The sequence below is a fragment of the Solanum dulcamara genome, chromosome 4, assembly GCF_947179165.1.
Source record: "Solanum dulcamara chromosome 4, daSolDulc1.2, whole genome shotgun sequence".
Classification (NCBI taxonomy): Eukaryota; Viridiplantae; Streptophyta; class Magnoliopsida; order Solanales; family Solanaceae; genus Solanum; species Solanum dulcamara.
In genome coordinates, this window is record NC_077240.1 from 23,030,669 (window position 1) to 23,160,601 (window position 129,933).

General features: G+C 35.2%; 8 protein-coding genes and 2 pseudogenes across 10 annotated transcripts; 6 read left to right on the forward strand and 4 right to left on the reverse strand.

Annotated features, from left to right (window-relative positions):
- Positions 1 to 5,577: 5,577 nt before the first annotated feature.
- On the forward strand, positions 5,578 to 6,438 carry LOC129884112 (uncharacterized; annotated as a pseudogene).
- Positions 6,439 to 17,874: 11,436 nt separating this feature from the next.
- Positions 17,875 to 24,717, forward strand: LOC129886987 (polyamine oxidase 1). Its single transcript, XM_055961912.1, has 10 exons — positions 17,875 to 18,058; positions 18,222 to 18,471; positions 18,638 to 18,775; positions 18,886 to 18,947; positions 19,069 to 19,223; positions 20,400 to 20,543; positions 21,612 to 21,761; positions 23,190 to 23,444; positions 23,917 to 23,998; positions 24,093 to 24,717. The coding sequence occupies exons 1-10, from the start codon at positions 18,007 to 18,009 to the stop codon at positions 24,305 to 24,307; spliced, it is 1,503 nt and encodes a 500-aa protein (XP_055817887.1). The 5' UTR covers positions 17,875 to 18,006; the 3' UTR covers positions 24,308 to 24,717.
- Positions 24,718 to 25,335: 618 nt separating this feature from the next.
- Positions 25,336 to 31,340, forward strand: LOC129886989 (probable glycosyltransferase STELLO1). The gene is made up of 3 exons (XM_055961914.1): positions 25,336 to 27,339; positions 30,383 to 30,509; positions 30,584 to 31,340. Exons 1-3 carry the CDS (start codon positions 25,652 to 25,654, stop codon positions 31,049 to 31,051), a joined length of 2,283 nt encoding a protein of 760 aa, XP_055817889.1. The 5' UTR covers positions 25,336 to 25,651; the 3' UTR covers positions 31,052 to 31,340.
- Positions 31,341 to 31,403: 63 nt separating this feature from the next.
- LOC129886988 (alpha-N-acetylglucosaminidase) lies at positions 31,404 to 51,563 on the reverse strand. The gene is made up of 19 exons (XM_055961913.1): positions 51,083 to 51,563; positions 50,272 to 50,345; positions 49,488 to 49,699; positions 48,637 to 48,758; positions 47,876 to 47,961; positions 46,883 to 46,977; positions 46,595 to 46,676; positions 45,335 to 45,441; positions 43,255 to 43,285; positions 42,416 to 42,533; positions 39,388 to 39,438; positions 38,340 to 38,449; positions 38,110 to 38,212; positions 37,808 to 37,906; positions 36,302 to 36,412; positions 35,491 to 35,753; positions 33,138 to 33,375; positions 32,366 to 32,444; positions 31,404 to 32,268 (listed from the first exon to the last, which is right to left on the reverse strand). Exons 1-19 carry the CDS (start codon positions 51,287 to 51,289, stop codon positions 32,033 to 32,035), a joined length of 2,424 nt encoding a protein of 807 aa, XP_055817888.1. The 5' UTR covers positions 51,290 to 51,563; the 3' UTR covers positions 31,404 to 32,032.
- Positions 51,564 to 53,072: 1,509 nt separating this feature from the next.
- Positions 53,073 to 55,758, forward strand: LOC129886990 (ubiquitin-like protein 5). Its single transcript, XM_055961915.1, has 2 exons — positions 53,073 to 53,384; positions 55,509 to 55,758. The coding sequence occupies exon 1, from the start codon at positions 53,150 to 53,152 to the stop codon at positions 53,369 to 53,371; it is 222 nt and encodes a 73-aa protein (XP_055817890.1). The 5' UTR covers positions 53,073 to 53,149; the 3' UTR covers positions 53,372 to 53,384; positions 55,509 to 55,758.
- Positions 55,759 to 56,978: 1,220 nt separating this feature from the next.
- On the reverse strand, positions 56,979 to 60,731 carry LOC129886991 (phenylacetaldehyde reductase-like). 2 transcript variants are annotated; one of them, XM_055961917.1, is made up of 6 exons: positions 60,454 to 60,731; positions 59,559 to 59,695; positions 59,236 to 59,427; positions 58,836 to 59,001; positions 57,509 to 57,695; positions 56,979 to 57,346 (listed from the first exon to the last, which is right to left on the reverse strand). In XM_055961917.1, the coding sequence occupies exons 1-6, from the start codon at positions 60,581 to 60,583 to the stop codon at positions 57,202 to 57,204; spliced, it is 957 nt and encodes a 318-aa protein (XP_055817892.1). In that variant the 5' UTR covers positions 60,584 to 60,731; the 3' UTR covers positions 56,979 to 57,201. The 2 variants fall into 2 exon arrangements, with proteins under 2 accessions (XP_055817892.1, XP_055817891.1); XM_055961916.1 differs by having other exon boundaries at positions 56,980 to 57,346; positions 59,559 to 59,725.
- A 6,564-nt stretch (positions 60,732 to 67,295) lies between these two features.
- On the forward strand, positions 67,296 to 75,350 carry LOC129886992 (conserved oligomeric Golgi complex subunit 8). Its single transcript, XM_055961918.1, has 12 exons — positions 67,296 to 67,526; positions 67,613 to 67,765; positions 69,494 to 69,642; positions 70,400 to 70,477; positions 70,583 to 70,676; positions 70,797 to 70,871; positions 70,994 to 71,290; positions 73,034 to 73,101; positions 73,197 to 73,251; positions 73,399 to 73,537; positions 74,530 to 74,714; positions 74,804 to 75,350. The coding sequence occupies exons 1-12, from the start codon at positions 67,398 to 67,400 to the stop codon at positions 75,104 to 75,106; spliced, it is 1,725 nt and encodes a 574-aa protein (XP_055817893.1). The 5' UTR covers positions 67,296 to 67,397; the 3' UTR covers positions 75,107 to 75,350.
- A 9,387-nt stretch (positions 75,351 to 84,737) lies between these two features.
- On the reverse strand, positions 84,738 to 96,370 carry LOC129886994 (disease resistance protein RGA2-like). 2 transcript variants are annotated; one of them, XM_055961920.1, is made up of 3 exons: positions 92,732 to 96,370; positions 85,903 to 86,356; positions 84,738 to 85,429 (listed from the first exon to the last, which is right to left on the reverse strand). In XM_055961920.1, the coding sequence occupies exon 1, from the start codon at positions 96,290 to 96,292 to the stop codon at positions 92,795 to 92,797; it is 3,498 nt and encodes a 1,165-aa protein (XP_055817895.1). In that variant the 5' UTR covers positions 96,293 to 96,370; the 3' UTR covers positions 84,738 to 85,429; positions 85,903 to 86,356; positions 92,732 to 92,794. The 2 variants fall into 2 exon arrangements, with proteins under 2 accessions (XP_055817895.1, XP_055817896.1); XM_055961921.1 differs by having other exon boundaries at positions 84,738 to 85,785.
- Positions 89,467 to 92,131, forward strand: LOC129884113 (uncharacterized; annotated as a pseudogene).
- A 23,001-nt stretch (positions 96,371 to 119,371) lies between the features above and the next one.
- Positions 119,372 to 125,710, reverse strand: LOC129886995 (U3 small nucleolar RNA-associated protein 21 homolog). Its single transcript, XM_055961922.1, has 7 exons — positions 125,442 to 125,710; positions 125,313 to 125,340; positions 123,228 to 123,328; positions 122,291 to 122,494; positions 120,143 to 122,042; positions 119,845 to 120,059; positions 119,372 to 119,646 (listed from the first exon to the last, which is right to left on the reverse strand). The coding sequence occupies exons 1-7, from the start codon at positions 125,565 to 125,567 to the stop codon at positions 119,497 to 119,499; spliced, it is 2,724 nt and encodes a 907-aa protein (XP_055817897.1). The 5' UTR covers positions 125,568 to 125,710; the 3' UTR covers positions 119,372 to 119,496.
- Between the last annotated feature and the right edge of the window lie 4,223 nt (positions 125,711 to 129,933).

The window sequence follows — 129,933 nt, forward strand, 5'->3', positions numbered from 1 at the left end:
AAATATTTTCTAAATTTATTAATCAAATATAAACTATTTTCCACCAAAAGTGAAAAATAATTTTTAAAATAAATTAATTTTAGAAAATTGATCTAATATATAAATAAAATTTTCACTCAGGCACAAAGCTTAAATGGGGTAGGTTCGTTGTCAACTATGGGTTATGTCCATTTTCGTATTAAAGTGTGAAAAATCCAAAACTATAAGCGGTTGTTTGTTACAACTATAGGATTTAAGACCCCAATTTTAAGTTTAATTTAAAAGTAGCATTTTTTTAAAATGAAATTTGCACAATTTTAATTTCACCCGAATTTGTTAGTATTGAATATTTTCTTTTGCAAGTGAAACCTCCTATGAAGTGAAAATTTCAAATTATAAATTCTTTAAAAAGTAAGATTTCTAATTCAGATTATGATTTCAAAACTTTTTAAATATAGAATTTGATCCAAATTTTGTAAATAAAAGTTTGATCAATTTACAATTTATAAGAAGATTCATGCTCGATGATAATATATTGTTTGTACTAAATAGAAGAATTATATTAAAAAATAATTAGTTATTACTAATTACTATTTTTGATTTTCTGGACCAATGAATCTTTTGTAGAATTATGTGTAATTAAAAGTTTGTAATTATAAATATTTATTTATAAAAAAAATATGGAGATAAAATTTATTAATGTAGTGTCTTAGAATATTTTGATACTTTTTTTTTTATAAACTGTAATTTGCTAATTTGGTAAAATTAATAATAGGGGAAAAGAAAAGAAAAAAATACAGATTCCACGACACAATATTATAATAACAGGTTTGATAGATTCAGATTTTAAGTTTTATGGTGGCTATTAATTTTTTTTTAGCATTACTATATATTAAATTAATTACACTTTAAAAGTATTAAGTGCTAATAAACTTGATATCTCAACGTTGCATTCTCCTCTATTAATGGGTCAACATCATATATACATATATATATCTAACCAATTAACAACCACTTGCTATTCTATATTCATAAATGTTGGTGGGGGTGGGGTGGGGGTGTTATTACTTTCTCAAGAAACTTACTTTTAAGATGATCCACTACTAGCGTATAATATAATTTTCTCATATAATTAGTTCACTGAGAAAGTACTGTGTACATACTTCAAAAGCCTCGTTTTTGAATCTCATCAAGTCTACAATATAGTACTTCGATAAGCCATAAAATAGGAAATATTTGTAGACGTAGAAATTTTGTAGAATTTTATAATATGAGTCTTATTTCTTATAGGATTTTTTGGGGGCTATTCTATCCTAAAATCATAATTTATGTCTATATATAGGGTATTATATTTTCTTAAACAGACATCTCGAAAATTTCACAAATTGAAGTTTTAGATCCACTATATGTCAAAATGACATGGTATGCCTAGTCAAATCAAAGAGAAATCTCAGATATCACGAAGACATCAAATATTATCTTTCTCAAAGAAATCTCATAAACTCAGGGATATTCATAAACAATTCAAGACATGCTAGACTCTTGTTATAATTAAATATTTTAAGAAGATTCACAAATTCTTTCATGGAGATCAAATTCAAATCATTCTACGTTCGAGAAATACGTCATTTATAACAGCCCTCGAATCATAGAGAAAATTCAGAGAGAAGAATCAAGAGATCAAACAAATTTGTACCCACATATTTTATCAATAAAATTATGTTTTTTCATATTTTATTTGTAATTGCAATTTATTTTTTACCACTTTAAAATTTGTCACAAACAAATTATCACTCCCAGTGCACCAAATTTGCCCTTAATATCTTCTCTCACAAATCAAAGCCAGAAAATCACAAAGTTGAAAGCTCCATTTTTTTTGGTTCCTTCAAGAAGTCTGAATTTCATCAAGTCTACTCTCCGATAAGCCGCGAAGTAAAGACTATTTGTAGACATTGAAATTTTGTAAGACTCTACAAGACGACGAGTTCAATTCCACTTAGGATTCTTGGAGGCTACTTTACTTTAAATCCTAGCTTATGCCTATATAAAGGGTACTATATTCCCGTATCTCAAAAATTTCATAAATTCATAAAATATTCATAAAGAGATCAAAATATGTCAAACTCTTCTTGATAATCAGATACTTCAAGAAGATCCATAAATCCTTTTATGGAGATCAAGTTCAAATCATCCTAACTAGTTCGAGAAATACGTCACTAATGGCCTCGAATCACAATGAAAATCAAATCCAAATCATTTTAGTTAGAGAAATACACTACTAACGGCTCTCAAATCAAGGAGGAAAATTCAGAGAGAAGAATCAAGGGAAGAACATAATTGTTATCGCACTATTTATTAATAAAATATTCTTGTTTCTTCATTTTTTTAATAATTGCAATTTATTTTTCATTACTTTAAAATTTGTTACAAATAAATATGTGATAAAAAATAAATTCTATTGAAATATCGAATTTTTTTTCTAATTTTTATATATAAAAATAGTACTATTGTTTTATCACAAATTTAATTAAATAGCCGTTTAAATATTTTTCCATAGAAAAATAGTGATTCTCTAGTAGATATGTCTAACCTCAGGTATTATAATTACAATATTGAAAAGTGAAGAAAAGAAATAACGTCGGCAAAAACAAACCAAAGGTCAGGCAAAACAATAATGTATCTCATAAAAAGGAAGATTAACTAAGTTATGATCTATCAGGTCATTAATTACATCACTAATTTAGGGAGGATTTTCCCACCTATTCATGACAATAACGTACGACATAAGTAATTTCCAAATAGAATTAAAAATCTTGTCACACCTTAAAAAAAAAATTGGTACATTGAAAAAATAAACTATAGAAAGATCGTTCATATCCTTTTAAGTCCTTAACCCCACAATATCAAGATCTTTTTATAATTGTATTCATTTGCTAGAAAATTAAATCGACATCCTGATTTACCTCTCTCCGAACATGTGGAATTAATTTATGATTCGTCATTACACCAAATACACTTTAATTGGAATTATGATTTTATGCCACTTGGTATTTAGAGTTAGCATTGGAGCCTCAATTAAATTCGAATTGCACATTGCAGGGCTCATTTGAAGGTGGCACTCCCAACGAGATTTTTCCTATACTCAAGACTCAAATTTGAAATTTTTGATCGAGAGTGAAATAATTCTACCACTTCACTACACCTTATGCATGCCTTTTTTGACTAAATTATCCTTAGCAACAAGCAAAATCCATTGGGAGTTTTAGCTGTCAAAACTAAATTAGATTTCACGATTCAAGCTAGACTTTACACGTGACATGGCGAAGAGAATCTCGAGAGATCCTAAACAAGCTTCTTAGCCTAACATAGAATGACATAGGATAACATATGAATCAACATAAGAAAATACATAAGATAAGTCTTAAAACAATCACATCATGGCAATCAATAAAAGAATCTGGGAATAACGTCTGAAATGCATATCCCCAACTTTCCGAATCTCCGAACCTTCACCTACGAACCCTCTTACGAGCCATGAGACCGTCTACGGACCGTCCTTTAGGTCCGTAGGAGAAGTTCTGAAACTCCGAAATTCTCCAACTCTCAGAGCCATTTCTACAACCCCAATCTACGGATCGTAGGACCTCCTAGATGGCCCTCGTAAGTCCACTCCTAAACATTCGATTTTTTTCAAATCTTAGATTTATTTACAAATATCATTCTATGGGACCATAGAACCTTGTACGGTCTGTAGGTTAGTCTCATCTTAGCTGCATGAAAAAAAAATTCTCCAACTTTTTCTTTTCTTTTGGTTTTCCAACTTCCGGGTGTTACGTTAGATTAAAGACTTCATGAAACAAAAAAAAGAAGACAAAATTCAGAGTTTAGAAAAAAAATTATTTTACCTTTTTTTTATTAAAAAAAAATTAAAACAAATGCTGGTGCCATGTCAATAGCTGGCAGCTGTGGCAAAAACACGGATTGGGATTATCAAATAAATGCCCACGTGTGCTAACTGTGCACACGTGTACACGGCCGCTTCTTTTTTTTTTTTTCTTTCCGTCAATGCCATTCACGTTTTTCGTTTTGGCTTCACACTCTTTTTCTCTTTGACCACCTAACTCGGTTTGGTACACAGAAAAAGGAAAAATACTATTTAATCAATTTATTTCATGAATTTATGAGGCAATATGTATATATTAAGAAAAATATTTAAGAATATAATTTAAATTATACTTTTTACTATTGCCTTTTCTAAAATCATAAATATAACTTTGCATGTAGTGTGATTTATCTCTTAAAAAATATAAAATTTCAATAAATAAAATGACAAATATGAAAAAAGTTTCAAACATCTATCTTAAACTTTGAACAATGAAAAATTCCTAAAAAATTTACTTAATATAGAATGGAGGGAGTAAGTAATAACATCAATCAAATGCAATGTAAATTTTATTTCAGATTTAATTTTAAAATATTTCATCATATCTTGTTCAATTGATTATTTTATTATTTCGCATGTTGAATAAATTAGTTAAAGGATTATAATTTCAATTATGTACCAAGCCACCGTTAATGAGTGTTTGGCTATAAAATATTTAATTTTTTAAAGAAAATATGATTAATATTCTTAAATTTTAAAAATTATTAGAAATACCAATAAGTTTGTATTGTTATTTTGTAATGAATATTTTTCGTAATAAAAATTAAATTCATGGATTACTTTTATATAAGGAGTATTCAATTTTTATATTTATGCAACTTTTAATAAGTTCTATGGAACAATATCGTTACATACTTGAAAGTCAAATAACAACAAGTACATCATAAATTGAAATATAGTACATAAGTTGAGTAATTTTCTTCCTAGTATTTTTCTCAAGCTTGTCAAGTTGGAATTAATAAATACCGGATATAATTATGAAATTTAGGATAAATTATATATTTTTTAATAAAATATGGGATATTTTTTTTAATGAAATTTAGGATAAATTTAAAAATTTTAAAAGTTCTCAAAAAATAGTTTTTTTTCTAGTTGTTAGAATATATGGTAATATATTCTGACAAATTTGTAACAAATTGTATATATTTAGTTTCCATATATAGATAGTTAGTTTCCTTGTATTAGACGCTTGTATTAGGTGTATATATATACTTATTATGTTAATGAAATAAAGCAAGGGATTAATTTCTTTCATGGTATCAGCTGTGTAGGGCAAATTCTCTCCTTCTTCTTCTAGGTCTCCCGCCGCCGCAGCCCCCCTCGCCTTCCTCGTCCTCGTTTTTTTCACCATGTCTACCTCCAAATCTTTCTTTCATTCTGCTCTTGCTGTCTCCAACATCAAGAACCATGTTCCCATCACTCTTGAGATGGAGAATGTCTAATATTCCACTTGGGCGGAACTATTTAAGATTCATGCACGATCCCATCGGGTAATTGATCATATTATTCCTCCGACAGCAGAAATGGAGAAACGACCTCAACAGGAGGAGGACAAAGAACTGTGGTCCACCCTTGACGCCACCGTTCTCTAATAGCTCTACACTACTATCTCTCATGATTTGTTGCATACAATTCTAGAACCTGACACCACGGCGATGGAGGCTTGGAATCGCTTGCGTGATATCTTTCAGGATAACAAACACTCTCGTGCTGTCACCCTTGAGTACGACTTCACTCATGTCGACATGATCGATTTTCCCAATGTCTCTGCCTACTGTCAATATCTCAAATCTCTGGCGGATCAATTCAAGAATGTTGGCTCTCCAGTGGCTAATGATTGTCTAGTTCTTCAATTAATCTCGGGCCTTATCGAGCCCTACCAAGGTGTGGCGACTTTTATTCGCCAACGCGACCCTTTGCCATAATTTTATCAAGCCCGTTCGATGCTCACTCTTGAAGAAGCTGGCCGTACTAAGAAAGCAGCCCAAAGTTTCTCTGTTGCATTAGTTGCTCGCTCGTCCGAAGGTCCCACTAATGTTTATGATAATTCCTCTTCCCACCGCCATAATAGTAGTGGAAAGAGGCACCACAACCGCAACAATAATGGAGGCAGATCTCGCGGCAGTCATGGCGACGGTAGAGGAGCTGGCAGCAGCAGCAGTCCTGTTGGCTATGGTGGTCAACTGGTGGCAGCAGCAGTCGCGACAGCACTAGGCAGCATTCAACGATGCAGCACTCTCCATAATTTTCTCCTTGGTCTGGTGGACAACAGTGGCCATGGCTGGCCTCTTGGGGTCCTTGAGCTGTCCCACCATATCCATATCCATCAACCACTTGGTCCTGATCCACTTATGGACAGCAGCAACCACCAAGAGCGGGTGTTCTTGGCCTCCGACCCCAGCAGGCATACACTGCAGCCCCTACGCCTATGGACATTGAGGCCGCAATGCATACTCTTGGGATCACTCCTCCGAATACAAATTGGTATATGGACACCGGTGCCACTTCCCACATGACATACAATCAAGGTAACCTCACGTCCTATTTTAATAAGAGCATTAATCGTGGTATTATGATTGGTAATGGTCACTTTATTCCAATTCACGGCTATGGTCACACAACTTTGTCTTCCCTTGGTCCTCCCTTGCACTTAAAAAATATCTTTTATGCACCTCATTTAGTTAAAAATTTGGTGTCCGTCTGCAAATTTACCACTGATAACTCTGTTTCTGTGAATTTTGATCCCTTTGGGTTTACTGTGAAGGATTTTCAGACGGGGAGGCTAGTAATGAGGTGTAACAATCGGGGAGAGCTTTATCCAATCACCAATCCAGTCACTTTACCATCTACTTTTGCGGCTTTGACACCTTTTCTTTGGCATGATCGTTTGGGTCATCCGGGCGCACCTGTGTTGAATTTCCTTAGGAAGAATAAATTAATTGATTGTACTCAAAGTAGCGATGTTCGTATTTGTCATTCGTGTCCTCTTGGAAATCATGTTAAGTTGCCCTTTTATGCGTCAACTTCTTGCACTCTTATGCCGTTTGATATTATACATAGTGATCTTTGGACGTCACCCATTTTGAGTTCCTCCGATCATCGATATTATGTCTTGTTTATGGATGATTATTCTAAATTCTTGTGGACATTTTCTTTATCACACAAATCACAAACCTTTTTCACATTTTTAAATTTTAAGACATTTATTCGAACTCACTTTGAACGGGATATTAAGAATATACAATGTGATAATGGCAAGGAATTTGATAATGGACCTTTTTGGGACTTCTGTAAAATCAATTGTCTGTCGTTTTGTTTTTCTTGACCTCACACGTCCCCTCAAAATGGAAAAGCCGAAAGACAAATCCGTACGATTAATAACATTGTTCGTACCTTATTAGCTCATACTTCCCTTCCTCCTTCCTTTTGGCATCATGCTTTACAAATGACAACTTACCTTCTCAACATTCTTTCTCATAAACTGTTAAACTATCACTCTCCTCTTAGCATTATTTATTGGAAGGATCCCTCTTATTCCCATCTTTGTGTCTTTGGGTGTTTATGTCATCCTCTCTTTCCCTCAACACTAATAAATAAACTTCAATATCGGTCAGCCCCGTATATTTATTTGGGATATCCGTCATATCATCGTGGGTATAAATGCTATGATTTGTCCTCTCGAAAAATCATCCTTAGCCGTCATGTACTCTTCGATGAGACGCAATTTCCTTTTGCCAAGGTACATACCCATCAAAATTACACATACCAATTTCTAGACGATGGACCCTCTCCATATGTGGCTCATCATCTCGCTAACCCTACGAACCCACCGACTCCACCCCTTCCTGTTACACCCCATACTTTGGTACCTTAGAATGCTTCATAAGCTTCTCAAATTTTTGGGAAGGCTCTTAAGTTTCTCAAAAGTCGTTATGTGAGTTGGATAGTTTATAATGCTATCAAATAACTCCAAGGAAAGGAGAATGAAATGCTTCATAATAAGGAAGATTGGAAATAAGGTTATAAAAATTCGAAAGGAGTTGGAGGCCGAAAAATAAGTCGTAGCACTCGATTGACTCGCGTAAACTACCAACTTGGAGGTCTTACGTACTTAAGATACTCGACTGCGTGTTGAGACTAAGTAGCAAGGAATACATAGGCTCTTAAAGTGCGACGAAATTACGAACCCACGGAAGAGAAATAAGGAAACGACGTACCTACTTGAAGCAAGTAGGTGACTCACCTACTTGACATATGGCAGCACGTGATAGGTACACATGGAATCACATGAAAGTGACACGTGGCAGCAGGTGACACACCATGGGGTGGACCCCACCTGCCACGTGGCAACTATGAGGTGGCTGCCTAAAGGTGTGACACGTGTCACCCTTAGGGGATGACATTTGTCACTCTCCAAAAAGATATATATCTATGTATGGATGACTATTAAGTCATTTTTAGCCAAAAAATTGAACAAAAATAGAGAGAAAAACGTGGAGAAGAAAGCAAAGGCAGCCCTGGTTTGGAGAAACGCCAAGTTAGTAATACGAGTATAACTCCTTGTGTAAGGCTTATTTTTGAGTGATTCAAGATGTTTTCGAAAGCTATTTCATGCGGATACAACTTTCATATAGACTCTACAACCCATATTTGCTTTTCTCTCCTCGAAAAATGGTGGTGAAGCATGGGGGAGCTGCTGCCCAAATTTTGCTTTGGAAATCCTACACGGACAGCTGTGAGTATTTTGGTCATATGTTTTCGTACAAAATTGTTGTAGGGGTAATTCAAAATTGTTTGCGACCTTGATACACATGTATATAACTTTCATTGAGGCCACAAATCCTGTTTTCCTCAATTACCCCTTAGAAACTAAGCGACAATATAAGACAATGAGTTGTCCAGATTTCACATTTTGATAGTTTTGGCGAGTTTGACAAGTTTAACGTAAGGTAAGGCATTTCCTTTTAAATTGAATTTTATGGTGTTGTTATATAGGGTATTATACGTTGTTTAAGTGGCTGGAAATGTGAAAATATGATAAATATATTTGACGCCTGAAATAAACTAAATTGGAGTCGCTAGAAGTGAATTGTCGTCGAAATAAAGTGTCATTCTTGTAAGTTGTTGCTGTAGGGGTGTAATGCATTGTTGCAGGGCCTAAACGCATTCTAAAAGGGGTGTGGATTCTGCTGGTTTCAGCCACATGACTCCTCTTTGCGTATAATGAAAGGCATTACAAAATAAAGGCTAGACGCCCTATTGTGCTACCGCATTTTTGAATAAGTCGTTTGGAGTTTATGTTGTATATTGTTGGTGTAAATTGCTGCAGGTTGTTGTTGTTGGTTGGATGTAGGTCTTAGGGATCTAATTATAAATTTGGATAAGGCACATTATAGGGGAGGTGCTGCCCAATTTTCGTCGACGCCTTAGCGAGTAACAGAACTAGTCGGGAAAACGACTAAGGAAATAAATTTCATTAATACTAAGATGTAACCTAGGGTGTTGGAAAGTAAAAGGGGTTGATATTCATACTACTTTCATGTTGAATAGGTTCAAAGGACGGCGAGGCAAGCAGGATACAGAATAATTCAGATAAGGTATGTGAAGCTTTCTGTTGGCATGTTTTCGGCATAAGTATGTAAAGCTTATCTTTTTTTCTTTTGGCATGTCCTAGTATTAAGTGAATTGTGTATGTAAGGTGAGAATAATTCCATTCATAGAACCCCGAGTATGGTTCATCAATCTTATTCAATTCTAGATATTAGAACTCCTGCGATAGTTGAGTTATGGACTTGTAAGTCTTCTATATGCTGAAAAGTAGTATATGTAAAGCTAATCCTCCTTCTTTTGGCATGTATTACATATAAGTTATGAATGGTTTATACATATGAAACATGGGAATAACTCCATTCGTGAAGTTCTGAGTACAATTTATAATTCTTATCCACTTCGTGATGGTAGAACTCCTGTAATAGTTGAGTTATTGCCGTTTAAGTCTTCTATATGATAAAAGGTAATATATGTAGAGCCTATCGCTTCTTTCTTATGGGACATCTTAATGTAAATGAAATAAGATATGATTTGAGTGTAGAGGTAGTTCCAGTTGTAAGTTTCGAGTATAACTCGTGACTCGAGTTCACTCCTAAATGATAAGGGTCTTAAAGTAGTTAAAATACGACCCTCGAGCCTTCTATAGACTGAATAGTGATTGGATGTGTAAGCTCCTAAACCTGAGGGTTCTTGGGCATACTTTACGATAATGGTTGAGGGATATTTGATATGTTACAAAGTTTTGCATGCACGTATATGCATTATGATATATATATGGATCGGGACGGACGTACCTCGACATATTTTGCTATGTAAGGATCGGGTCGTACGTTCTACGATAGATTATGCATTATACGGATCGGGCTGTCGTACCTCGGCATTATTATGCATTATACGGATCGGGCCATCGTACCTCGACATTATTATGCATTATACGGATCGGGCCGTCGTACCTTGGCATTATTATGCATTATACAGATCGGGCCGTCGTACCTCGGCATTGTTATACGATATACGGATTGGGCCATCGTTCCTCGGCATTATTATATGATACATGGATCGGGCCGTCGTTCCTTGGCATGTACTTTCTATATACAGGGATCGAACTGTACGTCCTACAATGTTAATGGTATATATATACCTATCATGATAGATGATGTGTTTGTAATACTGGGTCCCCGAGTGGGCCGAATATGGTACGTGATAATGGTATATATGACTTTATTTTATGAGATGCAGGTACGATACCCTATTAAATGCTATACTTGGTTTCCTGTATCCCTGTTTTAGTTGTTATCTCAGTTATGTTATGCTTATATACTCAGTACATGTATCGTACTGACCCCTCTTTCTTTGGAGGGCTGCGTTTTATGCCCGCACGTACCATACAGATTTTGGGAGTCCACCAGCTCAGGATTCCACTCAGCAAGTTTAGAAGGAGCACTATTGATTCGGAGCCAAGTTTTGGTACCAAACCACCGATGTATATATTTAGTTACACAGGGGTACGGCGGGGGCCCTGTCCTGCCATATGTTGTCGTTCCTACTCTTAGAGGTATGTAGACATGTATGTGTGGGTTGTTCATGAGGTTATTTCGGCTGTGCCTATACGACATGTTGTAAATGTTTTTTCGTTATGGAAGTCTTATCGGCTTGCATTCTCTTTCATGATACGATATGAATGAAAGAGGCCACACACACGAAAAAGTTTTAACTCGTTGGGGTTCTCATGAGTAGTATCGCTTGCTCATAGTTCAATTTGACTACAGTTGACAAATATGTATACGGGGGTCTAGGTCGGACCCCAATCGCTGCCCACGGGGTTGGGTCGTGACACTTTCTGTCGCACTGCTGCCAGCTCCGCCGTGTCCAGCGGGCGAGTCTGCCCCCTTGCCTGGGCAGCTTCCTTCCTCGCTGCCTGGGCAGTCCGCCCTATCTTCCACTCTTCCTCCTCTCTCTTCTCCTCGACCCACTTCCTCTCTCCCTCTAGTCTACCTACCAGTCCTGTTACTAGGAGTAAGCATGGGATCTACAAGCCTAAGAGGTCTTTTAACCTTCTTACATTCATGTCGAAGTCCTCTTTACCCCGTAATCCTGTGTCTGCTCTTCGTGACCCGAATTGGAAATTGGCTATGGATGATGAATATAATGTTCTTATTAAAAATAAGATGTAGGTGTTGGTGCCCCATCCTCCTAATGTTAATATTATTCGGTGTATGTGGATTTTTGCTCATAAAGAAAAATCTGATGGTTCGTTTGAGAGACATAAAGCTCGTCTTGTAGGTGATGGTAAAACCCAACAGGTTGGCGTGGATTGTAGTGAGATATTTAGTCCGATTGTCAAACCGGTGACTATTCGTACGGTTCTTAGTCTGGCTCTCTCCAAGGCATGGCCGATTCACCAGCTTGACGTCAAAAATGTTTTCTTACACGGCGAGCTCAAGGAGACTGTGTACATGTATCAACCTTTGGGTTATCAGGATCCTGATCGGCCTAATCATGTCTGTTTGCTGCAGAAATCTCTATATGGACTAAAACAGGCTCCGCGGGCTTGGTATAAATGGTTTGCTGACTATGTCCATACTCTTGGGTTTTCTCACAGTAAGACCGATCATTCCTTGTTTGTTTATCGTCGAGGTTCTTCTATGGCGTATCTTTTATTATATGTCAAAGATATTATTTTAACTGCTTCTTCTGATGAGCTTCGCCAGTCTATTATATCACTTCTTAGCTCCGAATTTGCTATGAAGGATTTGGGCCTATTGAGAAAATTTCTTGGGCATTGCTGTCACTAGTCATACAACCGATTTATTTTTATCTCAAAAGAAATATGCAACTGAGATTATTGACCGTGCTGGCATGTCCTCGTGTAAGCCGTCTCCTACTCCAATTGATACAAAGCCGAAGCTTGGGGCTACTACCAGCACACCATTTGCGGACTCTTCACTTTATCGGAGTCTTGCCGGGGCACTGCAATACCTAACATTCACAAGACCCGATATTACCTATGCTGTGCAACAGGTGTGCTTGTTCATGCATGATCCACGGGATGAGCACATGCACGCTCTCAAGCGCATCGTGCGCTACCTACAAGGTACGCTGGAGTATGGTCTTCACCTGTATCCCTCTTTCACAACCAACCTTGTCTCGTATACTGATGTTGATTGGGGTGGGTGCCCCGATACACGGCGTTCGACGTCGGGTTATTGTGTCTTTATGGGTGATAACTTGATCTCATGGTCTGCCAAACGTCAGGCTACTTTGTCCCGTTCGAGTGTCGAGGCAGAATATCGAGGGGTTGCCAATGTGGTTTCTGAGTCCTGTTGGTTACGAAATTTGCTTTTGGAACTTCATTGTTATATTCCACGGGCTACTTTGGTTTATTGTGATAATGTTAATGTCATATATCTGGCTGATAATCCTGTTCAGCATCAACGCACTAAGCACATTGAGATGGATATACATTTTGTCCGGGAGAAGGTGGCTCATGGCCAAGTTAGGGTACTACATGTCCCCTCTCGTTATCAGATTGCAGATATCTTCACCAAAGGCCTTCCGTTGGTGTTATTTGACGACTTTCGGGACAGTCTTAGCGTTCGGCGACCTCCCGCTTCGACTGCGGGGGTGTGTTAGAATATATGGTAATATATTCTGATAGATTTGTAACAAATTGTAATATTTAGTTTTCATATATAGATAGTTAGTTTCCTTGTATTAAACGCTTGTATTAGGTGTATATATACTTATTATGTTAATGAAATAAAGCAAGAGATTAATTTCTTTCACTAGTTTTTGAGAATTTTATTTTTTGTCAAAAATATTCATTAAAAAATAACAAATTGTATAGTCGAACACTTTATTGCCAAAAACAATTTCTCAAAAATTAATCCTACTTTTTATGGCCAACCGGATGTACCCTGACCATGAATAATTTTTACTTTTTATTTTTGGAAATTTTAATTTGGAAAACATTTTAGTCATATAATTTTTATAATTTTTCAAAAATAAATAATTTTTTTAATAATTTTCTCTTCAAATCACTCACAGTGTTTAAAAACAACTGCATTTTATGTTCATGTGCAAATATAAATTTTCTTTTTTCAACTAATATTTTCAACTTGAAACAAATACTATTTTTGCAAAAAAATCAGAATTTGTATATTCAAATGCCCACTTAAAATAATGTTTCCCTTAAAATAATCAATCTAGCACTGTTTTTTTTTATTTTAAAAAAACAATATTTCTCACGTGATATTTGATACTTATTTTAGGGTCCTTTAATTCAAACTTGCGTAGAAAATTTGAATTCGATTTCAGTGAAAAAATCATAAGAGTTTCCCGACACCTCCTTTCCCAATCCTCTTATGTAATGAAATTTTATTGGAAAAGCTTAATAGTTTAATTGATTTGCCATTTGAATTTTTAGTTTATTGGTAAAGATTTGATTCTCATTTTGTGATCTTCTTTCCTATCCCCAATTTCTTTTTTAAGGATAAAAATAATATTTTCCTTTGTACATAAGTATAAACGACTAATTTTTTGTATCCAAAAAATAATTATCAAGAAAAGAAAAATAGTAACAAGTAATAATTTTTTCTTTGAATAATTTATGTGGGGGTTATAATTTTTATATGATTTTATAAAAAGACGTAACTCTATTATTCTTCTCCTCACGATCGTCAACTCAAGAGCTTTATTTTGTTCTTGAATCGATAGAATACTTGTAGGAGTTCACCACAAATACGGAGCTACTCTTTGATCACAATCGTAGAGGTATGAAAACTTGCGGCTCACCACTTGAAGTCGAAAATTTCTTCGTGTGCGGAAGACTTGCGGATCACCACTGAAGAACAGAGCTTCTCGATGTATTTCTCTCTTATTTTTTTTTGTTTTATGAAGCCCTTTTATATAGGCATGACTCACGAGTTAAGATTTTGAAATATTCTAGTTAGGGCTGTACAAGACAAATCGATAAACCGCACCAAACCGACAAACCGAACCAAACCGGAAAAAAAACCCGACTAGTGGTTTGGTTTGACTTGGTTTGGTGTTTGAAAAAAAAACCCGACCATTATAGGATTGGTTTGGTTTTAACTAAAAAAAGTCAAACCGAACCCAAACCGACCCGATTATAGATATACTACTTTTAAATTATGTTATACATAAAAATATTTATTAAAATGTAATTTATAAATATTTTTAAATTTTTTTTCATAATTTTTGTTTTCTTTCTTACATTTAGATTTGGACTTGAGTAGCCCATCTAAATAATATACAAAATAAACTTATCTTATAAAGTTATATTATAAAGTTAAAACTTCAAACAGTGTTGTGCCTCCATCTTATATGTTGATATTTTGTACTAGAACTCTTTTTAAGAAGCACTGCTCTGTGCTTTTTATTTCATACTATGAGAAATTCGAAAAAATCCGAAAAAAACAAAAAACCCGAAAACCCCGAAAAAACCCGAAAAATCCGAGAAAAATTGATATCGAAAAACCCGACTTTTATTGGTTTGGTTTGGTTTATAGATTTAATAACCCGACACAAATGGTTTGGTTTGGTTTGTAAAAAATCCGAACCAACCCGATCCATGTACACCCCTAATTCTAGTCATCAAGTAATTCTAGCAAATTTTAAGCCTGAAGAGCATGAGTACGGATTGTCTTATCAACTTAACAAATGACGCGAATGTAATTAGACTCATTTAAATCATATAATTTTAACTTAAACATTCATCCAATTTTATTAATCAAAAATTTGACTTGATCAACATATTATGAATTTAAGATTTAAAGCTTTTAATTTTTATATTGTCAAAAAGTTGATCAATAATTTTTTTGGGTTGTCAAAATTTTGAACAACAAAAATAAATGACGAGCAAAATTCAATTAAATTTTCATGTCTACGATGAGTATCAAAGAGAAGATGCATGCATGTTCAAATTGATAGTAAAATAATAAATTGTTAAAAAGAAATTTTATGAAAAATTTATCAGTTCAAACTTTGAAATTTGAATGAAGAGATGAATTTGAACTATTGGAAATTATAACCAAAGTTGTATAGAGATGGAGTCATGTTAAAATGTTTTAGAACGTCCCTAAATGAAAAAAAAAAGTACAATAAAAAATTATAAATTATGACATGAAAAGGAAAATTATTTTCCTTATCACTTGATGCTCTCCCCTCCCTATCCTAAGCAATACTTGTTTTATACGATAAATTAATCTCTGATTCCAAATTGATCTTATCATCTTACACGGAAAATAATTAGCTAATTTGTAAATGCACCGCGTCCAAATTAATTGTCCACATATTTTAAGAATTCAGAATTAAAGTTGATAATTATTTTTAACCGCTATACCTTCAATGACACAATACTTAAGTAGTAGCTATCACTCTACTTTTAACAAACATAAGTAACTTAATAAGCTATAGCTTAATTTTATATATATATATATATATATATATATATATATATATATATATATATATATATATATATATATATATTTATTTATTTTTTTGATGACCTGAAAAAAGCTAAAATAATAGTTAAATAGAACGGAGTATATTTTACTCTCTAGATTGTCAACTTCTTTTTCTGTATAATTAATTATTTTCTGCAATTTTCCTCTTTTAGATCCAATTCTTATTCTACAAAAAATCGAAAGGTGAATTATTGTTCCTTCAATAAATATCACACACTAACTCAGATGTTGAATTCCTTTTTGGAAAGGATTATGACTTATGAGCCCTTCTTGTTAGCTAGTCTGCTGTCTGAGAATTGGAAAGTAATTGTTTCCTCCCGTCTATCTTACTTGTTCACTTTATTAAAAATAAATTTTTAATAATATTTATTTAATTTAGAAAATTAATAAATTATTTATCTTTTTGTGTATATTTTATTCTTGCTATTAGATACTCCATCCGTCCCATTTTAGTTGTCATGTTGTGCTTTTCAAAAGTCAATTTGACTAATTTTTAAAATTAAATTATATTACTTTAACTCAATATTATAAAGCAAAGAATTAGATATTCAAAAACCATACGAAAAGTACTATAAGTTATAATTTTTTCATATTAATATTAAAAAAAATATATCTTAAAATGTTAGTCAAAGTTCATATAGTTTGACTTTTAAAAAGAAAATCATGACAACTAAAAAGAAACGGAGAGAGTACTATTCAATACCCGTCCCATATTAATTGTCATGTATACTAAGAATAGTTGTCCCAAAATACTTGTCAATTTAAATAATCAAGAGAGAATTAATTATATTTTTCCAACTTTAATTAGTTATTTTAGAATTAAGAGGCACATAAATAGATAAAGATTAAAGAATTAATAAAGGGTATATTAGTCAAATAACGCTTCAAATTAATGTTTTCTTAAGGGTTGTACAAAAACAACTAAAATAGGACGGAGGAAGTATCTAATACATTTTTCAAAGTAGTAAATTTAATATATTCAAAGAATTATATAGTAATATTTTCCTACTACTCCGTCCCTATTTATATGTCACTGTTTTAGATTTTACGTGCATTAAAAAATTAAGTAAGTTTACTATTCTACCCTTATTTAATATTTTTTTGAAGTCAGATTTTCAGTCAATGAACGTGAATTAATTTATTTTGATTAATTAATTTGATCAATGCACATTAATTATTTACTTAGTTTTTCTATGTTGGTCACATGTATATTTCAAAGTTAATAACTCACAAGGATAAAATAGAAAAAATAGTATCATTTATGCATTGATTTTGTAAAATGACAAATATCAAAGACAATCTATTTTTAATAATGATGACATATAAATAGGAACAGAGAGAGTACTATTTATTGTTTCTTAAAGTGTTTGTTAAGTCAATGTTGGACAATAAAGATGAACGGAGGGGGTATTCCTTAGTCCCATTTATATGACAGAATTTTTTTTAGTCCGTCCAAAAAAGAATATCATTTTATTATAATTAAAAATAATTTAGCTTTAAAATTCTCTCTTTACCTTTAATGAAATAATTTATAACCACATAAATATCTAAAAAATATTTTAAACTATAAATTTTAAAATAATTTTTTTTCTTAAATATTGTGTGCCAAATCAAATATTAACACTTAAAATAAAACAAAGAAAGTATTCCTTACTATTCCCTTTAATTCATATTAATTAACTTGGTGCCAATGTCAATTAAGTGAATTGGAAAACAAATATTTATTCACTTCCTACATTTTCAGGTGTTAGGTTATTTTGAATCAAATTATGTCACATAAATTGAAATGAGACACTAACTTACTTTAAATCCTTAATAATAAAGTATTTTTTTTTAAAAAATCGTTGGATAATTCCGATTACAGTAAAAGTAGTAGTAGTATAGAGTATATAGAGTAAATTAAAGGAAAGAAGGTATTTCCCCCAATATTCGGTTGAAACCAAACCATAAAAACCGACTCCCGCTATTTCTTCTTCTATTGCCATCTCTCTTAAAAAAAAAACTCAACATTCAACATTCTCTGCTTCCCCCCTTTCCTCTTTCATGGAAACTCCCCGTCGCTCCTCTGTAATCATAGTCGGAGCCGGCATCTCAGGTAGTTTATTGCGTTCAATTTCGACACTGAGTACAAATATATGCTGAAAATTAGTCCTTACCTGTCAAATCTGAATTCTCGATCCGCTTCTGTTTTTCACATGTCTCTGCATTCACCAGAGAGAAGATGCGAATTTTGATTTGAATCATTCAATTTTATGTAGGTTTAACGGCGGCGAAGGTGTTGTCGGAGAATGGAGTGGATGATGTGGTGATATTGGAAGCGGCTGATAAGATAGGCGGGAGGATAAGGAAGGAGGAATTCGGCGGAGTAGCGGTGGAACTCGGTGCCGGTTGGATCGCCGGTGTCGGCGGCAAACAAGCTAATCCTGTATGGGAACTTGCACTTCAGTCTAATCTCCGAACATGCTTCTCCGATTACAGTAATGCTCGTTATAACATCTATGATCACAGGTTCGTAAAAAAAAAAGTATTTGAACTATGAATTGTTGTTAATTTTTTTTTAAAAAATTCCGTGCTGGATACGAAACTCAATCATTTAAGTTGGATAGCATTTATCTACGTTAGGATCCGACCTATTATCAGCTTAATGTGTGTGTATTGATTTTTTGTGTTACAGTGGGAAGATATTTCCGAGTGGAATAGCGGCAGATTCGTACAAAAAAGCGGTGGACTCGGCTATTCAGAAACTGAGAAGCCAAGAAGGAAACCATCATGAAACCACTGAAGATACCTCCATTTCTACTGAAACGCCGTCGTATGATCTACAATTACATATACAAACGCCACTCTGTTTTCATTCTCTTTGTTCTTATTTTAACAAAATTCTCATAGTTTTCCTTTTGTCATTTTCGATTTTTCTTGCAGTACTCCAAAAACACCAATAGAACTAGCGATTGACTTCATTCTCCATGACTTTGAAATGGCAGGTCAATTTTCCAATTATCAATTCCTTCTACTCTGTGTCACTTTTTTCTTTTTGAGAGAAAAGTAGCAGTGTAATTATGAGTACATTTTTTATTTTACCTTTTTTGTTATTGAATTTTACAGAGGTTGAGCCAATATCAACCTATGTGGATTTTGGAGAGAGAGAATTTCTTGTTGCTGATGAAAGAGGGTATGAACATTTGCTTTATAAAATGGCAGAAAACTTCCTTTTTACCTCTGAGGGTAAAATTATGGACAGCCGACTCAAGCTCAATACGGTAATTTAATATTTACTCTTTTTTTTTTTTTTAATTTCTTGATGGGTCAATTTATGACAACTACTGTAGAAGATAATGGTAGGCAAAGTTGATGAACAAAAGGTGTGATAAACTGATAAGATTTTTTTTTTTTTTTACTATTGCATGAAGTAATTTATCATTCTTTCTCTTTTTTTTTGGGTTCTGTTAAGATTGATTGATGACCCACCAAAAGTCTGCCGAAAAGGACATTTTTTTCTTCTAATTTTTATTAAAAAATCTTCGTAAATGTGCTTTACTAAGTTGTAGTAGTCCCTATTTAAGCAAAGAAATAAAAGCAAGTTGTAATTTTTAAGAGATTTCATCACATGTTATAGTAACTCGGGGCAGTTTGTTATTGGAAGATGGTATAAATCATGGAAAGTAAAAAGGCATGGAAAAGGAAAACGAAATAACCTATGAAGATGTTTTTCGATTCATACAAAAATAAAGATTTCTTTTTTGTGTGTGGATTGATTTGATATGATGATATCAGTCAATAAAATGATAGAGACTTGTTTCTCATCATTATATAAGTACCATAAAGAGAGAACTTTCCCATTCATCATCTTTACTCATTTACTATATTATTTTAGAATATTCAATTATTTGTTTTGTTTATAAAATTAATAAATAATTTATTATGATGTGTTTATTTTATTCATGCTATTAAATATTATTTATTTTTTAATATTTAGATGAGTTGTATTTAATAAAGATAATTTATCAATTGCTATTTTTTAATTTTTGTATCAAGTCAATAATGAACAATTATAGTCGGATATGGTTTTATTTTTTATTGAATGTGTGTTTCATTTTCACCCCTCTTAGAAAATGCCACTTTTACATAATGCAATCAAACGTGGGTCCAAAGATCCATTAAATATAGCAAAGAGGAGGCTAGTAATAATCCTTCAATTCCACCCCCATACAGTGGACGGCCAACTGATTCAAAAATAGAGTGTTATGTAGAGTAGTAGTATTTCTTTGTTTTGACTTTGTGCAGATTTTTGCGGATGGGATTGGTTTTTTGTCCCTTTTTAGGATGTCTAGGCAACTGTGTTTGTTTGTGTTGATCTTGTGAAATGCTACATTTGAATAAATGCTGCATTTATGAAATATTGGTGTAGTAATTCACAATTCACGGAATTGGGGCAGGTTGTTCGGGAAGTGCAGCACTCGAGAAACGGCGTCTTGGTGACGACAGAAGATGGTTCCCTTTACGAAGCCAATTATGTGATTTTGTCTGTTAGCATTGGTGTTCTCCAAAGCGACCTCATTTCCTTCTCACCCCCTTTACCTGTACGTCTCCTCACTCTTTCAATCTCTTGACTATACAGGCATATTGCATCATTTGAGGGTTCAACTGAATTCACTATTTTTAATACACATCGATCAAGGTGTGCGAGTGAGAAAAATCACTATAAATTTCGAGGAAATACTAAATTATGAATCTTTATGTCTGGCCCACCAAATAATTTAAAGCCAACGATAACAACACGTGTGATGTATCAGTGATAGATATTTGCTTCACGTGCACATGGATGGATTGTTGAGATCTTGAGCCTTTGATGTTCACAAAAAGTGCATCGCACTTATTTCAGTCCAATAATGTAGTAGGAATAGCTTGAGGTTTATGGCTAGGATTTAACATGGGTCCCCTGTTCCGGTTAAACAACCTAAAGTTGGTCACCTGCAAATTATTGGGATTCTGAACGTATGGGATATTAAATACTCAAGAGGTCAGCATTTCTAGACAGTGAGCTACCCATATTAATTGCTGGACTTGGTAAGTATGGACTACTTGGACTGTAATGTGCAGTTGATATACAGCTTGTTTACTTGTTGGCATTGATTTGTTTTCAAATTGGACCATTTTCATTATTGGGTAGTTTATCTCCTAAATTATTATTAGCGCTCAGTTATTTTATTTTAATATAGTGGAGTAAAACCTACCAATACATTAAAGAATCCAGATAGTGATGGTGCTTATCATCAGTTATTAGAAATGGCAATTCGTAGTTGTAGCTAATAAAAATAAATTATTTGTAGCTTTTGAGGGTGATTGGCTGCTATTTATTAGTTGTCAATGTCTAAATCAATAATATATTTAATTGATAGCAAACACAATAAGTTGGTTTGTGTACTTGGAGTAACTTTATGTGTCTACGGTGAACATACAAATCTCTATAGTGCTAGATAAACTATTTACTATTAATTTTGTGATCAAACTATTAATGCAAAGGTTAATTATTTATCGTTTTTTTTTTCACGGCGGTTTCAAATTTACTTGAAATCAGCTTTCACCATTTGTACCCTACTTTTCTTCTGTTTTTATTGCAAGAAATGATCTTGTGTTAATTGAAACAGAGATGGAAGATGGAAGCCGTCAGAAACTTGGATGTGATGGTTTATACAAAGATCTTTCTCAAATTTCCTTATAAGTTCTGGCCTTGTGAACCTGAAAAGGAGTTCTTCATCTATGCTCACGAGCGAAGAGGCTACTATACTTTCTGGCAGGTTTGCACAATTTATTGTCTAAATTTTGCATCTTTTTAATGCACGTTTTCTCCAATTCTCATAATGCACATTGCTGCATTCTTTTACTTCATTACCTGCATTACAACTTCTTCATCTTGGCCTTTGTCAAGTCCTCGCACATTCAGGGATATGGTTAATAAGAGGACTTCTTTTTCATTCTCTTCTCTGTCCAAAGACAAATTATAATTTAATACAAAGATACTGCAACTTTGCGACAAAATGACTGCCTTAAAATACTATAAGGGGCTCAATAGTACATTGACTTTGCTCCAATTATCTTTCCTTATTATTAATCTATTATTTCCATATATTTAATCACCATTTGGAATCTGGACTTTGATATCAAGGTCATTCTATGTGTATTTCTTAATAAAACAAAACCATGTGTGACAGCCGTAATTTGTCTGTCTAATGAATGGATTAACGCAGGAAACTGATGATCTGAACTGTGGTTTAGCTAATACAATATGCAATTTTGTCGTTACTTGTGATTATGTGGCCCACATTAGATACTTCAACATTTTATTAACATTAAGTAATACTGGCTCTGTACGCGTGGGTGAGGCACATGCATCTTTATGAATCTGGAGAAATTTGCAGACTTAATTAATCATTCTCGTTTTCCCAATTTGGGGTTGCACTACTACTAGGCACTTTACTTTGCTATCACAGCATCCCATTGTATCAGGGTCACCAGAAGTACATCACCTTCAGTATTTCTAATATATAATAATATAATGTGTTTGCATTACATTTGCAATTCTTACAATTCCTTTTCTCTGGCATAAGTCCTACTGTTGACGGGGTAGCTCAAATTATCTAAATGTGTTTATCTGTAAGATTAGAGCCAGTAACCTTTTTTTCTCTTCTCATTAACAGAGTAGGCTAGGCTTCTGTTCTTGATATCCTGGAGTTTATATATATTCCAGTAACTAATCTCAGAGGTTCTTGATGAGTTTAAAAATGATGTCGATCCTTCTGATGCACTATGTAATTCTTGAGTACCACTTCCTTATGTAAACATCAGTATATTGCTTGACTCGTGTCCATATATTGATTAGGCACAAAGAAATTTTCTTGGTTATACAATTGTACACTCATCTGAGCATAATTTTGGCTTCTGCACACATACACACAACATGAAAATACTAGCTTTTTTATGAATACCTCATGCTACAACCCCCATCTTGGAGATACCAATATAACTTGACCGCCAATTATGTATCTTAAGACGTCTCATTGAGAGAATACAATAGTACACTTGCATCAACTTCAGACTTCCATTTTTTAAATTGAACGCTTTTCAATTAGCTTCATAATATGGAGGACCTATTCATTCCTGAAATCATTTTGTGCTCAAGAACTACTCTAGCTGTCTGTTGATGTTGATCTGTTTTCATTCATCAGCACATGGAAAATGCTTACCCGGGCTCCAATATGCTAGTGGTAACCTTGACAAATGGTGAGTCGAAGCGTGTGGAAGCTCAATCTGATCAAGACACATTAAGAGAAGCAATGGAAGTGTTGAGAAATATGTTTGGGCCTGACATTCCCGATGCCACCGACATATTAGTCCCACGCTGGTGGAATAATCGGTTTCAGTGTGGTAGCTACAGTAATTACCCCATATATGCAAATCATCAACTCGTCCATGATATTAAGGTTAGCAATCATCCCCTTTTCTCACTTGCCAATAGTAATTTTACAGTGTCCAATCTAAACAAATTTACATAATTTAAATAATTGACACGAGACTGTATTGACTTTCTTGATTAAATTGTACAATTGTGTCATAGAAGAATTGTCTCATTTTGCGAGTCTTTTATGTCAAGACAACATAGAATAGGACTACTACACAGAAAAGATGGCCAACTCTAATATTCAGAGACTGTTATACAGCAAAACAACCTTTAATTGAATTGAGCCATCAAATTTTTGGGAACACCTCTATTTAAGTTGATTTTTGAATTTTCCTCCATCTTTATTTAAATTACAGAACTAGCAATTGGAACTGCATAGATATTGGAAATAGCTTCTTCGAACTTTGATTAGCCAATGTTATGGGGAACAAACTATGCTTGAGAAAACACCTTCTTTAATGCTCTTGTTGCAATGACATTCTTTCTTTCATCAGGAACCAGTGGGGCGGATATTTTTCACAGGAGAACACACAAGTGAAAAATTTAGTGGCTATGTCCATGGAGGTTACCTTTCAGGTTAGTTCAACTATAAAAAAAAGGTCCATAGGCAACGATCAATTGGACAAAAACCATGATTTCATATGTTTCTTGGGATGACTATTTTGCGCAGGTATAGACACTACCAATGCTTTACTTTTAAAAATGAGAAGGGATGATGGAAGGAAGAATGAGAGTCAAGCTTTTCTGTTAGAACCATTGCTAGCATTAACAGGATCTTTGACATTGACACAAGCTGAGACCGTATCAAGTCTCCACAAATGTGATATTCCACGACAACTCTTCCTTAGTAACAGCAAATTGGGACTTTCAGAGGCTATCTTATGAGACTAAATGAACCTCTGGATAAAATTTACTCTGACAGATCTTGCTATCCAACCACTGATAAACTCGGTTTGCTGGACTCCAACAAAAAGACGGTACAAGTCCTTTGTTGGAGCAGAGAAACTTGACAGGGGTGCGTACAATTCCTCTCCCTGAGAAGAAGGATATAGGGTAGTTTCCAGGATATTCATTTGTGAAATTCATTGCAGATACATACAATTGTTATTAGGAGTAAAGTCATAGAAAGGTATCATGGTGACAAATGCGCAGTACTAATGATATTCAACACATGAAAATTAAGTAACAAGATGACTGACTATGTTCAGTTGCTTTTCAATCTTATTTCTTCTGTTCATCGATTATTATTCCTAATGTAATCCTGAAGTCTGTATATCAAAACATTACTTTGGTCTTCTGGTTTTGTGTCGATTGATTGAGATGTTTGAGTTTTTTTTATTTCATTCTTTAATAGAACATGATCCTGTTTCACATAATTTTACTTTCAACTTCCAGATGCTCTTTAATATTTGTTACATTCCATTGAAGGGTCATGCCTGAGTCTTCGTGCGCCTGTTTTTTTAGAACTTTTAAGTTAAATAAATTATGTTGGCCAATAGCTCCCAAGCTAGATATATAAAATTTACAAATACTAAAGAAAGTGCTTTCTTTTCTTCAGATCCAAACGTAATTAAGATATAAACAAAACCATTATTTGTACTTATATAAATATAGTCATCTAGTCACCTTAAAATACGAATAGAGGCTCTTTTCTGGATTATTACTGATTGTTTTATTCTTAAATTCCTTAACTATAGTTGTTTGAAAATGGTTTACCAGAAGTATGACACACCTCTACATCAATTATGTGAATTATATTTAGGACCCACTTTTATTATAAACAATGTTCATATTATCCAAAAAAGTAAGTATTTGTATCTTAATTACTTTTAATCTTTTCTGTTATAATTAAAAAAATTAGTTGTTACAATATTGACATTGATTGATAACCAGCTAGTAGCTACCAATAGAAAAATAAGGCTGGCTATGCGTCACGCGCCGCCTAAATTCCGAAAAGGAAATGTTAACAAACAAACAAACAAAACTGTCGGTGTGTCTTTCCCTCATGTTGAGTGAATCTGCGATTCAAGATCAATAGCCCCTTTACACTGCAAGGGTGAGACTCACAGTCTTTCAAGTTGAAAGTAGTAGTAAATCTTGTGTTTTTCTTCTTCTTTTCTTGATTTGATTTGATTTGAAGAAGAAGAAGAAGAGGGTGTGGTATCAATGAGCTTTGAATCTAATACCCATTTCAGAAAGTAGTGTATATTTCTGTATTTCGTTGATTCAATGATGGTCCAAGATCATTCATCTCCTAAACCCTCAAAACCCCTTTTTCTAAAACACAAAGTTTCACACTATTCTGAGACTAAAAATCTTGATTTTTCCACATGGGTATCTGAAAACTTTGTTAAACTACTTGTTGTTTCCCTATTAACAATTAGTGTGGCAGCCCTTTTCTACTTTCGTACCTCCACTGTACCCACCACACTCCTATGCTTCCCAAATTCCCACCAGAGTCAGCCTCAGAAACCAAAGTTACCAAAACTTGATCTTGATTCAGTAAAGCCAATTTTAGATCAGTCCTCACCCTTTTCGTCGTTTCATTCAGAGCAATGGATTATTGTGTCTGTATCAGATTACCCATCCGGTCCACTCCAAGGTCTTGTTAGGTTAAAGGGTTGGCAAGTTCTTGCAATAGGCAATTCAAGAACCCCGAAAGATTGGAACTTGAAAGGTGCTATATATCTTTCTCTGGAACAACAAGCGAGTTTGGGGTTTAGGGTGGCGGATTTCCTTCCTTATGATTCTTATGTGAGGAAGAGTGTTGGGTATCTTTTTGCAATCCAACATGGTGCAAAGAGAATTTTTGATGCTGATGATCGTGGGGAAGTGATTGGTGGGGATCTTGGGAAACATTTTGATTTGGAGTTGGATGGTGCCACTACTAAGAAGCAGAGGATTTTGCAGTATAGTCTTGAGATTGAAAATAAGACTGTTGTCAATCCTTATATACATTTTGGCCAAAGGTCAGTTTGGCCTAGAGGGTTGCCACTGGAAAGTGTTGGTTTTGTAAATCACGAAGAGTTCTATACTGAAGTGTCTGGAGGACGACAGTACATACAACAGGGAATATCAAATGGGCTACCTGATGTTGATTCAGTTTTTTATTCCACAAGGAAGGTTGGATCAGAAGCACTTGATATTATATTTGATGAACATGCCCCGAAAGTGGCATTGCCTCAAAGTCTAATGGTGCCGATCAATTCATTCAACACGTTGTTTCATTATAATGCATTTTGGTCATTGATGCTTCCAGTGTCAGTCAGTACCATGGCTTCTGATGTCTTAAGAGGTTATTGGGCACAACGGTTGTTATGGGAGATTGGTGGTTTTGTTGTAGTGTATCCTCCTTCGATACACAGAGATGACAAAGTTGAAGCATACCCATTTTCAGAGGAAAAAGATTTGCATGTAAACGTGGGTCGCTTGATCAAATTTTTAGTTTCTTGGAGATCTGAAAAAGAAAGGCTGTATGAGAAAATCTTAGAATTGAGCCATTCAATGGCACTAGAGGGGTTTTGGAGCGAGAATGATGTCAAATTTACAGCTGCATGGTTGCAAGACTTGGCTGCTGTAGGGTATCAGCAGCCAAGACTGATGGCAGTACATTTGGATCTGCAAAAGGCAACTGTTCAACGTGGAGATAAAAAGGAATTCATCCCCCGAAAACTACCTTCTGTACATCTTGGGGTTGAGGAATCAGGTACAGTGAATTATGAAATCGGGAACTTGATAAGGTGGAGGAAGAATTTTGGCAATGTTGTGTTAATTATGTTTGTCACTGGGCCCGTGCAACAAACTGCATTAGAATGGAGATTGTTATATGGCAGGATCTTCAAAACTGTGGTTATTCTGTCAACACAAGCTGATGCAGATCTTGCTGTTGAGCAAGGACAATTGGATCAAGTATACAAGTAAGTATATATCATAATTCTTTTCTTTATACAGTGAGTGTTCTTCTACCTTGTTAGAATTTAATTAGTAATTAGTATTGCCATCTAATGGACAAGAATATGGGGAACACAAAGTATTACTTCCCTTAACTTTGCATCACATTTTCTATGTCCAGATAATTCTCTAATGGATACATTTTGACATCCTATAGCATACACCCTCCCAGGAAAAAAAAAGGCTTTCTTTCTTTTTGGTTTGTCCAAGTATACTTGTCATGTTTCCTTAAATTGAAAAAAGTTTATCCCTCCAGCTATTGAACTAATCAAGCAACTACCTCTTAACCCATTAAGTGAATCGTCTATATAACGTTTGCTCTATTTGGAATCATTTCATTCCTATACTAGGCAAATCGTATTTTTGAGACAAATGAGGGGTTACCTAAAACTAGAGGTTCTCTAAATCTTACAGTTTTAAGTTCTCTAAATCTTGCACTTATGTTCCCTGCATTGATATGTAATCTATCAGTCTAAACAGAACTTTTAAACTCCTCAAAACACCAGACTTAATATAAGTTTAACAACAATTATTAATCCTATCTAATTTGGTATCACTTGTATGGATCCTTTGCTTCCATTGTGTTTTACTGTTTGCTAGGTATGTATTGATTCCGAGATATTGTTGGTCTTTTGGGACAACCTTCCTCCACTATCATCTTCAATCATCATAATATGGTACCTGTAGGCTGATGTATTTAGAAGTGTACATAATACATGGCCAAACAATCTCTGGTTATCCTTGCAATTTTATCCTTTTACGTGTGCTACATATACCATCTGTCCAATGTGATAATTTCTAAACTTGTCTAATTATATATAACCATGTATCCAGTCTAACGTTTGTGTTTTATGACACTCATCTTGTGGAAATGGGCCTCTAAGGCATTTCCATGTAACATTACTGGTTTCACAACTGTTCTATATAATTTATCTTTCACTTTGTTAGACATCTTCACATCGCATATCACTCTTGTAGCTCTTCTCCATTTCAACCACATTTTATGTGATATATCTTCATGTCATGCCACCGTTTTTGTAGATTGAGCCTAGATATTTGAATTGTCTACCTTTAGGCACCAAAATCCAATCTAATCTACTAGACTGTCATTCTTCTTATGGGAACTATACTTGTAGTGCAACTAGGGTATATCTTCATACTTCCAACTTTTCATTGACGACTTTGTTAGTTTCGTCAGTTAATATCATCTTCAAATAACATGCACCATGAATCCTCATCTTGTATACTATTGGTTAGTTAATCCATAACTGGGGTAAACAAGTAGAGGTTCAAGGTAGATCCTTGATATAAAACATAATAATGGGGAACTTTTTGGTATTACTTCTTTGTACATTTCATTTATGGCATTTATATATATGACATGGATTTCTTTCTTCTAAAGTACTATTCCTCAGAAGATTTTTCTTGTCACTCTAATATGTTTTCTCTAGGTAATTGAATATCTTGTGGAATTCTTCTTCCTTTTCCTATAATTTCTGTCCATCTTCTTAGAAAATTATAACATCTACTGAGCATGAATCCAAATTGGTGCTCAGTCACCTCTGTAATATTCCTATATCTATACTCCATCACTCTTTTCCTATGTTTCTTTGTATGACTCACTTTTGGTACTTCGGCAGCTGGATAATTTTGTTTATTCCTTTGTCCTCTGTAGCTGGATAATTTTGCTTATTCCTTTGTACTACGGTAGCTGGAAACCAAGATACTGTTTCTCCACTCATTTATTGTTGTTCCTCCCTTTAATATAACATTGAATAACTGGTTAGTTATACAACTTCTCCAAGGCATTTCCAAACCTATATAGCGATACCATCTAGAGAGTTACACACACACAAAAGGAAGGTGTGGTATCTTTTCTTGATTCAAAGCGCAAAGTATGTTATAAAGTCTTTTGGATGATCTTATATATTGATCGACTGTAGTGAGATCTAAATTGTTGTAGGTAATATGTTCTCGTCCATGGAAATCTCATTCTCTTACTATCTCATCTTCGACTTGTTAATTTATCTCTTTCAAATATATTGCATATAACTTTGCCTCCAAGCATGATGTTTGCATTTGACTTCACCTCCCTTTTACTTGACTAGTTAGACTGGACCTCTCCCACCTTGGGAAGTGAGAACATTGAACTCCTTTATCCTTAACTTCTATTCACGAAGAAAGTGGTAAATTATCCATGAAAAAATATGTTCTAGTCTACCACTAGGAAAGAATATCATCTTCCAGTAATATGTCGTAAGAAAGGGTGAGACAGAGAGAAGAAGATAACTGCTGGTAGCATGTTGAAATGAAAGGTCTCAAGTTATAGCAATCTTTTGAAAAATTTCACAGACAGTAAACGACCGTATTGAAAAAGAGCTTGAAGAGATGTAAGACTAATAGATTCATGCTGCCATAACTTTAGTGAGATTAACAGAAATTTGATGGGTATGAAATTTAATGGACCGGAGATAGGTGGAATTGGCATCATGTAGTAGAAATACAGATGGCATGTTGATTATGGAGTAATGCTACAGCCTATACATGTATATATAGTCTGCAGGTGGACACCTCAAGCTAAAGAATACCTACCAGGCAATTAAAACTTTACTCCCCAACTCGAGATATGTATTAATATTTGTACAATAATTCCTAATTCATCAAGATTAAGCTCATATCATGCAACAAGAGCACTGACTATCAGATTTGATAATGTGTTATCCTTGATTCATCACATAAATTTTAATAGCAACTGGAACTATGAATTTTGTTTTGTTTTATCAGCAATAGGGGACCAGTCTATAACTGTATGAATCCTATTTGTAGTAATATTGTGGAACTTTCACACGAAACTGATCACATTCTGTGGCCATTTTCTGTAATTCGTAGTAAGACATGTTTAATACAATTATTACTTTGAACTTGTCTGTTGCTTTGTAAAAGTTGATTGGTTCTATGTTGAAGGAGGAGGTTTGTACATTTGTTGCTGACACTCAAATCGTCTCTTAGGTATCTCCCAAGGATATTTGAAAGATTGAATAGCACAGAGGGATTTCTCTTCCTACAGGACAATACAATTTTGAACTACTGGAACCTTTTGCAAGCCGACAAATCTAAGTTGTGGATCGCCAATAAGGTACGATGACCTTTACATCATGAAATTCAATTATCTCAAAATCAAAATATTCATCCCACAATCAATTGAATCAGGTGCCTACATCTCGAAACATGATCAATGGGAAGGACTCTTCATGGTTTGTAAAGCAAGCAGAATTGGTGAAGAAAGTGGTAAGCACAATGCCCGTTCACCTCCAAGTCAACTACAAGGAGAGTGGTCCAACTGACCAGAGCATCGCCTTGTGTGGCTCTGAGGTGTTCTACGTTCCTCGACGTTTTGTTCAGGACTTTGTTGATCTAGTAGACTTAGTTGGTGATCTTGATATACACCAGAAAATTGCTGTACCTATGTTCTTCATGGCCATGGATTTACCTCAGAATTTTGATACCTTGCTGAATAAAATGGTTTATAAGACAGGAGCATCGTCTACCAATTCGTTGAAACTGTATTCTGCTCAAGTACCAGCTGTGTACCCATTGGCTGTTTCCACTGAATCTGAATTTATAAAGTTGATAAGGCTCATGGCAGCAGGTGATCCTTTGCTGATGGAATTGGTTTAGGATCTCATGTTATTGTGAAAATATTAGAAGTTGTAGAAGATAACATCATGTACAATAGAGTTACTCTTCCAACTGCTCATTCCCAACTTGGAGGAAAAAGAAAAATGTAGAGCATATAGCGAAATCTTGTAGCTCTTTTTTTCCTTTTTCAGAGATGGCTTTTGAGCAATATCTATCAGTCTTTCAAGTGTGTATTCTTATAAATAACTGCTTATTCCTCTGTTTGTCATCCACCTGATACACATTGACAATTGATGTACAACCTTAGTTGATTGATTTTTGCCTGTAATTTTTTTTTTTGTCTCTAAACAGACTACTGTTGTGCAAAATGTGTTGAAATCAGAAACTGACATTGTAGTAAAGATGTTCCATTGATGAACCTTGCAAAAAGTTATTGACAAGAACAATCAAGAATCTATCCATGCATTGACTGGGTTGCACCATGCATGATTGTAGCCTGTAGGACAATGAAAATGGATTTGTAGTAAGAAAAGTTCACAACAGGAAGTACTCACCAACTTCCTAGATTTGAACACCACTATAGACTTGGGAGTCCCATGAAATCACTAGCTATCTTTTCAATATCAGTGGTTGATGTGTTGTACGGTTTCTTGGATAATGTAAGGCGTCGATTTCACCATAAACGTCTTAATCCTCCTACCTTTAGGAGGATGTAGTATTGTCGAGGGAGTTCATTGGTGGGTAATATCAGGGAATTATATCAATTGACACTTCAATCAACTCATGAGTTTAAAGTAAAAGGGAAGAATATTTCCTTTGAGAGGCATGCAACCACCTGCTGTGAAACTAGTAGATTAGGAACAGACTAATAAACTAGTGTCACAGCCAACAACCTTTTCAATGAAACACATCATCCGCTGAGAGGTAAAACAGAAGTAGAACCAACGGTATTATTGTACAATCATGAAAAAGTTTTCCCATTTCTGTTCATGTTTGACTCTGGAAATGGATAATCTCATCTCAACTGAAATATTTCTCAAATAGAGAGGTAGCAATAGCAAGGGCGTCTCCTTGAGCCTTCACAGGGTAAAGCTCTGTACTTTCTTGCCACTTATTTGAATATGCTATCCACTCTTTTCTCCATTCCAACAAGTTGAAGTCCACTTTTTCTTCCAAGCTTCTAGATAGGAGCTTGAAATACATCGATGCTCGAGGAAGATAGTATGCTTCTAATAAGCCACTCCAAAACTTGTTTGCTGAGTGAAGACAAGTAAAAGATCAAAATTCTTAACAACATTTATGATATGAAGTGAAGGTGAAGAGGCCGAATTAACTGATGGAAATAGCACTTACCATAATCATGAAGTCGACTCTGATTGTACTTTGTGTTGTCATACCACATAGTTATTTGTGTCCTTGCATTCCACTCATACTAAAAAGAAATTACCAAAGGATTAGTAGCCAGTAATGAAGAACTTGTTATATTATTAATCTCCAAGGATTCAGAAAACAGAACCTCATCAGATAATGACACTTTGTTCGAAGCTTAGTGTAAGCTGAATAAATAATAAAATAGAATCTTTTTTTACTGGAAGAAGGATTACCTTACGTTGCATCTTGCAATTTCCTACTATTATCCATGTCATTTCCATAAGCTGGAAAATAACATCCTCTAAAAGAAGCTAGTCTCTAATGGTTATGTGTGTGTGTGGGGGGGGGGGGGGGGTGTTTTTCTGAGCAAGCTTTTCCGTGGGGTGGGTGATATGGTTGGTCCAATCGAAGGGGGCATAGGATTTCTGATAAAAGAATGCTTAGCGATGTGAGTCAATGAGGGGATAATTTAATGCCAAGAGCCATAGTATGGGGTTCACCACAAAAGTCCCAAATTAGGAAAACTACATAACATACAAAGTCTATGGCCTGCAAATAGAGAAAAAGATCAGTTGAATTTATTACTTTCACTTGGTTGATTCTTCTGTTTTTCTATCATTCTACGAAGGCAAGGTACATTTTAATCACAAGTAAATTTAATTTTAGAGCTTTCACTCTCGTTTTCCTTTTCCTGTTAAATCAAGTTACTCAAATTGGCAGAAGATATACAATATCTTCATTTAGCTGTTCTCACCTGCTTCATTTCGTCAGAATTCATCGCCAAGTTTTTGGCACTCTCCAGCCATGTTCCAAGTAGAAAATTATCATCAGCTGCTAGAAGCTTGTCAATGTCCTTGATAAGTTGAAGGAATTTCTGACTGTGCAGACTCAATGCTTTAGCATCCTCATGGTGGAAAGCAGATATTGCATCTAAGTAAACCTGGTTTGCAAGCTTGGAAAGCGATTGTCTGGTTAAATCCACCAAGTCATATCTGTTGAAACCAAATACCCAAGAAGAGGTGATTCTCACATTTACGATTATTTTCATTGTGCACATGAGAAGAACAATACATATTCATTTCATTCTATTCTATTGAACATTCCTTGCAACGCCTTTCCTTTTTGTTACAGGATTTTGAAGTTTCATATTTATAGTAACTACTATCTCTATTGCAATTTATATGACACTCTCTTTTAATTAGTTCCAAAAAGATCAAGCTCTTTCTGTATTTGATAGTTCTTTATTCTTAACATTTTCGTTTTGTATCTATAACATGCTCTCATAGGAATTGACATGGCATATAGAAGACTTCTAGATACTAACAGGGTACTTTTGTTATATTGTGTTTATGGGTTAAAAGTCTCTCTTTCTTAAACTCCATTCCAACAAACACCTTTGACAAGGAAATAGACCTTGGGTATAACTCAACCAAAAACTAGCTCATGAGGTGAGGATTGTCCAAGACCATATAAGAAGTTCAATTTCTCTTTCCAAATCAGATGTGGGACTCAACAACCTTTATGAAAAATGAAACATAGCGAGCAGTTCGTATTAATCATAAAGTGCATGCCATGTACATGAAATACAGTGGTTCTGAAAGAAGGTTTTGGAATTGTTATCGAAAAAGAAGAAAAATAGGTTTTGGAATTTTAAACTTGACTTGTACTACCAAGTACCAACTATCTGAAATAGCAAATATAAAACATCCTACACTTTCCGTTTACGTTTCTTCAAGAGTATCTCCTTCCAGTATTTTTATAATTGTGTCACCAGAGCTGACTTGCCCGCACCTCAGCTAATTCCATGGGGTACCTGTTGTCTCCCACCAACACAAGTACCAGGTAATTCTGTCCAACAAGGCTTGGACAACCTTCGCTAGTATTTAAACCCGAGACCTCATGGTTCTCAACCCACTTCATTGACACCATTGGGTGCACTCTCTTCCTCTCAAGCTTAGACACAACTATTGAAGTAAAAGTTAGGTTTTTATTATAATTGAAGGAAAATCGATTCTGAAGTAGAAATAAAGTTGTCTTTATAAGCAATTTGAATTTTTTTTTCTTAAAACAGTATTGCTTTTGAAATTCTTACAGCATACCTGTATAAAAAAATACTAATTACTAACATACACGATCATTTGGAAAAACAGCTTCTAGCAAACGTCACTTAACCAATAGCTGGCTTTTAGCTAAAAAAATATTTTTGATTCTTAAAGGGAATGGAAAAAAACGACGAAATTATCCAAATAACAGGTTCAATTTGAAAATTCTTACCATAAAAATGAAGCTGCTAAAATAACGAGGTAACTGTTAACAGAAAGATACTAAAAAGCTCAGGCACTTTCTTTTAAAAATCACATACTTGTTGTTCGAAATATTGGTTCATCTTAAGTGCATTGGAGAAGGAAAATGGGAGAGGTGAAGCTCATAAGGGTAAAGCCTGCAGATGAAGAACATCAGGCGGCTTGCCTGTGAAAGTTCTGTTGAAGCCATCAGTTGAGCCCACAAAATGAATATCTTTCATGCATTATGGAATTCTGTACAAGATAAGGGACATCTAGTAAGCTGCTTCACCTGAAAGGCATCGAAGCAGCTTATATGAGTAATGGCTTCCTTCTCAGAAGTAGCTACTCAGATTTGCAGTTTCCCTTGAACACCAATGTCACCATTGTACCACGCTAGGCTTTATAGGGTGCTCTGAGACTTTTGAAGTTGCTAATTATATAAGTGGCTTTAATTTTGTTCATTCGACACTACATTTGACAGCATCCTGACATAGATTGGGGGAACAAAATAACTAGTCTTTTTGGTAGGTTGCTTTTCTCTTTTTCTAGTCAATCTAACATGTCTAATCTGGATTATACCTATCCAATAGTAGTGTCTTCTTATGCATAACAAAGCACTAATGCAATTTTTTAGGCTTACAAACTGACAAATTTGGATAGACTTTATTGATACAGATGCCAGATTTTCTTCTAAATTTTAATTTTTTACCCCGCTTTATAAGAGTTAGAATGACTAGTTGGATATACTTTATATGTGCCAGCAAAAAAGGAATCAAAGGTCATTTTTCATCACCACTTATGAAAGTCAGAAACAGCCTTTACCTATACGTGAGGCTTCCAGAAAGTTCTTTTCCTGCATCAAGGAATAGCTTTAATGCCTTGATGACATCCGCTGTAGAATACCATAGGTGAGGCTTTGGTAGACTGGAGCTTTTTTCAAAGAAAAGGAACCGTCTATTCCACTGGAACCCTGCAAGTTTTTGCATTCCATTCTGATTGGACATATCAGTCCCTGAGATATCAGTTCCCGTCTTCCCTGAGGGGTCCCAGTCAGGGAATTTCACAATGTAGTCTGTGTTGTGAAACTACAACATTGCACAAGGAAAAGGGCCAAGGTGAGGGAAAGAAACAAATGTCAGGGACAAATCATGAAAACTGGGATGTAAACATTTAGTGCTTCGAAGGATTTTCTTTCATATCATGGCTTTAATATGGGATTCACTCCTCTTTTCTCCTGAATAGATTACGATAACTGACCATGCTTTGATAAGCAAGAATACGTACAAGGAAATTTTTTTGTGAAGATATGCATTTTCAGTTGAAGACAGAAATTAGTTCTGAACATTGGTATAGTTTTCACTAATAAGATGCTGAAATGAGCAGCTAATTGCATCATAAGTTTAGCTAGAAACATATTGCCTAGTTATCAGTTCAACCTAAAGTCCCAACCACACATACTATCTAAGATTGATGACTCCATATCAGCACTAATCTAGCATATATGATATAATACATCAGAAGCTCCAAAATATTATATGTCCCGATATACAAGAAATAATTATCAATCCATTCTCCTTAGTATCACAAGATGTAGAATTAAATGTTGAAGCACAGACAATTATGAAGAACTTACAGCTATTCCATCGGTGCAGTTGTAGATTGTATGATAAAGGATCTCCCAAGCAGCTTCAATTTGATCATTCACTTTACCATAACGTCTGCGAGAATAGGATTTCAACCATCCCTATGCAACGAAACAAATGCAATCTGATGTGAGGATCGGCATTAAGAATAAATATTGGGTTTAGGAGATTTTAACACAGGTGAGACCAGTGAATACGAGTTTCAAATACAAATCCACTGCAGCAGACGTTCTTGAGAAGTTCTGTTCAGACGCTATACCTGCTTGGCTTTTTTAACACTTAGTATAAATCGTGTTTTACCTTATCAATGAGAAAAGAAGACAAGTAGATAGCTACATTGGAAAGATCACTCTACTCCCACCCAAGAGAGTTTGGTAGTTCGAGTCACCAAGGGAACAAAGTGAAAGGGCTACTGTTGACTCCTGGGTAGGGGGTCAATTTGGGGGGTAGGATTTACTGTATTGGAGAAAATTTAAGAAACGAAATGTTGACACATAAAATTCAGGGTAGGCTTTACCTTATTGGAAAAAAATGAAGGAGATAAGAAATGGAAAAATGCATTTAATACACACTATTCTGAAGTTGACACCCAAGATAATAAACAATATCATAAGCACATATAGAACACTGTTCTATTGTTTTATATGCCTTCAATTTCCACATTTCGACAATAATATGACATAATTAAATCATATATTGAGAGTGTATTGAAGAATCAATCATAAAACTGCACATCCTCAGCAGATGAAATAACATTTGGAGGATTTTGATTTCTTATAGAACTAACATAAAAGATTGAATGATATTGAGTCCAGCAAGTATCAAGGAAATTGCAGTAGCATAAATAACTTTCCAGTAAAACAGCAAACAATTACTGAATTATATCACACCCTTCAACATGCACTGGGGTACCAGATTTACATAGAGAAAGAGATACGATGAATTATGTCCAAAGATCAGTAGAACTCATAACAAATAATTAATCTCAGTAACTCCCATTCCTGCATTCGCATAGGAAAAAATAGTGCACAAACATGGGCTTTTTGACAAAAATCGACATGAACACAATAGAGGCCAATCAGTTCAAACCTCATCCTCAAGGCACCGCTACTGCTTTTGTGTATAGCATATATTTTAAGATTAAATATCATCTTTGATCATAATCAACATATTTTCACAAGGTTCGAGTTATTTTATAGTATAATTTCAAAAGATCACAGGAGAAATTGACAAAAGCAGGAGAATACGGCAAAAACTAGAAACAAAGAGTTCTTGGCTGAAAGAATTCGCTTCTATAGGTTTTACAGTTTTGTATTCTAAAGTAAAAGTATAGCCTTATGCAACAAATTTGTTGTATAATGAACTTAAAAAAGAAAATAGTTAAAATAGAAAGGGAGATTGAATTGAAAAGGCCCTTACGGTAAAATGAGCAAAAAATTTCTGTGGTGATAATTATCATGAATCCTCATGATTTCTAATTGACACAAGGTTGTTACCTGAAGTTGAAAATTAGCCCCTCTAAATGCCATTTCAGGCATCAGCTCATACACAACTGGATTGTGTTCTATACCTTCCATGCACATTCCAACACCAACCTGCCAAAGAGCATCCAGCAAGCAAAGAAAATAGTAATGGACATTCGACAAATTTAAGGAAATGGATTAAAAACTCAAGTAAATCATAGTTGTGCAATGGTGCAAGAGGATACAGAATCATAAAAAGTTTGAAATTCTGAATAATTCCATTAGAAAGAAAACAAAGAACAAAATATTTTTTTATGAAATGATAGAGATTTTACCATTGTTGAGTTCTCACTTGCGCGGGCATCAATAGGACCAGAAGCCACTGCATCTAACACTCCATACATTTCGATGTTGCCTCCAAAGTTGTGCAGCATACACCTTTATGTTTTGTTACAGTAACATTAGAAATTTTTTTGATTGATATTCAAGCTTCAATAATAGGTGAAATAATATATTCAGAAACCAAATTATACAGAGTTGTTTCTACATAGAACCCTCTGATTACCAGATATAAGGAGTGCCATAGAATTGAGAGGATGATTTCCATATTGGTTTAACATCAGCAAATAGATCAAGAACTATCATCTTCCCACATGGAACAGAATGTAAAAGTGCCTGTTTGGAAGCAAAAAGGTTAAAATTAAGAACAAAAGTCCATGCGAATTATAGAAGTCTGATGTAGAAAATATGTTTTGTTGTCCTTTTCGTTGTTAAACGATTGACTTTACAAATATGGAAGAATAAGGAGGTCATATTGTCCTCTAAACTGAGTATTTTGTAGCATCAAAGAAATAAGTGCCTTCCTGTCACGTAAGTAACATGAACAATATTTTTTTCCTGAAGACATAAGTGACCACCATGTAAATGACAGAAAACCTGACAATCTCTTTATATGTTCAAAAAGTGTCATTTAGAATGGTCACCTTAAATACTTGTAATCACCGGAAAGCGGTGCAGTGACGCTGAAACAACCATAGGAAAAACCCGCAAAACAATTACCATAGAAGAGGCACAGTGCCACTAAAACAGACAGAAAATAGATATGGTGCCCCCCAAAATGATCGACCCAAATAGGGACGGTGCATAGAGTGATCACCAGAAATAAGGAGTACTGCCTCTGGAACAATCGCCAGAAACAAATAAGAATAGATAAACTATGAAAAGAAAGATAAATGTTGCTCGTGCAGACAACATAAGATTGCTACCCAGTAAGCACAAGACCAGAAGCTACTTGGGTCTCAACCAAAACCACTGAGACTTATATTATGTGAGAAAATAAGAGAAGATAAAAGATGTATTGATGACTGGTTAATCTGAATACAAGACAAACATATTAATAAGTGTCAAATTCAATACATATGATATTTATAAGCATTTTACCCATTTACATATTTTTAAGAATTTAATAGTTTGGACATTCTAAAAATAGTGTAACACAACGCATAAAAAATTATGAAGCAATAAATGAATATACTAACTGAAAGTACAAAATGACATGGCCGTCTGACCATGCCATATAAGGAAATAAGATTACTTTCTCTACAGAATTGTACCTCCATCTGTGGTGGCTTCCAGTATTTGGAGTCAGAATAAAATAGCCAGCCCTGCAAATTGTCAATCAAATAGAAGTTTGTTCATGAATTCATGCAGCAATCTAGAAACACAAAACTAACTTTTAATGTAGACTAGAGCAAAGAGGCCAATCGCTAGAAAATTTTGTCTCAAGGCAAATCTTTTTACAAATACCAATACCAGGTAAATGGATTCAATGAAAAATGAACTCTCATTCACCACAAGATCCAAACCTAATGACATACTAATTCATCTGTGGGTTGCTAAAAAGTGATGAAAGAAAGATCCTGTTACTGACTCAACTTTCACTCTAAGCCACTAGGATCCAAGATTCACATGCATAATGATATATTGTTGAAGCAACAACACAATGAACCAGTGAGCTAAGTAGATCAACCTTAAACTTGGGACAATTTGAGCAAAAATCTTAGAAGTATGAGAAACCAATTAGCTTTCTTTGCCTTCCAACAAAACAAAAGTTTCAATAAAAATGATAGCGTCTCAGCTCTAACTTGATTGAGAATTCAGTCCCATCAGTCAATGGCACTTTTGTACTTGATAAGGCAAATACAGTCAATGGCACTTAAATCCCTGGAATTCCTTGAGAAAATTCATGAAATAAACCATTAAAAAAAGGTACAGTGTCGAATTGATTAAAGTAGCAAGGATCCACACCTTGTAAATATTGAAGTATCTTAAATCCCTCTAACTATATAATTAGGAGATTTCTAGAACATGTAGATATTTTTTTAGAAACTGGTAATGTTGTATTCCTCAGCATTAAGGTATGCTGGAGACCTCCAAAAAGGTAGTAACAAGCTAAAACAAGAGATTAATTACAGTCATCCTAAAAGATGACATTTGTCCTTTCTAGATTATGTGTAAATACTAATTAAAAACCAATGGTTTGAGGGAACAATCAACAATTCACTCTGAAAAGAATTTCTGCTCTTCTCACTTTTACATTCAAAGTCAAGGCCCTTCTTTGAAACCTTTTTCCAATTTTGAGAAATTCAAATCAGAGTAGGAAATGTTTGCAAAGAAGGGTAGATGCACCCCGATTCAAAGAAGAGTTGGAAAGGTTTGCGAAGAAGGGTAGATGCGACCCATTTACCACTTCCGGCCTATCTCCAAACATCGCTTCCTACTCAGATAGGTAGTACAGCCGCCAGTGACCCCAACAAACGAAGTTCAGTTTCCGGGAAGACATGTATGTACACCACATGTGCCAGCTCTTCGTTGTTGATGCTTCAGGACAACAAAGCTTTATAACGAGTTTTGTCAGGTCAAATGATTAGTTAGCAAACATTCTTATAAACCACTCTGATGCTGCAGGATTAATTTCATTTTGTGGCAAGCTAGGAGTAAATGTCATGTATGCTCCAAATTGAGGGGTAGTGTAAAGAATCTATGAATATGACAAGGATCAATACCTTGTATATATGGAAACGATCTAGGATTCCTGTATCTTATGAATTTTGGAGATTAAAAACATATTTTCTTTCAAGGATTGAGCAATGGCTTTAGCTACACGAGGACTTATATTGCTAAAGCAACCTTATCAAGGGTTGTGGTGTGAAGGAGATTAAACAATGAATCTGATCTATGAAAATCAGGTCACACAACACATTACTTCAAATCATGTGTTTCATGAAAGCACGTAGAAATAGGTGTCACTTCATTTTACAATCATTTGACTTGAGATGCATTGCTACGATTTTTGTCAACTGAAATGATCAATTAGAAAATAATTTTTAAAACCCACTCTGAAGCTGTAGAATTGATTATATTTGTGGCAAACTAATCATATATGATATGCATTAAAAACAGGTAAAACCTGCAGAAATCCATACCTTGTATATATGGAAATATTCCCAAATCCCTATAATTATTTTTTAAGAAAACGTAAAGGTACTCTAACAATAACTGAAGCACCAAGAAGATGGCTGGTCAAAAGACCATCTATCATCAGCTCAGATGACTAACGAATTCCTATCATTTGATGTATGTTATTTGCATATTCATCTCGAACCCTTGTAATGTGTAATTAGGAGATCTGTAGGGATGTCAATACATGTTTTTCTTTTCTAGATTGTTTGTAAACGCTATGTAATTCCAATGCCTTGAGGAAATAACCAAGCAATCCATTCTGAAACTATCTTCTTTTCTTCTCTCTTCATAGTACTTTATCAAATAAGGAATTTTCCCAATCCCAAACCCCAGAAGCCACAACTTTTAATCACATCTAAAAGTAAGATCTCGATCTCCTACCTAAGTCATTCAATTGCATAAATAGCTCATAGAATATGTAGATTTCCAGTGAAAGAAAATGATGAAAAATAGTGAAAGGTGCCAGGCCAACTATTCCCCTAGATGCTCAAAGATAAGGATGATATTCCCACAACGTGTAGTAATCTTTAACTTGAAGCACATCTGGCTTCAGAGGTTTTCCATCTTCTTGTTAAGACATATACAAGGACCACTTTGAAAACCAGAAAGTGGATACCATCGACTAGGGGTTTTTCTTTCCAGACAAGTACTTTCATGAGGGGTTCTTTTTATTTGACAACTTGAACAATCTTTTCCGTATCTGTTTGAATCAATGTAAACCTTAGGTTAAGAAACTCGAGTATAATATATTTGTTTACAACTGATTGATCCCACCCATTGGTAGACAATTGGCTTATCTTACCAGTCTAACCCACACCCCCTAAAATCCCCATTTCTTTAAGTCTGCTTTTTTCTTATTTTTGATAGAGTAATGGCCAGGCTGTTTATCTACCTTTTACTGAAGCTTTTACCATAATTCTCTTCTTATAAAAAAAATAGTGGAATTAAACTCACATTTCTTATGTTTTTAACTTTCAAATGATTTTTCTATCCTACTTGATTTAAGATGTCAAAATTTACAACAAAGCACAATAGAGCTCAAAGAATGTTAGAATGCTATCATTAAATAAATCACCAATAGCCAAGTAAGAAAATTAGTGGTAAGAGCAAGAAGTATACTTGCATCAACCACACTGCATTGCTATTTGCTTTTGACATTGCTTTGTACACAGCAGATCCAAGAGACGAAATATATGTTGGATCATCAGTAGGTGGAGTGTTCTCGTTGAAAGTATCACTGTGTAAACATGCAACTTATCAGATTATGAATTATAAACCAAAAATTGAAATGAAACTTTTTCCCTGTTTTACGCACTAAGAATAAGCCTTGAGTGGAAGTTAAAAGAATTCTAAATTTGATGCCTAAAACAGACAGATAAGATCCCTAAGCTGGGTAATTAATGTCAAGATCAAGAAGTTCTTGACTTATTTGCAAGACCCTGTTACACCTTACAAGTTCCACCCTCAAATGTTCTGATCAAAAAGTGTTCTGACTCTACATTCTTATATGGATAATCTAGGAGGAGAGATACTTCAAGAAAAAGAGAATATTATGACTAGTACTTACAGGTTGCAAAAGGTGATGATTGTACATTTAAGGGCATAACAAACAAGTAGGATAATTGTCTTTAAGTCATAGATGTCTTTTTTAATTAGCTTTAAGTTATAAGTTATAAATCTTTATAGCCCGATATCTCTCCTAATGTCATTAACTGATTACAGTTCAATCAATAGAGTCACTGTTGGCAGAGAGTCAACATACAAAAGATATGAGCAATAATATCAACTTTTTCAGGATTAAAAAGTAAGAAGCCCTAAAACACGAATCATAAACCAGATCAAAGTGAAAAAAGATTTTTTTTCATAGAGTAGATCAAAGTGAAAAAACTTGAAACAGCTTGTGAATTCAATGCACTTAATCAGGTCAGATGAAGTAGTTTAGTGGAATGTTGGACTACCAGTTGTAGATGTCAGTGATGTCTCCATATTCTGCAGTGAATATACAAAACATAAATCACCAAAGAGTCAGTTGAGATCAAATGACAGAAAATATCAAATTATAGACAGCAAAAATATTGACTCTATTTTTATCAAAAAAAAAAGGCCAGAAGTTGACCCTGCATCGACTTGCCAAACAAACAATATAAACAATAATTCATGAACTATAACCAACAATATGGCTACATCACTGAAATTGGGAATTTGCATTCACACCCCATCCCCTGTAAATATGAGCATCACAATAAAACTAGATCTACTACATATGTGCTTTGCCTTCTTCCTCAGCAGGGCTTGAGGTCAAACAGGTATTTTTGATCGATTAAAGCACCTTATACTGCAGTTGGACTAAAATATAGGCACTGGGAGAGAGAGAGAGAGAGAGAGAGAAGAAGAAGAATTAGATGTTGAAAGCCGTACTAGTGAAGAGGTTTGAATTAAATCACCGATATTTTTCTTTATCTTTTCTTTTTCTTGTGGAAGGAGTCCCCAAGTGGAGCAGATAGTATTCTGAGCTTCTTTTCTTTTGGGGAGTCAAGTCCTAGGACTATATTTACAATATTCACACACTACCAGATAAGCAAAAACTAGAAACCTCTAGCAAACACTATCAACAAAAACAGCAATATTCAAGTATTTTGAGCTCAGTTGATGTCATCAATGATCATAGAAGTCTAATTGTATATGACACTTTTTTAAAAAAAATTGGCATCAATTTAAAAGGAAATATTAGGGTTTATTTGCACAAAGCCACAAACCACGACTCTCTTCTTCAAAGTTCAGACTTCAGCAAAAGGTACGTCATCTCTTCTTCTTCTTCATCTTTCTCCTCTACTTCGCGGCACTTTCTTCTTCTTCTTCTTTCGCAGCTCTTAACCAGTAGGCAAGTGCACTGTGCACAACTTCTCATTCCTTTGTTTTTTATCCTCTTTTTTGTATTTTCTTCTTCTTTAAATTTAGTATCTACTATCGACTTTAGTTTTTGAATTGAAATATTTGCTAATATGTTATTGATATTTTTGGTATGAGTGTACAGATGGGGAAATAGCTGAAAACTGAACTCATGTTATACGACTAGTAGATTCCAGTAAACCCGTAAATACCAAATACAAAAATCCTCAGTAGGAACAAATCCATGCTCCCATAAAAAGTTATAACAGACTGACAGAATACAACTCCAGAAGTAACACAGCACGGATCCAACATAAATTATAGGGTCCTAATTCCCTGGGGAAGTCCCAACAGCTATGTAGTCAGGGCAAAACAAGTTTATCTTGCTAGAAAAGTGCTGATTCAAGTGCTTGCCATTTATCTCTTTTCTAGGAAAGTGCTCAGTCATGTGCTTGTCATGTATGTGAATTCTACTTTTCTCTAAGCTTCATCATATTTCTTTGTTCTAAATGTACAAGGAAGGCAAAAGTATGTCAATAACTATCGCTATCGTTATCTGAATTTGTGCAGATTCATCAAGATATTCATACATTTTGCTTTTCTCTAAACTTCAGCATATTTCTGTGTTCTAAATGTACAAGGAAGGCAAAAGTATGTCAATAACTATCTCTAACGTTATCTCGAATTTGTGCAGATTCATCAAGATATTCTAATAAGTTGGAAAAGTTGTTTGAGACAATGTGGACACAGAATTTCCCCTAAGATGGGGCGAGTTCATCTCTTCATACTGGCATTTGACTTCTGGACAAGATTTTTGAGGTATAGAGTTGTGGGAAACTCATTGGTTTTCCCAGTGAAGTGTAGTGGCATGTAATGTCTTGTATATTCTTTTTCTTTCCATTAGTTCATTTAACATAGAAATTGGAAACAGATGAGTGTAATGTGTTAAAAAAGCTTTGGCTCCTCAATGTTCTATGTTTAAAATGGAAAAGGATAAAGCAACAGAACGAGAATAAAAGAGTGTTAGGAAGTTTCACAAAAGTCTAGAATCCGTTTACATTTTTCAAGACCAAACAACTTTTGTCAATGTTCTGTTCATTAAAGGAGAATCCTGAAATCATTTTAACTGAAAGCAGAAGTATAGCTCACCCTCAATCTGTTTGCGGATAAATGCATCTCCAATTTCGATAAATAAGGGATCGGAGGGAGCAAGGAGAAAAGTACAACACCATCGAGAGTCACCACTAACAGTATTCCTAAGAAAAGTATAAACTCCATCAGGTTAAAAGAGCAAATCTTCCCAGTATCTGACAATAAATGTTTTTCAGCCAAGTTAAATGTACTTTTTTAGGGAGCACTTCAGAAACAGAGAATTTTTTTTTGAGACTATCAGAAACATACAAAATTTAAAATTACCAGGGATAGAATTTTTACTTTCAGAAACAGAAGGCTCATTATCAGCTGTAACAAAAGTGAGTCCTTGAAATACTCCCACCTCTTCAACACACACGCACACACACAAAAAGGTTCATCGGAATTCGTAGATTGCTCTAAACGAATTCAAAATTGGAAACCTCTAGTTCGTTTTTAGATTATAGAAGAGAAATTGGTCATATATTTACAGGGCAGAAGAAACAAACTAAAGGGCACATCTCACGAGCTGTCATAAGCTTATCATCTACTGCACATCACAGAAATCAAACTCTGTGTAGAAACATGTTGAATAGAAGTTCTATAACTTTGCATGGAAAGTGAAGTGACGGGAAAGAAAGAGATTGTGAAACATTTGCATATTCTCAAAACAGAAACAAGAGAAGACAATGTTATGAAAAGGACCAGCAAGATGTAAATGTGGTCATTTATATCCAGACAGAAAGTTAAGAGCAGTGTTCTATCTGCCCAAAAATTTGTTCCTATTACTTGTTACCATTCTCAAAAAAAGCATAAAAAGATTTGTTCCTATTTGACGTCCTCTTTTTTTTTCTGACGAAAACGTCTATTAGTCAAAAATATGAGGGAAGGAAAAGATGTCTCCCATTGTGCAATGTCAGTTTCTTCTCAAACTATACAGAGGCTCAGCGAAAAATGTTAAAGAATGAGAAATATTCAGCAAAGAGTAGCAATAAAAGTGACATTTCCTATGCCTTCTCAAAATCAAAAGGAGGCAGGCAATAAAGGCATAAAACGAGGATCAACACCTCATCTCACATGCTGTGGTGGCATAGAGCGTCTCACATGAATTCAGTGGAAGTGGAGAATATTACCCAAATATGCTAAATCATATGTGACACAGTATCTTAGTACTTCTAATAAATACGATCTAAGAGGAAGGAAATGAACAGAAACATTTAAGGGAGACAATAAACTGGAATTGAAGTTAGTGATACCGCACACTTTAAATTGACATACCAGTCCCCAAGCCTCGTGATATTTGCAGACGAAAATATCTTTTTCAATGCAGCTGGAACATTTCCAGAGAATGATGGAAGTACTAGCAGACATTAGAGGGAAAAAAAAGACAAGCAAATTAATGTAAGTAGCCATATTATGTGTTGAAGAAGTAAGGAACAGAAACACCTTTAGCTTAATGGGAACACCTGGCTACGAGAAGCCATGGTCTGCTAATCAGAAATCGGTCATAAGGAAGAAAGACAAAATAATTGAAAGGTTCCTTTGAAACCAAACATAATGTCATACCTGGGGTCATGCCCAACTCCTGCATCCGAGATAATATCCGTTTCTGCAATGCTAACTGAATATTTAACCAGTTTTGAGATAAAGGCCCACCCCATCTGCAGTGGAATATAGTTTGGAGTGTAAATACATGAAAATGAAACACAATATGATACAGAGAGCAATCCACAGCAAAATATGAAGCATAGATCCCAAGAGAAACATAATACAAAGAGGGATAAATTCAGTCACATCTGCTATATGAACAAGTAAGAATGCAGATAAGGATCCATGCTTTCACTTTCATCTTCAAGAAATACAAAGTCTATTGAGAAAAACGAGGGATTGTGTTAAGAAAAACAGTCCTTGTGAAGATAAAACGTCCCACCTGGTCTTTCTTACCTCGACACGAAAATGGCAAGACACAATGGCAAAGGATAATAGGCAGCTAAAAAAGCATGGGGACAAATCAGTTTAGCTTCGCAAAACACTGAGGCACAAATGTTTTTTCAAGGTCTTATAACTTTGATAGAAAATTGACTTACGTATGAATATCATCACAAAGAGAATCTATTAAGAACCAGTGGACGCAATAGGATGGGAAATTTTATAGGTAGACCTAGCCTATCACCTGCTGGCCATCCAATCATATGACAAGGATTGCATGAATCAATCAAATGACAAGTAAATTTAGAATTTTATAGATTTATAGGCAAGCAAAACTCTCTTAGATGTAGTGGAGCAGCCTAAAATAGGCCTGCTCAACACATCTGAGGTATCCTCCTTTCTTAGGTACTACACACTTTGACTTTGAGCACCATAAACCAAAGCTAAAAGTCAATTTGCTGTATGACATTTAACTCGCATAATCTTTACAAATTATATGCCCTGGCCCCACAAAATACCTGAACCAGATAATATTTGTTACAATATACAGTTTGCCAGCATTTGCTGTAGCTGGAAATGCCCCTAACGGAAAAGAGAAGTTAGAAGTAAGGGACAGATTATGGCACTCACGCGTGTAGGTTTCCCATGCGAGCCCAAGCCAGGAAGGCAGGTCCACCAAAGAAATCATTTAACTCTTGGGTAGTAATATTATAATCCTGATCATCAACAAACATGAGCCACAAAGTGCTTATAAGCGTCTAACGAAGCTTCTTATAGATCAATATCAGACTTTCATGAGCTATAACTGATCAAGTGCAGTGGTATTTGTCTCTTACACACACAGTATTAAGAATCCCAAGGTAAACATCAAGCAGATATAATCACTGTAGGAACATAAGATAAGGACAAAGTGACCATAAAAGAACTAGGAAGGTAAACACTAAGCAGATATTGGCACATTGCTTTTTAGCACCAAATAAAATAGTCAAGACTTGATAGAGTGAAGGGTATATATATTCAGTAAATCTCAGAGAAAATTGAAGATCTGCTGGCAGATGAAACCTTAAATACTTTGGCACAAAGAATAAATATTTTAATTAACAAACTTCATCTGAAATAGTGCCCAAGTTCTGGCCTATTTTATAGAAGTAGATTCAAGACAGAAGTTTAGCAATATGAAAACAACGCATGGGTTAGCAAAACGATAGTTTTATAGCATTGGTACTACCACAACTGATTCCCCTATCATACGCACAACTCAGGCCCTTGCTCAAAGGTATCAAACAGCTTGTATGAGTTTCCTCATATAATATCAGGCAGGAACTTCCATGACAACAACCATGGTCTAAATTAAACTAGCTGAACCCACAAAAACAAAGCTATAGAAATACCAGGAAAACTTTTTGCCAGATAGCTTCTTGTCCCGTAAACGCTAGAGGTAAGTTGATTCCTTGAAGTGCCATCCAATCGATCTCTTTCTCCCATCTTTGCCAACCCCACCAAACATATGAATCTGCGTGGAGAAGTAGAAATATGATATGCTGTTACACTTGCAGCATCTTAAAAACACCAATAAGTAGATATACACTGAGTTGTTATACCAGTGGCATCTCAAAAGTACCAACAGTAAGCATCCATAAATAGAAAAATTGTGATACTCCTAATGTCAACATTCGACAGAGTAGACTTATCAAGTAAAATGGTTTTCAATCAGGCTCAATTCAATCTGAACAGCTTAAACCTACTGGAATAGTTCACAAAAAAGGCTGAAATCACGAGGTATCTACAGCTCCATCACTTATTATAAATGCTTTGCTTTATGAACTTAACATTCTTGATTGACACGACGTCAATCTAAGGATAGGATGTCCAGGGAGGATTGAAGAACATCATGAATGTAGTTTCATCGTCCTATGATTAGATGAGAAAAGGAATGAGTTCTAAGGAGCACAAGGAAGAATTACTAGAAAAGAAAAAGCAAGAGAAGACATCAATTTCACTTGCGAAAACACAGAGAGAAATTGCAGTGGTATAAGGCTTTGGATATCAGAAGGCAGACGCTCACACACTTTAAAAATCAGCTAAATACTGCATTCTGTTCTCCATTGTTTATGTATTGGGGGAAGACTTACTACCAGTATTTCAGTGATAGTGAATGTGTAACTGCACCTTATTATGTGATAACGATTTATGCATAAAAGGTTGTTGGGGGAGGGAAGAGAGAGAGAGGTTGTATGCTTACAGCTGGATGTGACGACATTTTGATAGTAGTTCCATGGTACTGGCCGTTGGATCGTCACTCCCTCCGCTTCTACAAGAGGCAGTGAACCTGGCTTGGGAACTGAAGCTAACTGAACACCCCCTGTCTTGTCCCATGAAATATGAGCTCCACACCTATACTTTAAATACCAGTGTAGCCCCGATGTGATTTCAACGGCTGTTGTTCCTTGAATCCTAAGAAAAGAAAAATCAAAAATAGATTCATAACCTAATTTAAGCCTCTTTCAGACTAGTGGCTGAAGCAGAACTAGACGGAGCCACATGTCCAACTGTATCTCTGCATTGAATAAAAAAGTTTTAAATATTATCTTGTCTTCTACTTTGAAAAGAAAATCTGTACTGCAGATGCCAAAAGAGGCTATGGCAATCAACTGCCAACCCTTACGACATAAATATATCATATTCAAAAGCTCATACTGATTACAGAAAGTGCTAATTGATATCAACAAACTAATCTCTTTAGGAATTTCACAAGGAACTTGTCCTTTGCAGAAATCAGCAGCCACCTGGTATGGGCACAAAGTTGGCAATATTATGAATCAAGGACTTAAACAAAACACTAACTTATTAAACAATGTGCATCAGGAAGAAGTAAATTAGGAGTATACAACCACCATTGTGTGCTTAAGGGAAAACAAAACTTTTCTACAGTAAAAAGAACACAACATTTAAAGCAATACCAGCCTCAGAAAAACACATGTCAAAAAGCAAAATAATAAGATCCTAGTAACCATTAGTTAACATACAAAATCTCAGGTGAATTTCTGCTCGGACTCTTGTAATTGGTTATACGAAAGCACCTTCTTCCACCACAAAGATCCTACATTTACATATGAAATGTCACGTATAGATTTCAAATACTCAAGTAACAAGTCAATTCCGCAAAAAAAAAATGCGCCAGTAACCAAAATATACAAATATAGAAGATCCTAACTTACAGCAGCCTAGAGGATTATTCAACATCATTAGGGAGAAGAAAGTTACGCAATGCCACTTAAATACAATTTCTTGCCTGCACTTATTCAACATCTACATATTGTATCCTTATATACGCAGTGATCATAAAGTAAGCATCACTTACCAATTCTGATGATACTAACAAGTGTTACAACAATAATTTCTTCCCAAAATTTATATCTCAGGCTCAAATACTAGCAAAAAAAAAAAAAAAAAAACAAGGTGATTTATTCCCATCTATCCTAGTCTTGCTAGATAGAGTTACCTCTGATGGGAGGTGGCAGGTATCCCATGGAATTAGTCGAGGTGCGTGCAAGCTTGCTGAACACCACAGTTATCATATAAAGAAATTGTACTGCTGGTTTTGAATTTATTAGTGAACCAATTACAAGTTCACAAAAAGGACATATACTGATGGCATTTGTGCTTACGACCATAAAAGTAAACTAGCTCTTCAAAAAATGACATTATCTCAACAATCTTGAACATTTATCACTATTAAACAAAGAAAAGCAGTAAACTTTAAGTTGCCAAACAAAAAGGACTAAATGAGAGAGACCCAAAACTGGAAAAAAAGACAATGGAGTGATACTACAGTACCTTGGAGACAATCTTAAATTCAAAACTGTGCAAATGGGCCGGAAGTAACCTCTCTAAAACACCCTTAGCTGCAGATTCTTGCACTACAAATGTAGATCGTTTGCTATCCAAATGCCTTAGCACAGACTCTACAACATCTGATCCCAATACTGTACATAGAAACACAGAAAGAATTACAAGGAGAAACCAAGATTTTAAATTTACCATATTTTCTTGGAATTTGGAGCTTCAGAAATGAGTTTAATGATTGCTAATCATATACTACTCCATGTTACTTTGAATAGCAAATGGTGGATATTGTCTTTTTCTTTGTTAGGTTTTTGGGTAAGAACATTTGGAATTTTCAAGGTTAAGGATTACTAATGTGGGAATCTGAACATTAAACAATAATTAGTAGATCCACTAAAAGTGATAATTTTGTTTTAGTGTTCTTAGTTGTCTACTTCCTCAACAATGATAACGAAGAGTGCATAATTTCTATTGACTTATCTTTGACATACAGATTCAAACATTGGTTACATCAATTGCCACGTGAGATCATAATATCAAATTATATTATATATGCAGATTGGATTTTTAAGTGGTATATTTTGCTTATAAATATAAAAAAAATTCATAAATTGTAAAATTGTTTCAATTCTTTATCCAATCTTAACAAACAAACAAAAGGTCATAATAAAAATATAATAAACTATCCCAAAATTATTTTAGAAAAAAAATACAATATTTATTGATTGAACTTTAGTTCAATAAAAAAGAAAAATTGAACATGAGTTATATAATGTACTACTCATTAATAAAATTGAATATGGTCAATATCATTAGTAACTATATTATCATGTTCATAATTGTGAATATTTCATCACTTCTTTTGTATTGTCGCAAAAAGTTAATGCAGATTTAAAATGATGGTTTGATTGTTTGTATAAAATATAAAATTGTAGGTCAATTTTTTAATTTAAAAAACGGAAAAGGGCCAAAATTACCCCTGAACTTTGAAAAATAGTTTATTTATGCCCTTCGTTATACTTTAGGGCCAATTATACCCTTATCGTTTTACTTTGGGCCAAATATGCCCTTGAGTATAATGGAGTGCCACGTGTCGGTCTCTCAGTGGCCAACTTATTTCCGTTTTTAAATCTTTTTTTTTTATCTATTTTTAAAATCTTTTTTTAAAATCTTTTTTTTAATCTTTTTTTTAAAATCTGTTTTTTTTAAAAAAAATTATATGTTTTTTAAATCTTTTTTTAAAATTTCTAAGTCAAGTTTTTTTTTTTGTTCGAGAATTGGGAATTTCATTTGATAATATAAAATCGCATGTTTAAATGCTGATTTCATCTCATAAATTTAAATTACGAAATAAAATTACATGTCAAAACACCTACTTTAATCTTTTACTTGTAACTTTTTCCACACATAAAAAACATATTTTTTCATTTTTCATTCATAATAATCAATACTTATTTATAAAAAAATCTCAAAATTTAAAATGGACAAATAAAAATCAAGAAAAAGAATATAAAATGTAAGGAAGTCAAAAAGTTGTAAAAATGAATTGTACAAGTCATTCCCTAAAAAGGAATTACGTGATCACAAAAATTTGAGAGAGAGGAGGAGGAAACTGTTATAAATTTTTTAAGTATAATTATATATTATAAATACATAACGTATATTTTTCTAAATAAATAATAATTTTTCTTTTATTCAAACTATTTTAATTCGCCCAAATTCAATAAAAAAAGAACCATTTGTGATCTCTACTTTGCATCTATTCCTTTTCAAAGTTGAATAGGACACATACGTCCTTATTCAACTTTAATTAACTAGAAAGTTGAATATTCCTTTATTTATAACAAAAAGTAAATTGTGTAAGGTTGAATACCAATTTAACCCCTCCTTCCAATATTTTGATTTCCACATATGATTCCAGGGGTATTTTTGTCTATTCATAAAAGGGCGGCGAAGACCAACAATCACAATATATATATATTGACGCTTGGCGCTCAACGGAAAAGAGAAGGAAAAAAGTTTTTAGGGTTTGCGTTGTTGCTATCGAAAGCATCAAAGATGATCGAAGTGGTGTTGAACGATCGATTGGGGAAGAAAGTGAAGGTGAAGTGCAACGAAGATGACACAATTGGTGACTTGAAGAAGCTGGTTGCTGCACAGACTGGTACACGCGCCGATAAGATTCGTATTCAGAAGTGGTACAATGTTTACAAAGATCATATTACCCTCAAGGACTACGAAATTCACGATGGAATGGGACTTGAGCTCTACTACAACTAGAAAAAAACAATAGGTAACTTTTGGATTCGTAGAATTTTTTAAGTTTCTTTTGGTTTTAATTTTCGGAGTTTGATCTTATGGTTTATGAGGGTGATTTTTGTTTCTGATGCTTTAGTTGGCTTGGAATTGAAAGGTTAATTTTTCTTTTGTGATTAAGCTTTTATGCCCCTTTCGCGTTTTGTGTTATACATATATGCTGTGGGTATGCGGAAATTTTATTTTATTTGTGAATTTGGTGGGAGGAATTTATGCAATGTTTTGTTTGGAGCATATAAAGTTAGAAGCATAAGTTGCGATCCTAAGATTTCATGCTTCTTTGGATGTTACTCTTTTTGGTGAATTTAGCATCCTGTTTGTAGTTCGAGAGGGCCTGTGTCTAAGAAAATATTGAGGGGCATTGAGAAATTAGAAAAAATTTATTCAAAGTTTATGATGTAGAAAAGGGGTGTTTATTCCAACTGCTTGTTGCAACATGCTCATAAATAGGAAAAGGTAAACCACAAAAAAGGTACCACTCTGGATAAGTGGGCAGAGCAATTGTCAAAAGAAATGAATCAACTAAGAAGCAACCATATACTTCTCAAACAAAAGAAGCAACGATCTATGAACTCCACCCTTTTTCAACAATATCAGTTTTGTTCCCATCAAGAAAGATTATGACATTAGTACCCCATTCCATACGTACTTCCTTAATCCACTTTGAAGTGTTTAGAAATGATTGTTGGTTTGCTAATGCAATGATTTATCAGAAAAAATATGTCATGGCATATAATAAAAAATAAAAAATTATGATGAATGTCAAATACCATACAGCATTTTATAACCAATAGACCAACTTCCTTTGGAACTTCTATTCTCAGTATGCTCGCCAATTCCAAAGTTGTTGAGTAGGCAACAAAGGGCACACATATATGTAGAAACATTCTATAAAGAAATATTCAATCCAGTACTCGCTGGCAACATCAAACACAATTACAGCGACAGAACGATCTCTAATGTAGCTCGGAACAAGATTCCTAAATCTCTCGACCAACAGTATCCCTGAATACGTGGAACATATTACATTAGTAAAAGAATAACATGATTGGTTAGTCAACAAATTAGGTCAGTCGGTAAAATGATTATAATCCAAGCTGCAACATCTCCAAAATCGCATCAGAATGTTAAAAATTTCTAACAGGCTTCAATGCTATTTGAGAATCAGATTACTTTATGTACTTGCGTGTATGAAGTTTTGCTGGTAATAGGTAAAACTAACCTCTGTTCTAGCTCTAGGTGCAGAAGTTTGAATAGGCATGGTCTTACGATAACACTTCATCTCAACTGTACCAGTATATGTTTGGTTCTAAAGAACTTCATTTCTACCGTAATCAAGACTTTTTTGGTTCTAAGACTAGAAAGATATAGTGTCCCTAGAATATCCAGATACTTAACTGTGACATTCATGAATGTCAAAATAGTCAACTTGTACCGTATCCATGAAATATTCATGCATGAGTAAATTATTTCTCTGTTTCTCCGAAACCCCAAATGATAGTAAGCAAGGGTCAAAATAGAATTTTGTTGACTTGTTTGCTGTTTAAATGTGGCAATAAAGGTTCTTCTAGCTATCTACACAATACTCAATTCCCTTTCACTTTATCAAGTAGTATATTCTTAGGCAAGCATAATGAGATCATGATTATTTTAGGGAATTAAGAGTGCCAATCTGTTAGGCAGCCAATGAGCTGCTGGCAAGGCCTTCCAGAGAAATTATGTCTTTTAGAGCAAAGAAACTAGAATGGGATGTGTGGACCTAGATTGAAGCTAGAGATATCATGCATGTTCTGTGTGGAGACATCCTATGTGGGAAAAGTGAGGACTAGGCAAGGATTCTGCACCGATAGCACGTTAGATTCCGAAATTTTGAATGAATCGCTTCCTCTCTTTTTTTTTTTTTTTGAGAGTGAATGATACATTGATGACTTCTTTTAGAGGTAAGAAGCTTTTTATTGGCTTGCTCTTTATGTGATATCTAGTTACGAGTTTTGCTTTTATTGTGTTTCCAGTGGCGCTGTTTACTATAGCATGCTAGGCACCTGCCTATCTAGTATTATTTTTGGCTATTGATATTCATTATTTTCGTGTCTTATTTTAGGTTTATCATGTGATGGAAATACACTGGTGGACGTATCTCAGCTGCCATGTTTTAAATAAACAATTGATTGTTGGTTTGTAATATTAAGTTTGGCATGTTTAATCAACTTGAACATTTGTGAATGTCATGTGACTGGTTGGTATTTTGCCTTATTGTACAAGGATTTACATATGTGCCCACAGATTTTCTTATTAAAAAATGTGGTAAGGGATTATTAATTTTGCTGTGGAAAAATAGCATTTGTGACTCAGCTTTATTGTTCTTTATTTAACAATATTGTTGGCTTACTTCTGAATGGGTTGCCAAAAACACGCCTCATTGCTCGGTTGCTAGTTTTCTGGTTCTGAATCCTCTATGAAGGGTGAAAAAAGGCTTAATAATTTTACGGGGAAAAGTTAATGAAGAACAAGTTGAATTTTGTAATTATTGAACAATCTTATTTGCTCAATGAGCAGGGGGAAAAGACCTCCCTTCGTCCAGAAAGTCTGGCCAAAATAGCATAGTAATAAGTGACAACGTAACAGCGTTTACTACCTGACTAAGTTCTTGAGTGTGTATCTTGTGATTGAATGTAGCTTTTAGCAACTTACTGAATTCTTCTAATCAACCTAAATTTGCCCATCTATTATGAGGGTCGATATGCCCCAATTGCAGCCACTATTTACAATATTAATCCAACACACTCTTGAAGAAGTAATAAACAAAATAATAATTGTTGGTTTTTGAATATAATAAATTCAATGGACAAATGACACAAATATCACTAGATTAGGGGTTAATTACTTGTTTACTAAGTTTTCGATAATACAATTTCTACCATATTTTGCTCATCATATACATGTATCTAACACGTTAAGATATATGCTAAGTAGATACATTTAATTATATGTGTGTTTAAATATGAAATGTAATTGAAACACGTTAATTTATGAGTAAATCACGCATTCTTTTCTAAATTTGTTCTCAAAAAAAATTCAAATTTCTTCCTATTTTTTTGAGCATCAAAATCTTTTTCTATAGATACGTATAATCTTAACTCAAATATACGTACACTTTATTAGATGCATATGTATAGTTTGCCAGATACATATTTTGATCACCTTCTCTCTCTCTTTTCCAGTTAGAGACCACCGTCTCTACAAAAACTCCACCAAATCAGCAAGGGGGCATTCTGCCCGCCATGCCATGATGTTAACAGACTGAAACTTTGGTGGACCTTGTTGCTTGGCTTATTTTGCCGGCCATGACTGCTGCTGCTATAAAAATTATGTGGGAGGGAAAGGAAAGAATACGTGGGAGGAAAGGATTAGGAGAGAGTGGACTGATTTGGAGTGAGAGTAAATTAGAGAGATAATTAAGTTGGTAGGGCTTTATTTTAGACTATTTTTTAAGGAGTGATATCTCTCAATGTATCTGACTCTAAATTTGATAAGTAAATAATATGTAATCATTTGAAAGTATAAATTAAATTAGTAGATATGGTATGAATATATATCTAATTAGATAGTTTATCCAAATTAAAATGGGACATGGAGATTATTGGGTGTTTGTTACATACGTACTTAGAAAATAGGATTACATTATCTATGTATAAATTTGTTATACATATTAAGTGGATTTTTCGCCCACAAATGCAGGGTCCCAAGCATAACTATAGCTCAACCCTGATGATGGTGTATTCCATTCCCACCAATTAAATTTGGAGAAAGTTCTTTTCCATCAAGCTTTCAATAGTATCCTTCACGCTCAACTCAAGACGTGTGAATTTGACTCCTAAACTTTTTGCTCTTTCACTCGATACTTGGAAGTGTGGGGTAAGAGGCAATCCATCTTCAATACTGCATCCAAATTTAAGAATTATGATTAATCCCTACTTATGATTAGCAAGATTCAACTCTACACATTAGTTGTCCAAGAAGAAGGGTGCAATTGATGATTTTTCTCTGCTGAAAAGTAACCAGTATCAAGAAAATTGTAACTGTGTTATTGGCAATACTTACTTCACAGGGAGAATGATGGAAGGGTAAAGCTTTTGTACAATCTTCAAAACCAAAGAAGAGTATCCATTTACCCCAACTAAACAATATCTTCCATTTGCTGAAGGAACCTCAAATGCTAGTATATGTGCATGAGCGACATCCCTAACATCCACAAATCTATATATTCCACCAGACCATGCTTCTTTTCCTTCATCAAATAAAGACAATGTGTCAAACTTCAGTACTATTTATTATCAAAAGCTTGATTGGAACCCCAAACAAGGAGAAAATCCCATAAATAAATAAATAATAATGCACAAGGACCTTCGTATAGTAACTAAATAAAATGAGTCCTCTACATATCAATTGAGCCGGCCATTGTTCATCACCAAAATATATATCATCTTCATTTTGTCAGACAAAACTTCTTAAAGCTTTGCGAGCTTTAGCAGAGCATTTTGAAGCAACTTATTTGGTAAAGTTTTTCAGGAAAGTATTCTTTTGAAACTTCTTGGGACCACATGCTTGTTTTGGCGCACTCTTTCTCGACAAATGAGCTTTTCCAACATGTTTTCCAAATGGTAAATATTTACATGACTAAGCCCACAATGTTGGAGTTCTGCACCAACTCACTTAAAATATTTGCTTCAGCTTGACCATCCCTTTGCCGATTAATATTGTCCAAGACAAGGAAGGTAAATTGGTCCTCCTAAAAGTTTCATCCATCAAGGGTGTGATGAGTTTTGTTAAAAAGGGCAAGTTGAGCCTGGGGTATATTAGCCGGTTTGAAATCTTTTAGGAGGTTGGTGCGGTAGGCTATAGACTGCCTTAGAAGATTAAGAAGGGACGTCTGCAGCATTTACCAAACTTACCATTTCATTTGCGAATATCTAATTTTTGTTCAGAGTTAATTTTGTCTGAGATAAAACAAGAAGTGCTAAAAGATATATTGTTCCCATAAAATGTTCGTCAGTGGCAGGGTAACAAATAGAATGTAGGCTTTTAGAAAATCTTACTTCTCTATATGATAATTCTTCTTATTATAATCTTAAAGGCTTTAGAAAAGAAATATGTTAGAAAAGATCATCGGAAACAGAGGTCTGTGTTTCTGAATCGAGGAAACACTAACAGAAAATGTACGATGCAAAAGAAATTTCCAGATAAATGATCATTTCAAGCTATCCAAACACAGTCAAAAGAACACATGTTCCTGTTATGTATTTTATACATAAATATTTCCAAAAGGGTGTTGTATAAGAAAATTAGAGGAGGAGGAATTAGTGGGGCAGGGTTGGGGGAGAAGGAGGTAAGAATATTTCAAGGTGTCTTATGTCAGGAACAAACTTACCTTCTTTTATGAAGTTCACTATAGCCTCGCAAGAAAAATTGAGCGTAGGCTGCAGAAGTGGACCAATGACAAGACCTGGATGGAGTGTTACCAAGTCAATCCCATTCTCTTTTGCAAATTTCCAAGCAGCCTGCTCAGCCAGTGTTTTGGAGAGTTGATACCAGTCCTGCAAACAAAAGACCTTCAAGGCGTCAATAAGCCAGTTGTGAAGAGAATGCTGTCATCTTCCATTTCTTTCTCAAATACATCTACCAAATGAAGTATACAATACTATCTCCAGTCCATATTATTGTCATTTTAGCAAATTGAATTTGTTCCAAAACATTTGACGTTATAGAAAAACAAGAAACACCGATTACTTTTTATTTCAAATCACTACCAATTTATAGACACATAGAACCTTTCTTTCCTCGCAGAATTCTGGATCTGAATACCAAGTCTCATCAGCCACAGCTCCAGGGATTGACATATTTTTATTGCATATAACAGACGCAGTAGAAGAAGTTATCACCACTCTTCTGACAGATGGTGATCTGGTACATGACTGAAGGACATTTAAGGTTCCTTTCACAGCCGGATCCACAAGTTCCTCCTGAAAGATGAAGAAAGAGAATACTTAATTAGTATGAAATTAAATCATCCACATCTATTTAACTACAAACAAACATGTTCCTCCTTAAAGACTTCTCTTGACATATTTTGATGTCACAGTAGGTTTCTGACCTTGGATTTTCCTGTGAGGAAAACAGGTGAAGCTGTATGAAAGACACCTTCACAACCATCAACGGCATGATCAAATGATTGGTCTTCAAGTAACTCTGCTTTGAATAGATGCAGCCTCTCATTAGCTCCATCAAGACCTAGCAGGTGAGCCATTTTACTTGTATCCTCTGCGCACTTATAGCTAACATTTTAGAAGCTAGGAACACTCTCATACATACGAAGGAGGAAGGATTAATAGTAACAGCTAAGCCCATGATCACATAAAATTATTGCACAATTTATATTCTGTCATGAACATCAAATGTATGTGAAACCACCATTTCGGTTTGACTAAAACAAGAACTGAATGTACTTAACATTTGTGAGAGCTAATTTCACATTGTTTGTCATCAAATCAGTAACTTACAAGCTCGGTGACTTTACTATTATATATTCTAATGTGCCAAAAGTATTGTGACTCTAATAGTTAATTTAATGAGACAAAAAATATTGTGACTCATTGTTAGTCCTTTAGAGCGGTAGATCTGTGCTTGTCAATTTTGCACGTTCCATCGATAAAGCTTAGTGAGTTTACATGAAATTAACCCCATTTTCTAATGATAGATATCAAAGCTTCTATGGCCATAATGGATGCATAGACCATTTTTCAGGTGATTGATAAAAAAGGACAGTTTGAACATTTTCATCTGGAAAGTTGATCCATGATTATCACATGGTGCAGACAGTTTGAGCATTTTCAATGATATAAGGGCCGGTTCCAATTTTATAAGAGCATCTCATGAATTTGGAGCTTGCGTTGACCAAGAAAATAGAATAAACAAGCTTCAAATATCAGTGCAAAGGAAATCGAAAAAAAAAAAAACACAAAGATGGAGAGAGAAGAAGAAGAACTGACTGAGGTTGCGAACAGTAGCGTTGACAGTGTATCCACGGTGTAGTAACAACTTCACCAGCCATGAAGCTATGAAACCAGATGCCCCTGTTACACATACTACCTTTCCTTCTCCACCTTTTTTGGATCCCATTTCCAGATGCTTGCTATTGCTAATCCGTGTTATTCAAAAAACAATACAGAAAATGTAAACAAACAGTGATTTCTATTCGGCCATAAGACCTATGCTCTTGGAAGTATTTATTCATTGCTTGCTGCTCATCTCAATTCAATTCACTAAAACATGCCTAAATTTACATTTGACGGAAAGGTGACAAAAGTATAAAAAGTCTCCGTTTGACTTAAAAAAATTAATTTATTTTAAACACAAAATAACTTTAAATTGACAATTAAATATTAGGCTCAAAATATTTAAGTCTTTTTAATTAAATAAAAGCGACCCAACTATTACTTTCAATACCTGTTGGATAATTGTATTAGTTATCTCAATAATTAATTAGTTTGTTATAAATTAACTAACTTGACAATTTTATAAAGGAAGAAGAACAAGAGAATATGTATATAGAAAGTATTAATAGAGAGAGTAGTAATATAGAGAGAGTAATAGTAATTCTCTTCTTTTATGTGTTTTGTTTGTTTTTACATTGAAGTTTAAGGTTATATTTATAGCCATATTTACAAGTGGAGGAAAATATTAGTGGGCAATTTACCCACTTAAAAAGTAAATGGACTATCCACCATTTTAAGTGGACAACCATTTTACTTGGTTGATAATACTCCCCCTTGGATGTCCACGAGAAATGTGCCTCGTTAAAACTTTACAAAAAATAAAATAATATACATTGTTATTTTGAACATCCATAGATGTTGTGCCTCGTTAAAACCTTATTAAGAAAAAACCCAGTGGGAAAAAGCCTAATGAAGGAAAAAGAGTACACACATCTGATAATACGCCTTGAGTGCTGCCTCATTAAAAACCTTATCAGGAAAATTCAGTGGGACAAAACCTTGACTAAGGGAAAAAGAGTACAGCGCGTATTTTGCTCCCCCTGATGAAAATATCACTTAATATCTCAAAGACGATGCATTCCAATTTTGTATCTCATTTTCTCAAAGGTTGAAGTTGGCAATGTTTTGGTGAACATATCCGCCAAATTGTCACTTGAACGAATTTGTTGGACATCTATTTCACCCTTCTTTTGAAGATCATGAGTGAAAAAGAATTTTGGTGAAATATGTTTTGTTCTGTCTCCTTTGATGTATCCTCCCTTCAGTTGAGCTATACATGCAGCATTGTCTTCATACAATATTGTTGGAGCGTCTTTTGTCAAAGAAAGACCACATGTTTCTTGAATGTGTTCAGTTATTGATCTTAACCAAACACATTCTCGACTTGCTTCATGAATGGCTATTATCTCTGCATGATTTGAGGAAGTGGCAACCATAGTTTGCTTTGTTGAACGCCATGATATAGCTGTACCACCACATGTAAATTAATAGCATTTTTGCGACCGACCTTTATGGGGATCAGATAAATATCCCGCATCTGCATAACCGATCAATTGTGACGTGGAATTATTTGAGTAAAACAATCCCATATCAATGGTACCTCGAAGGTATCTGAATATATGCTTAATTCCATTCCAGTGTCTGCGTGTTGGTGAAGAACTAAATCTTGCTAACAAGTTTACTGAGAAAGCTATATCTGGTCTAGAATTGTTGGCAAGATACATTAATGCACTAATTGCACTAAGGTATGGTATTTCAGCACCAATAAGTTCTTCATCATTTTCATAAGGCCGAAACGGATCTGTATTAATATCAAGAGATCTCACAACCATTGGAGTACTCAATGGGTGTGCTTTATCCATATAAAATCTCTTTAAAATATTTTCAGTATATGTTGACTGATGGACAAATATTCCATTTGTAAAATGTTCAATTTGTAGACCAAGATAAAATTTTGTCTTTTCAAGGTCTTTCATTTCAAACTCCCTTTTCAGACATTTTACTGCCTTTGAAAGTTCTTCTGGAGTTCCAATAATATTCAAATCATCAACATATACTGCTATTATGACAAATTCAGATCCAGACCTTCTCATAAAGACACAAGGGTAAATTAGATCATTTTTATATCCTTCTTTTAGCAAATATTCGCTAGACGATTGTACCACATTCGCCCTGATTGTTTCAACCCGTACAAGGATTTCTGAAGTTTTATTGAGCAATTTTCTCGAGAATCCTTGTACGCTTCAGGCACTTTGAACCCTTCGGGAATTTTCATAAAAATATCGTGGTCCAATGAGCCATATAAATAGGCAGTGACCACATCCATTAAGTGCATTTCAAGCTTTTCATGAACTGCCAAATTTATTAGATACCTGAAAGTAATTGCATCCACCACAGGGGAATATGTTTTCATATAGTCAATGCCAGGTCTTTGCGAAAAACCTTGGGCTACAAGTCGTGCTTTATATCTTATGACTTCACCCTTTTCATTTCGTTTACGCACAAAAACCCATTTGTGCCCTACTGGCTTGACACCTTCAGGTGTTCGAACTATTGATCCGAAAACTTCACGTTTTTCAAGTGAAGTTAACTCTGCTTGAATTGCATCCTTCCATCTTGGCCAATTATTTCTCTGTCTGCATTCATCGACAGATTTTGGTTCAAGATCCTTATCTTGTTGCATTATTTCAATGGCAACATTATAAGCAAAAATATTATCGACCACAATATCATTTCGGTTCCACCGTTTTCCTGTCGAGACATAACTTATTGAGATTTCTTCATTCTCATTATTTTCAGGTACTTGGACCTCCTTGGTGGTATCACCATTTGTTGTGTCTCTGGGCTCTTCTTGAGCACTCGCCTCCAAATTATGATCATCTTGATCATTTATTCCTTTCCTTTTTCGAAGATTTTTATCTTTGGAACCAAATGGTCTTCCACGTTTTAAGCGTGGTCTAGACTCATTTGCCTGAACAAGTTGTCCTACCGGGACATCAACTCGAACTTGAGCATTAGCAGCTGGGATATGCGATTTAGTAACCCGTGAAAGGTTAGTAAATGCATCCGGCAGTTGATTTGCAATATTCTGCAAATAAATCATCTTTTGAACTTCTTGCTCACATTGATTTATTCGAGAATCTAAATGAGATAGTGACAATGAATTCCAATCTATCTCATTTTTCAACTGCTTATGTTCTCCCCCTAATGTTGGGCATACTGATTCATCAAAATGAAAATCAGCGAATCTTGCCGTAAATAAATCTCCAGTCATAGGTTCTAGATATTTTATAATAGAAGGAGATTCATACCCAACATATATTCCCAACCTTCTTTGGGGACCCATCTTTTTGCGGTGCGGTGGAGCAATTGGGACATATACCGCACACCCAAATATTCTAAGATGGGATATATTTGGCTCCCTTTCAAACGCCAACTATAATGGGGAAAATTCATGATAATTTGTTGGCCTTATGCGCACAAGTGCTGCTGCATGCAAAATAGCATGCCCCCATACTGAAATAGGAAGTTTTGTCCTCATTAGCAATGGTCTAGCTATCAATTGGAGACGTTTAATCAATGATTCTGCTAGACCATTTTGAGTATGTACATGAGCGACCGGATGCTCAACTTTTAATCCAACCGACATACAATAATCATTAAATGATTGATATGTGAATTCACCAGCATTATCAAGACGAATTGTTTTTATTGTATAATCTGGAAATTGTGCTCTTAATCTTATAATTTGAGCTAACAATCTTGCAAAATCCATGTTGCGAGTTGATAATAAACACACATGTGACCATCTTGTAGATGCATCTATCAAGACCATATAATATTTAAATGGTCCACATGAAGGGTGAATTGGACCACATATATCACCCTGTATACGTTCCAAAAACGCAGGGGATTCAATCCCAACCTTAGTTGCTGATGGTTTGATAATCAGTTTTCCTTGAGAACAAGCAACACAAGAGAATTCCTTAGATTGAAGAATTTTCTGATTCTTCAAAGTGTGTCCATTTGAATTCTCAATAATTCTGCGCATCATATTATAACCGGGATGGCCCAACCAGTCATGCCAAATGATAAAATCATTAGAATCAGTAAACCTTTTGTTTACAATGACATGTGATTCAACAGTACCAATATTTGTATGGTACAACCCAAAAGAAAGTGCAGGTAATTTTTCGTGCACAATTTTCTTCTCCATATTTATTGTAGTAATATAAAGGTATTCAACCTTTCCTTCATTTGGAGTTTCAATATGATAGCCATTTTGGCGAATAACCTTGAAACTTAACAAGTTTCTTTGAGACTTACTACAATATAATGCATTATCAATTACCAATATCGTTCCTCCAGGTAGTAATAAGACTGCTTTTCCAGAGCCTTCAATTAATTTTGTACTACCAGATATTGTATTGACATAGGCCTTTTTCATAATCAAATGATAGAAATATTTCTTTTCTTTTAATATCGTATGAGTTGTGGCACTATCCAAAATGCACATATCTCCATTATTCATCTTGAATCCAATTGAAGACTGATAAATTTATTTATCTTCATAAAATAAAAATGCATTGTAAGAAATAAAATAAGTAACAATTTTGCTAGAAAAACATAAGTCCCTTTTTTTAAAAGTTAAATTATGGTTATTTAGAATTTAAAAAATTATATGATTCAATTCTGATGAATGTTACAATAATTTAGTTTATCGAATTATATACTTATTAACCTTAAATAAATATTATACGTAAGTATTAAAAATAAATATAAAATATTATAAAACATTAATATAATATTATTCATCATGTATAGATAATTTGTTTATTGACAAAAATAATACAATCATTATAAATTATTAATGTCTAAAACATCAACAAGAATAAACAATTAGTATAATGACATTAAATAAGGCGAATATTATTTTTAGTAACAATATGATATTAAGATTAAATAATAGCACACTAATAGTAATTAATTACAACATTGTAAAATAGCATAATGTAATAAACAATATACAATTATCATAAAAATGTGGCCTTGATTTTTTTTTCTTCAAATACATAAACGTAAAAACACAATAATTCGAAGTACATGACAACATATTGAAAAACATGAAATTAAACATCAATTAAGATCCTTAAAAAAATCTTCAACCTCCAAATGAGTAATATCATTGAGGTCATTAAAATCATCATCCCTTAAAGCCAGATTTGCTTCAATATTATCATTATTCAAAGGCCTTGCCTCAATATTATTTTCGAACGCCAAGTGTGACTCTATCCAAGCATTAGAAGAAGAGGCATCACCTCTATTTGCCTTTCTTTTGAAAGAATTTTGATAAAATCTTACAAAATGCTCAGGCGTCCGACATTCATTTTTCCAGTGGCCTTTCATACCACAACGATGACAGTTACTTCTTGAAGGGCCATTTTGAGAACTGATATTGTTCTCCCTTTTATGTTGACCACCACCTCGACGATTATTAAATCGTCTTCTGTCATTGCCACGTCCACGCACATTATTGTGGCCATAATTTTTATTTTGTTTTCTTTCAGACTGGCCATGTGCCTTTACCATATTTACCTCCGGTAACGGAGCAGTTCCAGTGGGACGGACTTCATGATTTTTCATTAAAATGGCATTATGTTGTTCAGCCACCAGAAGGCATGATATCAATTCAGAGTATTTTTTAAAACCCTTTTCACGGTATTGCTGCTGTAATATTACATTAGAGGCATGAAAAGTAGTTAGTGTCTTTTCTAACATGTCCTCATCATTTATAGTTTTCCCACATAATTTTAATTGGAAAGTTATTCTAAATACAACAGAATTATACTCAATTACGGTTTTAAAATTTTGAAACCGTAAATGCATCCACTCATAACGAGCCCTTGGCAATACCGTTGCCCTGAGGTGGTCATACATCCCTTTTAAGTCTTTCCACAATTCAAGTGGATCTTTCACTGTCAAGTATTCCATTTTTAGGCTTTCATCTAGATGATGACGAAGGAAAATCATAGCCTTTGCTTTATGCTGACTTGATGCTGTATTTCCTTCAATTATAGCATCACCAAGACCCTTAGCGGTAAGGTGAATTTCAGCATCAAGTACCCATGACAAATAATTTTTACCAGAAATATCAAGTGCCACAAATTCCAATTTTGACAAGTTTGACATGATGAAAATTAATTTGAAAGTAACAAAGATAACTTAAAAATTAAATTTCTTTAGTAGATATACCTGATATAGAAGTTAATTTTCTGAAAAATTAGAGCTTCGTGCTGATAACGTGTTATAAATTAACTAACTTGACAATTTTATAAAGGAAGAAGAACAAGAGAATATGTATATAGAAAGTATTAATAGAGAGAGTAGTAATATAGAGAGAGTAATAATAATTCTCTTCTTTTATGTGTTTTGTGTGTTTTTACATTGAAGTTTAAGGTTATATTTATAGCCATATTTACAAGTGGAGGAAAATATTAGTGGGCAATTTACCCACTTAAAAAGTAAATGGACTATCCACCATTTTAAGTGGACAACCATTTTACTTGGTTGATAATATAGTTGAATTTCTTTTCTCTTTTTGTGTGACAATGCCTGGGGTAGTGGGAAGGAAAAACAAAAGACTAAATAATTCATTAAATTTGAGAAATTTCACAAGCTGAGGGATCAAATACGCTCAATTTCCATTGATATAAGATTAAATATGCTTAACTAGATATTATAAAAATTCAAATAGTTTTTTCTAGTATTATAGGGACTAAGTGGAAAATTCCATCTTTAACTGCGTTCAGCGACAAAAAGTTTTGCTACTGAACAAATAACTTCTTAATTTGTTTTACCTATTGTCCTGAACCCGCGACTTAACAGTAGATCCTCCCTTGAAATTCCAGATCTCATACATTCTGGGCTTCGTCTCAGCAATGTCGATGGATTCCGAAGATCCGATGGACGAAGCTTCACCGGTCACCGGACTTCTCCCACTGGCGTCGGCTTCACAACAGCCTTACATCTCCGAACTCCTTTCTTTCACTCTCGATCGCCTTCACAAAGTACCGTTAAATTGCTACATATGCAAGTTTGAAATGTAGCTGATTTGATTTGGATGGATTTTTTTATATGAATTCTATTTGTGTAGGAGCCGGAACTTCTGAGAGTGGATGCGGAGAGAATTCGGAGGCAGATGCAAGAGGTTGCCGTTGGAAACTACCGTGCCTTCATTTCTGCTGCTGATGCACTACATGCGATTCGGGAAGAAGTTTCTTCTGTTGATAAGCATCTTGACTCCTTGGTAAATTTTATCCTTCCCTGCAGAATTTTTGGTAATTGCTTTAATTTTGATTTGTTGAATTGCTATTTTAGCTCTCATATGATTTAAGAGTGTGTATTGGTCTATAAACAAGATAGTAAGCTGAGGAACTAACTGACACTGAATGATTTGGTCTGTATCATTGCTATAACTCGAATAGATTTCCAAAAAAGTGCGTCTGGAGTATTAGTGCATGAATTCTTGTTGGTTAAATCTCTTTCCTGAAGAAGATTTAATCTAACCATAGAAAGCTTCTAAGGACCCTTTCCGATAGCTTATTCTATTTAGGTTTGCCTTATAGTTTCAATTTATTCATTAAAGAATTTATATAACTTAATTTTTCTTTACAAAAAATCACTATGTTAAACTCAAAATCAAACAACCAAAAAACATTGAGATCAATAAAGCAAACCTAAATCATATGTTTCAAATCCTCTACCTTAACAACATAGTTACTTCATTCGAGCAGTAACAAACCAAATAGAAGCACAACCGATATCATCATTCTAATTACAATTGAACAAGAACTTGGGGGGTTATGAGTGTGGCTTGATCTTCTATTCTGTCTTTTCCTACTTCTCTTGTTGTCATCCGTGGGTTTCTCTCGATCTTGTTGGCCCCTCCTTAAAGAATTCTTAAAAACCATTTTGTTCGCTATCTATAGAGGTCAAAATCATAAACCTTCAAAAGTTATAAACTTTTCCTAGTAGAGCTGGGTAAGCCTTTTCCAAGTAGAGGTGGTGTCCAACAATCTCTTCCTGGATTGTAGAAGGCCTCCAAAGGAAAAAGAATCATCTTATCTACTCCTCTCCGTATTGCACGGTATATTTCCTTGTTTGAGCACTGTCTGTCACGAAACAGTTCAGCAGCCAGCGTATCACAACTTCAGTAAAATTACTATATCTTGTATTAGGATAGTCCCAAAGTGCTAATTATTTGGTTTTTTTGGAAAATAAACTTCAAGAGATATGATCTTACCAATTATTACGACCAACCCAATTCTAGACTGATACAGGCAAATTTTTGAAATTGAGTGATAACATGAAATATTGTTAAATATGGGCAAGATTTCTCACTTCATTTAATACAAAGTGAAACAAAAATAAATCAGAGAAACCCACAAAATGCCATAAGGACTTAACAATTTTATGCTAAAATGATTGTCTTATCCATATAAAGATCAAGCCATCAGCTAGTCTTTTGGCTATTATGACACTGAACTATTTTTAAATAATAAAAATTTTCCGCTTTGCTTTCTTCAGAAAGAAATTTTAGGGTTAGCAGCTTAAAATAATTCAAATTGAGAGACCTAATGTGTAAAAGTTTCCCGTTAACTTTGTTACTAGATTTAACCAAATTGAATTTATATTTATGTGAACCTTTCAGCTTTTACATCAAATTTGGTAGTGATCAGAACCAAGGAACATCTCTATGCTATATCTTGTATGCTATCTTTGTTTTATCTCAACCCTATATACCATTGTTTTGGGTAAAGCTTAAGAAGGCTGCTTCACTGTTTTTTTTTTTTTATATATTCACCTTTACATGCTGCAGTTGTAATTGCAAAACTATTGGCTTGTTTTCTGCTCTTGCCTCCTTTATTTCTCAGTGTAATTGTGCAAATGGGAAATGCAATTCATAATTTCTCATATATAACTTTTTAGGTAGAAAAGGGTGTCAAAACTTATGGTTGTGTTTCTTGGTTTGCAGATCAATGAGATACCTAAGCTAACTTCAGGTTGCAGCGAGTTCAGCACCTCTGCAGAACATATCTTGGAGAAAAGGAAGATGAATCAAACATTGCTTGCAAATCATAGTAGTCTGCTTGACTTGCTTGAAATTCCTCAGCTAATGGACACGTATGTTTTCGTCAATGCTGTAAGGATCACTCGTTAGAATTGAAACTGCATCCATGATTTTGAAGGGATGAAATGTCATTGGTTTTTGCTAATGATGTATTTTACCTTCCAAAGTGCAGTTTTTGTATTTGACTAGTAAATTTGTGAGAAGATTGATTTTGGTGCAGACATTGTGATCGAGTTATAATATCTAACATTTCTTTTTAGACAAGTGATTCTTAGTCTAGTTGGAAAAGACCTTTCCCCTCAAACCATGAGCCATGAGGTTAGTGGTTCGAGTCATCAAAGAGAGTAAAGTGGGAAGAGGTGTAATGTTTGGTTTTAGGTAGAGGGGTTGGGGTGCGGGTTTTAGCATATAAAAAGATCCAAGTTTTCTTTTATGTTGGGTGATGAACAACATTATGTTGATCTTAGAGCCATCACTGCTGTCATATCTGGAAATTCAGCCTGAATTGTCTTGCATAGAACATCCATGCAATTTTTAATTTTTTAATTTTTTTTAATAATAACATAGAAATACATAGGAGGGGGACATAGATCTTACCTCCTATAGCAAAATACAGTGGAGCACCATAAGCTAGTGCTTAGCAAGGTGAGATCTAAGTTGGAGACCTAACATTCATCATTTAGGATGATTCCCACACGAAAAGGGAGACAGAACATTATTCATATTTCATATTAGTGAATGAGCAGTGTCATATCTTTTAGCTTCCGTGCTTTGGTGGTGCTAGACTTGAGTGGTCTCTTAATTTTGCAGATGTGTAAGGAACGGAAACTATGATGAAGCTCTTGATTTAGAAGCATTTGTTTCCAAGCTTTCAGCAATGCACCCCAAGTGAGGCCTGGGTCCTTTTCTTTGTTTTTCTGTAGGAACTGATATAATTGAATTTGATGAAAACTTACTAAGGTACTTTTGTTTCTTTTTTGTCTCCCCCTGAAGGTTACCAGTCATTCAAGCCCTTGCTGCAGAAGTTCGGCAGACTACCCAATCTCTTCTCTCTCAGCTTCTCCAAAGACTTAGGTCAAACATTCAGGTGACCTCTGGCTTAGATTGTTTGATTTTATTGCAGTTATGCTGTTGGACCATACTGGAGTGGAAGTGCTCCATAAATTATGAAGTTTAAGGCCTAACTGTTTACAATCTATTGGTGCAGTTGCCAGAATGCCTGCGTATCATTGGATACTTGCGTCGTATAGGGGTGTTCAATGAGTATGAGATGCGCTTACAGGTCAGATTGATATATTTGAACATCAGCGGATTTTACCCAACAGTTTGCTTTTGGTCTTCATTTATTTCATTTGGTTCTTCTATTTTTTAACCAATATTTCACCAATTTTGCCCCTTAAACAGTTTCTAAGGTGCCGTCAGGCATGGCTTTCTGGGATCCTTGATGACTTGGACCAGAGAAATGCTTATGAATATCTCAAAGGGATGGTAAATTGTCATCGGATGCATCTCTTTGATGTTGTTAACCAGTATCGTGCAATATTTGCTGATGATACTTCAGGGAGGGAAGAAAATTATGACGGTGGGCTTCTCTTCAGTTGGGCCATGCATCAAATTTCTTCCCACCTTAGAACTCTAAAAATGATGCTACCGAAGATCACTGAAGGAGCTTCTTTATCAAACATTCTTGATCAATGCATGGTGAGCATATATATTTGTGCTAGGCAGCTCATCGAAATTCATTTTGCTCAAGTAAAATGTCTATTTGGCTGTGATCGACCTTGCTGTCTTCTGCTTGCAATCACCATGAATACTAAACACGTGAAAGAAAATGTATTGCGTTTTGAGTACAGAACAAAGGGAGGTGTAAATTCCCAGAAATGGCTGGAGAAAGAATAGTTTAAGTTGTTCGTATCATTCAAGTTATTTGTTACACTTTGGCCATCCTGCTGGAAACGTTCCAAGATTTTGATATGATCTACGAAAGGCATAAAGCAGGCAATTGTATTCCATTCTCTCTCTGGTGGGCAGGAAGGCGGGTGGTGGAGCACTAAAAGAAAGAAACATATTTACCTTTAGGTACACTTGTCTGGTGAGCTAATCAAAAGAGCCATATAACTCAAAAGCTAGTCTTAGGGGGTGTTTGGATTGGCTTTTTTTAAGCGGCTTATAAGCTAAAAGCTAAAAGCCATAAGTTGGGAACACCCAACTTTTGGCTCTTAGCTTTTTTTGTACTTTTTAGCCTTAAAAGCACTTTTTTTTCCCAAACACTTCCAAAACTAAAAGAGCTTAAAAGCTAAAAGCTACTTAAAATAAGCCAATCCAAACACCACTTAAACCTAAAAGAGTAGAGCCGAAATCCATCATTTTGTTTCCTTCTAGTCACTTCGCTTTTCTCAATCAACTTCAATTTCCAATCTATCTTCTTTCGCTTCTCTTTTCTGAGTCAACTTCAACTTCCAACCTATCTTCTTTCTCACATTTCGTGGCCAATTTCAATTTTCAACACATCTTTATCACATTTTGATGATTATATCTCTACTCTTTGGCCTCTATCTCCGTGAAACCAAAGCAGAAGACATTAATTTTATTGTCCTTCTCCCATGTTAACAATAGAAAATAAGTAGGCTTCAATTCTGCAGGCTGAAAAGTTCAATCACTTCACATATTTAAATTCTAAACTGACTTGGCTCTGATCGCATAAGCTAAGGTAGAAATTTCCTTATTGTATGTTCTATTAGAATGATAACTATTAGTTACAAGGGTATGCCTGCAGACTTTTTCTTATATTCCCTCCGTCTTGTTTTATGTGATATTATTTGACTGGCGTGCAATTTACAATATAATTTGGCCACTATATTTTATTAGTAATACTCCCTTTGTCCTAGTTTATGTGATTTTGTTTGACTTGGCACAGAGTTTAAGAAAAAAAAAACTTTGGAATTTGCGTGACTAATAGGAAGTATGAGTAGCACCAAAATTTGGAATTTGCATACTAAATGACATTAAAGTTCTTGAAAATTGTGAAACTTCTATAGAATTGTATTATTTTGAGAATTGTGTCAAACAATTCCCGAAGGAAAGACTGTCGTATAAATTCTGACTAGGGGAGTGTGTCCCCCCTTCTTTTGGAGGATTATTTGGGTGGGAGGTGGGGTTGAAGAGGGATCACTAACCATCAGTTATTTGCTGGTTATTACCTACAAGTTTAGGTGAATACAGGTATGATTTGAAGCCATCAGAAATCAGGCTTAGGCAAAAAAAAAATTTCCATCTATAAGGGGTTCATATTTGCTTTGATGCATTGGCGAGATAGTTATTGCTTGTTTCCTAGCCTTGCAATAGTTGTTTCTATTGTTGCATTTGTTATTTACGTATTCACATGTTAAATCAAGCTTTGGGTTTTATTCACTTATTGATGCTTTTTTCTTTTTCTGTTGACAGTATTGTGCTATGGGGCTTGGTTGGGTTGGATTGGACTTCCGTGGCTTGCTTCCCCCTCTTTTTGAAGAGTACATACCTGATTGGTTCCTTGTGATTCTGGAATGTTAAATTTGGTCACTAAGCTAGTTCTTTTATGCATTTTATTTTCTGATTACTTTTGCAGGGCGGTCCTAAATCTGTTTTCAAAGAACATGAATGCAGCTGTTGAGAATTTCCAGGTATATATTTCAGACCAATGGTAGAACTCTTGTACCTAGCACAGTCAGCCTTAATGGGAACACTTTTATTTGAAGTTATCTTTTGAAGTAAGCAGCCTATCATTCTTCACTCAGAATTGGTAATATGTAAACTTTACTTGATTCCAGTTGGTCCTCGATTCTCATCGCTGGGTTCCATTACCAGCAGTCGGCTTTCCTACCAACAGTTTGAGTGAAGAAAGTCATGAAGATGTTACTCCTCCCTCAAGTTTAATGGAGCACCCACCTCTGGCTGTCTTTGTTAATGGTACGTTACAAGCTCAGTTCACTACTTAAGTAAGCTCCTTTGCAAAGGTTCCCTTTTGTTCATTGCCTGCAACTGTTAACACACCAAGAATAGGACAAGTATCCAAGGATGGGATTTCTAGGCCAGCATGAGAGATATCTAGGTTTTGAATTCAAATTGCACTTTGGGCTCCTGCTGGAGTACTCCTATAAAGTAATGGTGTTGTGGATGCAAGTATGTCATTAGAAATGCTTAAATGTCTGTGATTCTGCCTGTGGTCTCGTACCAAGCAAATGAAAGTTTCTTTTTGAATCCTGCAAGCTCATTCTTTGGATTTTTTTCAATGAATAAACAAAGAACAAAGGATCTTAGATATAGGCTCACTTTTCTGTAACTTGTGTGGAGTTCACTCTGTTTCATCTCGTTGAAAATCGTTTTTTAAGCCATTTTTTGAAAAAAAAAAATATGGTTGCTAGAATTTTTGAGTTCTGATTATCTCATAATTGGGAACTCAACTATAGAAGTAAAAATTCGCGTGCTACCACCTACAAGTGTGTAAAACCCGAGTCTTTGATATAGGCCGAAAATTAAGCTTTATTTATCACGGGAATATTTGCAAGGTATATTGTATGAATTGTTATCTTGATCAATTTACTGTTGAGCTGATACTGTCATGACTAATGGTTTCAACACCACCCTGCATCAAGTAGGTGTTAGGTTCCAATCCCACTGAAGTCTTTTTCCTTCCATACTATTAACGGGTCCATCCACACCAATAAAAAACGAACAAAAGAAAGTCAGTTTGGCCACTGTAGTGCGGTATCTCTAAGACAATAGCTTCACCAACTACTAAGAATTATTGACCTTTGCACTGACCAAACCACCTTTGGCTTTATGTTTAAAGCTCAAAAAAAGGGAAAGAAAATCGTGGGCTTTATGATTCAACTAATTGCTAAATATAGTCTTTTTACACTAATCCAGTTGTTTTTGCATCCTCCGTACATAATTTGCAGGTGTCTCTGCGGCAATGAATGAATTACGACCTTGCGCCCCCTTAAGTTTACAACACGTGCTTGCACAAGAACTGGCAAAAGGATTGCAGGCTGTTTCTGATGCTTTACTGAGATATAACACTACTCGCATGCTTCGAGAAAACGAGTCTTTGCTTTTCCTATCACTATGTCGAGCATTTATTGAGGTAGCATCATATGAACTTGTTTGACCTTCATGTACAATTGATTTGTGCACCATTTGACTCAAACATATACAAATTATGTACCTTTCCAGGTTGCTTTCCCACACTGTGTTACTTGTTTTGGTCGTTGTTATCCGGGTGGAGCTTCTCTTATAGCCGATGCCAAAACTCTATTCGACGGAATTAGCCGATTATTGGCAACCTCTTCCTCCAGAGAACTTCCAAAACCAGTTCGTAATTCAGAGGCCAAGAGTATATCAGAAAATGGTGATGTGCCTAACAAGGAAAACGGGGAAATTCCTAGTACTGAACAAACTGAGAGTACCAACACAGAAGAGGAACCCAATAATGTCCCCTCAGAAAACGAGGAGAAGCTTGGTAATGTGTCGTCATGATGTGAAGAGCATATGCATTTAGAAAGCCAGTTGATATATACTCCTGTATATTGCATTTTCTGATGAAGTACTAAAGAGACTCAGAAAGATGCTTGTTTTTCCTGCTTCAAATCCAGGGAGTAACCTTTTCAGCCAATGGGATAGTGGTGGTGCTGATTCATTATGATCAGATGGGTATAATGAACAGTCAGGTTTGTATTCGTTTTAATGGAAGGATACTGCTCCTATGGAGTTCGGCTTGTAACATCTTTGAGAAAAGTCATCCTGTTCCATCTCACTTATTCATAGAATTAATTGATTTATATACGATATGTAATGAAGATTTTGTACATATGGTGATGCTTCAGGGATCTCCGAAGACACCAAGTTGTATGAGCTCTCAGAGTTGTTTAATTTCGCGAACTAAGTGGAACTTGCATTGCTTCCTCTGGGAAAGTAAGTGTTTGTTCCTTGTGCTGTTGCAAATTTGAAGGTTTTTTTTTACTAATTGCAGAATGAACTTTTTTGCGATCAGTACTCCGGGCACAAAGTCTTGCTTCTAATCTCTACATAAAGCAATAGCAATACTGCTCCAACATGATTGTCATCATAACTAAATCAATACTATTAAAACAGATATCTGTCTCAATGACCATAGATGACATGTTTTATTCTTTGGGTCCCTTGAGAACAATATTTTCAAATTAACCTTTCTTGCTCAGCCTCTGCCGAAATAATGTCCACTTTAAAACATGGTACAATACTGAAAAAGAAAAAATAATGTACGAATCCTAGCTTTATTATCCGCAACATTTGTGATCTACTATTATTTCAATGGTTTTGAGTAGGGTTTCACAAATACAAAAAGGGGATATTACCCAGTTGTGGACTAATTGAATTAATGATAGTATATACTAATTCTAATACTCTTCACAAAGGAGAGGATTTCTACTAACAATGTTTATCTAGAACAAGAACCGTGTGGTTCAAAAATAATACCATAATCGTATTGGGTTATGGCTCATGTTCCAAACAAAAGCCCATGGCGTAATCCTATTTGGAAAAGGATTGGCATAATTTTCCTTTTTTGGTTCCCAAACCTATTTGGAAAAGGATTGAAATTATAGTCCTAGTTGAAGTTGGTTTTGGCTTTAGAAAAAAACACCACTCTATAAATAAGATGATTTGAGAGAATTATTCAATTGCTTATTGATATTGTCTTTGAAAGACATTAATTAGCACATAAGAGAGGTTTTTTTGAGAGAAGAGAGAAGAAAAAGGTTCTTTTTCTTACAGTCTTTTTCTCCGATCAGTAACTTTCAAATCACGTTTTTCAATTCATTAACTGTTGGATCGGAATGAAATTTTTATTGAGTGTTCCTAATATCTTAGTGTTTCATTTGAACGGTGGAGATCGAATTCGGAGGTCAGCAGGATCCAATTTCAGGTCCCGAGCAACAGCTTGGTTTGGGTGATCTCTTTCTAACTATTAAAATTTAATATTGATTTTATTTCGAAATTACAATAATATCGGGTAATGAGCAGATTAATTTTTGTGCCAATAATAATTTAAGGAGAGAAATTTCTACTAGGAGTGCTTTTCTAAAATAAAAGCAGCGTGATTCAAAAAATATATCTTAAACGGACAAATAATAATTAACATGCTTCAGACTTACCCAAATAAGTACAATCAAGACTAGATTTTTATTTCCCTACAATCTCGGAGATTGGACTTAAAAGGAAATAAATTTATTAGTCTTTTGTGCTAACACAAGTCCAAGTAGTATATATACACAAAAAATATATCTAGTTCAATTCATAAACTTGTCATGGAGCCATCTTTAGAAGGTGTTGCGCATAAAAAGTCAGATCATGTGATGTTCAACGACAAATCAGACCCCCCTCTCAAAACTGATCCTCTTCCAAGAGATTCAGCAAAAAACAGTTCTATTGATGTGTTGCCATCAAAGAATGTTCAAGTGACAACTAGTAGTTTTCGAAAGGCGGCTGCTGCTGAACAAGTGGTGTTGGATTTTGGAGATGACTATGGATTTTGGGAGAATTATCAAAGCTTGGAAAAAGATGATTATGGATTTTGGGATAATTATCTATGCTTGGAGAAAGAAGCTGCTTCTGCCAATCGTCAAAACCAAGAACAATCTAAGAGCTTGGGCGAAGGGGCAATTGTAAGCGGCCCACCAGCAATCATTGAAGATGTAAAGGATTTAAGTCAAGATGGCTGGAATTTATCTTCCACAAAAGACATCAATTAATTTATGCAACAAAATCTTCTTTGATTCGATCGGAATAGCCAGGATCTAAAGTTAATCAATTTTAAAATTAATTTGTTTTAATATTTTCATATGCATACATAGTTTTTGTCTTATATATATTCAAATTCCGACTTGTTTGAGACTGAGACATAAATGTTATTGTTGTATGCATATATATATATGATTTGAAGAAAAAAAAACAATGATTATAAGTTAAAGCCGTGAAATTTGATCTTAATTTCACGGTTCTTTTTAGTATCACTAATTAGTTTATTTTGTTTTGAATTCGCTTATGAATGTACCTCGCTTTGCGACTAACAACGAACTTGAAAACCATTTCTATTTTTTTATTGAAAAAACAATGCTAGATTTAGATTATTTCACAAGTTAGTTGATTTATTATAGATTCTTTTTCCTCAAGATTCTGGAAAGTTTCCCTCGTGGATATCTGATGGTTTTCATAATCTTAGAATCCTCATATTAAGGTCAAATTCATTTTCCGGAGAACTTCCTTTAGGAATGTCAAATCTGAGTTCATTGCAGGTCCTTCATCTTACAGAAAACAAACTTAACTGGCGTCATTCCAACAAGAGAAAAAAGTCTTGCTTCTAATCTCGACATATATAAATCAATAATACTGCTCCAACATGATTGTCATCATAACTAAATCAATACAATAAAACAAATATCTATCTGCATTTTCTGATTTTGGGTGGGTAAGTTAGTTAGAATTAGTTAATACTATTTTCATTGTAATTGCTTTCAGTTTCTGATTGTAGTATAATTAGAATCTGTAATAATACTTATACAGATTTCATTTCGAAATTACAATAATGTTGGATAATGAGCAGATTAATTTTTAAGCCAATAATAATTGAAGGAGAGAAATTCCTACTAGAAGTATTTGTCTAAAGCAAGAGTAGCATGATCTAAATCAAATATATCATAACGAACAAATAATGATTAACATGCTTTAGGCTTACTGATAACATTCATGTCGGCCTATTTTCACTAAAGTTGATGGGCTTCAATGAGAAATCAAGAAGATGTTTATCATGGAAGAAAAGTTCAAGATTGACCCAAGAATTATAACAAAAAGTGGACTAAGTACTACATATATTTCACGGTCCAAGTTCGAGTCCAAGAGCCGAAAGATTTGGCCACATGATGGCCGAAAGGACGGCCCACATGGAGCCCAATAGGAGCATAAAAGTTTCCCAGTTTAAAATTTCTTATTTGAAAGTTTCCTACTTTAAAAGTTTTCTAGCGTAAATTTTCCTAGTTTAAAAGTTTCCCAGTTTAAAGTTTTTTAGTTATTATTTTCATAAAAGTAGAATTTGAATCCCATTCTATTTGGGATAGGTTTTCCCTATATATTGGTGTGAATTTTGTTATTCTAAAAGGACATACATGATTAATATTATTTGAGAGATTTTTCTTCTTTACACCTTTGTGTGTGGTGACTATATATTTATCTTACGACCTTATAAGAACGATTCTTTAAGAAGTAAGATTAATTCTTAACTTGATATATTTCGTTCTTATTGGTAAATTAAAGAAGGTGATTAGTCTTATACTAATGTTGTCTCTAATTTTTTCGATAAGGGTCTAGATTATTTTTTATCTAAGTTCTTGAATAGACTCTTATTAGTATCATAATTAGTTTTAATCCGATAGTTTTGACTATTAAGATCAATTAGGATTCTTAGCACTTTTCTTGAAATTTGGAGATTTTATTTTTGAATTTCACATATCTTTCAATTTTTGTTTTTAGTCTTTATAACTTCGCTTCCGCATTATATATATATATATATATATATATATATATATATATATATATACTACTGAGATTTGTGTTGCACAAAAGCTTATATATATATATACACACACACACAAAATAGATCTAGTTTAATCCACAAAATTGTCATGGAGCCATCTTTAGAAGTTGTTAGTCATAAAAAGAAAGGTGATGCGTTGTTCAACGAAAAATCAGCTCCCTCTTTCGAGACCGATCATCTTCCATTGGATTTACCAAAAAACAATTTTGTTGATGTGTTGTCATTGAAGAATGTTCAAGTGACAACTTGTAACTTTCGAAAAGCTGTCACTACTGAACAAGTGGTGTTGGATTTTGGAGATGACTATGGCTTTTAAAAGAATTATCAAAGCTTGAAAAAAGATGATTATGAATTTTGAAATAATTATCTATGCTTGGAGGAAGAAGTTGCTCCTACCAGTCGTTAAAACCAAGAACAATCTAAGAGTTTGGGCGCAGTGGCAACTGGAACCGACCCACCAACAATTATTGAAGACGTAAATAATTCAAGTCAAGATGACTATAACTTATCTTCCACAAAAGACATGATCAATTAATTTATGCAACAAAATCTTTTTTGATTCGATAGGAATAGTCAGGATTTAGAGTTAATCAATTTTAAATTTAATTTGTTTCAATTTTTTCATATGCATACATAATTTTTGTTTTATAAATAGTCAAATACCGACTTGTTTGAGACTGAGACTTGAATGTTGTTGTTGTACGCATATATATAATTTGAAAAAAAAACCAATGATTATAAGCTGAAGCGGCGAAAATCGGTCATAATTTGATGTTCTTGTTAGTATCATTAATTAGTTTCTTTTGTTTTAAATTTTTTATGAGTACACTGCGTTTTACGGCTAACAACAAACTTGGAAACCATTTCTATCTTCTATGACAAAACATACAGAGGGACTATTTCACAAGTTGATATATTATAGATTCTTGTTCATTAAGCTAATTCTAGCACAGATTGTCCTTAGTTTGGAATGGTCTGTAATCTTTAATTTTTTTCCCACAAATAAGATGGTCTTTAATATTTGTTTATAATGCATATCTAATGAAAATTTGTGAGTCAAAGTTCTCTTATCTAAATTTTTTGACCGAAGTAAGTCATTGTTTAAACCTCACCAAAATAATAAGATTTTTTGAAATTTTACAAATTCAACAACAACAACAACAACCCAGTGAAATCCCACATCGTGGGGTCTGGGGAGGGTAAAGTGTACGCAGACCTGACTCCTACCAATGTAGGACGTCTGTTTCCGAAAGACCCTCGGCTCAATAGAAGCATAGGAAAAAAGGTCAGACAAGAATATTAAAAGTAGAAAAGTAGAAAAGTAGATAACGGAAGAGTTCCAAACAATAGTATAATCAAAGCACCAAAAAAAATAGTAGATATCGTCAAATAATAGCATAAATACCATAAATAACATAAGATAACATAGCATACATAACATAAATAACCTAAATCAGAGTACAAGAAATCATAGTGCATTAATACGCCTACGGATAAGGGGAAATAATGCCACTATGTACTAGCCTTCTACCCTAATGTGTGTCCTCCACACCCTCCTATCTAAGGTCATGTCCTCGGTAAGTCGTAAATGCGTCATTTCCTGTCTGATCACCTCTCCCCAATATTTCTTCGGCCTACCCCTACCTCTTCTGAAACCATCCATGGCCAACCTCTCACATCTCCGCACTGGTGCATATGGGACTCTCCTCTTCATATGCCCAAACCATCTCAGTCGCGTCTCCCGCATCTTGTCTTCCACCGAGGCCACTCCTACCTTGGTCTCGAATAGCCTCATTTCTAATTTTGTCGCTCCTGGTATGCCCACACATCCATCTCAACATTCTCATCTCGACAACTTTTATCTTTTGCACGTGAGAGACCTTAACTGGCCAACATTCCGCCCCGTATAACATAGCTGGTCTAACCACCACTTTGTAGAACTTGCCCTTAAGTTGTGGTGGCACCTTCTTGTCACACAACACACCGGAGGCGAGCCTCCATTTCCTCCATCCTGCCCCAATACGATGTGTGACATCCTCGTCGATCTCCCCGCTGCCTTGCATGATAGAACCAAGGTACTTAAAACTACTTCTCTTTTGGATGGCTTGGTCCCCGAGCCTAACTTCTGCGCCAACCTCTTGAGGAGTCTCACTGAACTGGCACTTTAGGTACTCTGTCTTGGTCCTACTCAACTTAAACCCTTTAGACTCCAAGGTGCGTCTCCAATCTTCCAGCCTAGCGTTAACTCCGCTATGAGTCTCATCGATGAGGACTATGTCGTCCGCAAAAAGCATACACCATGGCACCTCACCTTGAATTTGTCGCGTCAATACATCCATCACCAAGGCAAATAGAAACGGACTAAGAGCTGATCCTTGATGCAACCCCATCACAACTGGAAAGTGTTCTGAATCCCCTTCTACTGTCCTTACCCTGGTTTTGGCACCCTCGTACATGTCCTTGATCACCCTTATGTACGCTACAGGTACACCTTTAGCCTCCAAACATCTCCATAGTATCTCTCGTGGGACTTTATCGTAGGCCTTTTCTAAGTCGATGAATACCATATGCAAGTCTTTCTTCCTCTCCCTATATTGCTCCATTAGTCTCCTCATAAGATGGATGGCTTCCGTAGTTGAGCGTCCCGGCATAAATCCGAATTGGTTCTCTTAAATAGACACGCCTCTCCTCACCCTCATCTCCACCACTCTTTCCCACACTTTCATAGTATGGCTTAGAAGCTTGATACCTCTATAGTTGTCGCAACTCTGGCTATCCCCCTTGTTTTTGTATAGAGGGATCATGATGCTCGACCTCCATTCTATGGGCATTGTTGCCGTCGTAAAGATGACATTAAATAACCTAGTCAGCCATTCCAAACCTACCGAGCCCGCACTCTTCCAAAATTCTCTAGGGATCTCATCAGGTCCGGTCGCTCTTCTCCAGCGCATCCCACGAACAACACCTTTAACCTCATCGACCGTAATACTCCTACAACCCTCAATATCGTGACTCCTTCCTGTATGTTCCAAATCTCCCAACACAATTTCTTTGTCCCCTCTGTCATTCAAAAGTTTATGGAAGTATGACTGTCATCTTTGTTTGATAAGGGTCTCCTCTACCAATACTTTTTCGTGCTCGTCTTTAATGCACTTCACTTGATCCACATCGCGTTCCCTTCTCTCTCGGGCCCTGGCTAGCCTGAATAATTTCCTGTCCCCGCCTTTCTCTTCTAGTTCAACATAAAGGCGTTCAAAAGCTGCCATTTTTGCCATTGCAACCGCCGACTTCGCCTCATTCCTCGCTATCTTATACAGTTCCCCATTCGTCCACTTCTCCACCTCATCCTTCTTCTCCATCAACTTAGCATACGCCACCTTCTTTGCTTCCACCTTCCCTTGCACTTCTCCATTCCACCACCAGTCCCCTCGATGCCGTCTACGATTACCTGTCGAGACTCCTAACATTTCCCTTGCTACAGCCCTAATACAACTAGCTGTCCTACTCCACATACCGTTTGCATCCCCACTACTATCCCAGGCCCCCATACCCTTCAATTTCTCTCCCATCTCTAGGGCACTAACCGTTGTCAAACTCCCTCATCTGATCCTAGGTCGTTCTTTCCCGACCCTCCTCGTCCTCGTCATCTTAATCCCTAAAGCCATCACTAAGAGCTTATGTCGGGTTGTAAGGTTGTTGATCGGGATGACCTTACAGTCTTTGGACAAACCTTTATCATCCTTCCTAAGGAGTAAAAAATCTATCTGAGTTTTAGCCACTGAGCTACGGAAGGTTACCAAGTGGTCCTCCTTCTTTGGGAAACTCGAGTTGGCTATCACTAACCCGAAAGCTCTTGCGAAATCCAAAAGTGAGATTCCTCCTCCATTTCTGTCCCCGAAGCCAAAGCCCCCATGCACATCATCATACCCTCCTGAAATAGACCCGATGTGCCCATTGAAATTCCCTCCCACGAAAAGCTTCTCAGTAGGTGGTATGCCTACCACTAACTCGTCTAAATTCTCCCAAAAGCGCCTTTTATCTCCTCGCGTAAGCCCGCTTGCGGCGCATAAACACTAATAACATTCAACGTGATCCCTTCAACGACCATTTTAATTGACATCATCCTATCATTGACTCTCCTAACCTCCACCACCTGATCCCTTAAATCACTGTCTATTAAAATGCCTACCCCATTCCTATACTTCGATTTACCAGAAAACCAAAGCTTATACCCGTCTACCTCCTTAGCTTTAGAGCCTAGCCATTTTGTCTCCTATCTGTTCATAAGTTACACAATAATTTTTTTAACAAAATGAATTTATGATTTTCTTTTTTTCCTTTAAAATTCACATTAAGAAATTTTCATATATTATGAAATTCTTTTTAATTTTTATGACAAAGTTAATATAGTTTTGAATTTGAATAAAAATAAATTTTGAATTAAATATGAGATAAAAATTTATTCGATAAAGGTGAAAGTGTTTAACTTGAATTTTAAATTATAACCACTTCTAACATATTAGTTTATGTAGGAGTCTTCTTCTATCTTAATTTCTTTTATCATTTTTATCATACATAACAAGACTTATCAATTCTAATTTTAAGTTACACAAAACTTACCCGTTATAAAAATATATGTAGACAAATCGTCACTCAATATATCAATTTATGTTTTGTGGTAATATGAAATTATAATTTAAAATAAATAGTCAATCAATCAATAACTCTATTTATATTTTGTAGTAATACGAAGTTAAAATTTAAAATAAAATATAATAGATAAATCTAAAATGAAAAAATTATGAACAATGAAATAAAAGTTTAGAAATAAACTAAATTTCCGAAATAAGAAAAATACATATTAATAGTATATTAAAAATAAATAATAAGTATGGATATTGGGTAAAGTAAGAAGTTAAAAAGTCTTACAATAGCTATGACAAAACTAGGAAACAAGATATAACTTAAAGTTTAAAGAAATTGAAGGGCAAGACTTTATTTTAGATGAGAGAAACTTTTTATTATTATAATGAGCAGAATTTCAAATTGTGTATACCATATAATTAAAATCTCAATAAATAATGAATTCAATGAACATTAAAATATAAAAAGCTAAGTAACTAAATCTAAACTTAGAAAATAAAAGAGAAGAAACTTCAATTGTTTATGACATGTAACACAATTTTTTCAATTATAGTCAAATTTGCGAAAAGTAATTAAAATACAGTAAAAAAATATTCAAAGACATAGGTGTGAGGGAGCGAGAAGATAATATTTTGAAGTAATTTTGACGAAAACAACAACAACAATAATAATAAAATATTTAGATAATACACATATTACTGTCCATGAATTTTAAATTGAAGAGATGTAAATAACAAAATAATTTTTTTAAAAAATTACGAGTAAATAAAATAAGTATATCTATTTTATACTTCTAAGAAGAGATATTGATTATGGTAAGCCAAGTGATAAGTTAATAAAAATCGATATTAGCAATCTTATAACTTTATGTAGTGAACAATATAATAAAGAAAAATATGAAATAAAAAATTTACTTGATAATTACATGATATGATTCGTTGTCTTTATTCATACAGATTTAGTTATGGGGGATAGAAGGGGAAGAGGGGAGGGATTACATTTTATTGAGGAACAATATAATAATTGGACTTTTGTAAGATAATATGATTTAACATGTTGGAACAAGACATCACAATCTAAAATAATTAACTAGTAAGACTTATCACTTCTTACCTCAATAGACTTGTCTAGAAACAACCACAATGGAGCGTTTCCTGTGGAATTGACAAAGTTGTATGCATGTCCTCAGTTTTGAACTTGTCCGGAAACCAAATCAGTGGACAAACCCAAGAAAACATTTCAAGCTTACATCAGTTGGAAACTCGTCGGACAATAGAACCGTACTAGAGAATGACAGCAGCCATGAATTTCCTGATAAATGATTTTGTGAGTGTTGGATTGGGATTTATTACAAGTACTCTTGTTCCTTGCTATATCTTGATCGTTCTAAAGCCATGGAGACAAGCATATTTCAGTTTCTTAGACACAGTAATCGATAGATTTGTCCCGGTCAGAAGTAACAGAATAACCAGTAACAGAGCAACCAGCACCAAAAGATCAGATACAGGCACCGGATTTTTTAGCCATCATATTAAGTTCCAGTCATTGTTTATACAAGGTGAATCCCATTGTAGATAAGACATCTTTTCCTGTAGGTTGTGTGATGTCATTAGTCAATATCAAAAAAAAGAAATGGATGTTGTTGACTATTTCCACATAAAAAGCTCGCGCAATATTCAGTAACAAGGCAACAACGCACAATATTTATTAGATTTGTGTTTTAGCTCAAGTACCAACTGAAAGTTAGTGGCTAATTCATTGAGACCATCTCAAATACTAATAGATTCTTCTCTTCTTGCAGGTATAGGTGAATTTTAGTAATTAGGCAAGACTTGTACATATTTGATCATAAAAAGTTGGCGGTTGAGCCTTAAATGATTTTCTTCCTCCAACTACGTACGTTAAGGGTGTGTTTGGTATGGAGGAAAACATTGTTGAGCCGCCCCTGAGAACAGATAATATATGATGAGATGCACTCCTAATTATGAAACACTTACCCTGAATGTTCACAAGTCCTCTTCAAAGAGGCAAAAAATAACTATCACAGATGAATAAGGTGTACCTTTCTGATCAAAACCCATTTGCCATCTTTCCGAGTTTGTTGGCTTGACTTGTAATCTATGAATGTTAAATTCCATAGAACTTCCATGTAGTCGGACCAAACAATGATCACCTTGTAAAGCATTGAGCACAAGAACAGGTCTCCATGAGTCATTATATATCTTCAACCACGTCCTCAGTGACCCAAGTCTCAATGCATTGCACCAGTGGCAAGCAAAGGTTTAATCGATTTCCTTGATACCCTTTCCACAAATGCTTCATTTCTCTTTAATGAACAAGAACGATTTCCTACTGTGAAGTGTGTCCATTACGAGAGAGTACTGCACTATGCTATGAGATTGGTCACACACACCCCCCCCCCACACACACACACCCCGCCTGCCTGTTCATTATCTCCAGTATCCTCCCCATTTCAGACCTCACTCCAGGGTAAAATTTCTTCTTAAAACCATAACCTATCACGAGCCCATTGAAGAATGGTAAGAAAACTTTTGCTTACAGCGCAATATAAGAGAACCAAAGAGGCTGACTGGAAAATGGTATAATCAGGACTGAAAAACTTCAATTTGCAAAGTAATATGTTTGCATGATATAACAAAAGTTTATCAGTCAATTCTCGCAATAGTTCTAAAAAAATTCAATTGAGATAAGACAATCATTGCAAATAAACTAAGAGATATAGCATAACCCAAAAGTTATTTCTGTCGCAAAGGATCAGCACAACAATCACCAGAAATACCATTCAGAAAATAACAGCTTATACTGAAAATAGATGACAATAATAGTTGATCACAATATCAAGCACGACAAAGTAGCTAGACAGCAGAACACTACCCCTCTCCCACCAACCCAAAAAAAACACTTCACCTGAATGTGTATCACTTGACACAAATAGATTAAGATCAAATACCTACAACTCACAGCCTTTTTTTCCACTACAAAGGTGACTAAAATAACCTGCAAAATGATCGAGAAAACATTAATTCAAAAAGATAACCAGATTAATACTTTAGGTATTCTGGTAATTTCTTGCTAATCTGCTAACTTTCTACCTTTTTATAAGCCAGATAATATTTCAATCCTAAGTATTAGAATAAATTCACTGTTTACACAGTGAAACCAGTAAAGGCATAACACAGTAAATTGGTCCATGACCTAATTTTTACACCAATGAAGTATCGAGTGTAGGAGAGAGAAATATTCTTTGTAACTATGGTGTCCATGCTAGCTTACCCGCACCTCAACGAACTCCAAGGGATACCTGCTACCTCCCACCAGAATAGGTTGATACCAATATGAGCTCAGTAATATCCACATAAGCAGCTGATTCATCTTATTCACATGCTAGGAGGCCATGTCATTGCTGAGTTGGATTGATCACACCATTTGCATTTCTGATTTTTGGCGGGAAAGTTAGATAGAATTAGTTACTGCTCTGTTCATTGCAATTGCGTTCAATTCCTGATTGTAGTAGAAGTAGAATCTGTAATACTCTTGTAAGGCATGCTAAAAGTGATTTTTGAATACACTCTCTCAGTTTCTCTTAATTCTCTCTCTCTCCCTCCCTATCTCTCTATCTCTGTTCTTTCCTATTATCATCTTCTTTTCTCTGTTCTGTTTTGATACCTTCAATTTGGTATCAATTGGTATCAGAGCTAAGGTTGTGATTGGTGAAATATAGGTCCTCGAAAGGAAACAAGTGCTGCAAATGATCTCCAGGAACAATATGAAGACTTGGCTGCTCAACAAGTCGACTTACGCACTGTTATGGAAGAGAAACATCTCGAAATGAAAGCTGACATGGATAGGAGGCAAGCAGAGATGTTGAGAATTGTGAATGCTCTCAAGGATTCAGTGGATGGAATCCATCTCATCATCAGGACAGGGAGAATGCATCTTCCTCAATTCCCAGAGACACAGGGCCTCCATTGACAACAAGTATTCTCGGATCTAATCCCTACCAGGCTGGTCACATTCAAAATCATAACCTCAACTTCCCTCGCTTCAATGATGAGAATCTCAAAACTTGGTTGTATAGGATCGAACAGTATTTTTCAGTAGATGAAACACCTTTGCATCATAGGATTAAGCTTGTTTCTATGAACTTAGATGATTAAGCTTTAGCTTGGCATCAGTCCTATCTAAAATGCAGAAATCCTCTTGTACCACTCCATTGGGATGAGTATTTAGCAGCTATATCAGAAACATTTGGGGATGATTTCTCTGATCCTATGTTGGAGTTGAAACAGTTGAGACAAACAGGCACAGTAAGGGAGTTTCAGTTCTCATTTGATAAGTTGCTGGCCCAGTGCAACCTACCTGAACCTCAAGCTGTTTCCTGTTTTTTGGGTGGACTGGAGGAGTTATTGGGTACTGTTATAATGCATGAACCTCAAACTCTACAAAAGGCTTGTAGATTAGCTAAATTGGCTGAGGCAACCTGGTCTGCAAATACAAGAGGGTCTAGGTCAGTTGATCTGAGTAGTCACTCTGTGAGGAAAGAGGGGCCTATTGCTAGACCTTCCAACTTCAGTTACCAACAAAGTCCTAGAGGGGTCATAGACAACATCAATAATGGTGGCAATCCTAGATCTAGAAGGACTATTTCACCTGCTGAGATGCAAGCAAAAGGGGCTCAGGGCCTATGTTACTTTTGTGATGAGAAGTATAGTCCTGGACACAAATGTAACCTGCCTAAACATATGTTTGTGATGGAATTAGAGGACTGTGTGACAGAGGAGTTATCACCTGTGATAGATTCTTCTATCACTGAACCAGCAGAGGACACAAACTGAACAACAATTGAAGGTGAAACCCCTATGATCTCATATTGTGCACTTGCAGGTATTAAGGGAGCTCAAACTATTCAGGTGATGGGATACAGTGGTAAAAGGCCAGTACAGATTCTACTTGATGGTGGGAGTACTCACAACTTCATTGATGTGGAGTCTGTTAAGAGGCTGGGATGCACAATTGTTCTTACTCCTGTGAGCTATGTCAACCTTGGTAACAATTCCAGGGAAGTTACATCAGGATTAGTCAAGAATTTTGGATGGATGTTACAGGGTACCACTTACTATTCTGATCTGATAGTTTTTCCTATTGGTAGGTATGACATAGTCTTGGGAGCTTTGTGGATGAAGACATTAGGTCCAGTGGCTATGGACTTTAATGAACTTACTATGTCTTTTACTCACCAAGGCAAACAACATGTACTTAAGGATGTGCATGAGGAATGCAGGTTGGCTAGTTCTAAGGCTGTAAATAAATTGTCAGGAGATGAAGTAGAATTGTTCTTGTTACAGATATTACCTTCACATGGTGGTGCAATGGAGGAGGGACAACATTGTTCATTACATCTGTCGAGGATGAGGGTACTCCTCCTGAGGTTGCTCAACTACTTACCCAATATAACAGGATATTTGCTGAACCTGTGGCACTACCACCACAGAGAGGACCATTTGATCATAAAATTCCTCTGGAACCTGGGGTTAAACCTGTTAATATCAGGCCATACATCTACTCATCCATGAAGAAAGACATTATAGAGAAGTTGGTTAATGACATGCTTAAGCAAGGTGTCATCCAGTATAGCAACAGTCCCTTCTCTTCTCCTGTGGTAGTAGTGGGGAAAAAGGATGGCTCATGGAGGCTATGTGTTGATTATAGAGAGCTTAACCAGAGCACACTAAAGGATAAATTTCCCATCCCTATTACAGACATCTTCTGGATGAGCTAGCAGGAGTCAAATTGTCCTCCAAGGTAGACTTGAGATCTGGTTACCACCAGATCAGAATGGTGGTGGAAGACATTCCCAAAACAGCTTTTAAAACTCATATGGGACATTATGAGTTTTTGGAAATGCCCTTTGGATTGACTAATGCACCCTCCACTTTCCAATGTTTGATGAATCATGTTTTTCAACAACACCTGAGGAAGTTTGTCTTGGTCTTTTTTGATGACATTCTGATCTATAGTAAGTCCTTAAAGGAACACCTTACTCATCTACATATTGTTTTTGATATCATGGTGCAGCAACATTTATTGACAAAACAATCCAAATGTGTGTTTGGAATTTCTAAAGTGGAGTATTTTAGGCCATTCCATATCTTGTGAAGGTGTTTCTACTGATCCTAGAAAAATTCATGCTGTGCAACACTGGCCTACTCCTGGCAACCTCAAACAACTCAGAGGTTTCTTAGGCCTAGCAGGGTATTACAGGAAATTCATTAAAGGATATGGTGTCCTTAGTAGACCACTTACTGATTTGCTGAAAAAGGACAATTTCATATGATCTGACAATGCTTCTCAAGCTTTCAATAACTTGAAGGTAATTGACATCTGCTCCTGTCCTAGCATTACCTAATTATTCCACTCCTTTTGTTGTTGAGACAGATGCCAGTGACATTGGTATTGGTGTTGTATTGATGAAGAATGATCACCCCATTGCTTTTATTAGCAAGGGTCTTTCTAGTTGTCATGCTGCCTTATCTGTGTATGAAAAGGAATTGCTAGCATTGGTGTTTGCTGTTACTAAGTGGTCTCACTATTTTCTTGGGCAACATTTCATTGTGAAGACAGATCAGAAAGCATTAAAGTATCTGTTGGAACAAAAACTTCACAGAGACTCTCAGATTAGATGGTTAGCTAAGTTGTTACCATTTGATTTGAGATCCAATATAAGAAGGGTAAGGAAAATTTAGCTGCTGATGCATTATCTAGAATCCAAGGTGTTGAGCTTATGTCCCTTGTGGTGTCCTCAGTTCAGGTGGATTTATGGGATGAAATCAAAGCTAGTTGGTTGGCTGAACCAGAATTGAATGCTTTGATTCAATTGTTACAGGTTCATCTTCAAAAGCACTTTACTTGGTTCTCTGACCAACTAAGAAGAAAGGGTAAATTGGTTATTGGCAGGGATGCTACTCTTAGGACTAAGATCTTATCCTTATGGCATTCTACCCCGACTGTTGGTCACTCAGGTATTGATGCTACTACTAGAAAGGTTTTGACATACTTTTACTGGAAGGGTATTAGATCAGACATAGCCTCTTTTGTGAAGAAGTGTGTTGTTTGTAAGAGGAACAAGTATGATACTTCAGCTTCACCTGGTTTGCTCCAACCTTTACCCATTCCAGCCTCCCATGGACTGACATTTTTTATGGATTTTATTGAAGGTCTTCCTAAGTCCAAGGGCAAGACAGTTATTTGGGTGATAGTTGATATGTTGACCAAGTCCGGACATTTCATTGCATTGTCTCATCCTTACAGTGCACAATCACTTGTTCCTATTTTCTTGGATAACATCTTTAAGTTACATGGTTTTCCTGATACCATCACCAGTGAATAGGGACCCTATTTTCATTAATACTTTCTGGAAAGCCTTCTTGACTGCCCAGGGTTTTTCCTCGCAAACTTCTACAGATTACCACCCTCAAACTAATGGCCAATCTGAGGTTTTGAATAGATGTCTTGAGACCTATCTCAGGTGATTTTGCACTGATGCTCCTGCTGATTGGGTGTCCTATTTTCCCTTGGCTGAGTGGTGGTACAATTCCAGCCTCCATCCTTCTATTCATACATCACCCTTTGAGCTCCTATATGGTTATCCTCCTCCTTTACACCTGCCTTACTTTCCTGATGATTCTACTTCTGATGTTATTGAGGATATGATGTTGCTCAGAAACTTTAAGCTCCAGTTGGCTAAATTTCACTTGCATAGAGCTCAACAAAGGATGCGATCTCAAGCCAATGCTCATAGGTATGACAAACACTTTCAGGTTGGAGATTGGGTGTTTGTTAAAGTACTGCCATATAGACAATCTTCCCTCTTCATTTTTCCACACCACAAATTAACTTCAACATATTTTGGTCCTTACCCTATTATTGAGAAGATAGGTGTTGTGGCCTACAAACTTCTCCTTCCTCCTGAAGTCCTTATTCACCCCATATCTCAGCTCAAGTTCTGTCATGAACTACCTACTGTTATTGTTCATCCTCCTGTCCTTGATTTGTCTAGTGCTCACTGTCTGGAACATGATTGTATCTTGGAGCGAAGCATGATCAAGCGAGGTAATAAGGCTGTAGCTCAGTGGTTGATTAAATGGTCTGGTCTTGATCACTGTTATGCTACCTGGGAGTTGGCCTCTACCCTCACGACTCGATTTCCTTCTGTCACCCTTGAGGACAAAGGTGTTGTTTCACAGGGGGGTATTGATACCAATATGAGCTGAGTAATATCCACATAAGCAGCTGATTCATCTTATTCACATGCTAGGAGGCCACATCATTGCTGAGTTGGATTGATCACACCATTTGCATTTCTGATTTTTGGCGGGAAAGTTAGTTAGAATTAGTTACTGCTATTTTCATTGTAATTGCTTTCAATTCCTGATTTAGTATAAGTAGAATCTGTAATACTCTTGTAAGACATGCTAAAAGTGATTTGTGAATACAATCTCTCAGTTTCTCTTAATTCTCTCTCTCCCTCCCTATCTCTCTATCTCTGTTCTTCCCTATTATCCTCTTCTTTTCTCTTTTCTGTTTTGATACCTTCAATTTGGTATCATAGGTATCGGGTCACTCTATCCTCCAAAGCTTGGATAAATTGGAAGAAATCACCTAATGTTTTCGCCTCTACTGGGATTTGAACCTGAGACCATATAGTTTTCAACCCAATTTATTGACCACTAGGTCACACTCATGGATGCAAATGAAAAATCACTGATACACCAAGCTTGGATATCATTGACAAACAAACGTTGTTCACATAAAATAGGCAAGAGACGGGAAACAAAAAACATATGTATATTATTGACAAGATTAAAAAATACCATGTAAACTTCAAGCATTTACTGCATCTAAGATGGTAGCACAACAATATGCATATACTAGTCTCACTTCACAATGACTTTTGGAATATGAGCTATTTTAGGCCAGTCCTCTCCTTGTTCATTTTGACATCTTTTCCAGATATTAGGGCACATGAGAATTCGGAGTTCTTCAAGGGAAGTAAGGTGAACCATTCCTGCAGGAATTGATGTCAATTTTGGGCACTTGTAGATGAAAAGCTCATGGAGCGATTTTAGATCACTGATCCAGTCAGGTAGGTCAAGTAAACTATAACACTTCTCTATATGCAACACCCGCAAAGAAGGAAGATACTGAAGCCACACTGGTAAATGAACCAATTTCGGTATCTCTTGGATGTATACTATCTGGAGGCTTTTTAGGCCTTTAAATTGCAGATATTCCTGATCATTGTCAGTTGATAAATTAATCTCTTTGCAGGAGCTAATCACTAGTGTTTCAAGAGCATAGAGATGCTTTATAGCTTCAGATAAAGCAGTTAACCCACAGTCATGAACATGCAGAAACCGGAGCATATTCAGCGCTTGCATTCCTTCTATTTGCAAACTCGATAGGTTTGGACAACTATAGATTTCCAAGTGGTCAAGCAGACTCAAATTTTGCAATCCCTCTGGTAAAAGGAATAACTCTCTCACATCAAGAATGTACAATGATTTCAATTTTGAGACAGCAAGGAAAGATGAACAATTTGCAGATAATGCTGTTTCCAGAAGCATCATTAGTTGTTGCAAGAGTTTATTGCTAACTCTGATCAAGTTTAATTCCTCAAGACGTGGATTAATTGGCATGAACTCAAGCATAAGGCAATCTTGGATGGTCAGCTTGGAGAGTGAAGGAAATGATGAAAGTAGGAGCTGGACTGGAAATGACGATAATTTTCCACCAGCCATTACTTCTTTTTTCCACCATCCTTTCAAGCAAGGCAAGTTAAAGAGTTTCAATTCTTTCAAAGATGGGAAATACATTGCAGATCCTTTTTGTAGCTCCATTCTAAATTGAGATCCATCCCAGGAAGTATGTTCGATGTACTCTAGCAAGGTCAAACTTTCAAGTTTAAGGTATTGGAGAGAAGGAAGGCACCCAAATGGTGGAAGACTTTTGCATACTTTCAGATTCTTCAGTGTGAGTTTTGTTAACTTTGGTAGTGCTGAGTGCATGCCAACCATCATCCATTTTGGGAAACTTTGACCTCTGTATCTTTCTATGAAAAGTACCTTCAAATTTTCATGTGGCTGCAGACCTTCCAGCAACAGCTCATTATATTCATCACCAGCGGCTTGGTCTGTCCATTCTAATCTCAGTGATAGCAAGTATTCCTTGTTCTTCAGAACTGTATCAGCAATTTTAGGACATAAACACTCTATGCAGCCCAAATTTCTAAGTGTTAATTTTCCTCCGAGCTTGACAAGACCATTCAAGTCGGTTAACACTGCACTAACTCTAGAACTCTTAGAGGTTTCTTGACCTATGACAAACTGTGATAAAGTCCTAAGAGAAGTTAACTGTCCAATCCTACATGGCATTTTGGACAAATTCAAACACCCATCAAGCTCTAGATGTCGGATGTTTACCATTTTGTGAATATTTTCCGGCAGTTCACAAAGGTCAAAACAACAAGACAGCTTCAGAGTTTGCAAATTCAGCATTTTGTTCATTGATTTTGGAAGTGTCACAAAATTATTCTCAGATAGGTCGATGTACCTTAGATGCTTCAACATGCTCACAGAACCTGGCACTTCATTGATTCCCAAGCCATGTAGATCCAATACTCTTAGGCTCCTGAAATTTGATATAACTGTATCCACCACTAATTTACTTTGTTTCAAAAAAAATTCTGACCCAATAAATCTTCCTGATTTCAGGGAATCCTTTGACGTAGTTGGCATAAAAAACGTGCGTAAATTCCTTTCTTTGAGCAAGGAGTGAGGGAGCTCCCATGCTGAATCATGAACAGGACCAACTGACAAATGGCAAATATTAACACTTGAATTATTTCCTGCAGAAGTTAGCATCACAGTCTCATTCTCTGCAACCATTTTTGCTAGGTCATGAATCAGATCATGCATTTTGCAGCTGATGATATTGCCCAACCTATGCTCTTTAACATCCTGAAAAAAGGACCTTCTCAGCAGACCCATGAAGTAACGTTCTCCAACATCCTCCAGACATTCATTTTCCTCATCATTTGACCTGATAAAACCTTGGGCTATCCATAACTGGATCAAGGTTTTCTTGCAAATCGTTTGATTCCTTTGGAATAATGAACAATAACTGAAACAATGCTTCAAATGTATTGGAAGATGATCATAACTCAACTTTAGAATTGGCAAAATTTCAACGTCTGCACTTTCCGCCATGTCTGTGAGTCGATGATTTTTGACATACAACCATTCAGCTTCAGTCTCTTTATAATACAAAAAGCTCCCTAAGATCCTTATTGCCAAAGGAACACCAGCACATTTTCTCAATATTTCCTTACCAATTGCCACTAACGATGAATTTATTTCTTCACCTGGCTTAAATGCCAATTTACTAAACAGGGACCAAGACATGTCTTCAGGCAGACCTTTTAGATTACATGGTGCAGCAGTACCCACAGCTGCTGCAACTAGTCCCGATCGAGTGGTCACCAATACTTTACTTCCTCTAGCACCACCAACCAAAAGATCCTGTAATTTCAACCAAGTTTCGCGATTTTCATTCCACATATCATCTAAAACAAGGAGGTACTTCTTACCATCAATTTCTTTTCTAAGTTGGTCTTGCAACCTGTCAAAATGGAGGCTTTGAGGTTTCATACTAGTGATGGATTCAATCATCTTTTCCACAATGAGTTTCACATTAAAAATGGGTGAAACGTACACCCAAATTCTCAGCTCAAAATGTATCTTAACTCGGTCGTCATTATAAACCAGTTGTGCAAGTGTTGTTTTTCCAAGTCCCCCAATACCAACTATAGGAACCACAGAAACATTTTCTCGAACATCTAGCAGGCAATCGACTATAGCCATTTTCTCATCTTCCCTTCCGATGACCTCGTCAACGTTCACAAAGGAATGAGTCTCCCTATCTGGAAGCTCAAAATCAACTGATTGCTTTTCAACAAGGTGCAACATATGCTTGTCTTTCTCAATTGCTTCAAGTTTTCCTCTAATAACCTTGAGACGATGATGGATCTCAAGACTATACAGAACAGGATTTGATTTCGAGAAGAAAATAGATATTTTCTTTGATGGGTTTTTCTGTATCAGCAAATTGCGCCGAGTAATCTCTGTGTAGAAGTCATCCAACAAATCATCAGCCTCGAAAAACACAGTTCTGAGCTTCCGGACCCAATTTTTGACCTCGCGGCTTTCCCCTTGCTTCTCCTCTACGTCAAGAAATACAGCTTCCATGGCAGAAACTGTATCTCTGAGCTTGGAAAGATCATCTTTGAGGCCCCATAATGATCCAAGCTCTTGGGTTGCTAAGGAACCCAACTTCATCAAGATTTCAGCTGCAAGAGTGTATAGGATTTCTGTCATACTTTCTTTTGGCTAAGTTAATGCTAATTCTGAGTCGCAAATGAGAAAATGAAAATGAAAGTTTCATTATACAACTAGGGATAAATTAGAGAAAAGGTCCAAAATAGTCAATTGAGGGGTAGTTAGGTTGGTGAACTTACTATTGTGGGATAAGTGGTGGATTGTTATCCCAAAACACTTTGTTTGAATGGTTATTATTTATTGTTTTATAATGTATAAATATGTATTTTTTGTTATAAAAATAACTAATTTAGCAAAATTAATTAGAGAAAGATAATGAGGGAAAGAAGAAAAGAGAAGAATTGTGCGTGTTTTGTGTATATTTTCTTGGCTTTCATCTTAGTGCCAATGTTGGCATATATATAAGAGGACTCAACATGATAGCAGCCCAAGTGGGCAAGTTGCCCACTTCAAGTGGGCCCCACTTGGGAAAATAACATCAATTTTCCTAACACTCCCCCTTGGATGTTTACGTAATAAAAAAAAATTCAATATCCATAGATGTTATGCCTCGTTAAAATCTTACTAGTAAAAATTCAGTGGAAAAAACCTAGTGAAAGAAAAAGAGTACACATATCTGGTAATACGCCTTGAGTACTGCCTCATTAAAAACCTTACCAGGAAAACCCAGTGGGACAAAACCTTGGTTAAGGAAAAAAGAGTGCAGCGCGTATTTTACTCCCCCTGATGAAAACTTCATTTGATATTTTGGAGACGGCGCATTCCAACCTTATGCCTTAGCTTCTCAAAAGTTGATGTTGGTAATGCCTTTGTGAATAAATCTACAAGATTATCACTTGAACGAACTTGTTGTACATCAATTTCACCGTTCTTCTGAAGATCATGTGTGAAGAATAATTTTAGTGAAATATGTTTCGTTCTGTCTCCTTTTATGAAGCCACCTTTCAATTGAGCTATGCATGCGGCATTGTCTTCGAATATAATTGTGGGTACTTTAACATTATTTTCCAGACCACATCTTTCTTTGATGAACTGTATCATCGATCTCAACCACACACATTCTCTACTTGCTTCATGAATTGCTATTATTTCTGCATGATTTGAAGAAGTAGCAACAATGGACTGTTTTGTAGATCGCCATGATATAGCAGTCTCTCCGTGTGTAAACAGATAACCTGTCTGACATCGAGCTTTATGTGGGTCTGATAAATAACCTGCATCTGCATAACCAATAAGGTCTGCGCAACCTTTGTTAGTATAAAACAAACCCATATCAATAGTACCCTTCAGGTATCGCAAAATATGTTTGATACCGTTCCAATGCCTTCGCGTTGGGGAAGAACTATACCTTGCTAGCAAATTAACAGAAAATGTTATATCAGGCCTAGTTGCGTTAGCAAGATACATGAGTGCACCAATAGCACTGAGATATGGTACTTCAAGACCAAGAATTTCTTCATCCTCTCTTGCAGGTCGAAATTGATCTTTTTCCACTTCAAGTGATCGAACAACCATTGGAGTACTTAATGGATGTGCTTTGTCCATGTAAAATCTTTTTAAGATTTTCTCAGTGTAGGCAGATTGATGGACAAAAACTCCGTCTGCTAAATGTTCAATTTGCAGACCTAGACAAAGTTTTGTCTTTCCAAGGTCTTTCATTTCAAATTCTTTCTTTAGATATTCAATTGCCTTTTGGACCTCTTCAGGAGTTCCAATGAGATTTATGTCATCAACATAAACAGCGAGTATAACAAACTCTGATTCCGTTTTTTTAATAAAAACACATGGACAAATAACATCATTAATATAACCTTCATTTATTAAGTACTCACTTAGGCGATTATACCATATGCGCCCTGATTGTTTCAAACTATATAATGATCTTTGGAGTTTTATTGAGTATACTTTCCGAGACTTTTTACATGCTTCAGGCAATTTTAATTCATCTGGAATTTTCATGTAAATTTCATTATCAAGTGAACCATAAAGGTAAGCTGTAACTACATCCATTAGATGTATTTCAAGATTTTTATGTACAGCTAAACTGATGAGATATCGAAAATTTATTCCATCCATAACTGGTGAATATGTTTCTTCATAATTGACTCCGGGTTTTTGAGAGAATCCTTGTGCAACAAGGCGTGCCTTATATCTTACAATTTTATTTTTCTCATTTCGTTTTCTAACAAAAACCCATTTATAGCCAATTGGTTTTACACCTTCAGGGGTTTGGACTACAGGTCCAAAAACCTCACGTTTAGCAAGTGAGTCTAATTCTGATTGAATTGCCTTTTGCCATTCTGGTCAATCACATCTACGTCGACATTCTTTGACGGATTTAGGCTCAAGACTTTCACTATCTTGCATGAGGTTAAGTGCAACATTATATGCAAAAATATTATCAACCGTAATTTTAGATCGATTTAATTTTATCTCATCACCGAAAGAACTTATTGAAAGTTCTTCATTCACTTGAGTCTCGGGTTCACTGATTTCTTCAGGAATATCAGGATTACTCAAATCTTGACCTTCTTCAGGAGGTTCTATTGTAGTATCATCTTTATTATTTCTCACGCTTCTCTTTCTAGGATTTTTATCCTTTGAACCCAATGGTCTACCACGCTTCTGGCGTGTTTGGGATTCAGAAGCTATGATACTTGTAGATGGTCCTTTTGGGACATCAATCTGGATAGGTACATTTACTGCAGGGATATGTGACTTAGTTATCCGTTTCAAATCAGTAAATGCATCTGGCATTTGATTTGCTATTTTCTGCAAGTGGATAGTCTTCTGGACTTCCTGTTCACATGTGCGGGTACGTGAATTAAAATGTGATAGTGATGAAACTTTCCACGCAATTTCTTTTTCTTTTTCGGGTTCCTTTTTTTCTCCCCCTAATTGCGGGAAAATTGTTTCATCAAACCGATAATCTGCAAATCGAGCAGTGAATAAGTCTCCAGTCAATGGTTCAAGGTATCTAATTATGGAGGGTGAGTCAAACCCGACATATATACCCAACCTTCGTTGAGGGCCCATTTTTGTACGTTGTGGTGGTGCTACAGGCACGTATACCGCACAACCAAAAATTATTAAATGGGCTATATTTGGTTCATGACCAAATACTAATTGTGACGGAGAGTATTTATTATAATGTGTCGGTCTTAGACGTACAAGTGCTGCTGCATGTAAGATAGCATGACCCCAAACAGTAATTGGCAATTTTGTTTTCATTAGTAAAGGTCTTGCTATTAATTGTAGGCGCTTAATAAATGACTCTGCAAGGCCATTTTGAGTATGAATATGAGCAACAGGATGTTCAATTTTTATCCCAATTGATAAGCAATAATCATTAAATGCTTGGGATGTAAATTCTCCAGCATTATCAAGGCGAATGGCCTTAATTGGATAATCTGGGAATTGCGCTCTCAATCTTATTATTTGTGCTAACAACTTTACAAACGCCAGATTGCGAGATGATAATAAGCACACATGAGACCATCTAGATGATGCATCTATTAGGACCATAAAATATCTAAACAATCCACTAGGTGGATGAATAGGTCCACATATATCTCCATGTATACGCTCTAAAAAGCCAGGAGATTCGATGCCAACCTTCAGGGTCGATGGTCTGGCAATTAATTTGCCTTGATAACAAGCAGCACAAGAAAATTCATCATTTGTAAGAATCTTCTGGTTCTTTAATGGATGTCCAGTTGAATTTTTAAGAATTCGTCTCATCATTATTGATCCAGGATGACCTATTCGATCATGCCATAGCACAAATATATTTGAATCAGTAAACTTCTGGTTTACGATCATATGTGCTTCAATTGCACTAATTTTTGCATAATATAGGCCAGATGACAAAGTTGGTAATTTTTCCAAAATATATTTCTGGCCTGAGACACTCTTGGTTATACAAAGATATTCAATATTTATTTCATTTAGTGTCTCAACATGATATCCATTTCTGCGGATATCTTTAAAACTTAACAAGTTTCTTGGAGATTTAGAAGAAAATAGTGCATCTTCTATAACAATTTTTGTTCTCTTAGGCAGAATTATAGTAGCTCTTCCGGAGCCTTCTATCATTTTTGAATTACCAGAAATTGTAGTAACATTAGCTTTTCTTCTAAGTAAATTGGAAAAATATTTCTCGTCTTTAAATATAGCATGGTTGTTCCACTATCAATTACACAAATATCCTCGTGATTTATCATTGATCCAAACAAGATTTGAGGCATTTCCATATTTTCTTCACAAAGAAAGAAAGTAAATATTATAATTAATACATAATTTATTATACAAAATTTTATTTTATTTCATGGATCTAGAAAAATACAAACATAATATTTAATACATACAACAACAAAAAGAATTGTTTAAATATTATCGGGCTTATCAACATTCATATTTACTTCTGGAAAATTAAAGAAATCAGCTACATCCAGATGCATGGGCTCAATATTGTCCTCAGAGATAAAATTTGTTTTTGGATTATTTTCTGCCCTTTTTAACGATGCCTGATATAGCTGAACCAGACATTTTGACGACCGGCAAATTCGGGACCAGTGCCCCACACCTCTACATCTATGATATATTGTTTCTGAATTATTCTTCGGTAAAGCTTCTGGCTTTTTACCCTGCTTTTTATATTGCTGGTTATTTTTCGGTGTCAGCCGAGCATCATGATTAAAATTTCTTCTTTGACTACGACCACGACCACGACTAGGGCCATGGCCTCTTTCTCATTGGTTTGAATTTGCCTGATTCACTTCAGGGAGTGGCAAAGAACCAACGGGCCGACTATCATGATTTTTCATTAATAATTCATTATGACGTTCAGCAATAAGTAAGTGAGATAATAATTCAGAATATTTTGTAAAGCCTTTTTCGCGATATTGCTGCTGCAGAAGCATATTCGCGGGTGGAAATGTGGAAGTCTCTTATGACCCTAAACCATTTTCAATACACTTCCCTCACATAGAAATAAACCTTAACACATAGGACAAGTAAGATATCACTCGGTTCAAGCTTATATACTTAGGACGGAAGATTCAGATTCTAAGAATAGAGTTGCGAGGTGTTACATAATTTGTGTTTATTGACCATCGAAGTCATTTTTTTGTCTTTCAAATATACTCATTTACTTTATCTAATTAATATTCATGGTCACTAGTGAAGTCAAAATTTTCATTAAGGAGGTTCAACATATATATATATATATATATGAGAAAATTAATTATGTATAAATATTATAAAATAATTATGCTTGTATCCAATTTTAATACTAAAATCATGTATTAATTTCATTTAGAAATTACTATATAATAATATTTGGTAATGAGCAGATTAATTTTTAAGCAGTGTGATTCAAATTAAGAGCTTTACCTACTAGGAGTGTTTAGCTAAAGCAAGAGCAATATGGTCTAAATTAAATATATCATAAATGGACAAATAATGATTAACATGCTTAAGACTTACCCAAATAAGTAGAATCAAGACTAGATTGATCTTATTTTCCGACAATCTCGAAGCTTGGATTTAAGCGGGAATAAATTTATTAGGCTTCTTGTGCTAACACGAATTTCAGTAGTATATATACACACACAAAATAGATCTAATTCAATTCACAAAGTTGTCATGGAGCCACCTTTAGAAGTTGTTAGGCATAGAAAGACATGTGATGTGATGTTCAATAAAAACTTAGATCTCCCTTATCCTCTTCTAATGGATTCACCAAAAAACAGTTTTGTTGATATGTTTCCATTGAAGAATGTATAAGGGACAACTAGTAATTTCCGAAAGGCCATTGCTGCTGAACAAGTGGTGTTAGATTTTGGAGATGATTATGGATTTTAGGAGAATTATCAAAACTTGGAGGTAAATGTTTCTTCCGCCAGTTGTCAAAATCAAGAACGATCTAAGAGCTTGGATTTTGGAGGTGATTATTTAATATGGGAGAATTATCTATGCTTGAAGGGAAAAATTCCTTCTGCTAATCATCAAAACCAAAAACGATCTAAGAGTTTGGGCGAAGTGACAACTATAAAACAAATAGAATAACCGAGGGTTCTGATACCACTGTTAGGGGAGGAAGCACCACAACTAAAGTTTGATATGATAATAAATAATGAAAATAAATTGGACATGAGAATTTTACGTGGAAACCCCTCAAACAGATAGATAGAGGGGAAAAACCACGGGTAGAAGTATTTTACTATAATAATATGAGAGTACATTGCTCTCTTATACAAGGAGAAAACAACAATAAACACTTCTCTCTTGTAAAAGTAATAACTCACTAAAGAGGACACTCAAGACTACAATATTTATCTTGATATATAACTTTCTTTGTGTTCTTACTATTTTGAATTGTATTTTTGTGGAATGATCTAAATGAGGTCAAAAGGCCCTCTATTTATAGGAAATTGGAAATGCGTAAAATACGCGTTTTCATGTAAAATACGTGTTTCCTTGTCAAAAGTTGCTAAAGGAGGCAACAATTTTTGAAACGCCTGAAATATGCGTTTTCTTCTTGAACGGTGCATGTGCACCTCCCTTTTTGACTTTCTTGCATGCACTACCATCCCCTACTTCCGCTGCGATAGTAATTTATGTTCCTGTGATTGGAATCTTTGCAAAAAAAAATTGAGGAATTCAAAGAATTTATCTATACCTTCTTAATTTTCCAAAAGACGATTAACCTTGTCCGTTATATTCTCTCATGTAGCGATATGTTTGAAAGCACAGATTTGTTGCGGTTGATTCATGCAACAAGAAGAAGAAATGTTCAACAACTTGTGTTGTGGTTTTGGCTTCGTGTGCCATTTGAGTTACCTTCAGCTGAAATTGCTTCATCTTGAGAGCGTCGAGTTATCAGATGAACATTTGACAAATTGCTTGTTCTCAAAATGTGAACTCCTCGAAAAATTGGTCTTATCTAATTGCAATTTAGAACATACGAAGCTGTTTTATATTGCGTCTGCATCTCTGTTACACATCACTCTTTTTCCGAGCCAGTTTTATGACAATTGTGAAATCAAATCTTCTTGTCCGAGTCTCAAATTCTTAAAATATAAATCTCTGATACCAAAGAATATAGTAATCAAGAATCTCTTTTCAATAGAATATGTTCACAATGATTTTAATTATTGTAATGATTTAGGAGGCTCATTTGAGAAAACTAGAATTCTTGTGCATAAGATGATCAAGGAAGTCCCTTCTATATCCGTTCTGAAACTATGCAAGGCTTCCCTTAAGGTAAAGTTCTCTTTAGAAAAGCACATAGATTCTCTATTTTGACATCGTTACAAAAGAATGGGCCGCAAATTCTTAGTTATAAAGAAAAGCTTTCTCATTTTTATTATTTTTTGCTGTTCTAGGGTTTGTACGAAGAGGCTCGCCAAGTAAGACTCTCTCCCATCTCCTTTTATAAGCTGAAATCCATAAAACTTAAATTGGGAGTCGATGAAGATTATATGCAAGTTATGATACTATTGCTCAAGTATTCGCCTAATCTGGAGATTCTAAAATTATGGTGCGATGAGGTAAAGCTCTTCACCTTTTCCACGAATTCTGTGTACAAATTACATTTCTTTTATATGGTAGTTGGTCGAAAGGTAACTTGTAACTTTTATAAAACTCAAAGTTGATTAACCTGAAAATATCTGTTCAAGAACAGAAGGTGGTGAAATTATGCTTGAAAACTGGTGTCACTAAACTTTCTAAGGAAATTATTTGTAATAATGCTAAACTATGAACCTATATCCAAGATTCGACTCACCAAAATGATGAAACATGACACAATGAAAGGGATAGGATCTGGCTGTTCATCAGTTTTAACTTATATAGTTCACTTTGGAAGTTGGAAAGCATCACCTGCGATTACTCATGTTTAGTAGAAATAGATTTGAACTGTGAAGTGATGAGATGAAAGTCTGAGATGAATAAGATGTTGATTGGATGGATGGCTTGGTTTGAATAGTAGGATTTTTAATACGAACAGATCACTGGGATTTTTAATGAATAAGTGACACTTGAAAGTGAATCATGTTTGGCATTTTCACTTGTAATGAATGAAATAGTTACTTATGGTGTTGGATGATTGCTTATTCTGATTTATTGTTGTTTCAATATAAGTGTTTAGTGTACTCGATAAATTGATTTCTCTTCTGACTCTCAACTCTCTACTAGGACGGAGAATAGAGTGAGAATTCTATGATGTATGAAGAATGGTGTGACAATTGGCAGGCACGGGAAGATCAACGCCTGGGGCATGAAGTTTTTCATCCGACCCCCTCGACTGTACATACAAGGTAATTCTTTACTTTTTATGTGTATATATAGATTTTGAGTCCCCTAAAAACAAGACTAGTTATTGGCTAGTGATTTAGGGAGTTCTCTTGAGGTTGCAAGGTTCAAATCTCAAACACAACATCTTTATTTTTCAAAATTCCTTAATGAAAATCTTAGATCCGTAATTGTTGGCAGATGCATGATCGTGAAGAAAGCATTGTGTGCTTGGACTCTCATCTAAATTTGATTCAGTTGATTGGATTCTGATGACTCCATCAGTGGAGCTTTGACATAAAGATAAAGTGATGAAAAGAGAAAAGAAGAGAAGAAGAAGATGCAGACGAAGAGGAGAAGAGAGGAGAAGAGAGAAAGGAGAGTAAAGTTAGAGAGAGAAAGAAATATCAGTAAAATATAGAAAATATAATTGTACAGTGTATTGTTACATCTTTATATACTCACACTTTGTATAGTGTGATGTATTTATGTATTTTGTACACTCATGTACTAACTAATTCTAACCATTCATTAACAACCTTCTAACCATATCTAATAAATTATAACTAACTTCTAACTAATTCTAACAGCTTCTTAACCATGAGAGCTTGTTAATTTTAGGCTATGGTTAACACTCCTCCTCAAGCTCATGGTTTGAAGAGATTCAGCATTCTAAGGTTGTTCAGTAGATGTTGATGCTGAGCCTTCCCTAAGCCTTTTGTGAGGATATCTGCCAACTGTTCCTTTGTGTGTATGAAGCTGGTCTTCACCATGCCTTGGTAGATTCTTTCTCTTACAAAATGGCAGTCTATGTCAATATGTTTGGTCCTTTCATGGAAGATGGGATTTTCAGCAATTTGGATTGCAGCCTTGCTGTCACACATCATGTTAACAGGTGTCTCAATGTGAACTCCCAGCTCCTTGAACAAGCTTAACAGCCAAGTGATCTCAGTTGTACAGTTGGCCATGCTTCTAAACTCAGCTTCTGCTGAGCTCCTGGATACTATCTCTTGTTTCTTTGATTTCCAATAGATTAGTGCTCCACCAAACTTCACCAGATAACCAGTGACTGACCTTCTTGTTTCAAGACAAGCTCCCAGTCTGAGTCACAGTAGGCAGTGAGTGCATTTGTATTTACAGATGGCATTAACATTCCCAAACCTGGAGCTTCCTTGAGATATCTGACAACTCTAAGTGCTGATTCCATGTGTGACTCTTTAAGATTATGCATGTACTGGATCAGTACCTGGACTGGGAAGGTTATATCAGGTCTGGTCATAGTGAGGTATAGGAGTCTTCCCACAAGTCTTTGATATCTTTCAGGCTGTTGTAGTATCTGATCATCAACACTGCTCTCAGGTGAAATGTGTTCATCATACTTCACTGATGTAAGCTTCTTGTTCTGCTCTAATGGTGTTCCTGCAGGCTTAGCTCCTCCTAGGCCACATTCAGCAATCAGTTCAAGAGCATATTTCCTCTGAGAGATATGTATTCCTTGACTGGATCTAGCACACTCAATGCCTAGAAAAAACTTCAGCTCACCTAGGTCTTTCATTTTGAATTGACATTGTAGATCCCTTTTTGTGTCCTCTACTAAGCATGTGTTGCTCCCAGTGACCAACAGGTCATCCACATAAACCAGCACAACAAAAATATCTTGGTCAACTTGCCTGGTGAACAAGGAGTAGTCATAGTGACTTTGGTTAAATCCCAACTTCAACAAGGACTCAGTCAACTTCAGGTTCCACTGCCTGGGGGCTTATTTGAGTCCATACAGTGATTTATTGAGTTTGCAGACCTTAGTAGTGGACTCCCCCTGTCTAGCAAACCCATCAAGTATAGACATGTAGACTTCCTCTAATAAGTCCCCATTAAGAAAGGCATTGTGAACATCCATCTGATGAAGGACCCATCCCCTAGAGGCAGCAAGAGCAATAACAGCCTTGACAGTAACCATTTTGGCAACTGGACTGAAGGTTTCACTATAGTCAAGGCCTGCCTGCTGATTGAACCCTTTGGCTACAGGTTTAGCTTTCAGTCTTTCAACTTCACCTGTGGATTTATATTTGATCTTATAGACCCATTTGCAGCCAATAGCTTTCTTGCCTGGGGGAAAGTCAACCAATGACCAGGTGTTATTAGCTTACAAAACATCAATCTCTAATTTCATGGCCTGAACCCATTGAGGGTCAAGAGAAGCAGCTCTATAAGAAGAGGGTTCAGTGAGAGCTGAGTAGGAAGCAAGACAAGAGCTGTACGATGGAGATAGATGAGCATAGGAGATATGATTGGCAATGGGAAAAGAACAGGAAGAACTGGAAGGAGTAGTAATATAATTTTGCAGCCAGGAAGGAGGCTTACTAGATTTGGAGGATCTCCTAGAGGGGACAGGAGCAGGGGGAAGGAGAGATATATCAGGGGAAGGTAGTGAAGGCTAGGGGTGCTCAGGAGGTACTATAGGTGAGGCAGGGGAAGTGGAGGATTCTAGCAGTGTGAGGACTGGAAATATAGGATTAGGAGAGACTTGCACATCCTTGAAGGGAAAAAGATCCTCTTTGAACACTACATGTCTGTTAACAAAGAATGAGTATGAGTGCAGATCATATAGTAGGTACCCCTTTTGTGAAGAGGAGTAGCCCATCAAAACAGCAGGTATAGCTCTAGGAGAGAATTTGTCAGGTATATGGGGGCATGTAGCATAGCAAAGAAATCCAAAGACTTTAAGATGTGTGAGGGAGGGAGGATGTTGATGGAGTAGTTCAAATGGAGTCTTATACTGCAGCAATTTGGAGGAAATTCTATTGAGGATATATACTGCAGTCGTGACACATTCACCCCAGAATTTCAAGGGAATAGAGGATGTCACGACCCAACCACATAGGCCGTGACTAGTGCCCAAGTTGGGCACCCAAATGTACCCTTATCCCAAATTAGCCTTTTAACCGAATAAACAAAGATAGTGATTAGAAAAGATTGCTAAATAGATCATAAAAATAGATGTAGGCACGAGGGCTGATAGGCCGTCACAAAACACACAAAACCCAAACCATATACACAAAACCCACAACATAAATCTGTCTACAGACCTCTACAGGTGATAGCATAGTTATATGACGGGACAGGGCCCCGTTGTACCCCTGACCAAAATATCCAAATATACAGAGATAAAGTCAGTACCAAAATACAAGCTCCGAACAAGGGAGCACTGTCAACGATGCAGCAAATATCCTAAACAGGTGGATCAGCAAATCAAACTTCGATACCTGCGGGCATGTAACGCAGCCCCCGAAGAAAGGGGGGTCAGTACAAAAAATGTACTGAATATGTAAAGCATGAATTGTAATAAATAAAATCATAATCTGAATAGTATGTGCAGAAAACGAAATAAATGTTCATAATTTCAAAATACGTATCATAATCACAAATCATATATGCAAATACATATGCCGTATCCGGCCCCATTTCATGGGACTCGGTGAACAAAACGTGGTCGCCCTCCTGTCATTGGCGCCACAGCACATCATAACACCAGAGTAGGAAATATCTCTGTAACAGATCATATCATATCAGATGGCCATATCAAATCATATCAAATCAAATCAAATCATATCATATTATATATGTACATGGCACATCATAACTCCATGGCATAACATACACCACAACCCATGTACATGTCATACCTGCCCCCTCACGTCGGAGCATGGCGAAAAAATGCAGAGAAGTACGCTTGATAACATATCCTGGCCCAGGCTCAGTGAAAGAATGGTTACAGTATGCACGAGTAGAGTAGTGAGAAACTAAATGCAATTTAAAATATAAAAACATTTATAGAGACTCAATAGCGTAATCGTGATGACAAGTCATATAAAAGAAACTGAGCTATAATCATAGTGTACTTCTTTCCTATGTCACGATGGTCTATGTCAAAACAGTCTTTCAGAAATCATTTTCCATATTTCGAAACATAATATGGGATCAATTGAATAATTGAAATAACTATCATTTAAAAATCAAGATAATAGTTATTTCAAGTAACCTTCGATTGTCATTATGAATTATACTAAAGCATGAATTATATCAAAAGATGAATTATACCAAAATAGGATGGCTGGAATCAAACTCATGTATCAAAATATAAAGATATAATTTCTAGGAATTTACGAACATTAGTCATCCTAGTGTCTCTAAGAATTAGAGCTTCTTTGGAATTTATACCTTCGTCCGTTTGTTTCATATAAATCATGCCAAAAGAAAGAAAGGTTAGCTTTACATACCTTTAGTGTTTATCCACACACAACATGTATATGCTGCTTCATACCTATATTAATACGTTAAGTGTTATGGTTAAGATATGGAAAGGCATAAAACGTTTTTATCGTTAGAAGATTATTTCAAACAAACAAAAAAAACTGGACAGCACCTCCCCCTAACTTCATCACCCTTTTTTGAGTATATAAAAGTAAAACTGGATTTTAGAGTCTACATGAAAGTTTTAGCTCTATCAAATAGCTTTCCAAAACATCTTTAATCAACCAAAACGGAGCTTTAAACAAGGAGTTATGCTAAATTTACTAACAGCAGTCTCATCCAAAAACGGGTTTGCAAAACACAAATTTCTGGGCAGCAACTCCCTTATATTGCTCACTTTTTTTCCCACTTTCAAATCAGTCATAAAATCTCCAAGCAACATCAATAATCACACCTTCAAATGCCATGTCAAAACAAGCCAAAATAATATTCAAAAATACTCTAAATCTGTCCATTTTAGTACCAACACTAATCATGGAATTTTCTTGCTTCCAAGTCCATTTAATACAAGTTAATATCTTCATTATAACCTTATTGGTAAGTTAATTTAGCCCACATTCATAACATTCAACAACAATTCCAATCCACATACAACTACTACATCTCCCAATTATCTTTAATGATTCATAGTGTCAACATTTTATTGAAACAATCCTAAAACAGCCCAACCAACATATAGTGCAACATATGACCTTCATTTTCATTAATCCTCCAATCTCAATAATAACAATAACAACCTATCAAAATAGCCCTTAACTACCAATATAAAGATGCTCAAAAACCTCATGAACACCTACCACAAGCCAAGCAAACCACCTATAATTTTTACACCTTATTTCATACTATTTTTCAATAATTTTCGTGACCTATTGCAGCAGCCCCTCAATATAAACATCACTCATTTAAATTCAAGAAAGCCATGTTAATATCACCACAAGTCCTACCATAGCTGTAACAACCCCTAAAATGTTGTATGTCGGTATTTCAATTCTCGACGAAAATAATACAGCCTCTGTATTTTGGGCATAACTTTTCATAGATTGGTCCAAATTAGGTGATTCAAATTTCTGGGTAATCACAACATCCTTACCTACAACTTTTATGAAGAACATAACTTCAAATTCGGAGTATAGGTAGGTCAACTAAATTAATCTTTGCAAGATATAGTGTTGTGACGGAATTGAGTATTGATAGAAGAAAATTAATATCTCACTGTAGGTTGCTTCAAATTGGTTGATTCTTGAACGATATGAAACTAGACTTCCATATCTACAATTCTTATGAAGAAACCAAATCCTAATAAAGAATTTATCTTATTCAAACGCAGCTTCGAAAACGAGTATTCTGTTAAAAAGAACTCATCTTACCTACCATGGAAACATTTAGATGCATTTCACATCATGCATGACATAAATTGTCCTCCATTTAACATCATCCATGACATCAATATATTCTATTAAATTTTCAGATTTTTCTTTATAATTATTTTATTTATTGTTAGGTCCCTCTTTCCCACCTATAAATACCCACCTTATTTCCTCGTTTTATTCATCAAGTTTTCTTAAGCATTTCTTCTCTCTATATACTTCTTCTCAAATATAGTTTTAGTTTTAGTAGTATAAAAATACTACTTCGGTGATTCTTATACTCCGGGTAGTACACAAAACGCTCCGGCGAAAAGAAAAGGCTAGGGGTCCAAGAGTGTTCCAATTCGGAGTAAACCTTCGGATTTAAGGTATGTAAGGCTTTCATAGCATTTGATTGAGTTCGTCCATGCGCCCAATATTTAAATTTATTATAATTGAGTTATAGTTGAGTTTTATCCAAATCTTGAATTCTAAATAAATTAATTCTTCTTCTATTGAGTTTGATATATTTATGCATTATTATTATTATTATTATTATTATTATTAGCTCTCATATTATTGGAATTATTGTTCATGGCTACTTTCTCATGAATTCTAATTGATTTGATGTTCATGAATATTTTTACACATGTTTTGAGTAAAGATGTTGGCTTTTTATTATTTTCATTAATAAAAAGAAGTTATATGAATTAATACTATATATGTATTTTATTGAGTTTTGAAAGAGCAAAAAAGTTGAATTTGAATGAATTTGAGAAAAATGATATTTTGAGCAAGATGTTTTGATGAGATGTAAATGATATTTTTGGAAGTATAATGATTGATGAACATGAAATGAGATGAGTTTGATGATTTAAATTAAAGTCCAATGAGACTAGATGATGAGTTTAATATGAGCATATATTTTGGGAGTAGTATTGAGCACCGAGTTGGGTAAGAGTTTAATTGACTCAAACCCCAGAACTACGTAGCCAGCGTAGGATGGAGGCTATGCCTCTTAAGTCCCAAAAAGAGGACTTTGATGAATGGATCCAAGATGGTGATGTCCTTTACCCTGGCAAGGTATTGGATGGATGTGGCAACGACATCGCTTCGTTGTATCATCGCTAGCTCATAAGTGATAGTTGTCGGTTAGAGAAACTCCCAACTGAGTAAGCATTGCTTATTACTATTATTTTTATTATTATATTTTTAAACTTGCATTACATATTCATGTTGAGATGATGTTGAGTTTTGAGCTGAGTTTTCTTGAGTGGAGTTTATTGATATCTATCCTTACCTTCCTGCCATTTTACATACTCGTACATTCCACGTACTGACGTCATTCGACCTGCATCGTTTTATGATGCAGATACAGGTATTAGAGATCCTCAACAGGCGCATCATTGAAGATCATTTTTTTCAGCTATTTGGTGAGTCCTTCTTGTATTTGAAGGAACTCCTTATCATTTTATTATTGTTAAGTGTGATGTTTCTTTTGAGGTAGTCATGGACATGTCATTGGCACCATCTAAGAGTATTAGAGGCTTCATAGACAGAATCTGATGGTGTAATCGGAGTAGTTCTCCTTAGAAACTACTTCTTCTAAGAATTATCTATTTTTCCTTTGATGATGACAAGCCCACATTAGTATTCTTAAGTCTTCCGCTGATGAATAAATAATAAATGAGACCAAGTGGTTCTCTCGGAAGCCAGAAATGGTTTTTGAGTGTCGGCCACGCCTAGGGTACCCTTTCGGGGCGTGACAATAGCCCACAAACGAATTTCAACCTCAACTTTAACCATTTAATCCCTTCATTCTCATCCCAAAATCCATAACAATAACAATCAAATACTAAGCAAAATTAATTCATTATTTTCCACACCAAAACAACCCCAAACATCTCCTACCATGCCTCAACATCAACACCCATAATTTCATACATTCATCACTCATTTATCAACTCACACAAGCTTCAATTACCTTCAAGATGAGGGAAAAACGAAAAAGGAGATGAAATCTTACCTTAGGCTTTTATGACATAATTTGCTTGAAAACTTGAGGGCTTGGTCAAAAACGTTTTTGCTTCTTTAATGGACCCATCCTTGCTGCTATAAACTTGAATAATCACCAACCTTGACCCTTTAATCTCTCCTTCGATTTCTTTCTCATTACTTCTCTCTATCTTCATTTGTTGAAAATGAGAGTTCTTCCTTCTTGGAGAACTCTCTAGAGTTGGAAAAAGAAGTGGATGCAGATTTTTGTCAATAAGGGGGACCAAGTGGCTGCCCAAGGTGACTAGATGTCCCCTACTAAAGCATGGGCCAATTAGAATTGGCCATGTGACAGTGGGGACCACTTTTCATCCCACTATTTAATTTAATTCATCTCAATTAATCTCAAATTCCCACTTAATAATTCAACCATGGTTAATTAATCCCTAATCTCGATTAATATTTCTATATCAGTAGAAATTTGAAAATCAGTCGAGCCATTTTTAAAATTCGGAATTAAAATTCGCAGCCAGCACCTTTGTTCAGTAAAATAGTCATATCTCTTGATACCGATATCGAATAAATTTCCATGAACTATAGTTGGAAAGATAATCCAATTATCTACAACTTTCAATTTATGTGTTTTCCCAAATTCCAAAATTATGATGGAGTTAATCTCTCCCCAAATAAGATCGCCCGAAGACATAGCGTAAAAATATCTTCTTCTTTTTTGGGGGGATGGCTTACACTTGGATTTGGCTCAAAGTTCCTTCTTGAATTATTCTTAACTTTATATATATTATCTATATAACTTATCATATGTTATTTTTATAAACATTCCATTATATAGGCTCCACCTCAGCTCACGGTTAAGCCATCTATAGCCATAGTAAAATAATATTTTTTTGGGGGTGTAATAGAGGATTGAAACCTGAGTGCCCTGGCCATCTCCAAGATAGTGCTATGCTTCCTCTCAGCAATATCATTTTGTTGAGGAGTGTATACACAAGTACTCTGATGTAGGATGCCAAGGTTAGACAACATGGTCTGAAATGCAGTACTGAAGAATTTACTTTCATTGTCAGTTCTCAGAGTCTTAACAGTTGTGGAATAAAGATTGTGAACCTGTGTAAAAAAGTTTCTTAACACCACAATGGCATCAGATTTAGAAGGGATAAGGAAAACCCAAGTAAACCTAGAGTAGTCATCTACCACAGTCACAAAATATTTTTTCCATCATGAGTAGGTACCCTGTAGGGACCCCAAATATCACAATGGACCAGCTCAAGTATAGCATTTGAAACATGAGAACTTACAGGAAAAGGGAGTTTAGTTTGCTTAGCAAATGGGCAAACTGTACAATGAGAGTGATCAATTTCTAGAATATCAATACTGGAAGATTTCTTTATTATATCTACAGGTACATGGACTAGTCTTAGATGCCATAGAGAAGCAGAAGCAAAGTTAGAAGATGAGGTGACACTACTCTTTGTAGGGAGAGCAGGGACTACATTTGGAGACTGAGTTGCTGCACCATTGACTGTTGTCTTTAGACCCCCTTCCTTGAGAATGTAGAGACCTTGATCCTCTTTACCAATCTCCTTGACCTGACTACTGAAGAGATCCTAAAAAATACAGAAGTCAAGAAAGAAGGCTGCCATACAATTGAGTTCTTTGGTGAGTTGTGATACAGATAGGAGATTGCATTTGAAGTCAGGAACAAATAGGACATTGTCAATACGATGATTATCAAGAATGTGAGTACTGCCAACATGTGAAATTGATACAACACTTCCAAGGGTAAAAGTACTTGTCTCCTCTCAGATAGTGGTACTGTGTGGCAATTAGTTAGCAGATCAGCTTTAGGAGTCATATGATTTGTGGCTCCTGTGTCAACTATCTAGCTTTTATCTACATATTTAGATACCAAAGCAGATAGAGCACTACCTGCAGTAGCTGCTTTAGCTGAGAGATCACCTCCATTTTCACTTCCTTTGGCCAGCATCTGTAGGATCTGATGATATTGATCCTGTGTGAAGAATGTTGAAGGTGTAGGTGTGTCAACAGTAGGCTGTGGGCTGGTAAACTGAGTGACTTCAGCCTGATTAGCATATGAATTGGAGTTGGATTTTTCCCTCTTCTTCTTTGACTTCCATCCAGCTGGATAGCCTTTCACTTTGAAACATTGCTCCTTGGAGTGCCCCTTGTAACCACACACCTCACATACAAGCAATGACTTTTGGAATTTTGGTGGCTTATATTGGTTATCGTAGTGTCCTCTTCTTGAGTTACCATCACCCCCTGGTTGATGGCCAAAGTTGCCACCCTGATTAGGACCACCTCCACCTTTCTTAGTGAATAAAGCAGTGCTTTCAACAATTCTAGAGGGAACATTCTCATAACCTGTACTTGCTAGATTTCTTTGGCTTTCATGATCTATTATCAAAGAGTATGCTTTGTTTAGGTTAGGGATTGGGTTCTGCAATAGTATCTGACCTCGAGCAGCTGAATACGACTCATTGAGTCCCATAAGGAACTCGAGCAGCCTCTGGTACTCAAAGTGCTCTTGGAACCTTTTTGATTCAGCACAGGAGCACCCTGGACATGGCATGATAGAGTCAAATTCATTCCATAGACCTCTTAGATGTGTGTAGTATTCAGTAACAGTCATAGTTCCTTGTGTAAAATTGTGAATTTCCTTGTGCAGTTGGAATACGTGAGCACCATTAATTTTTTCATATCTCTCTTTCAGATCACTCCATACCTTGTGTGCATCACCAGCATAAACAATACTGCTCAGCAAACCAGGTGTAACAGCATTCATTATCCACGACAAAACTACAGCATTACATTTCTCCCAGATGTCAGACAGCTCAGGTGCAAACTGAGACTTAGGGAACCTTCCATCAACAAAGCCCAATTTACCTTTACCTAAGAGTCCAATTCGCATAGACCTACTCCACACAGCATAATTCTCGGAGCCTGTGAGCTGAAGAGAAATTAGGAAAATTCCTAGAGTATCATTTTGATGGAGATACAGAGGGTGATTGTGGCCTATAATCGGAGCTTCATAGCTGGATGGATCAACAGTTGCATGTGCTCCGTTCAGGTTTGCATCACCAGTTTCCATAGCTCCCGACGTAGCTTCAGCTGTATACATCTCTATTGACAGCTTGAGCCCTAGATCGCCGATTAACTTCTTCTACTGGAATCTAGGTCTCCGGTTGTGAGCTTCTTCTTCTACCCTACGATCCTTGTAGGCTCTGATACCATAATGACTCCATCAGTGGAGCTTTGACATGAAGATAAAGTGATGAAAAGAGAAAATAAGAGAAGAATAATATGCAGACGAAGAGGAGAAGAGAGGAGAAGAGGAGAAGAGAGAAAGGAGAGTAAAGTTAGAGAGAGAAAGAAATATCAGTAAAATGTAGAAAATATAATTGTACAGTGTATTGTTACATCCTTATATACTCACACTTTGTATAGTGTGATGTATTTGTGTATTTTGTACACTCGTGTACTAACTAATTCTAACCATTCATTAACAACCTTCTAACCATATCTAACAAATTATAATAACTTCTAACTAATTCTAACAGCTTCTTAACCATGAGAGCTTGTTAATTTTAGGCTATGGTTAACAGATTCAAAGATGAACAAAACGAGATAGAACTACTAAGGTTTTTGTTGAATAGTTAAAAAGGGAGATGATTATCCGATTGTTAGATTTATTCTTATTGGAATTTTCTGACTTGAAGATCCAAGTCAGAACCAAACTGTAAAAGACATGGATCCTTGAGGTTTATGAAACTTGTATGGTTGTTTCGTCTTTCATGTTTGAACTGCAATAGAGTACATAGGAAGGTCAAGTCTTGTTTCAATTTATCTATTTTTTGCCAAACTGTAGATTGAACTTTTAAAAGCTTTCTTGCCTTCTCCTGCAGTTTTGACTGGCGTCGGACTGTTTCACCATGAATCTGTCCGGCACAAATTAAAAGAGATGTTAAATGGCATTATTCAACGAACACCACAGAGAATTTTCCAACGATTGGAATAATTCTTCCTTTTTGGTTCCCAATCCTATTTGAAAGAACTTCCAACAAGAGAGAAGAGAACTAACCCGAGGTCCAGGTATTCCGGCCCTAGAGAGAGAGTGCCAAAGCCCGATGAATAGACAGGGGATGGACAGTCCTGAGGGTTATTTTTGTTGCAGTCTTTTTCTCCGATCAGTAATAGGGTTATTTTTGTTGCAGTCTTTTTCTCCGATCAGTAATCTTCAAAATGTGTTTCCCAATCCGTTAATCGTTGGATCAGACTGAAATTTTTACCGAGTGTTCCTAATATTTTGTTGTTTCATTTGAACGGTGGAGATTGAATTCAAAAGTTAGCAGGATCCAATTTTAGGTACCGAACAACAGCTTGGTTTGGATGGTTTCTTTCTATCTATTAAAATTTTGTATTAATTTTATTTCGAAATTACAATAATATTGGGTAATGAGAGAGAAATTTTTACTAGGAGTGCTTTTCTAAAACAAAAAAAGTGTGATCCAAAAATATACCTGAAAAGGACAAATAATAATTAACATGCTTCAGACTTACCCAAGTAAGTTCAATCAAGACTAGATTTTTATTTTCCTACAATCTAGGAGAATGGACTTAAACGGAAATAAATTTATTAGGTTTCTGTGCTAACTCAAATCCAAGTAGTATATATACGCACAAAATAGATTTAGTTCAACTCACAAACTTGTCATGGAACCATCTTTAGAAGGTGTCACACATAAAAAGTCAGGTGATGCAATGTTCAACGACAAATCAGACCCCCCTCTCAAAACTGATCCTCTTCCAAAAGATTCACCAAAAAAGATCTATATTGATGTGTTGCCATCGAAGAATGTTCAAGTGACAACTAGTAGTTTTCGAAAGGCTGCTGCTGCTGACCAAGTGGTGTTGGATTTTGGAGATGACTATGGATTTTGGGAGAATTATCAAAGCTTGGAAAAAGATGATTATGGATTTTGGGATAATTATCTATGCTTGGAGGAAGAAGCTGCTTCTGCCAATCGTCAAAACCAAGAGCGATCTAAGAGTTTGGGCGAAGTGACAACTGTAAGCGGCCCACCAGCAATCATTAAAGATGTAAAGAATTTAAGTCAAGATGTCTGCAACTTATCTTCCACAAAAGACATCAACTAATTTATGCAATAAAATCTTCTTTGATTCGGTCGGAGTAGCCAGGATCTAGAGTTAATCAATTTTAAAGTTAATTTGTTTTAATTTTTCATATGCATACATAGTTTTTGTCTTATATATAGCCTCCAACTTGTTTGGGACTGAGACATGAATATTATTTTTGTATGCATAAATATATGATTTGAAGGGGGAAAAAACAATGATTATAAGTTGAAGCCGCGAAATTCGATCTTAATTTCATGTTCTTGTTAGTATCACCAATTAGTTTATTTTGTTTTGAATTCGTTTAAAAATGTACCTTGCTTTGCGACTAACAACGAACTTGGAAACCATTTCTATTTTTTTATGAAAAAACAATGTTACATTCAGATTATTTCACAAGTTAGTTGATATATTTGCGATTCTTTTTCCTTCAGATTTTGGGAGCCAAATTTGCCCATATTTTGGGGTGGTCCTTAATCTTTAATTTTTGTCCTCAAATAAGATGGTCTTTAATTTTTGTCTCTTCTGCTTATTTAATGAAAATTTGTGAGAGAAAGTATCCTTATCTATGACCTAATTTCCCAAAACATAAGCATAAAGAACTTTTGCCTTACATGTCCTAAGCTCAGAATTAAGTTATCCAACATAAGTAGTGTAGTATCTAATTCACTCCGCATAAATTTAGAGAACTTTTGTCTTGTGGGTTTTGAACTGAACTTATGAGTCTAACAACATAAGTATTGTATGAATAAGCGGCATAACTTGTTATGTCTCGTAAGACATAACTTGTAGGATATTATGATACAAAAATATAAACTAAATATCAAGGGCAAAAATTACTAATAACCACCAATTTGAGGGGCAAAAATAAACCAGTTTGTTACCTTAAGAAACATTAAACAAACGTCTTTCATCCAACTCTTTGACCTTGATTCGAAATCTTGACATGGAGTCTTGCCATTTATGTCCTTCTTTACCTACTTGGCTCAAGCCTCAGAAAGAGCTCAAGTTCCTTGAAATTTCAAATGCAAGTATTTCAGATTCCATTCCAGGCTAGTTTTGGGATATTTCTTCTAATTTATCCCTGCTGAATTGCTCTTATAATCAGTTAAGTGGTAATCTACCAAATCCATTACCAGCATTCCCCTTTGCAGATATTGATCTGAGTTCAAACCTATTAAAGGGAACCATTCCATCTTTACGATCCCAAGATTTATAGAGTAAAGTGGTCTCAGTTGAATTGCTTGATCTTTCAAACAATATGTTTCAAAGTCTCATCCCTCAGAATATTTCTGAAGTCATGCCAGATTTGATATTTCTATCTCCTTCGGATAATGAAATTTCGGGTGAAATACCATCTACTATAGGAAAGATTTCCCTTGTTCAAGTCATTGATCTATCAAACAATAAGATAACAGGAAGTATCCCTTCAAGCATAGGGGAGTGTTCTTACTTGAAAGCTTTAGACTTTGGGAACAATAGTCTATCTGGATCAGTTCCAATTTCTTTGGGCTAATTGATTCAGCTTCAGTCATTACACTTAAATGACAACAAATTCTCAGGAGGGGTCCCCCAATTGGAATTTGCATGCACTTCCTTCTAACTGCTCGTCGTCGCATAAACAACAACTATCATCATGTGTAGTTTCTTCAATCTCCCTTTTGTGAGAAGCCTGCCTTGAACAGCCAACCAAACAATAAATCTATGTCTAGGTTGTTATCTATGTGTAAATAATCTTCTCTTTCGACTACTTACTGCAAATTATAATAGTTTTACAGGATGTGTATCTTTACATTTCTTTCAACACTTGGGCACAGATTTTGTTGTCTTACTAAGACGTTTTGCTCCTTTGTAAGTTTCAAATCTGCAGTCATTTTTCCTTCTTACAGAATCGTTAACGACTTAATTCACATCTTTCTGTTAATAACTCTCGTTTTTCAGACCAGAATACAAATTCAAAAGTGAGAGCACGAGCAAGAACACCAAGAAAACAAAATTGCAATTACGCTTGTAATATTGGGCTTAAACTGAAATTGTTTAATAATATATACCTATAAGAAAGAAAGAAAACTAAAATTGCAATTACATTACAACAACCAAGGGATGTCATTTTGAAATTAATCAAAGCTGGGAGTTGCTAAGAAACGCAACCATGCATCTGGTATTTTGGAACAATTTATCTATTTTTTGCCAAACTGCAGATTGAACATCTAAAAGCTTTCTTGCCTTCTCCTGCAGTTTTGACTGGCGCCGGACTGTTTCACCATGAATCTGTCCCGCACAAATTAAAAGAGATGTTAAATGGCATTATTCAACGAACATCACAGAGAAATTTTAAGCAGGACTACTAGCCAATTTGCAATCAGAAATGGAGCCTCGGAAGACTCTTTGAACCTAAACTTGATTATCTCTCTCACCAATGTCGTGCAGAGAATATAAACTAGAGAGCTTGTATATGCAGAAATTTACCTTCAAAAACAATCTAATCAGAGCTTGTATATACTCGAAATTGCTTCTGCATGAAATCTCGTGTATAAAGTAATCGAGTAGCAGTTCAATAAAATGCAATTCTTGTCTCTTTTCAGGCTCCTGCTCGTCATCGTCATCTATTATCTGAAGCATTCGCAGCTCCATATCCAATATTGAAGGAGACAAGCTTTTGATATAATTAGTGAATGGTGCAACTGCAAAATGCAATAAATGTGTCATCCTAGAGTTTGTCCAATAACGAAAGTAGGTACACGTTAAGAGAAGGAGAGGAGCTTACAATTCTCTTTCTCCGCACATGACTTGAGAATTTGCAAGAATTTGGACGCTGGAATATCAGTTTTCTTACTGCTCTCTTCCGATCCGGTATTTGGTGCATTACTCTCCTCATTAGTACCTTCGCCTGGTTTAAATAATATCTCACCGGACAGAGATGGAATTGAAGGCAAGAAAAAAGGTGCCTTTTCAGGTTTCTTCGGAGGCTCGATAGGTTTGTTGCGGGCTTTTATTATGTCCAGGTTGATCAAGCTCTGCCATTGACTTTTAGGCAAAAGTGAAAGAGTGACTAGATCTGGAATTTGATGGCTTGGATTTAGAAACTGAGAAGTATCAGAGGACTCCAATGGCTTAAAGATAGTTCTGTTATCGCTTTTTTCACCATCTTTTTCAGAAGCAGCAGATGGCATCTTAACATTGACTATTTCTTTTCCACTTCCATATGATGCAAAGCTGGCTTCTCCAGAGAACATCGCTTGATTTACCCACAGATAGACACCATTTTGATCAACATGCGATGTGGCCAAGATATCCATATTAGGCGATAAAGATAATGCAGTGATAGACAGATCAACCTGTATTGCATCAACTTGTCTAGCTAAAATTACATCCCAAATTCTGAGAGTCCCATCCATACTGGATGTCAAAAGCCATTTCCCATCCTCACTAAAGCACATATCAGTAATACGGTCAGAATGTCCCTCAAATTTACGAACCAACCTCTGTGCAATAACATCAAATAGACGGATAACTAAGTCATCTGCCACAGTAGCCAAAAGACCATTAGAACGGTTGAACACAATATTAACTAAGGAACACCCAACCTCCCATTTATATTTTAAGTGGCGTCCTTTGAAGTCCCAAACTTTTACATCACCATGGTATGCAGCACTTATCATGATGGTATTTGTCGCATCACAAGCTATGCCAATTACTTCCCCATTGTGAGCAGCATTTTCACCTTCCAACACATCAACATAATTGCCACGGCTAATTCCTGACTGAAGATTAAATCGCTCAATCCAACCGCCAGCAGTCCCTAGTACAGCAAAATTGCCACAGGCACTGATAGCGCAAGCCTTGACTGGAGTTGGATTTTCAGGGCACGGAGTTAATATATGCTCGCCAAGAACAAAATTTTGGAGCCTCCATACATAAGCACGTGGGGTGTCCATATGGCACGTAACCACATTGCACCAATCACGTTCCCTAATTTCAGCAACATCAAATGCAATAACAGGTTTCAATTTTATATCCTCCTTTTTCAACTTAAGCTTCTTCGCTCTTTTAGAAACATGTCGCTGGGAAAGTTCTCTACTTTGTTGATCTTGAACAACAGAAAAAAGACGAAACGCTCGATCTTGACCAGCAGATAAGATGTGACGCCCATTTGCATAGAACTTGATACATAGAGGAGGAGCACTATGACCACTTCTAAACCTTAGTAAACGAGGGTCCCCATCACTTGTATCGAAGATCCACATTTTCATTGAATTGTCTGCAGATGAACTCATTAGGACAGGCTCATTAGCAAAGAACTGAAGCGATACTATGGAGGAGTCATGGGCCTCCTTGATGACAGAATGCAGCCTTCTCTTCTCAAGATTCCATATGCTTATAACACCAGATGAACCTCCAGAAGCAAGAAGGGGCTGCCCATCAGTGCTGAATGATAAGGCATTAACAGCGCCTCTTGTAGAGTGACTAAATGAAGCTACCTCTTCATCATAGCGAATGTTGTGAACATGAATCTTCCCATCCGCACATCCAACGGCAATAACATCTAGTGCTGGAGATGAAACACAACAAGTAATAGAAGATCCCCATCCCTTGAACTCATAAATTTTCTTCTTTGTGCTTATATTCCAGAGTTGCAAAGCACCTTCTTGACTTCCTAAAACAACCTGTTTGCAAGCCACAAAATGAGATTAATCTGTCAAGTGAAACATAGGAAACCAGAGAAACTAGTTAAGTACTTTATCAAAAAACACTAGCTAAGCTATTAGCTTTTTCCTCGTTAAGCATGTTTTATTTTTCATTCTGTTTTGGGTTTCCAGGGGAAAAGGGGGAAGGGAGGGTTGTATTAACTATTGTCAACAGCCCATGCTTCAGTTATTGTGTTACTCAAAAGTTAAAAATAGAAAATTCATACCTTATTTAAATAAGTATCTGGATGCATTATGCAGCTAGGGGAGAATTTGTCCTCTAGCTTTATGTGTCCGATCGGAGCAGGATTTTTGTCTATACCTTTAAATTGCCATATGAAGATATTGCCTTCAACATCAACACTTAGGACGTGTTCACCAAAAAGAAGCAACTGGTTCACCTTAGCACTATGTCCACTCCATGTCGCCACCTGACCAAAGAAAACCAAACCATTTGTAACAGAAAAAACATAAAAAGGCTCCTTAATTCACTCTGAAACTCGAAGATGAGCCCGAAAGAATAATCCTAACCAAAATGCTTAAAGGAAAAAAAGAGATAATAAGGGTGTTAATAACATATCAAGTAGAAAGAATGACACAGTAGCAGGTATTATAAGGATATCTGACCTCAATCCAAACAAAATGAAGGCAAAAGGAAAGAAAGATCCCTGACACCAGATGCTTCAATAGAACTCTTTCCGTCCCACTTTAAAAACATTCAGATCATCGACAAATTATAGGAAGCTAAAATGCAAAGTAAAAAACTTTACCAGAGATCATGGGTTTTTGTAAACAACAAATGGCAGAAGTAACAGGGTAGCAATAATGGCCCCAACACAAGGCAAAGTAATCTTCAAAGCATATTAGAAAACAAAAAGGCGTTCTTCAAACTGATACAAGAGTAACGTGATCAATCATCACAAGATTCTTTTTTTCTCTTCATGGAAGTTCGTTAGAGCGGGGATGTCTTAATGGTTGAGCCTCCTCAACAATATTGAGTAACATGCACAAAGTTTTTTTTTATTATAATTCTTATATTTTTGGTGAAGATTATTATTATTATTATTATTATTATTATTTTATTATTTTATTTTTTTTATTATTTTTTTTTGGGGGGGGGGGGGGGGGGGGGGGGGTGTTAATACATTTAGAGGAAAAACAAACCTGATGAGCACGCTTGACAACTGCAATGTCACTCCCATAGGCAGCAAAAGTATATTCGCGATAAGATGCAAGAGCTCGAATCTTCTTTGGCAATTGCGGGCCTTTATTCAAAATTTAAATATTAATGTCGAGGAAGTGCAGGGGAAAAAAATTACGAATGAATTAAATAACTTCACAGAATTAGATACTTTTCCACCACACAATAGGTTGCACACCACTTACATTAGGTCTGATGTTTTCCAGATGTCTTTATTCGGGTTTGAAACTTGTATTTTAATATAGGATAAATGAAGATTCAGTGAAACCTATAGTTTTAGTAACAGTAACCACTAACTTGCTTTGAAAAGACAAATTAATTGATGTTGAAATGAAAAGGATGCAAATAGAGTGGAAGGGATATAGAGGATCCATATAGCCAACTCCAACTATTTAGGGATTGAAGCATACTTGATTTTTAGTTGACAATAATCTGAACATGGCAGTATAGCTAACTAGTACAGGCCACAATCTAGCATCAAAATCAATAGTAAAAAGTAAAATTAAACTGATCATTTTTTCTAGAAGAGTAGCCTATTGTTTCTCTGCCTTTTTTGTCCAACAGCACATTGTTTCTCTTATTTTACTGAAATAGTCTTCTTACATTATGCCTTTTCCATATATTAGGTAACTGAGCTTCCCCTAACCCTATAACTGCAAAACACTGCAATGAGTTGGCTACCAGCAGGAACAGCCCTGCACAACTCCTTGTGAAGACAATTTTCTCTTAAAACTTGTATTTATCTTTATATCCATCTTATAAATCCCTTCTCACATTTAAAATCGAACTACAAAAAGAAACCCTGAAATGAAAAGTTCGATCCAACATCACCAACATTAACTCCCCCATCCTATAGTTATTGATTAATTACAGTTTGTGCTATGCCAATAAGGGCGCGATATCTAAGTATCATTTCTTTCTCTAGAATAATTAGAAGGTAAAACTATTGAATAGAAAACTGGAACTTTATTATATAACTAATAGAATGAAGATTTCATGGAATCCCACAAAGGATATCATGAAAGGCTAAAAGAGACATAAGTTTTCTGTTTTTAGGATCTTAAGAAACCTAGACCCAGATTTAATCTTAAGAGTATCAGTTCTCCTGATGGTGATCTCTTCAAGGATGTTTACACTAACTTAGGAATATCTTTGCAGCAAAGGCCAGATGTATTGCAGCATACAGAAAAGAAACACAATAAGCTCCATCTGTTCTAAAGCCCAGTAATGCTAGCCAAAGAGAACATGAATGATAACTAAATTAGGCATATCAATTTGTCGTGCATTAAATATCTATAGAACTTTCATCTACTTATTTCTCAGCTCGGAAACGTTCCTTTACAACAGAAGTATAGTGATAAATTTGGGCGCAGAACTGGATGAGTTCAGTGAGAATAATAGCTGTCAGCCTGGTATTCAAACTGAAGGTTGAGACTACAATAGATAGCCTCATAGTCCAACTCATTGGTACAAATTGTACGGTATAGAATACATTATAATTATGTTCAACTATATTTCAAAAATCCATGTGTACAATGTTATATCATCTGCCTTTGTCTTCTACTGTTCCTTCTAGTTTAATAATATACTTAACTGTTTTACACTCCTTTTAACAATTAAAAACCAACTAATTTCTTCAAAACACTATTTCAGTCTAAGATCACTCACCGGATGTAAAAACAAGATAAAATCCATAGCAGTAAGTTCAGACATCAGAAATGGGACACATGGTTAACAGGTTAAACGAGGGTATGCATATCTAGATCCTTCAACATACACCAAAAAAAGCTTAGTGAAACTTGAAGAAAAGGTATATATACCCATATCCAAGTCCATGTAATACAGACTTTTCTTCCACTACACCAATAACTCACATAAACTGCACCTAACAGCAAAGAAACTAGGTTTTTTTTCTCACTTCAACTACCCCCAAAAGCAAAAGGCCCGTGATTTTTAAGTTCTAACTGAATTAAAAGTTCAAATTTAACAAATTAAACTGCTTAGAAATTCTGAAATTGTACAGAAAAATGAATCAACAAATTACTTACCAACGAGAACCAAACTGAGTTTAGCGCACTGCACATTCAAACAAAATCCAAAAAAGAACAATTAATTATATACCCAAATCGAAAAAAGAAAAAAATACACTTGAGAATGGTCAAGGGGGGAAAGCATACATTGTAAACTTGGAAAGCTTTGCCGACACTGACGGTGACGAAGGTCTCGGTACCAAGTCTCTGTACAGAGAAAGGAACATTGGTCGTAATGTATCCAATTGCTCTAAAAGGCTCGAAAATCCCCATTCCTTTTCTCCACACTTGAAAGAAGCTTTTTTGCGCCCAGAAAATTGAAGCGCTGGTAAAGCTTAGGTTATTCTGCACTAAAGGGTTTTAGAAGTGAAGCTTAAACCCTAGTTGGGTGCACACGCTCAACTGTGTGTATGTGTATTTCTTTTTTCTTTTTGATTAAATGTTATATTCCATAAAAAAAATCTTTTCTTTGTTTTAGCGGGGGCCCCTTTGTTATTTTCTTCTCATGAAAATGAAAAACTCCACAAGTTATAAAAATTATCAAAATCTCTTCAATTCATAAACAAGAATTTGAATATCCTAAAAAGTTGTATTAATAAATCACATATCAGCATATTCTTTTTATATATAAATATTTGTGATTACCACATAATTTTATAAAATTCACTAGTTAACAATAGTAATAACTAATTTTCCTTTTAGGGTGTGTTTGGTTTTCCATAGAAAATGTTTTCTTGTGAAATAAGTTGGTTCCTATCTTTTTTTTCTCAAATTTGGTTGGTGAGTGGCAAATATTTTTCGTAAATTTTTTTATTCTATTTGTTTGATTAGTAAATGAAATATTTTTTTAGAAAATATCTTTTATTTTTTGCTAGAGGGTAGAAAATATTTTTTAGAAAAATTCTTTGACATGAAAATCAACTCTAGTAATTGATTCGGAACCCGACCCCGACACCTGATGTGGGACCCAACTCAACTTTCAACCAAGATTCGACTTTCAAATTTAGACTTGATCGCGACTTTCGAACCGAAATCCAATCACACCTAACTCCAAACCCAATTTTTGAATAATTTGATTTTTTAAAAAAATATTTTTGGGGGGAGTGGGGCGGGGGGCATTGGGGTAGGGGTGGGTGAAAAAAAATTCAAAACTTGAAATTTTGTGGGGGTGCTAGTGGGGTGGGGGGTCGAGGTAGGGGGTGAGGTAAAAATATAAAAATTTTAAAATTTGAAATATTTTTAAAAATAATTTTTTAAATTTTTTTTGTGTGAGGAAGGGGGGACTATGGGGTGGAGGGGCTGGTAGGAGGAACGGGCTAGGGGTGGGTAAAAAAATAAAACTTTTAAAATTTGAAATATTTTTCAAAATAAACTTTAAAAAAAATTGTGGGGAGGGGGAGGGGGCGGTGAGGGTGGGGTGGGGGTAAAAAAATAAAAAAATTTAATTTTAATTTTTTTTTTCAAAAAATTATTTATTTTTTTGGGGGGAGGGGGGTTAGGGTGGTCGGTGTAGGGATGGGGGAAAAATGAAATTTTCAAAAATAAATTTTTAATTTTTTCTTAAAAAGAATTTTTTTTTTTTTTTTGGGGGTGGGTGGGTTTCGTGGTAGGGGTGGTTAAGAAGAAAACATTGTAATTTGAAGTTGGAGGAGAGTTTTGAAAAATATTTTTTTTAATTTTTGGAAGGAAGTCATTTCCCTTAAATTTGAGAAAAATAAATTAATTTGAAAAATATTTTTCAAAATATTTAAGCCAACAAATATGAGAAAATTAAAAAATATTTTCTGGAAAACAAATGTTTTCCTCATACCAAACACACTCTTAATCTTTTCGCATTGTACAAAAAATATGTTATGTGAGTGTGTCTTTTTAAAAATTTAAGATGATGAGTCTTTTCTTTATAAAATATAAATTTATGATTCAAGTTTTATATTTATTTTTTAAAATTGAAATCATGATTTGAAATCTCAAATCATAATTTTTTATAAAAATTTTAATTTAAATTTAAAATCATGATCCCAAATTACATATTTAAATGTTGATATGAAATCATGACATTATATTGCATATTCAAACGTATGCTAGATTGTTTTATATTTGGCTAGTGCACACATCATTGTTGTATAATTATATTTAGAAAAGTTGCCAGAAATAATCGTCCAGCAAAGCAATAGACAACAAATGTATACTAGTTACTATTTTTTATACATTAATGCAATATACATGAGATATATAGTTTTATACATAATAACATATATTTTTATATAGTTGAATATTGACTACAATTATCTTGGGTCCATAGGTCAAATATGTAATTTATCCAATTATATGTATTTGGCATGCCGGGATAATTTTCATGACAAATATATTTTTTTATGTTTGATTGGTGAGTTTGAGATTATTTTCAAGAAAAAAAATATATAACTATAGATTAATTATAATATCAATAAATGCGAGAATATTTCAATGAAACTTTTTAGTAAAAAACAATTAATCGTGTTTAAATTTTAATTTGTAATCTTCGAGTAACCCATATGCCTTTAATGCTTAAATACATATTTGCATGATGATAAATATGAGAAAATGACTTTTTATGAATTATATTTTTGTATAAATCAATATGGATGTTGAAAAATATTTAAAAGTGAGCTGAATGGTTTGTGTGGCCTAATGAGTGAATTGAGAAAAACTAACTAAAATATGAGATCTCTCTCAAACCTCCCTTACAAGTTACGATCTCCCTTACAATGTAAATCTATCTTGAGAATTAGAAGTTAATTGTGTCTGGACAGAATATTATTACGAGATAATACAACATAGGATCTGAACAAGGTCACAATGTCTCACACTGCAAGAGTTAGTGTGATATGAAGCCTGAAATGAATCAATTGTGATAGAAAATTCAGTGATCAACAAAAAAATCATTAATTTAAAAGTAGATAGATTGATCAAGCGCTTGCTTACGCTGACATATATGTACTTATATAAAGTAATGTATCAATATGAACATGAATTTCCTTATTTCAAACTCGAAAATTCAAAATTAATTTTAATAATAGTTTCTTAATACAAACTAATTCACTTATCGCCAATTATATATCTTCGGAAGCATATGTGGGGATCGTACAATTTTTCACTGTGTAATTACCTAAAATAAAAGTAAATTAAAGGTAGAGATGTATTTTATAGGGATACATGCAAATCATAAAACAATGTCTTTTAATTTCTCAATTGAGGCAAGCCATTAAGAATTAAAGGATTATTGCGCATATATTTGTCTTCTTGGTTTACCCTTAATTTTTACTTCTCCAATAATTCTTTTTACTATCTCATGCCTCAATATGATCCCATTTCATCTAATAATAGGAAAAGGTAAAGGAAAGCGGATAATTTTTCAGTGAAATTTTTTTGGAAAAATTACTTGATTGAGTGTTTTTTAAAAATTAATTATCAATTTTAGCGATATTTTTTATTTATTACCATTTATAGCAATATATAGCAATACTATGATAAATCTACACTTGTATTAAAAGTGAATTATGCATACAATATAAATGTATTATAAGTGTTTTAAAATATATATTATGTTTGTGTAGTAAGAAACTAACATAATGTATTATAAATCTATTAAAATATGTGATGAATGTATTATCCATCTATAAAACTTGTATTATATATGTTTTATAAATAGTTCTCTGCAATATGTATTAAAATTGTATTATAAGTGTTCACTGAAAAAAAATGTTTATTGCTATAAATGGTAAATATTTTTTTAATATTATATATTTATGTAAGTTTCCCAATTTTTTTTCATCATACAATATTATTTTACACCATATTATTATAGTCCAAATAGAATTAGGATTTGGTTCAGTTGTGTCCTCCTATAAATACAATACACTAAATCACTTCCCAAAACACCTAAATTACTCTGCTCTTCACAGATTAACGTATATACATGGCTGGCGCAACAAAATTAGCTGTCTTCTTCGCGATTCTATCTCTGTTTTGCATTGATGTCGCACAGGGTTCGAAAGGATGTCCGTTTAAGTCTCTGTACCAGCAATATGGAAATTCAATCTCAATTGATCATCAACACCATTCCATTCATGTTAACAACAACACATCTCATGAAGATTCTGACTTCTTTGCTAAACATCAATGGCTCAAAAATCACATTATCGCGATGCATAAAGAGAAAAGTACAAGTAATAATGACTACAACAATTGGGACTCCTACATGGCCGACGCAGCAAAATTAGTAGGATTCCTAGTCGTTCTTCTCGCGATTCTCCGTCTATTTTGTGTTGATCATGGCGCTCACGCTCTGAAAGAATGTCCATTTAAATCGCTGTACAACAAATATGGAAATTCCATCTTCAATGGTGCTACTCATGAAACGTTTATTCACACAATGGATCATCATCAATCAATTGTTAACAACAACACTCATGCCTTCTTTGATCAACATCAATGGCTCAAAAACCACGTTAGCATGATGCAGAAAAAACGGATATTCTAATTGTGAAAATAGAATCATAAGTATTAGTTTATCTATATTTTTTTAGTTTTGTTATCAGCGGTATACACTCGTTTTCCCATTTCTTCATGAGCTCTATTTTGAATGTAAACTATAAGA

Excerpts from the sequence above, each read along its gene's own strand:
- LOC129886987 (XM_055961912.1), top strand. The coding sequence starts at position 18,007 with ATGGAAACTCCCCGTCGCTCCTCTGTAATCATAGTCGGAGCCGGCATC. Across the intron at positions 21,762-23,189 it reads GCTACTATACTTTCTGGCAG|CACATGGAAAATGCTTACCC; the intron begins GTTTGCACAATT and ends TTCATTCATCAG. Across the intron at positions 23,999-24,092 it reads CCATGGAGGTTACCTTTCAG|GTATAGACACTACCAATGCT; the intron begins GTTAGTTCAACT and ends TATTTTGCGCAG.
- LOC129886989 (XM_055961914.1), top strand. The coding sequence starts at position 25,652 with ATGATGGTCCAAGATCATTCATCTCCTAAACCCTCAAAACCCCTTTTT. Across the intron at positions 27,340-30,382 it reads CAATTGGATCAAGTATACAA|GTATCTCCCAAGGATATTTG; the intron begins GTAAGTATATAT and ends ATCGTCTCTTAG. Across the intron at positions 30,510-30,583 it reads AGTTGTGGATCGCCAATAAG|GTGCCTACATCTCGAAACAT; the intron begins GTACGATGACCT and ends CAATTGAATCAG.
- LOC129886988 (XM_055961913.1), bottom strand. The coding sequence starts at position 51,289 with ATGGTAAATTTAAAATCTTGGTTTCTCCTTGTAATTCTTTCTGTGTTT. Across the intron at positions 42,534-43,254 it reads ATCACTGACATCTACAACTG|TGATACTTTCAACGAGAACA; the intron begins GTAGTCCAACAT and ends ATGTTTACACAG. Across the intron at positions 36,413-37,807 it reads GGGCTAATTTTCAACTTCAG|GGATGGTTGAAATCCTATTC; the intron begins GTAACAACCTTG and ends TTCGTTGCATAG.
- LOC129886990 (XM_055961915.1), top strand. The coding sequence starts at position 53,150 with ATGATCGAAGTGGTGTTGAACGATCGATTGGGGAAGAAAGTGAAGGTG.
- LOC129886991 (XM_055961916.1), bottom strand. The coding sequence starts at position 60,583 with ATGGGATCCAAAAAAGGTGGAGAAGGAAAGGTAGTATGTGTAACAGGG. Across the intron at positions 59,002-59,235 it reads AATTCTGCGAGGAAAGAAAG|GACTGGTATCAACTCTCCAA; the intron begins GTTCTATGTGTC and ends TTTTGTTTGCAG. Across the intron at positions 57,696-58,835 it reads AGTGAACTTCATAAAAGAAG|GAAAAGAAGCATGGTCTGGT; the intron begins GTAAGTTTGTTC and ends TATTTGATGAAG.
- LOC129886992 (XM_055961918.1), top strand. The coding sequence starts at position 67,398 with ATGTCGATGGATTCCGAAGATCCGATGGACGAAGCTTCACCGGTCACC. Across the intron at positions 67,527-67,612 it reads CTCTCGATCGCCTTCACAAA|GAGCCGGAACTTCTGAGAGT; the intron begins GTACCGTTAAAT and ends CTATTTGTGTAG. Across the intron at positions 73,102-73,196 it reads CTTCCCCCTCTTTTTGAAGA|GGCGGTCCTAAATCTGTTTT; the intron begins GTACATACCTGA and ends TTACTTTTGCAG.
- LOC129886994 (XM_055961920.1), bottom strand. The coding sequence starts at position 96,292 with ATGACAGAAATCCTATACACTCTTGCAGCTGAAATCTTGATGAAGTTG.
- LOC129886995 (XM_055961922.1), bottom strand. The coding sequence starts at position 125,567 with ATGGGGATTTTCGAGCCTTTTAGAGCAATTGGATACATTACGACCAAT. Across the intron at positions 122,495-123,227 it reads TTGTCAAGCGTGCTCATCAG|GTGGCGACATGGAGTGGACA; the intron begins GTTTGTTTTTCC and ends TTCTTTGGTCAG. Across the intron at positions 119,647-119,844 it reads TGATTAGATTGTTTTTGAAG|ATTCATGGTGAAACAGTCCG; the intron begins GTAAATTTCTGC and ends TGTGCGGGACAG.